Source organism: Tachysurus fulvidraco, chromosome 12 (assembly GCF_022655615.1).
Source record: "Tachysurus fulvidraco isolate hzauxx_2018 chromosome 12, HZAU_PFXX_2.0, whole genome shotgun sequence".
In the NCBI taxonomy this organism is placed as follows: Eukaryota; Metazoa; Chordata; class Actinopteri; order Siluriformes; family Bagridae; genus Tachysurus; species Tachysurus fulvidraco.
The window spans coordinates 12,430,077-12,544,202 of NC_062529.1; the positions used below are offsets into that span (position 1 = coordinate 12,430,077).

The 114,126-nt window shown below is 38.1% G+C and overlaps 2 protein-coding genes and 1 long non-coding RNA gene across 8 annotated transcripts; 2 read left to right on the forward strand and 1 right to left on the reverse strand.

Moving 5' to 3' along the window:
* The first annotated feature begins 16,582 nt into the window (after positions 1-16,582).
* On the forward strand, positions 16,583-107,004 carry ralgapa2 (Ral GTPase activating protein catalytic subunit alpha 2). 6 transcript variants are annotated; one of them, XM_047821743.1, is made up of 42 exons: positions 16,584-16,822; positions 35,438-35,548; positions 38,115-38,164; positions 48,506-48,563; positions 49,863-49,906; positions 50,975-51,155; positions 52,059-52,174; positions 53,356-53,494; positions 54,033-54,235; positions 54,641-54,871; positions 55,178-55,351; positions 55,613-55,741; positions 55,952-56,100; positions 57,037-57,148; positions 57,310-57,547; positions 58,487-58,660; positions 59,960-60,103; positions 60,801-60,923; positions 61,130-61,224; positions 61,316-61,406; positions 61,803-61,994; positions 63,516-63,653; positions 64,246-64,439; positions 64,582-64,680; positions 64,856-65,011; positions 67,350-67,478; positions 68,222-68,350; positions 68,434-68,492; positions 68,878-68,986; positions 71,125-71,235; positions 71,337-71,405; positions 71,572-71,709; positions 74,451-74,634; positions 75,759-76,563; positions 77,088-77,159; positions 78,281-78,404; positions 78,492-78,647; positions 82,439-82,597; positions 83,642-83,769; positions 98,865-98,989; positions 100,519-100,578; positions 105,873-107,004. In XM_047821743.1, exons 1-42 carry the CDS (start codon positions 16,717-16,719, stop codon positions 106,028-106,030), a joined length of 6,162 nt encoding a protein of 2,053 aa, XP_047677699.1. In that variant the 5' UTR covers positions 16,584-16,716; the 3' UTR covers positions 106,031-107,004. The 6 variants fall into 6 exon arrangements, with proteins under 6 accessions (XP_047677696.1, XP_047677699.1, XP_047677694.1 ...); XM_047821742.1 differs by lacking the exon at positions 100,519-100,578 and adding an exon at positions 104,208-104,244 and having other exon boundaries at positions 16,585-16,822; positions 105,873-106,010; XM_047821738.1 differs by lacking the exon at positions 105,873-107,004 and having other exon boundaries at positions 100,519-100,791.
* LOC113659672 lies at positions 83,803-98,858 on the forward strand. The gene is made up of 4 exons (XR_007144564.1): positions 83,803-90,349; positions 90,544-90,624; positions 91,973-92,086; positions 92,353-98,858. It is a non-coding gene; the product is annotated as an uncharacterized LOC113659672 (long non-coding RNA).
* Positions 107,005-108,310: 1,306 nt separating the features above from the next.
* insm1b (insulinoma-associated 1b) lies at positions 108,311-112,191 on the reverse strand. The gene has a single exon (XM_027172047.2). The coding sequence runs from the start codon at positions 111,777-111,779 to the stop codon at positions 110,382-110,384; it is 1,398 nt and encodes a 465-aa protein (XP_027027848.1). The 5' UTR covers positions 111,780-112,191; the 3' UTR covers positions 108,311-110,381.
* Between the last annotated feature and the right edge of the window lie 1,935 nt (positions 112,192-114,126).

The window sequence follows — 114,126 nt, forward strand, 5'->3', positions numbered from 1 at the left end:
ATTGAATAAAGTAATTTTAATCAGATATTAGGGTTCAGTTTGTTAAAAGGTTTGCAAAGCTTGGTGATAGGGGTGGGGTTAATAAAGTCTGCTTTAAATTCTAGTTTTATGAACTAAATACAGTTAAACACTATGTAGGCAGAAACTCATACTGATTCATACGCATATAACAAATTTTTCAAACTTTAATGTATAAAGCATTAAATGCTACAAAGATGATTTCTTTTGGTATCCTGACAAATACTGTAGGTATTATTTCTGTTTGGACTGTTAATAAATTTAATAAATTAAAATGCAACAAAATTATTGTTTTAAAAAAATAGCAACTGCTTGATTCATGGGAAATTTTAGATTACAGCGATTTTCATTTATAATGAAGTGAAGTACAAACCTAATTCATACACCCCATCCCAAGCAAAACAAGTATATACATAAACTGACAAAAAAAAAAAAGAATGCATAGTTATAGCACATAGTTTAATGGCATCTATGAAAATATGATCCTGACTGAGGGCTGAAAGTCACTCCTGAAGCTCCGCCAACTCCCAGAAACATGCTAGGACACAGTGCCAGAGCAGACCCCCTGAGGCACACAGGCATTGTGTCAAGGCCTTGTCTACTTCACACATATTAAGGATCACATGCCACAATTTCACACCACAGTAGGGGAGAGAATGCAACTCCTCCAATCCCCCCTGAATCACACCCTTTTTTGCAGTGATCCGGGTAGAGCTGACATTTATTGCTTGTTCGAAGTTAACAAGCGAGTTCAAGGTCAGTTCTGTTAGTCAGCACTGTGTAGTGTGTTGACATTACAAGCAGGCCATCATTGTAATATGTTAAGGATAAAATGTGCAATTGCTTTGTTACATTTATGTGCTATTTGTGTTTGCTTGTTTGCGTGACACATACATACAGCCTGTTGAGGAAGAAAGAAACTATTGACTGGAGTTTTTTTTTTTCATTTCTCCACTTCAGTGGTTGGAGACATTTCTACTGTCATTTTCCTACAGTCCTTCAGAGCAATTCTTCTCTCCCCTCTATTTCTGAAGCTGTGCACTGTGTGGCTGCCTGAATTGTGTGTTATTACCCAGCTGGAGACAATATCATTACTACATATTTGCTGTCAAGGGTCTGCAAAGATTGGTGCCATTGCAAGCCTTGGTGATCTAACAAGCTCACACAGTGCTTCTGAATTACCCACTCCTATTGGGAGGAAGTCAAACACTATCCGCTCGAGAGGTGAGCGAACAAAGGAGCATCTCTCTCACAGTCTCTCTCTCTCCTACCTGTTCATGACAATATAACTGCACACTGTATCTTAACTCAATGTAGCCATAGATTTCTTTCTTTTCTTACAGTTTCTTTAAATTTCTCCTCACTCGCTGCACTTGATTGTGCTGCAGATCACTGTTTGTGCTTCAGTCTCATTTTCTAAAACTAATGACAGGAGAGTTACAATACCATGCTATTCCTTATTTAATTAACATCATCATTATTTAAATAAATTGCTTTATACTTGTCCAAAAATGATTTATGTATCATTATATTATTAGTACAACCTATTCATTTCCTTACAGCCCACATTTTACCAAGCACCAAGCTTTATTTATTTATTTATTTATTTATTTATTTATTTATTTATTTATTTATTTATTTATTTGTATTTATTTTAATGTGGTGCCAAAATGTTTGTGTAAAAACATTTCCCTATTCAAAAATGTACATAATTTGTAATTCGTTAAAACTTCAATATAAAATTTTACAATGTTTCCAATTAATTTTATTTTTAGAAGAATTTTCTGATGAAAAATGCAAAAAATTGTAACTTATTATTATTATTATTATTATTATTATTATTATTATTATTATTATTATGAATGTGAAGTAAAATGCGATATGTTGAAGAAAAGCCTCAATAACCCTTGACATCCTTGACAGCCCTAAACTCACTTTATCTAGATCCTGTCACTATCCTGACAAGGACAAGCGTTAGTGAAGACGAATGACTGGATGAATGAATCAATCTTTCAGTGAATCAATGTTATATCAAAAATAATAACAGAACAGCAGAATAGAAACCAAGAGGAAAATGTGAGTATACAGTGTAGATTTGAAGACAAACAGGAAGTCCTAAGGATCCACAGATGAGGTGGAATAAAAAAAGTCTTCTGTGAGCTAATGTACAGTATCGGAATTGAATAGTAAGCTAAAGTCCAGCATCCTGTCAAATGTCCTCAAAGTGAAAGTAATGATTATTTTCCCCATTGCCATTAATTAATTGAAATTGATTAAGATGCACCACTTCTCTTTATTTGCTAATTTTCTAGATGCTAATATTTTCCAGAGCTAATTTTCTAAATTCATCCAAAAGTAATAGTCTGTTTAGGCCATTTAAAATATCCCTAGTTTATTGGTACTGATATATTCTGATACAAGGAGGTTTTGTAACTGCGGCTTCTCCATTAACCTAATTTTAATGGAATTTTCCACAGATAACTGCACAAATTAATGTTGTCTTTTCAAGCTAATGTACTTACTGACAAATTGACTCCACATTCGCTGCCTGAGATTTTTAGGCTCCATTTTAATTTTAGATTAAACGATAAGAGATTAATGATTGGTGTCTCGTTTTTTCACATCCAGTAACATTAGTGAAGAGGATATGATTAGTCCAACAATGGCAAAAAGAAGCCACTTTATGGAGGCAATCTAGCATCAGTGACAAAAAGAAGGGGGTGGGGTCGTTCGGCATTAAATGTTCTTGTCTGTGAGACCTTATTCTCGCCCAGGGATTTTTTTTTTATCCATGGGTTGTTACACAAATCATATTCAGGGCCAGCTAATGCTCTTCAATCAAAAGCATCCTTATTTTTGGTTTTATTTATAGCAGAGCAGTGGGCTGACAAATCAACATTGCTGTGCTACACTACGGTTTGTATGGAAATGACTAAAATGTACCACTACGCCTCTTAACATGGAGGCCACCAGTCAGAGACTAAAAAGAAACATGAAGTTCCAGCTTATCAACCAACGCTCAGTCAAAATCTGTTTTAGTTCACAGCTATGAATATCAAAAAGGATAAAATTCAACATCATGGCATGATGGTGCTTTGTTATAATTGACACAAAAAGAGACAAAACTCAAAACACACGATGGTCCATAGCTCTGTCCAGGTGCATGTACTGTAAAACACAAGAGAGTACTGTAAACTTATTACTTTTCTTCAACTCCACTTGTCAGTTTATACGTTTTGAAAGATGAAACTAACTAATACATTGTCTTGACTACTTGGGAGTTCAAACAAAGCTTATCTTCATGTTGGGTTTACTCATGTTTTCAAGGCAGTAAACCATCATAACAAATAACCATCATGAAAAGGCTTACAGTGTGGCTTTGTTGCACTGGTAAGTAAAACTGTGATTTATGTACCTTCTACAACATAACACCTGTCTTAGCTAAAGTATAAGACACATGAACATTCATGTTTCACACACAAGTGAAACATGAATGTTCCTGTGTCTTAGACGTGTCCTGCATCTTGCAATCTGCTTATCCGTTTTAAGGTCAAATAAATGTGGGGGAGTCCTTACCTTTTTCTCAAAAGAAATTTGATTTTTTTAATCACATTTTATAATCCATTTAAAAAAGACTTTTTCTTTGTTTTTATTTATTTCGATATTTTACTTCAATCTTACAATATTGTTAAGATGAAGATAAAATGGCCATATATTTAATTATTAAAAAAAAAAAAACAGGCTTTCATGGGGTGTCCTAATTTTTTCACATGACTGTATATATCATGGTGAAGGATCTGGGAAAAGAGTGGCCAAAATCAGCATTTAGCCAATCACAGTCTTCTGCCATACTCACATCCATGAAGTGAAGTGAAGATACATGAGTTAAAAAGGGAAGTTATGAACCGTACTTGCATCTAAATATTTAATATTTGAATTAAATAGCTAAATTCCTATTGGATAATAGTAAGTACCAGTAAGCTAACATTAACTGAATAATAATGTCTTTAACATCTCAGTAGAAAACTAGCTGTTAGAATAAAACATTAAAAACTAGATTAGTCGTATTTAACACTTTTATTCAACTTTAACTTCAATTCATTTTCATAAAATCTGTATAATTTTGTATTGTGGTTTTTTTTATATTTTTGTATTAAAAAAACATTAGCAGAAATGAAAAAATATTAGTTGCATATAATTAAAATGTAAAAAATTCATAAAAGTTCATACATATTCAACCCGATATTTCCACTTCAAACTATTTTTGAACTTGGAGTTGAAATGGAATGAGATTATATGTCAGGAATCATTACAAAACAGCCCATATTATTAAACTGTCTTTATGAGTTTCTTGATGTTTCAGTATATAAACAAACAAATTTGACAATTTGTATTTGTAAATGTTTTAAACTATTTTAATGTCATTTTCATTTAATTATTAATACTTTGTTTTATGTAATCACAAATAAGTCTATTTCTCTTCGGGACATATAAATTGTGGAAATGACAAACTGTGGAAAAGTTCAAGGAAGTGAATACATTTGCAAGGCTCCGTATCTAAAGCTGTGTCCCAAATGACGTACTATAGACTACATACTGCCACTATGCACTATGTACTCTAGCGTCTAGCGTATGAACGTTAGAAGAGTAGTATCGTCTCAGATGAAGCACCTTATTTTTTTTAACGAACTGAACATTTCCTGTTTCCCAGAAAACTGTCAAATGCATGTGCTATGAAGCCGCTAGCTTTAGTAGTATACGATTCAATTTTTTTAAATGTTACTAATTTAACAGACATTTGTAAGATTGCCCACTGGCGTGTCATCGGCCATCTTGAAAATTTTATCTCAACTGTGAGTATTGAGTGCAGGTAGTGTCACACATCCCCCGCTTCATTTATTCATTTGAATAAGCGCATCATCCGGGTACTTGAAGTGCATTACTTGTTCTTAATGTCTTTAGTAATACTAATAGTAAACACTATTTCTCACTATTTCACACTATTTAAAATGCATAATGGGATAGAATAGTGCATAGATGCATGAGTTGGGATACACCGTAAGTTACACCATAACTATTACCAATATTACCTGAGAGTTTCTTGAACTTGCCTTTGGTTAAGAATCTGATGGAATGATGTGAAAAGCTACAGCATGAATCATTATTAAGTCGTTTTAACATCAACTTGTGAACTGGTTAGAGATGTCAGATTTATATGGATTAAAGCTTACACTTGGTGTACCATTCCTTGAAGTTTTTTTTGGCATGCACTCTCCAAACCAGGAAGCAACTTGAGACGCTTTATAAAAGATTAGGATGCACTCTTCTAGACCCAAGAGGCTTTCAGCTGGTTATGAGAATATAAATGCAGAGTGAGTGAGATAAGGTCAATAAGGTTAGGAAGATAAGGTCAGTACTAGCACTTCGGCAGCAATCTTCTGTCAGTCTGTCTCTGTGGAAATGAGCAATCCTGCACTATAATGTTCTGTCTTGCCAGTGATCAGTGTCATTTACTGAGATGCATTCTGAGTGATTCAGCTAGGGGCTGTGGGAGACACAGAGAGAGGCAGTATCTTAATGGGATCCTCAGCACTTCCTCTACAATATTCTCAAAGAATCTTTTGCTGGAATTTTAATCTCATGTCCACCAATCCATTACTAGCAAGACAGAAATGAGGCAGAAAATGACATTTTTTTTCCGAGAGGTTTTCAGATAATGTGATAGAAATGGGGAATGTTAGATAAGGTTACTTCTTTTTCTGCCATGCATGCGCTCAAGTATTTTACACTCAGGGAGTAAAGCAGAAAAACGAGGTCTGAACCGATCTAGAGAATGCGCTAGTTCACAGATGAAATGATATCGTAATTATGTAGACTGCAGCACTTTTGACCTGGCAGTACAAAATTCATCATCAATTCATTCCAGCAAGTTTGCGAGTTTTCCATGCCAGATTGAAGACATTCTGTCTTTTGAACATGTGCATTCAATAAACACTGGTGTGAAGAGTCATGCTGCTTTTAAGGTCTAATTCCTTATCCAGTGTCTACAACTAACAAAACATTGCAACACCATGTTTCAAGGAAATACAAAACCACTCACAGGTGCATGTCAAAATCAATTTACCTAAAGAAAAGTGGCCGAGGGGTTCTCTCCCCTCTTCTTTTAAAAGGGTTTTCAACAGCTCATTGCCTTTGAATAACATTGCACTGCATTTATCCCTGTCCTTCACATTTTCTTAGCTCTGCAGCCTGCTGCTGCCTTTGACATTGCCTGTGTGTCCTCGGGAGAAGAGGAAAGTAAAAAACAGCCATTGTCTTCAGCTGATTCCGGATAACAGTTCAGATACAACAAGGGCACTGAGCCAAGTCTTCTGCTGCAAGAGTCCTTAGTAAAGCAGCACAAAACACGCAGATAGAAACAGACGCTTGTGAGTGTCTGACGCGCCTGAGGATAGGAAAAGAGTGTATGTGTGTCTTTTTGGGGTTTATAGGATGTAAGATTGGAAGTGGGGGAGTGTGTGTCTGTGTGTGTGTGTGTGTGTGTGTGTGTGTGTGTGTGTGTGTGTGTGTGTGTGTGTGTGTGTGTGTGTGTGTGTGTGTGGAGAAGGGAGTGCACCAAACCTCAACGAGGATGACCAATCACCTCATTCAGCAGCTGCCTCCACACTGCTCATATTGTCAGCTCGCCAGTTTAAAGGAACCTTGAACGGCATCAAAGATCTTTTCAAAGCCTTAATCCTAATAGGTCGTGGTTTGTTCTGACACATCAAAAGAGTGAGAGCTGGAGGTACAGAGGGGAAGAATGCATCACAGGGGAGCTGGCAGAGATGCTTATGGGAAAGATTGGCAGAGGATTTGCAGTGCAGGGAGCATTAAAATCTGAAATATCGGCCATGGAAAGCCTGCTGTAATAGATATGAAACGGGCCTTCTCAACACCATGAAAGGCTGACATTTTCTGAAAGTTTGTTGTGAGAAGCCCTTTTTTCCCCTGCCATCCATCAGCATTTGTACTGCCACCATGTCCACATTGCAAATTCGCAAGTGTCACTCTCCTTGCGAAGTAATGGATTGGCCATTTTGATTTTTGGTGAGTCTTTGGCAACACTCAAATGCTTTTTTCCCATATGGGTTTCAAAGAGCTCACACATAAATAACACTCCCACGTTTGGGTTTAAATGGCACACACACCCCACCATGCATGTATACGTGTAACTTTCTGACACTGATTCTGCAGTTTCGGCCTCTCTCATGCATTTAAATTGACCATCTCATGACATAAGGCTCCTAGCCGTGAACCAACCCTGCACAAGTACTGTGTTAATTATCCGGCCATGGGAAAGCGGCTATTGATTTCCTGTCAGCACATCAGGACCCTGGGAAAAAAAGAGCGGCTCTTTGTTTTCACACCCATGCTTCAGATGCAGTAAGATGGTAGCGATGAAACAGATCTTTCACTGGCAAAAGAAGCTAGCCATAAAACAAGCACAGCATCGAAACGAGGGATGGGCTCAGTCGGGGAGGAGAGCTCTCGGTGGGGAGAAAAGATAATGATGAGGTTGGCCTCTCTAGCATTTTGGTGTCAACAACAAAGAGGGCGAATTCACTGAAGTGACTGCAAGACTGACTTTACTAAGAAGAAGCATGGTCAGTACAAAAACCTACAGACCAAGCTGGAGTTTCAGAGCATTGGATTGCTCTGCATTGCCCCCATGATGAACTGGATGAAATCCCACCGGTGCTTGTTATTTCCCACCCCTGTGGCTAGACATGGATCCCGAAGTTGGCAAACAGTCCATTAAAGCGAACAAACTTAGAGAGGGAACCCAGCTAATGATGTTATCACAGATACAACGAGTCTTGCCAAAACAAATAGGCCCCTAAAGAGAGCCTTACATGTTTGTACTTTGTGGCTGTTAGGCAGAGCTGTTGTCGAACTTTGCTGTGCATAATATTGCAAACCATTTGACAAGCACATATAATGCTTTATCATATGCCTCATGAAAAACGATCAAAAGCAGAAAGCCAGTGGGAAACTGCCAGATCGTTTCACAGCTGTATATAAAATACAGACAGTAAAAAAAAGCATTATTAAGTCTTTTATTAATTTTGTCATATTGTACTTCTCCACCTACCACAGCAGAGGGTACTTGTGATAACATCTCACCAATATGTCTGCGATGAAACCAAATAAAATTGGTAATAACACCACAAACAGCAAGTAATAATGAGTTGCTTGTATATATATATATATATATATATATATATATATATATATATATATATATATATATATATATATATATATATATATATGAAAATCTAATAGTGTATTCAGTCCTAGGGGTACATTATTTTACTGTGCTACTTGAGGAAATTAATTTACTAAGTAAGTAATTAATTCATTAGTATTTTTGCATCTTCCTTTTTCCCATTTTTGCTCCGTTCTGCTGAACAGTAGTAGGACTAAATTGTATCCAAAGAGGTCTAATTATAAAATCTGTTCCTTGAATAGAGCTGTGAATTGAACTTGAGACCATGTATTGCAGAAACGGATGAGTCTTCTTCGAGTGATAATAAGCTGTTCTATAGGAACCAAACACACACACGAGAGCTCATGAAGGACAGCTTGAATGCGGCTGCTTCTGATAAACCCGCTGAATTCTGTCTACTATAGAACTCTTAGATTTACTACTGCTGGCCCTCCACTCCTCATTGTGAGCTGTTCCTGAAGGTAGGTGGGTTATTCCTATCCACAGTTAGAAATTCATATACAAGGCCTTTTTTAGGGGAAAAATTACTCCCTTCCATTGCATTCTATCTTGACAGACAGACCGAATCACGAAACTATTTCACTCATATAAAAGGTGGCTTGTACAAGAAATTCTGTTCTGAATCAAAAATGATCAAAAAGGCATTGATTGGTTTGTTTAAAACATCTTAAATCTTACAAAGAAAATTCTATAATTAAAGCAGTTATTTTTCTACATTAACATTAAATTATGAATTTGAAATAGTATCCATCTAATTAGTAAAATATGAATAACACATTTGTCTATTTAAACACATGTGAAGGTTTAAGCTTTGATATATGCAATTTCTGTTTTTTAGAAGTTATTATCAGTTATGATAACTAAATCCTCTTTGTGATTGACTAATGCAAGAGTGTGATTAAAGATTTCTCAAGCACATTCTCGTTGAAAATGACTTTTTTTTCCTCCAAAAATTGCCATTCTTATCTGTTTAAGAGATAAATTTCAGTCTTTGAAATATAAGGCTGTTGTGTGGAGGATATGCCCATTCTTTTCCATGATGAGCTGTTGAATGCACACATCATTCATCAGTGTTACTGATGTATACTAAAAAACCCATCGTGAAGAGTTTAAAAGATGCCAGATGGTTTTTCAGAAGCCAGTCTTACATTTAGGTGAACCCAATTAAAGCACGAGCACCCCAATTAAATATCTACCCGTTCTTCTCCTAAGAGCGTGATGACTGGCAAAATTGGAATCAGATTATGACTAAAAAAAAAAAACCACTGAAGAACCATTTACTATGTAGCATGTATCACACATCGAAGATAAAGAGACCCATGCCATGCAATACAGCTAAAACACCTTCTGCCCATTATAATCACTCTCTTTTTCTCTGCTTATTAATTTCACTACAGATTATCTACGCAGATATAAAATGCTTTCAGGACAGACTTTTAATTAAGTGTGTGTAACCTTTTATTTATTTATTTTGCTTTTTTAAAATGCAGGAGTGTAAAATTCAGTCATGATATAACGTGTCTGATTCTCATGAGAGCTGCTGCTTCTTCTAACTAGCTGTTTTAAACCTGGTGTGTTTCAATATCAAAGCATAAGCACACCAATCAGAGATCTGTAGCTGTATTGCTCCTATTAGCATTAAGCCACAGTATGTTGAAGAATTAGCTAAATAATAATAATAATAATAATTTAAAAAAGGGCTGTGTGTTTATTTTCATTCAACCTCTCAAATTGAGTAAACTATTTTTTTTGTTCAGTTTTTCTTTTACATACGCTGTTAATGTGTGATTTGAGAAAAAAAAATTAAAGAAATGATTATGCTTCTTGAATCAAATTATAATACCTCCATATTGTGTTCTACTTTATTTTATCTACTAGGCGGTTAAACTCCAAAGCGACCCCTGGTGTCTAAGTGTGGAACAACATAATGAAATTTCCTGTCTTGCACTAGTGACTCAGTAGGTCAGTTCGGTTCAACAGAAAGGGCTTTTTATCATGTTTTAAATTTAATGTATTATTATTATTATTATTATTATTATTATTATTATTATTATTATTATTATAACTACCAAGATACTGTGTAGCGTGTTTATGTGAATTTCTAGACATTTTATAGACGCACTTAGTTCTTAAATGCCCTTAAATTCCTGAAGTCTTTTTTTAATGGTCTTATAATGTGTGCAGTAATGATTCTGACTTACTTTTACCACTGAAGATTCCTCTGTGCTGAGCTCCTTGCAGTAGAGAAAGAAATATTCACCGGTGGCATCTTGTCATTAGAAACTTATTATGCCATAACGGGGCACATTAGCTAAAAAGGAAACCAATAACGAAAAGAAGAGTCAAGTATTTCCGAGCTCTACATGTCAATTTAGCCCAGACAAGTGCTTTTGAAACCTGGGATTAAATTTGGTGAAAAGCCGCTGGAGGAGTTTTATTTGTGGGCTCATAGCGCCACCTGCTGTCTGAATATATAACCTCAATTCTCCAGCACGTAGAAGTTATTTTATTTTATATTGTTTAGATTTATCATTATTTGTTGACTACCTTTATCATAATATTAGTATATGGATTATATATCGGTTCATGAGGAAAGCCTTTAAATGGAAGTCGAGGTAAACTTTTTGTATTTTTTTCAGTATGCTTGTTTTTTACACTGTTACTGTATCTGTACTGTTATTGTTACTGTATCAGTACTGTTACTGTATCAGTACTGTTACTGTATCTGTATTGTTGCTGTATAAGTACTTTTACTGTATCAGTACTATTACTGTATCTGTACTGTTATTGTTACTGTATCAGTACTGTTACTGGTACTGTATCTGTACTGTTTCTGTATCAGTACTGTTACTGTATCTGTACGGGTACTGTTATTGTTACTATAGCAGTACTGTTACTGTATCTGTACTGTTATTTGTTACTGTATCAGTACTGTTACTGTTACTGTATCTGTACTGTTGCTGTATCAATACTGTTACTGTATCTGTATCTGTACTGGTACTGTTATTGTTACTATATCAGTACTGTTACTGTAGCAGTACTGTTACTGTTGCTATCAGTACTGTTACTGTATCTGAAATGTTTCTGTATCAGTAGCTACTGTTACTGTATCTATACTGTTACTGTTACTGTATCAGTACTGTTACTGTTACTGTATCAGTACTGTTACTGTTATTGTATCAGTACTGTTACTGTTACTGTATCAGTACTGTTACTGTCACTGTATCAGTACTGTTACTGTATCGTTACTGTTACTGTATCGGTACTGTTACTGTATCGTTACTGTTACTGTATCGGTACTGTTGCTGCTACTGTATCAGTACTGTTACTGTTACTGTATCAGTACTGTTACTGTCACTGTATCAGTACTGCTACTGTATCAGTACTGTTACTGTATCCGTATCTGTACTGTTACTGTACCGGTACTGTTACTGTACCAGTACTGTTACTGTTACTGTACTGGTACTGTTACTGTACCAGTACTGTTACTGTTACTGTATCAGTACTGTTACCCGACACTGTCGGCTATTATGAAATTTGCTATTGTTGCTAACGCGCTTAGCTTTGTCAATGATTAATCCTGATAACTGATAATCATCTGACCACTTGTCATATCTACCCTATTTTCGTTTCATTTTTGAATACAAAAATGTTCTTTAGATGAGGACTGTTGCTGTATCTGTACTGTTACTGTATCTGTACTGTTACTGTTACTGTATCTGTATTGTTACTGAATCAGTACTGTTAATGTTACTGTATCAGTACTGTTACTGTTAATGTTACTGTATCAGTACTGTTATTGTTACTATATCAGTACTGTTATTGTAGCAGTACTGTTACTGTTGCTATCAGTACTGTTACTGTATCTGAACTGTTTCTGTATCAGTAGCTACTGTTACTGTATCTGTACTGTTGCTGTATCAGTACTGTTACTGTATCTGTATCTGTACTGGTACTGTTATTGTTACTATATCAGTACTGTTAATGTAGCAGTACTGTTACTGTTGCTATCAGTACTGTTACTGTATCAGTATTGTTACTGTTACTGTATCTGTACTGTTACTGTATCAGTACTATTACTGTTATTGTATCAGTACTGTTACTGTTACTGTTACTGTATCTGTACTGTTACTGTATCAGTACTATTACTGTTCCTGTATCAGTACTGTTACTGTATCTGTACTGTTACTGTATCAGTACTATTACTGTTCCTGTATCAGTACTGTTACTGTTACTGTATCTGTACTGTTACTGTATCAGTACTATTACTGTTCCTGTATCAGTACTGTTACTGTTACTGTATCTGTACTGTTACTGTATCAGTATTGTTACTGTTACTGTGTCTGTACTGTTACTGTATCAGTACTTTTACTGTTACTGCATCAGTACTGTTACTGTTACTGTATTAGTACTGTCACTGTGTCAGGTCTGTTACTGTTACTTTATCAGTACTGATACAATAACAGTAACAGTAACAGTACTGATACAGCACTGTTACTGTTACTGTTGCTATTATTGTATCAGTACTGTTACTGTTACTGTTACTGTTACTGTATCAGTATTGTTACTGTTACTGTGTCTGTACTGTTACTGTATCAGTACTTTTACTGTTACTGTATCAGTACTGTTACTGTGTCAATGTCACTGTTACTGTTACTGTTACTGTCACTGTATCAGTACAGTTACTGTATCTATACTGTTACTGTGTCAGGTCTGTTACTATTATTGTATCAGTACTGTTGCTGTATCAGTACTGTTACTTTATCAGTACTGTTAATGTACTGTATCTGTATCTGTACTGTTACTGTTACTGTACCAGTACTGTTACTGTACCAGTACTGTTACTGTACCAGTACTGTTACTGTATCAGAACTGTTACTGTTACTGTACCAGTACTGTTACTGTACCAGTACTGTTACTGTATCAGAACTGTTACTGTTACTGTATCAGTACTGTTACCCGACACTGTCGGCTATTATGAAATTTGCTATTGTTGCTAACGCACTTAGCTTTGTCAATGATTAATCCTGATAACTGATAATCATCTGACCACGTGTCATATCTACCCTATTTTCATTTCATTTTTGAAAATTTTGAGAATTACTTTACATAATACCAGAAAATATGACTTTTTATGATAAATTTAGCACTGAGATTAAGTAGCTACTGCACACCTGCAGGGTCTCTACTTTAGCATGTTGCTAATTTAGGTAGATTCCTCTGTGTTGTGGCCACGAGAGATGCCCACTTCAAGGTAATGATCTGTATGACAGTTTATTTATGTATTATTTCTATTTTTATTCATAATGAGTCATGTGGAATATTTTAGACTTTGTCATCATTTTCATACTTTACTTGACTTTATTTTACCTTGGGTGTGAAGGAATATTTTGCCATGTAGTCAAGTGTGTGTGTGTGTGTGTGTGTGTGCGCGTGTGTTTGTCTGTGTATGTATGTATGTGTATGTTTGTCTGTGTGTGTGTACAGTAACTAAAAGCCATCTAGTAAATACCATTGTGTTGATGCTTTATTTTTTGCTACAGAAGATACCCTGATCTCTAGTGTAGATTTTTTCAAAGGTGGTACATAAAAAACAGACATAAAATGCAATACTCGTTAAAATAGACATAAAAACATAAAAATACCGTTAAGCACAATTGAGTCCATAATAAAACATACTGTATCAAAGGTATGGTGCCAGGAACTGGACACCAGAAATTATTGAAGGAAAAAATTGTTTTAAAAAGCCATGTCTGGCCAGTCTATGTGTTTGATCCCCCTTGAAAATATGTGGTCTAAATTAAGAGGGCAGTCCATGTGTGTGTAAAAATATCAGAGCTTGAATTGTTCAACCTGTAGAGATTTGTATACGTATATGTAGCATTCTCTTCAAGACAAGATTCATCAACCAATACACTCTCACTCACTCATTTTCTACCGCTTTATCCGAACTACCTCGGGTCACGGGGAGCCTGTGCCTATCTCAGGCGTCATCGGGCATCAAGGCAGGATACACCCTGGACGGAGTGCCAACCCATCGCAGGGCACACACACACATACACATACACACACTCATTCATTCATTCATTCACACACTACGGACATTTTTTCCCAGAGATGCCAATCAACCTATCATGCATGTCTTTGGACTGGGGGAGGAAACCGGAGTACCCAGAGGAAACCCCCGAGGCACGGGGAGAACATGCAAACTCCGCACACACAAGGCGGAGGCGGGAATCGAACCCCGACTCTGGAGGTGTGAGGCGAACGTGCAACCCAGTAAGCCACCGTGCCCCCCCTCAACCAATACATCTAAACTCAAAACAAAGTTAAAGTGCAACTGGATGCATATAGAAAAGTAGAAGATATTTGGCTTATTGCACAGTGTAAGTAAGATTAAGTACAATATGCAGAATATACCCTGAGATTTTGGGCATGCATGTTCTCTATCAGTTTTTAAACCTTAGTGTGCTTGTACTTGTATACATTTAATATATAATTTTAAACATCCTGTATAAGACGAGGAAGATGAAGTAGAAGTGGCTCAGGGGTAAGGGACAAAACATTATTATCATTAAGCTGAACAGGATTTAGGGACAAAGGCTTAAACACTCTTGACTCTTGGACTCTTGGACTCTTTGGGTCATTAACCCAGAGCCTTAAGCACTGAGCACCTGTCAGTCTTTTGCGAGCATTTTTTCTACAGCTAATGCTGGTGCAGTATTATTGTCAGGTTATTTTGGAAGATTTGGCTGCTTGCAGCATTTTCCTTGCTTATATTATTCTATTTATATTTTTAGAACACTATCACTGCACATTTCTGTGAAAGCTTTATGGCCAATATTAAAGAACTGCATCCCTGCTAACATTAACTGCATACTGTAGATTACACAGTTGTGCAGCAGTATCAAAATAAACTGATTACAGGCTAATGCTTTTTAAGATAGAAAGAGAAGGCAGAAAAGAGATTTACTTTACTACTACTCTCTGCCTCAACAGATATGACCTGAGATTGTTTTCCTTCTGTGAAGGATTATAAAAGATAAGCAAATCAAGCATATCCAAAAGGGCATTTGCAATTTATCACATTTAATTCAATTATCCATCTTCACTAAATTACTCTCTCACTGTCAGCTCAAAGATTTCTGCCTCCAATGCTCTTTAGAATGTTAATTCACTGCCGTCTTAATTATCGGCTAAATCAGGATGCAGAATTTCACTTAATGCAGTCAAACCTTCAGTTCACGTACACTATAGGAGGCATGTCAGACATTAAATTAGGTTTCCTTTTTGCCAAGTAAAAGCTTCCGGCCACCAGCTTAAGCAGTGAAACAGTGAAAGGCAGTATAGACTTTGTGCCAAGCAGAGAAGCCTGATGCCTTTCAGCTGTGGCCAACCAGGAATCAGCATAGAAGAACTGAGAGGCTTAGGCCCAGATTGTGTGTGTGTGTGTGTGTGTGTGTGTGTGTGTGTGTGTGTGTGTGTGTGTGTGTGTGTGTGTGTGTGTGTGTGTGAGAGAGAGAGAGAGAGAGAGAGAGAGAGAGAGAGGCTGGGGATTATTAACTATTAATATGAATATTTTAGCCATTTAGCCAAATAAAATATGTCAGTATAGAAGCAAAACATGAAATAGACACACAGGCCATACGTACGTATGTCATTAATCTTGGCTGCAATATAGTGAATTTAGTTTAATTCTTTGACACCAGATGGCACTCTGGAGTGTTTAACCCTTTGGCATCATGCTTCTGGCATCATAATTCACTTTACAGTGATACCTCTTTTGAATCCTAATTACAATGATAAAAATATAAGGGATAAACGTATTTGCAAGCCCTCTACCCCTAGGCGTATTATCTCATAACAACCATAATGACCCATAATGAATTGTGAACTCACACTATGTAAACAGCAATATTACTTAATCTTACACCAAAAGTCCATCTAAATAAACAAAAAGCCTGGGCATTTAACATTACATAAAACACCATCAACAACCTTATATTTATATAAGTTTTTATAAATCATTAAGGCTTTTAATCAATCCAATTGCTTAGGTAAATTATCTAGTAAAATAGTGCAGTTGTGTCCAGTTGTGCTGTTTTATTTGAGGGACGCAGGGAAATAAAAATAGCATACAGTTACAGTGCAACCGTACATTCTTATATTTTTTATCTATTATCATTAATAGTATTGGATTGTATATAATTTGAAATATATGTGACAATGTTATAGGGGCGGTGCTAGAGGGCGGGGTCAGGGGGCATGTCTTGCCATAGCGACGTCTGAGCGCTTCCGTGTTTACACACCGCGGAGAGGCGGCCGCTGGAATAACACAAGTCAAACGTTCAGCAGCTGGGAAAGTGGTGGCGTATAGGACACCGACTGAATGGTAAAAGGGCTCCAAAATTGACTTTTATACCGGAATGTTTACTCGAAGGGGTTATGGAGACGTCAAGAAATCTACACAGAAAGTTCTGGACCCAAAGAAGGATGTTTTAACCCGCTTGAAGCATCTCCGGTCACTGTTAGGTGAGCTTTGGTGCTGTGACAGACTGCGACTCACTGACAGGACCGTGTTTTAGCTTAGCAGGCTAGCTAGGTGGCTAGGTGTGTGGACGAGTGAGCGAGGGAGAGAGCTAGCCAGCTAGCTAGCTGCATATATATGACAGCAATGAGTCGACGTGCCTTTTGTTTCATTGAATGAAACGGTCTGGTAATCTCAAACAAACAAACAAACAAACAAAAAAGGATAACGCGACCTCTTGACTAGCTTTGCATTAAGGGAGTGTGAATACGTTTGGTGTATATTGCTATTTTTTTATATAACAGCCGGCCAAGTGGCGATGCTAGCCAGAGTCAGGTGTCATTTGGGTTTAATTGTTCTGGCGTTGCTGGCTAGCGTGCTAGCTGTGTAGCTAAGTGTGCAGCGCACTCATTCAGTGAAATTAAAACCCCGCTGTTAATGTTAAATAGCCGTATGTGAAAGTGAGAAAGGGCATGTGGGATAAGTTGGGTTAAATCCAGTCTTTTCCAGTCCTTGCATATGGTCTGGCTTTGAGAGCAGCTTCAGTTTTGTGTGGTAATCTGTCAAAAAAGCGGCTAAAGTTTATTTGGTCCTTCATTCAGATATCAGACAACAATAATGCACAAGACCTGTTTTCATGTGATGAACTGGCTCTAAAAGCTAATGTAATACATCAGATCTGTTAATGCATAACCCTAAACGCTGAGAGCACACAGATCCTTGCAGATCGTAATTACTTTACACATAGGTGTTGTTTGCTTTGCTACAATATCAGTTAAAAAAAGTATTCAAGTCTGATTAGAGTGATATGTAATATAATGATAATAATATAAAGATGTTAAGGCAGATGGTTCCTTCTCATATTGTACAGTTTGCTTCCTGTTGTGTTTTCCTGCTGAGCCACAACCAGAAGCAGTCAAACTGTCCTGCTGACAAGCTAAACAAATCTGCTTTTTATTGCTGCCTCAAACATGTTTAATGTCCTACAAACACAGTCATTCTGAGTGCCTTTTTTTTCTTCTTGAAGTGCCTTTGTTGTAGTATGTAAGTTTAAATACACTTTCCTGGGTTTTGTCCACCTCTTCACTAAACCTGTCTTTGTAATTCATGACAGCTTTTGATATAAATAAATTCACCTTGTATTTTTGTATGCACCAGAATTGAAAACTTCAAATCACATTCACCTTAAATTTGTTATATTAATATTAACTTAAATGACACACATGCATTTTTTTATACAACAAGATAATTAAAAGAGCCCTACTCATGTACAAGATAAAGTGATGATGGCAAATAAGTCAGTCTTGTACTAATTTATCCAGTGTGTTTGCATGCGCTTTGGATAATAGTTATTGGGGATAAACTCTGGTCTACATGAATCAGTCAATATTTGGTTTTCTTTCTACATTTTATATTATCACATCTACATACCTGCCTGTAGTGTGCTGTGGTAATTTTATTTATTTATTTATTTATTTATTTATTTATTTATTTATTTATTTATTTATTTATAAATCATGATCCTGGACTTAATTTAGTGCCATATTTATTTGGGAGAGTTTTTATTTTGCAGGTTTAGTGCTAAATAAAAACCTGTGCTGCAGGATATGCTTGCACACAGATCTTTCACAAAAGGAATATATTAGATTAAAGCCATACATACTGTACACTATACACTCAGATTGTTTGATCTAAAATCCAGATCTAGTTTTAAAAATCTGATTAAGGCTTTAATATATGTAATGCAGTTCATTCTGTCACTTTTTGACATGGCAAAATTTTACTGTTCAAACTCTTATTCTGACTAATATTTGTTAGGTTTATTTGGGGCTATGGCTCATAATAAGGATTAAAGAATACCTTTCTAACAATGGCTAGTTTATATGAGGCCATATGTTTTTGTGCATGCAGATTTGATAAACAGAAGGCACAATATTTTACTTTATTTATTTAATTAATTTATTTTGTGATTTTTATAATTAGTTTTGTGCCTCAGCATGTGTACCTAAGTAAGATATCTTCCACTCCTGATGCACAGCTAGATCCGTGAAGCCCACATCATGGGTGTCAGATCTGCTCATCAGCTTCAGTTCACAATTCAACAATTGTACAGATAAAATCCAGGAAAAAAAATTCCAGTGTAAAAATGACCTATGGTTAAGTTATGGTTGTGGTGAAAGATGCTGTATCCATACCTGGCTTTATTAAATTCTACGCCTCTGATGATTGAGGCAGTGGAAAGATACACATGGGTTCAGCAGGTTTAGTGCCTGTAAGTGATGAGAGCTCTTCTCTACAGCTTACGTTCTGTCTACAAACGCCGAAGCACATTTTCTCCCATGTTCTCAAGCCTATACATACCTGTAGTACACTCTAACTCGAGATAAAGGAGATGTCTCTGAAGATAAGTATGTGGCATTTTTAGGTAATGAAGAATGTTGCAGTTGTCCTGACGGTGTCTTCATGTCAAAGTATTTTGTTCATGCATTAATCTGTTTATTTACTAGTGTAGTTTTCTGTGTTGTTTAAGGTTTTAAACTGCTTTCAGACAAAAAATGTGTTATCAGTCTAAAGCTCAGATGCAACATGGGCAAGTTTCCCTCTGATAAAAACTTTGTGGCGCATAATGTCTGGCAGCTCAATCTTAACACATTACGCTTAGAGAAATGACTTTGAAAAGGAAAAAAAAGATGTTCATTATATATTTTGATTTTATTCAATAAGTTAGCCTAATTATGATTATTTTTCATAATCATAGGTGACGTTTGTCTATATTAAAGCCCAGTAGATCGTTTCAAAACTTTCAGACGCAGAAAATGTTTCAGGCAGAAGTCACTGGTCATGATGCCAAGGCATCTGTGTCCACTATTATGTGATTGATAAAACTGTGTCCACTATTATGTGACAGCGGATGTGCACAGAATTGCAGCTACAACAAATTTTTACTTATGCAGTTGACTATCAATGTATTTATTTATTGTTTCTTTTACTAAATATGGTGTATTCGGTGTTGTCGTAGGTCGAGCAGTTTCGAGCTCAGCTTGTTGAAAGCAGCTAAAAAGATTTGGCTATAGCTTTGCATGGCTATTTTTGCATGTGTTTTTAAGAAAGTATTGACCGATTAAGTCTTGGAAGGCTAATCATCTGATTACTTTAACTTTGTTGGATATAATTGGATGTAACAAGTATTAAGTGTATTTTTGAACAGTCTGGATAACAGTCTGGATAATGCCATGTTTAGACACGTGTCTAATGTATTCATTGTCATTTTTGGTTTTAAAGGCTTTTTTCATTTCTACTCCTCTGGATTTCTTGCTTTGGAATACCAGATTCACCAGAATCACGTTCAGACGGATATTTATCAGTGTCTGTTTTTATGCATATTACCAAACAGTACATAAAAATTCTCAGTCAAACAGTTCTGTTGTTTACAAAAGAGAAATGTAGAGTCATTGATGTGCTGAAGTTTTCTCTAAGGAACTGTTTATTTTTGGAAGGAGAGTTTTGTATTGATTAGTAAGAACTAAGACAGTGTTCAGGAGAGAGGAGTTTACACTTTTTTGCTTACTCTGTGACAAGACAAGCTGTGCTTTTGTCAGACTAATGCTGCATTGTTTTACCTCAGTAGTGGAAAGTCGGAGCTGAGTGATGTCGTTTTTGACCTCTGTGTGTTCTAGCTATAAAGTGGGAAAACTCAAGAACACATGCATGATCTTTTGTTAGCAACAAGCTTCCTCCTGTAAATTTGTCTTTTTTTTTTATTATTATTGTTCTAAAGCACACAGTGTATATGGTATAACTCAGTTGAAAAGGAAGTTAAGTTTCTGCTATATTTGCTGCTGAGCAGTCATGTTGGTTTGATGTCACTTGCTGAACTCAGAGGTGAGGAGACCCTGAGATCTAGAGATCCTGAGTCGAATTACTGAGGTTCTTTGGTTTCTTTGGTGTAGTTGAAGGTTAGGTTATGACCTTAAGTTATGCTGTATTCAGCTGAAGTAGAGAAAAAGGAGAGTCTGATGACCAACTGACTTTATTCCAGCTGAGATAATGTAAGTGCTAACTTTTGCAGACATTCATTCGCATTACATGAAACTAATAAACAGTTAAATATTATAATTCTTGGCAGAATGTTGTGGTATAGCAGAACAACACAGTATTTTTCTGTAACAGAACCTGTTATAGTATTCCTTTTTATTGCTTTCTGACATTTGGAGTGGGTGGCTTGTCTGTGTTGACCTTGCTCATAACATTGTCAGGTTTTTTCAGTGTTAGTTTGTGTTTCTGTGCCAGTTGTGTTGATAAAATTTCTCCTCAGTAAATTTTGACATTAAAACTAATTAAACATTACTGTTGATCGATTCTGCATATCAGTGCTGACCATCATGAATATTGTGGCAGTCACAAGACACAACTGTTTATATTTGTTTTTCTATTTATCATGTATTTTTAAAACGGATAATTTATTTATTTTAATTTAATTCATTTTATTAAAGGTCTCCTGTTTGGCTGTAGTCATGCTTGTCGTATCAGTGTGTGTTCTGCTGACTCCTGGTTCAATGTCAAGTCTAGTAATCAACGCTCACAGATGGCTCCACGGCCATCATATCTCACCATGTTGTTTTTGTCCGTATGCATCACGCTAGATAAGACAGGTCTGCTTAACCTTTTAGGTTCTACATTTCACTCTTGCACCACTCCAGACTTACAGAGTGCTGTGCTTTCATAATACTGAGGATTTCCTCCCATTGGCTGCTTCCTGTACAGATAGGAAGTGAGGATGAGTGATGGGGTGTTGGATGTTAAGACCTCCTTTCCCTTTTTCTTTTCTTTCTACATTCACATGTCATTAATTTCCTTGAACCTTGTGCTGCCCCCCCCCTTTTTTTGCTTTTAAAAATCACATTTGCAGCATGAGTAAGTATTATGCCTTGTTTTCTGTAATTATAGTTACATGAAGCTTGACAGTTGTAGTTCTCTTGAATAATATGTGTGTATACACCCAGGGGTTACATTTTGCTCCACCTTTTAAAGATATTGATTGGGGTGTGTGTGTGTGTGTGTGTGTGTTGAACTCAGTTGGGCTTGGCTGTATTTGGTAATTACTGGAGCACCTGATCACACACAGCCTGTCTACCTCACCCTTCTGTTATGGGAACAAAGACAACAGCGAGCACAACATTTTGTTTCCAGTGTACAGCTGGGGTGTGTGTGTTATGCTTTTGCTAAGACATGACTACTGTCTGTTAAATTTACTTGAAATTACTTTCTTGATTGCAATGAAACTCCTAGATCCAGGTATTAAACGGTAGATGAAGTGTGTGTAAGAGCTTAGTAGCTGTGCATGTCTGTATCCAGGCTTACACTGTACCATCCTGTATGATTTTGATGCTATCACTTATGAATCATATGGTGCTTGTTTCAGTGTGAGAGAGTAACGTCCAATAAATGTGTTTGCCCAAGCTGTTGGATGATTTCAGATGTCAGAGAATGAAATAACGTAGTGTGTGTATTCTGGGTCAGATTCTGATTCACAAGTCTAGTGCAGTTTTCTGTTGCTTATTTGAATGACGCGCTGCGTTAACACATTAGCACCAGCAGTTAAAGCCAATCTGTGACTTTTCAACCATTAACACTGGGACTCTAAGGCCTGATTTTATCCTTCTGATTATGTCAGGGTGTCATGTGGCCTCTGACATAGGGGCTGACATTCTTTCAATGACATACTTTCATTGAAATTAATTTATTATTATTATAGAAGGAAACATGACAAGTTTAATACAAAAATGTTTTGTCTGTTATATATATATATATATATATATATATATATATATATATATATAATAAAATTCTTTCTCAGCCTTTATTTGCTAAGGAGTAAGGGCCTTGTTGAGGGCAACATCGGGAAAGTGACAGCATTGGTGCTTGAACCCCTAAACTTTTGATTAGTAACTCCGGAGCCTTAACCATTTGAGCCACCATTTGCCCTTGGCTTGTATGGCATTTATTTAAACCCACACATGATTTACTATTTGAAATCAATCATGACAAATGATTTCCAGGAGAGTAGGGAAGGGTGGGATATTCTCAGATGTGCAGTCAGGAGCTGCTGGCTGGAAGTGACATTGTAAAATCTTAGCTGTATTATAAGGTTTTAGGTGATTATACAGTAAAACTTCTTTTTCCAATGTCCACATGGCGACCAGCAAGGCTTCCATGTGGTGTTGGTTAATGTTGGAGAATTCAGGATATCTGTGCAAATCATTTCACACTTGCATGTCGATTGAGGGCTGGATTTGTGCTAAACTCCGCTTTCTCACCTCTAGGGTTGAGGGTTAAATTTCCATCTCTGCAGTGTGTTCATAAAGTTTGTAGGCTTTCCCTGTGCTTTAGGGGTTTCCTCCAGGTACTCCGGTTTCCTCCTACAATCCAAAAACATGTGCTGTAGTGTGTGAACAGGGTTAGTGTGTGTAATTGTGCCCTTGTGATCCAAGTCCCCTGGGATAGACTCCATGATCCCTGCTACCCTGTGTACAATTTTTTTTAGGTTTTTAATTAAACTAATGCACAATGTTAAATTCAGACCTATGCAGAATGTATAAAGGTAGAAATGACCTTTTTATTATAATTGCACAAATCTACATGAACATTTTGGAAACAAACATTAACACCATTGTCAGAAGTAAATGAGTGACAATAGCTGTATTCACATTCACTTAAAAATAATGCATGTTGCCGTGTTTTTTTCCTCATTTTTTTGTTGAGCTGATGATAGTAAATGCGACTTGGTCAGAACTCCTCATTTATGACCTCCTTGGGGGTTTTTACACCTGGTCACTTTATGCGTTTTCTGTGATCCGATAGCTATCCGATGGTAAAAAGACCAGGTGTAAATGCCCTCCGAAACGGTTTCGAGATGGATATAAATCCGATCGCACAAACCACTTCAGGAGGTGGTCTGGGACGCATTTCAGATGAAACTGGACAGGTGTAAATGCATGTGGTTGTTCAAGCCACATACGTCAGCACTATACTCCTCCCAAACAGAAGTACGTCACTCGCAGGTGACTCGCGAGTCGTGCATCGTGCCAGAAACAAATATGTTTTCCCACCAGCGCTGGCTCCGATCTTTCACCCAGTTGTCTCATTTGGTCTTAAAATGCACTGCTGCTGCCAGCGAAAATGCAGCATACACCAAAGCGTGTTCCATTTCAATTATCCTGGAAATGAGGTAAAATATATTTGCATATTGGGCGGGAGTAGAAAGATCAGATCGATATCCGATTCACCAAGACGCATTTATGTGGCCTAATGTAAATGGAACAGTTCTAACAAATCAGATAGCTATCGGATCAGAGAAAACACATGAAGGGACCAGGTGTAAAAAGGCCCTCTTGACAATAAAGTGGGAAAACACCAACACCTTCATATTTGTCTTTGTAATGTAATGTGTACATTTACCTTCTCAAAACAGCAAAGTGCATATTCTTTGTTATAGATGATAAAAACCTGTGTCAATATGTTGATTCATCTGAATCTGCTTACTCATTTCAGAAGATGTTTTCTCTCTCAAACTCAAAGACTTACTTCAAGACCAAGCTCTGTGTTGTTGTTTTATGTAGCACCATGATCCTGCAGAAACGTGGTTTCATTTCACCGTGTTCTGCGTCAGCTATATCAAGGTTCAAGGTTCTTTATTGTCAATGCCACCATATGTGTTGACATACAGAGGAATCGAAATATCGTTTCTCTTCTCTCTTATCAAGTGTTTATATTGTCAATGCGATATAGAGAGTTTGTGTAAGGATATCAGCAGTTGGTGCTGTATAGGAACAGATTTGTATAGTGGTAACAACAGTGTACTTGTAATAAATAGACATATATAAACCGAGTGAATATATCTCATAAATCTGAATGAGACGGTTTAAAATGACAATTAAAGCTACTTGACTTGATTTGTTTGGTTTGTGCAACTAGTTATTAAAATCCAAACAAATTACAATATAGCATGTAAAAGTTAAGCTTACACTGGCTTTCTAAATCACATGATGCACACAAATTTGCTATATTTTGTTTTGTATAATAGAAGTTAGACCTCCGTCTTGCTCTGAGCAAAGTTATTTGAACGCACCCGACATTGTAATTACGACTTCCCAACTTCCCATAAATGGGAACTCCTCATGAGGACCTGAAGGCTCTGTTACTCTGTGTCTTCTCTGAAATTTTAGTGCATATCATTGCTCAGTCAGAGCCTCTGCACCACCGCCGCCTGTTTGTCATTTTCAGACGAAGGTAATTATTAATGGTATTGACATTTAACTCTGGCTAGTCGCTCAGCATGAGAATCTACACCATGGGGCACTTTCACTGTGTGAGCACCTTTGTAATGTGATTGCCACCTCCATAGTGGGTTTAGTTATAGATGCTGTGTCTCTCATCCAAGCTTAAGAGTGCCTCCATTCCTTTCCCCCAGCCAGCCAATACATCTTGGCGTAAAATACATCTTAGGGAGCATTCATATAGTCTTACAGCAGCTGGCGAAGATGTGGACTATTAAGACGGCTCATTAGTTTTGAAAAATGAAAAGCATTATTGTGAGCCAGGCGAGGTGTTGCAGTACATACTCCGCATTCAAAACTGTTTGCAACTGATCAACATCCTGATGCACTAAATTACTTACTTTGTACTATTTTTGTAACTTTATACTTATGTCAAACATTGAAAAGTTTATTGTAATGTCAAACATTTGATTTTGCTTTGTTAGCATGTAAAAGAAACTTTTTAGCAAGACTTCTGCAGTATATGTTGTTTTAAAATGTTGTTGTGAAGGCTTGGTCACCTGTTTCATGCAGCCTATCTACAGCTCTGAGTATTTCCATCACATTTGCATTTGTCGTTTGAATGTCTGGCTTGTCAATGCAAATGACTAAATGACCTGTTAGAAAAAAAGAGGCTCCATCACATGTTCCAGTGTAAAAGTATTAAAGTTGAATTTCATCTCTAGCAGGTGAGATGTTTTCTCAAACTCAAATTGGAAAAACAGACTTTAATTTTGTTAGTTATGTCTGCAAATTGAAAGTGTTTTGTGCTGTATAATACTGTATAATACATGTGTATATAATTACTTCAAACATATTGTTGCAATGCTTCAAAATAAGAAGGTGAAGTTAATACTAAACCAACCGAACCAATCAAAATATTCCTAAGAAATAAGGGAGTAAGTGAAAAGTGACAGAAAAATGCATATTACATAAAGGTTATTTAAACACAGGATGGTGTTTGTTGATTAGGTGTGTTTGCCCTGCCATAGTGTTAGCTGAAACAACACAACCCATAATCCTCTGCCTCCCCTCCCATTAAAGCCCCAGCAAAATGACCCAAATCACTCAGCCTGGTGATTGTGTCATGTAAATAAACCAGCTATATTTTAGAGTGCCATGAGAATTTCACACTAATGCTAGTGGCACAAATGTTATCTGATTCAAGGGCACACGCTACTGTAAGTGCGACTACAATAAAACAGCCCTGTGTTGTTTACAATGCAGACCTCCACAATATCACTTACTCTCGTATTAGTATCAGTACTGAATTATGTATACAGAGCGCAGAGCTACAGCTTTGTATCTTTGTTAGATAACTTACAAGACCTACATGTTTAAAAAGCTGTCTTTTTAAAGTTTAGGGTGAATTTTACATAGTACTGTATTTCTATATTGCATGTTTATTTTAGAGGTTTCTAATTTTGAGGAAAAAATTTGCATCCCAAATTGCATACTTAAGCCTTACCCTACATCATTTTGTAGCATAAATAGAGTGACTGTTATTACTTTATTTGCATACTAACATTCATACACTAGACACGACAGTGCAGAGTATAAGTGCATGGTGTGCATTACATTATTTGGGACATAGTTCTAGACTACAGGAGCTTTTATCAAGCTTTTGCATGTGTGACTTCTTTTCTCTGCTTTGTTATTGTTCTTTTAACAGTCTTGTTTTTCCCTTGAGTTTGTCTAAACAGTACAAATCATTCATCGAAAAAGGTGCAGCATCTGTCATTAATGTCGCTGTTGTCTCTGATGCTCACTCACTCTGCTCATTCGTAAGAGAAGGGGTTGGGCAGCTAGAGATTAGAAAGCACATTTTTATCTTGTTCTTTTCTAAATGTAAATGTTTTAGATTTTGTATATGGTTAAAACAATTTAGATCCTAAAGTATCTTATCTAAAGCATTGAAAACGATGAACTGTCACTTATGAGCCATGCAGATTAAAGGGTTCAAGGTGAAAGGCCCTCTCGTTTTGTTAAGCATGGTTTATTTTATTTATTATTTTTTACTATTTATTGAAATTGATCAAAGAGTGAACATGTACTGTCTGTACGACTCTGTGCTCTTCAGGTGTGATATTTTCAGGCCCATTGTGAAAAGGTCTGAGGTGGTACAGTACCAGTTAGGTGGCATTCAGAAGCTGTAAGGAGTGCCGTATCTGATGTTCTCGTTATAACGACAGCTTTTATTATGGCTAGAGAATAGGCAGAGCATTAGCAGTATAGGGAGTGGTGTAGAGTGATCAGGCCTGTTCCCAGATAACATTTTAAATGCAATGCCTAACTTCACCTTCTGTTATGCTAAGCAGCTAAAATATCTTAGGCCAGTTAGATGTAAAATGGATTTGGATATTTGTTGTCTCTTACATGGGTACGAGAGGTGAGAGTTTTAACTCCAGCTTAAAGGACCTTGTCGTGTCTTCTGTGGTAATATTGTAGGACCATTACATTTTTCCCATTACTTTATAGTTTGAACAGTGTCTGTGGAAATCTGCAAATGGTAATGTTCTACGAGTTAGTTGATATTAGCAGAACAGCTAGTTAGTGTTAGTGCACATATGTAATTGCGGCATAATTTGCAGGAACATAGAGATTTAAACCTGAACTCAGGCTTGAGGCTCAGTGTAGACATGAGAATGTTAGCAGTCCAGTAACAAATATAACCTGAAATATCAATTCAAAGAATTGTTTGTAGTTCAACAAAATACTGAAGGTTAAACTGGGTCATACAGTGACAAAACTGGTATGAAACTGAAGACCAACAAGCTCAAGAGCATACAGAAACTACATATGAGAAAGCACATGTGTAATTATGTATTTAGAGTGTACACATTGAAATACACAGAAGTTTGGCAGACATGTGGAGTGAGTGTAAATGTGTGTGTTAGTGTAAGGAGCTGACGTAGTAGTCAGTAGTGCATGGTCCTGGTGGCTGTGTGGGCATGTCTACTGATGGAACAAATTTGAGCAAAATTTAACTTTACACAAATTTGGTGCGACTTGCTGCAGCAACTGCCACTGGGAGTAAAGACAGTAGAGAGCACATGATTTGTGGAAAAGGGCACAAACTGCTTCTCTTTCATCTCACAGATAAATTGCTGAATTTTACAAAGAAATACTGATTCTTCTTCCTGAATGTTTCATTTTAGCAACAAGAAAACAAATTTGAATTGCTAGTTACTTCTAACACTGATATTATTACTTTACATGACTGTAAAGACACGTTCCAGGCCTTAGCCATTGATACAATGTGTGATGAGGTACTGTACAGGATTTCACTCTGAGCCAAATATCAAACAAACCAAAACCAACCTTTCATGAGTTCTTAAAGAGTTTGTATTTAGATGTTAACAAGATGATTTAAAAAAAAAAGACAATTAATTTGCGTGTGTGTGTCTGTGTGTGTCTTTGTGTGTCTGTGTCTTTGTGTGTCTGTGTGTGTGTGTGTGTGTGCACGAGAGTGTGAGAGAGCATGTGTGTGTGTGGGGGGGACAACAGGTTCTGGGAGACTGAATGAGTAGATTATTCGATAGTAAAAGTGTTGAGAGAGCTATTTTGCATAACTCTGCACCACTTTAAGTTTAAACATCACTCATACCAAAAGCTGTATTTTTGTGACTGTCACTAGCAAGTGCAGGTTATTTTTTCTTTTTCAGCTTGTTGAACCTACTTGTCCTCCAGGCGACTCAGTGATCTGTCCAGTTGTGCTCCAGGTGCCACAGTAATGAACAGAGAAGAACATCACGACTTTCCTCTTTTACACCTGTAGCATGCTGATTAGGAAGCTACAAGTCATGTCACTATTTAGCCAAGGCATAACAGTGCTGTTATTGTTCTCAAGGAGAAAGTGCAAATCAAGCCTGATCTTCCTGCTTTTACATTCATGCTTGTTAGTGTCCTGAATAAATCATGATCAAGTATTTTTTATAGTCAAGCTTTATTGTCATTTTTTCATTACAGTCAAGTGTTGAGTGAAATATAGTTCTCTTGAAACACTGCTGCTACGTTTAGATCCGAGTAACAACAATAAAAAAAACAATAGTTATAGAAAATAAGCCTTGCAAAGCAGCAGCGTCTAAACACTCAATTTCTTTTTTTTGTGTGTGTAATGTGTAAATTCTTTCAGGGAAAATGTAAGATCACATGACTTATATATGTCTTATAATAGTATAATAAACTGACTGCCAGAACTGTCTTACAGATTATTTGCTGGTATCAGAACTTGTTTGTTGAGGTGTGTGTGCATACGTGCTTAACACCAGTTTCCTCTTCTGACAAATTCACAAGGAGACAATATCAAAATTGTATTTAAATTTTATTTTTCTCTTTGCAGGGAATTTTTTTTTTCTGTTCCCTATTTTAAATCACACTAAAACAGAAAGTTAAACTCTACACAAGCACTAATGCTTTTCATTGCTAACCTGCAGAAAATGTGTTGAAGTGAATTTCACGTTCATAGCTGTGTGGATGTCGTGCCGCACTGAAATGCAGTTACTTTTCAGTCAGAGCTGTATTGTCTGCAAAAGGACAAGGGAAGAAAGGCCATGAAGCTTTTCCAGGCGTTTCTGTAATCCTTCTACATTGGTTGATGAATCCCACTAAAACATGCTAAGTGTGTAAATAAGAGTAAAAATATAAATAATCTTGCTGTCGGTTTTTAAAGACAGCATCATGTTGTAATCGCGTTTTGTCCTTGCAACACAAGAATGTGTGTGTTTAGTGAACACAATGTTATTAAAGCACACAGACAATAGCTGCCTGATCTTCCTCAAACTCCTTTTGTTTTTAGATTTAGGAGTATTGTAAGAAAAGTTAAGCAAAAAACCCTGTAATTAACGAAAGATCAGGTTTGCACTTGTTCATTAATCCTCAGTAAGCATGTCATCACTGTCAGGTCACGCTGGATCTGGTGTTCCAGGATCACAGGATGTAAGACTGTGCACTGCAGGATCAGGATAACAATCAATAACTAGAATGTACATATCCTGAAGAAAATGTGAATGTGCTTGCACGTGGCAAATCTGGGCACCCGGTTTCTAGGGTGAAATTTTAGGAATTTCCCTTTCAAGTCTATGGGACTTTTTTGGCTGCTTTTTCGTCCGCTGTGCAAACATCGTTGATTGGATTGCTTATAAAAGTCATAGCACAACTCTCCTCAATGAGCCGGTCAATTTGACACCTCATTAATGGGTCTAGGATAAAAGCTGCGGGACAAGTTAGGTGCCGAAATTTTGTCCGGAAGAAGAATATCTCAGTATGCAAGATAACAAGAATGATGCTTCGCAAGTATAAAAACCTGATGAAATCCAGACATTTTAAAGGCCACCCAAGTGCTCAGGGACCCGGCATAGAGTGTGCAATGACTTTGCTATTGATATTCAACAAGAAAATAAGCAAAAGAAAATCCTTTTTTTTTTTTAAGAACAGACTTTTTTTTTTTAACGAAATAATTTTAAAGGCCAAATTTACTAAATATTTCTTTGTATAAAGAAATATTTGTATTGGTTTTAAAACAGTTTTATTTGAAACTGATAAGAATGGAAATTGTGTATGATCAGAGATGTGAACTATTTTTTCTGAGCTAGTTAATGTTTCTAAACTGAACACTGGATAGAAAAACACAGCTGTATTAAACGTCCACATCTGTTTGAAACTGAGCTGACAAATCTGAATCCTTTCTATTTCACACTTTCAAACACAACTGGCTCTAAATATACCTGAAGCTTAGTGTGTAATTGTTTAGTAGTGTGTTTTGTTTTTTTAAACAATCAGCATTTTTTCCTGTACCATCAGCATCTTTATAACTGTTTCCCCAACGACTGGTTGAACACATTGCCTCAAGTCACATATTCTACTGCTAAATGACTCTAATGTTTACCTTCTTGTGAAGCTTCATACTGTTTTTTCATGTTTTCATTCATATCACACTCTATCAGATTCAGAACAAGAAATTTGAATGAAGACCATTTGTGTTGACACATTGTGTGTGTGTGTGTGGGGGGGGGTGAGCATGAGTGCGGGGTAAGAGAAAGATGAAAACATGAGAGAGAGAAGAGAAAGTTATTAGAGGAGAGAGAGTGTGGGTAAAAGTGAATGATGTAAAACAGCTTTTTGAATCCGCTGACCGTTCCAGTTACGCAGTTATCTGCATTATCGATTTGAAGATGGACATAAAATAAACGGTATGTTTGCTAGTGTGACAATAGAGGAATGTGTGTGCACGGGGCCCAGAGATAAACTGGCATCCCATCCAATGTATGTTCTTGCCTCTTGACCCACACACAGATCCCACTATTCCCACTGGAGAGGATCCTGGAGCTGTGTCATGATATCACTGCAACATTACTCTAGGAAATACAGTATAATGGAAAAGCCAGAAATTGGTCTAATAAACCACCATCTAGGGCACATATTTAAATACAGTCGATACAAATTTGCTTTGCCTGGAGCATGGATTAAACTTATTTTGAACTAGAAATGCAAAATCTTAACTATGATGTCAGGAATCATTTGTGCATGTCCTCTTTCCTTGCACATGTCTGACAAACGGTGGTTGATGTATTGCTTCCTGCACATTTTTGTTCCAGTTAAATGACTTTGTTAATAGCTGATATTCATTACATTTTCTCTTGCCTCCTACATCAAGAAGCAACCAAACTGAGGCTGGCACTGTGTTTGAATTGTATCATTGGAGCAACACAGAATCTCTCAGTTTGTCTCCCGTTCAAACGGCACTCGTATCAAGTTAATGCAGTCTACTGTTGAAATCTTCTGCTCAAAACCCTGCAGTGTTCTTACACCATCAATTGACTTGGAGAGGAAACATACGAGCTATTGAAATTAGAGCAATAGAACCTTCCTCATGAGTTAAATGTTTAATGATGGATGTCTCTTCATCTCAGGAGGTTATCATTGCCAGCTCTCACCTCTCCATCTACTGTATAAACAATTCATATCTTTCTCTGAAGATATGACTGCTGCTGCTGGGCTCAACATAATTTTCAGGAAGAATGTGAACACAATGAGGAGTGTTGAAACAGGAGCATGTGAGGCATTATGAAAAGAGCTCCACCCATTAGATTATTTCTGCTCTGCTGTTGGCGTGTCTGTCTGCTTCCTGTTCAGCGGTTTCGTTTCTGTTCTCAATTTATATTCCAGTTATAGTGTAGAATTCAGCGTCAGTTCAGCGATCGAGGTGTCGCAGTGATATCATTTTAAAAATGACTTTTATTTGCAGAGTAATTTGCTGGAGCTGAGTGATTGCCACTGAGATACTTGTAGTTGAGAATGAGAGAGACCAAAAATATGCCCATTGCCATTAAATGCAAATTTAAAAATGGGTTTTAAAACATTTACATTTTTTGAGCCTAGAAATAGCTTTCAGATTCTGTATCATAGTACTTTATTCACTGGGTGTCTCCCAAAGGTTGATTAGGTGGGATGTCAGCAGTATATTTCAGCCATCAAATCTGTTTCTCATAATTATTTGCCATGTCTTCTCATTCCCTTGGAAATCAGGCCAGAGCTTATGTATCATTTGGCTCATATTGTTGGAGCGTCGAGCAGTTAGTATAGGCTTTGTGTGGACTATTGCCCGCTGTTATTACACAGTTTTCCACAAAGTGGTACAAATACACAAATGTTATAATAACAGTGTTTCTCACACTTCAGTAATCTATTTCACTGAGTGCAGGTGTACTGAAAGACACGTAAGAAATGTAAAAGTTGCATCTGGCTTATTCGTTTGAGTGATCAGAGTGATGCAGGGCGAAAGGAGAGAGAGAAAGAGATAGTGAGAAAGAAAAGGAGCGTGAGATAAGAAGGAGCAATTTAGAGAGTAAGAGATGAAGGGGATGGAGAGGAGAAAAAAGAGAGAGGAGGGAGGTTTTTGGGAGAGAAAGGTGATGAGAATATTAGGTGATGAGTAAAATAATCTTCTTTCTTGTTTGTGTTTGGATATTTAGACTGAGAGTTTGGTTACTAGCCAGTAATATCCTAATGTAAGACAGTAAGAAACTGCAGTAGTCTGCTCATGTTCACACTAAAGGTACACTCTTTCAGAGGAGCTCCTAATATTTGTAGTCTGTCATTTTCCATTCACTTTTTGGATAGAGTTATCACAATAAGCACAAACCATCACTGACAAAAATATGGCTGGTCTCCTAGAATAGAATGTTTTATCATTCATTCATTCATTCATTATCTACCGCTTATCTGAACTTCTCGTTCACGGGGAGCCTGTGCCAATCTCAGGTGTCATCGGGCATCAAGGCAGGATACACCCTGGACGGAGTGCCAACCCATCGCAGGGCACACACACACACTCATTCACTCAAGCAATCACACACTACGGACAATTTTCCAGATATGCCAATCAAACTACCATGCATGTCTTTGGACTGGGGGAGGAAACCGGAGTACCTGGAGGAAACCCCTGAGGCACGTGGAGAACATGCAAACTCCACACACACAAGGCGGAGGCGGGAATCGAACCCCCAACCCTGGAGGTGTGAGGCAAGCGTGCTAACCACTAAGCCACCGTGCCCCCAGAATGTTTTATTAAACCAATAAAATAACACAATTTTTTATGACTATTCCACACTTACAGTATAATAGACACAACACAGAGCTAGACACAGGGTGCTAGATTAAGTTTAATAAAAAAAATACAATCAGTGGCAATGCTTATTACCTGAGAAAAATCTTTGATGGTTTCAGGATGAGTTGGAAATCCTGTAATTGGAAGTCAAATCTCAAAAAAAAAGCATCTGTGTTTGGGTCGATGGAAACTTGGAAATAGCCGTTGTGCAGACTCACTGACATGAACCAGACTTGTGTTTGCACAGTAAGAGTTACATCTGCCAGCTTAACATCAGCAGACAAAGTGCTCTGAAGAACCAGTTCAACTCACTCTAAATATAGCATTGAGTGGAATCCCCTGCACTACTTCTGAGCAGGAAAGTGCATTTAGTAGAAGTCTTTGTGGGATCTACAATCTGCGATGCCAATCACATGCCTCTGTCCAAGAAGGAACAGAAATGCATTGCATTTCACATTTGTATACTAGTGCGATTGCAGCACTGTTATAGAGGAAGTGCCGTCATTGAAGTCAACAATATAATCAGCATTTTTCTCATTTTATGTCCGCGGCACACCAGTGGTACATTAATCTTTTTAGTGTGATCGCGGTTTAGATGGTCATCGTGATCATGCTGAGCTGTTGAGACCTGAACATCCTTAGGTTTTCTGATCAAGCGTTTGCACTATTAAACATTTAACATCCACACCCATGTTGGGGTTGGTCCTGCTCATGGTTCCAGATCTCATCAGTCTGTTCAGGTTCAGATAATAGCAGGCTGCACAACATTGTCCTTTGTGTACTCTACATGCTCAGGCAACGTTTCTGCGATTCATTTTAATCCTTTGCTGTACAAAGGGATCAGGCACAGCAAACAACAAATACTTTAGATTCAGTTTGTGTTTTCCACCGCTGTGACAAACATAAGAATAATTATTAATAATAAATACATATAAAAAAAACAAAGACTTCCTGGCTCTTGTTCAACCATCTGCAATTTGCTTTAGATTATTGAAAAGTAACACGACTTTTCTTATCGCAGTTTAGAAAAGTGTATTGTTCTATTCTAACACTGCTGTGACAAAGAAATAGGAATAACATTTTATTTATTTATTTTTGTAGTCTTTTTCATTTTAACACATTCATTCTTATAGTTTGAACATCCTTTACTCTATTTTTTTTTTATCCTTGCGTAAGAGTATCATAACACAGGGGCGATTATATAGTGGGATTAATATTTGTAGAGAACTTTCAAAAAGCTTCATCTTTATAGGTTTTCTTAATGATCCTGAGAATATCATGTTCAGTTGATGGATAACGATGGAGACTAAACCATTAAATAGTATTAGTGTTATTTTATCAGATTTTCTAGGGTTAGGCTTAGTGTCAAGTCATGTAAATTAGGACTTCAAGAACACGTTATTGAGCAGGGGATAACTTCAATTGGATGTTATATATACACTGATTAGATAAAAAAAAAACAACCCTGATTCTTTCAACACACACAGCAATGCATGACGGTATAATTGCACAAATCCAGTCTCGGTCAGATAAGGATGAGTTCCGTTTTGAGTCCGGTTCCTCTCAAAGTGTCATCATGTCATCGCAGGGAGTTTTTCCTTGCTATATATAAAAAAAAAAAACATGTTGAAATTGCTCGAATGTTTTGCAGCTTGTGACTGTTTGCATAACCATTTGTTCTTTACTATTTTTTACAGATTTCACTGAAAGGCAAGAACTGAAGACTTTCTTCGAGACTAACTGCTCACAGATTTTTTTTATCTTCTATGAAAATTTTGTTACACTGGAAAGTAACTTGAAACAAAAAGGTAAGTTTTGTGTTAACATCATTTGAATGTCTTTTGTGCTTTCAACAGCTTAGCTCTCTGCTGCATGTTGCATTTAGATGTGCAATTTAGTAGGCATTTTAGCATCATGTTACAGACCTAGAAAGCTTTTATCTGATCTGGAGCATCATATCAGTCCGAACTATCAGATGTTACAAGGAACTCTTATTCGAAGAAAATACAGAACAGATCTATGGAATTGATCAAACATGAAAGTAATAAGACATCTGAAACATAATGTTGAGGCGTTAACTGTAGTATACACTTATTTAATTACTTACTTACTTACTTACTTACTTCATTAGGAATACCATAGTAATATTTGTTAGGGCATCCCTTTACTTTCATAATGGCTTCAATTCTTCATGTCATTCATGGATTCCACAAGATATTCTTTTTCTACCACATCCCAAAGGTGTTCTACTGGATTTAGATCTGGTGACTGAAGCCCACTGAAGAACACTGACCCCGCTGCTATGCTCATGAGTTAATTTGTGATCTGGTACATTTTTGTGCTGTACGTAGACAATAGAAGATGTTCTAATGATGATCAGCAACAGTTTTCATATAGGCTGTGTATTCAAGTGCTAATTGATTGGTGTTAACCTATGTGCAAATTGCTATGAAATCATTCCCCACACCATCACACCACCTCCACTGGACTGCCTGGACTGTTGAAACAAAGCATGTGTTCATGGGTCATAGGATAGAGAGCCTTTGGGGCTTTTTACACCAAGTCACTTCATGCAGTTTCTGTAATCGGATAGCTATCCATTCGTAAAAAGACCAGGTGTAAATGCCCTCCGAAACGTTTTCGAGACGGATATAAATCCAATCGTCCAAACCACTTCAGGAGGTGGTCTGGGATGGATTTCAGATGAAACTGGACCGGTATAAATGTGTGGTTGTTCAAGCCACATATGTCAGCGCTATACGTCACTCGCAAGTGACTCACAAGTCGTGCATGCCTGTTAAGTAAATGCTGTTTTTTGTAGCATAACCGTCATAAGTTTTTTCGTCTTTTTGATTGCATTCTGAAAACCACATACACCAAAGCGTGTTCCATTTCAATTACCCCGGAAATGAGGTAAAATATATTTGCATTTTGGGTGGGAGTAGAAAGATCAGATCGATATCCGATTCGTCAGGACGCATTTATGTTGCCTAATGTAAATGGAACAGTTTTAACAAATCAGATAGCTATCGGATCAGAGAAAACACATTAAGTGACCAGGTGTAAAAAGGCCCATTGTTGTATTGTATTGAAACCACATGATTGAGGTTTACAGGTCTTCCTTATAAAGTGCTCAGTGAGTAAATGTTCAGTATTTACTCATGTAGATGTGTGAGTTTGTAGGGTGTTATACCAGAAAAAACAATGGCTTAAATCTTTATTTTAAAAAATGAAAACCGATAATAATTTGTGCTGAAATTATGTGTAATCCATGTAATGTTTAATGCAGGAAATGTCCTGCTTAGTGTACTACACTGTTTGCATCAGTCTGCAGATCACTCTAAATGACAAGCAAGGCTTTAAACATAACCAATGTGAGCTTATAAATTATTGAAACTCATACTCTCCCTGTTTGCAAAAGCTCAGTTATGACATGACATAACTGTCAGGAAATACGCTTAGCCCAACTAGAAGCCATGAGTTCCCTTATTTGAGCTTAATAATACTTTTTGTTTTTTTGAGTTGTCATCACTGATTCCATCCTTATGTTGATAAAGACAGTGTATTATAACATAGATTCAGAAATATTATCCAGCTGTCACTATCTACCTAATAAAGCAGATACAGATATAATGTCATTTTCCAGTTCAGCTTTTGTGAATGAACATTAGGACGTATAACTGTCACATTTTCAGTTTAAACATTTGTTATCGAGGAATGCTGAGGGCTTCTTGAATTATTCATGCATAGACATCTGTAGACAGTGTGATCGTGTGTATTTTTATTTTATTTTATTTTTTTTCACACATTTTAAAGTTGTTGTTTTTTTATACAGTTTTTCAAGGATACTATGGAACATCCTTGAAACAAGTTAGTCATCAACAACAGTTCCATTTCGAGCCTGTCCAAAAATGAATGAATCAATCAGTCAATCCAATCAAAAAACTAACAGCTGCTTGTGTTAAGGAAGTTAAAGGTTTTTGCATGGTGGAGAATTTACTGACTGTATACAGCACTGACATCCATGACTTCTGCCATAAATGTTAAACAAACGTCTGCTTCACCATGCCATTCTTCATTAAATTAGTCCTTTATAATAAATATAAAACACATTCACTATACAGTTTACATTCACTTTTACTCCAGAACTAATAACGGATTTAGGACGCATTAATAAAAAGCTATGATTTCTTTTGTACTGTTATCAGAGCCGGTCTTAGGGAAAAAACTAATCAGCACTTTCTGACCAATCACAGTAGAGAATTCAGTGTGTATTAAAAACAATACTTAATTCTTTTCTGTCCTGCAAAAGTCTAAATTAAGGTTGTTCATATATTTCATTCAACAAGAGCTGAACTTGTATTTTCCTTTCAGGGAACAAATCTCAGAGGGAGGAGCTGGACTCCATCCTTTTTATTTTTGAAGTAAGTATTTTTCATGCTGTCGTTCTTGCTGCTAAATTCTGCATGCTAGTATGGCATTGAAGAGCATTGTCGTTGAAGTACCATAATCCATGAAGTTTATACCGATTTGTCTTTCTGTTTCGTAGTTCATTAAGTATTCCTTCTCATAAAACCATATTGTCAATATTATAAACAGTGATCATATGCTTGACTAAATAATAAAGCTCTACATTTGTTTTATGGTTATGATGAACAGTGTCTGACACTAGTCTCTTCTCTTCATATGTCTAGCCTGACACGTTATGACGTGTCTAGCCAGGTTTATATTGTTTTCAGCTTTTCATTTTTATATGAGCAAATTTATTTCTGAGACATTTGTAAATATTTCCTTTGTCTGGATAAATACACAGTTTCCCCCTTAGGCAGCAAAAACAGTCTAAAAACTGAAAACACATTGTTCTGTCTGCTAGCTATGTTTGTAAAGGCGCGATTAGCTGTTTGTCCATTCAGGTACTGTGGAGGTGTTTCAATTCAGTCAGCAGGTGTCTTTTGCTCTCGTGCCCCTCCTGGAGGGAAAGTCCTCTTGTGTTTTTCTCACCTGGCTGAAATGGCAGCTCTAGTTTCCAATACAAACAGACAAGGTGGCTGGCACAGACCTCTCTAGTTACATTTGCAGGGCTGAAAAATGCACTATGGTAATAAGGAGATTGTTTGCATTGTGTCAACAGAGGTCGACTGAAAAGGTCATTCAGGAGAACGACTGTATTTTATTTGCGGTGTAGAAGCCACGTCAGGGTGTTTCTCTGCGTTGTTGGAAAACATCAGACCAGAATTTGTTGCATTTTTTCCCCCTCTAAATCATAAACTAATAAATGAACTATGAAATAAATAAGGATAGATAGATAGATAGATAGATAGATAGATAGATAGATAGATAGATAGATAGATAGATAGATAGAACACTGTATATACAGCAATAAGCAGTGTGTGTATGTGTGTGTTTCTTCATGGTTTAGCAGTTATAGGTCTTTTTTATACTTAAATAATTACTGAAACTTTACATGAGTGTAATCAGTGACACTGATGTAGTCTGAATTCGATTATTATCTATTATGACTGATTTATTTTAAGTTAACATACAAATAATATGTTATTTGTTACAAAAGAGATAATCGTGTATTCGCATGAATACAATAATGTAAACATTATCATATCCGCAGTGTTATAGGATATTAATCATCCCTTTTTGAAAAAAAAATCAGATTTAAGCATTGCGCAGCATTGGGTCTGAGGGACGATATGACACTCTTAGCTTGTGCATGGTTGAAATGTCTCTACCGTTGCTTTTGTACAGTGCTATTGCAGGTATGCTTTTGTCAGTTGGGCTGAGAAATGCTCAGATGTGGCATCCTACATCGTTTTATAAACCAGACTTTACTCCCTAGTCAAGTTCTTCATCTCTCTGACAGACACACAAACAACACAGTAATAACCAAGAATGGTCAGATCCTTAAGTTGAGCTTTCTTACTCTGGCCATCAACGTGGACATTTTCTGGAACTGCTGTATTTTAGACAACAGAAAATGCACAAACAAAGGGCTGTTTGCAAAATATGCAAAGGAAAGACTGACGAATCGACGAACCATGACGAATACGAAAGCCAACAAGAAAGCACCCCAAAGAATGTGCTGAAATATGTGTTTACATTTTGTGGGTTAGAGCACTTGATTAAAAAACGTATTTGAAAAAGTGCTTTGGCTTTAATGGGCCCTGTTATCATTTTTGGTTGAGTTTGTGTTTCATTGTAAAGGAAATCAATCAGGAAATTAGTTTGAATGCTCTCACTCACTCACTCTCACTCATTTTCTACCGCTTTATCCGAACTACCTCGGGTCACGGGGAGCCTGTGCCTATCTCAGGCGTCATCGGGCATCAAGGCAGGATACACCCTGGACGGAGTGCCAACCCATCGCAGGGCACACACACTCTCTCATTCACTCACGCATTCACACACACTACGGACAGAGATGCCAATTAACCTACCATGCATGTCTTTGGACTGGGGGAGGAAACCGGAGTACCCGGAGGAAACCCCCGAGGCACGGGGAGAACATGCAAACTCCGCACACACAAGGCGGAGGCGGGAATCGAACCCCGACCCTGGAGGTGTGAGGCGAACGTGCTAACCACTAAGCCACTGTGCCCCCCAGTTTGAATGCTCAGTTCAGTAATTTTAAAATGGTTTTAATGAACAAGAAACAAAACCTCTGAAAAATCACAGGGGTATCATAATTACAAGGAATGCAGAAAAGCACATGTTAGTGTGACTATCCTGCATGCCAAAGAGAGATGCTTACACAGAGACACATCTGTGATCTTTGTTGAAATTCCCCCGAGTTTTGATCCTGGGTCGTGCATTATTATATTACTGTATTATATCAGAATTGTAATAGTAGCACTTAATTATTGACAGTTTAAAATTTGTCGAACTGTACACAAAGAACTGACCTCTTTGTCTGAGATATTGTAGATGTATTAGGCTTGTTGTAGGCTGTATTAGGCTTGTAGATGCATTATGTATGTATGTATTTATATCGTAGATGTATTAGGCTTGTCTCTTGTTGTAGAATTGTTTTCTTCTTGTCAGTAAGTAGGCTGTAAGATTTAAATTCAGGTTAGGCCATCCTTAAAAATATTCTTGTTTGCCGTAACCCGACTGACCCTGTCAATTTAGGGCCAACTCAGATTTTTATTTTTTTCATAAACGGCAAAATGTTCGCGGCCACGGTCATACGGTTTTGGGCACCATAATACATCTAAAAAATTCATTAAAACAGCTCGACACCGCTTTAACTTGGCACAAAGTTCTGGAAAAACTCTGCCCAGATCTTTTCCCATCCCTTCTCCCTGTCTAGTCTAACTGTGACCGTGTCGACTGACTTGAAGTAAACCACTAAAATTACCTCATTTTTTTTTCTTCAAATGAATGCACCTGAAATTCATGCAATAAACATGTTTTTGACAAAGATTTCAATTTGTTTGTGGTCTATATAGCCTGCATCAAAATGAGGTTTGCAATGATGCGCCCGAAGGCACGGGTTGAAGACCCAGACAGTGACGTCACGATATGCTAATTTGTTTAAATTCATACCTACGTAATCACCATCACCAAAATTGTACTTTTTTTTTCATTGAAAGTTGAAAAAAAATTATAGACCTACCTATCGACTCTTTTTTTTTTTTAACTGTTACTGCAAACCAAAATATTTTTAAGGATGGCCTTATGTAGAAAAACTGCTTCATTATCAGCATAGTTTGATCAGCCAGTTACTAGACATGCTGGAGAATTTTAACAGAGCCTCAAGAATAAGCTGACTGCAGGACAAGAGCCATTAGTGGATCAATGCTGTGTGAAGTGTGTGAGTTAATGTAGCATCACACACACACACACACACACACACACACACACATACACACACACACACACACACTTATCCCGCCTTTTCTCTCCTCCATCCCTCCTTTTACGAGAGAGGAATTTCCTGATGCAGTTTGGGTAATCTTCATATCATGCTGAAACAGGGTTCTCTTAACATGGAACCTTGGTCCTTTGTGAGAAGCCAGCGTCTGTATTCTTGCTGTGATTGGAGCGTAGAGGATTAGCTCACATTTGTTCTGTGCAGTGACGTACTGTATGTGACCCGTTTTTTTAAGGGCTCATCCCTGAGGCTGCTGTCAGAGTTAAAATGAAGACTATTGTTCTCTCCAACCCTTTTCTTCTCTCTGATCTCTTTGTGTCTGGCTCCACTTTGGCATTTACCAATGCGTCTGTTTGTTCCAAATTTTTCATTCATTGTACAGGAAATATTAAATGCATATTGCAAGGTATTCAAATACAGTTTGTAAACGTCAACAGTTTACCTTTTGATGGTTAAGTTGAAGTGATTAGCTTATGGTATTAATAAGGCATTGTGTTTTGTCTGACTAGTATTGCAGACTGAACAGACCATGTGTTTTACCTTCAATGCAGGAAGAATAAACACATGCATCTCTGTCCATTCAGTTTAACCTTTTTTATTTTTTACACAAGCAATGCCATCAGTCTGCTAAGAACTCTTCCCAGACAAGAGGGTATATAAAAAAAGAAATAATTGATTAAAAAAAAACCCATAAGCCATTTCCCTCCTTCTGATCTGTTTTCTGAGCTAGTTCATGTTTAATAAAACTAGAGTCACTGAACTATGGCTATTTATTTATATTTTTATCCTCTCTGCCACAGTATTACTTCTAAGTACTGCATTAGGGTTGCTGAAATACTTTGCTGGGTACGCTTCTGGACCACGGCACACCAGTTAATGACCCTGGTCTATTATTTCATTATTAATCCCAATGACTTGGGTGAAGTTTAGAGTCAGCACATTTTTTGTAGGACTTTGTAGAATATCATTGGTTATAAATTGACCACACAAGTTATATCTGTTCTGTCGGTTTTTTTTTGTTTTTTTTTTATACAGTGAAGTCCGAAGTGGGGACTGCTGTTGGTTTAATATTTACATGCTATACACTTTAGTGTAGTAAGCTATAGTAAATAATTAAAATGTCCAGCTGTTATCAAGTTTCTCTTGTTGCTCACATAACATCTAACTGCCCGGCATCAGTGTGCTGTGCCAGTAGGTAATCATTTACCATGTGTCAAGCCGGGTTACTTTGTCCTGTCCATTGTTCAGCAGGGTTACGTTCTATAAGATATGAACTTTAGAGACGTAGGAATTTCTATCCATGTAGCATTAGTACTTAACACGACCTCACTAGTGAGTGGGTTCTGTTGTTTAATAAAGTGTGGTGTGGTGTGGCGTGGTGTGGTAATTGCTTATAAGAATGCATAGCAGAAAGTATAGCCAGCGCATGAATGGTTGATGACCTGCTGTTTGATAAGTGGCAGCATGTTTGGAGAGTTTCTGCTTTTGACTGTCTTTTAGTGTCACTAGTTTCTTTCACATCCAGATGGGGGAATAATGGATGCTTCCTCTGTGCCATGAGCTCTCTCTGTTAATGCCTTAGTGTTTGGACCTCACAGACATTCAGCCGGTCTCACTGTGGCAGGTGTCTCCTACACGCGCGCGCGCGCACACACGCACACACACACACACACACACACACACACACACACACACACACACAAAGAGCCTCTCATAGCACTGAGGAGGCGGTCAGGCAAAACAAGACATACATTTGAATGACTTCTTCATCTCAAAGTGGCAAATAGCGCTTTCCCTAAGTGAATGTTTCTGTATGTCTTCATCTCATGCTGGAATTTGTGTCTCAGTGTGAAATTGTTAATGTCATGTGCTGAACATAATTTTATATATAATTTTATACTGTGCTTGACTACTACTACAGCTGCTGTATGGTTAGTTAGCCAGAGATTACATGGAGGGAATAATAGACCAGTAAACATGAACAATTTTGTGCTGAAGCGATTTTTGGTATCCTGCAGGGGTTTGTGCCCAGTGGTTGTACTTGGTCAGGATTCCTAAAAAAAATTTCTCTACAGTATATAAATTCACACTGAGATTCAGGGTAGGTGGAAAAAGCAGAACTTTACGGTGTTTAAAAAAGAAAAACAGAAGACAGTTCCTTGGACTACAGTAAAGTTCCTAATAAAACAGTAATCTAGACTTAACTGATGTATTAAACTAAGTAGGTGTCATGGTGTATCACAATATACAGTGACCTGTATACCTGAGCTTTGTAACAATTCAACATTGCAGAACACTAGCACAAGATATCACTAAAAATAAAAGGCACAAAAGTGTTGTTTTTGTCCCAGAATAAATAGAGTGATGAACCGCATGAGTTTATACAGTATGGACTGGTGAGTTTTCATCTTTCTGATGTTCAGTGACGTTCCCTGGAAGCCCCTTCCATTCTATTCATCCTCTCTGTAAACCTGAAATTCGTCACGTGTAATGTCTGTTCGGTCATCAGTAAAAGAGCAACAGCACAAAGTAGCATTTAAAACAATGGCAGTAAATAATATGTAGTAATATTCCTAGTGTGTATTATCTATAATCACCATATGGCAGACTGGACTGAGTCTGTAGCAGCAGTAAAGTAGTAATAGTGCTCCTGCAAATACATGCCGAAAGTCACAGAAACGTGTGAAGACGTTGTCATGAGTGTCTATGAGCTGTAAGTGACTTGAAAAGGGTGTTGGAGTAAAGGGTCAGACTGGTAGTGGAGCCATGTATGAAAGATTGGGAGAAGGTGTAACAATTTATTCAAATATGTTTCAGTGTATTGTTGTGTACTGTTAGCTATAATGCTTTGAGTTATAACTAAGCTACGCTCAGCAGTTAGTGAGGAGCTTCTCGCTTGCTCTGCTTGTTTATTGGAGCCGAAGACATTATTCTTGTAGTCCTGCATGTCATGCAAATTGTCTTACTAGCTATTGTATATGGACTTTATCATGGTCGAGTTGGTCTAACAAGGCAGCTCGGATTCTGATTTGAGATCCTCGAGCTACTAAAAAATAGATTCCATTGAAGCCTGAGACGGAAAGGCTGTGAGACGTAGCTTTTGGGATTAATGAAATATTCAGAAATGGTGTGGGAACGCTGTTGAAAGAACAGTAACTGGAACACCAAAAAGGAACAAAAAAAACTATGGGCTTTTAATGTAACTACAGAATTCTGGGCTGCGTTCACATGAATCCGGATAGATCTGAAAACGCTCTCTGTCTTTTGCTCGTCCACAATGAAAATCTGAAAATGCACGTACGGTATACTGTGCCTGTGTAAGCATAAGAACTTTGGCCTGCACAAATTCAGTCAGAGGTTTATTTACTTTCCATCTACAGTAATCTTTAACAAAACTATGAAAACATGTGCCGTCTCAGAGCAGACAAACTCCAAATCTGAGACACTGGATGCGTTTTCAGATTTAACCGGATTAATGCATACAGTACATAGTGTGCAACAGCAATATTAATTACCATATAAAATGTACTAGAAGAAACCAACCCTAGCACCCCACCAGAGTTCCACCCAGATATATTTAATATCTGTGGGAAACACTAATCACCAGTGTATATTTCAGCCTTGTGCTCTTTGACCCACTGACCAGCGTGGTGATGAGTCAGCATGGACACTAAGTCAGGAAAACAGGACACACTTCCTCAGACCTCCTCCCCCTGTGCCCAGCTAACATCTCTCTCAGCACATGACTCTGTTAAGGCTTCAGAATGTCTGTTGATGATGTTTGTTTTTATGTCCAATGTAGTTTAAGGGGCTAAGTCTAATAAAGTACCATCGTGCATTCGTGCATGAGCATGCATTCGGTATAGCCAGTCATTTTCCTGCGAGTTAATGTCCCCCAGCTCAGAGTGCTACTGTACTAAATTAGAAAATGAACTCCTGGGCAGACATGGGCAATGGATTTCTCATTATTCTTCAATTTTCTTTGTGAGCTGGTTCATAGACAGATTTGCTCTGATCGATGTTCAGACTGAACTCCAGCAGGCCATTAAACCCGCCGCTTTGTATCTGGTCCAAATTGGCCATGAATAAAAGAATATGGAGCCCACCGAACGTCTGCCATCAGTAGCTAGCTTTCCTGTGTCACATACTTTTAAACGATGATCATGTACATCCAGGGTAAAAGGTAATTTCTTTTCTCAGACAATGACTTATCTTGCTCTTTTGGATGAAGGGCTTGTTTACGTCATGTGCTTTTCCCCTTCATTTTGTTGATGGTGACAAGTTGTTCCTGCATTTCACCCTTTACAATAATGTCATCATTACGGAATTTAAGTTAGAGATTACATCTTTAACAAACCAACATGAAAACGTATTTGGAAGTGTGTAATAGTGTAATAACATGTGTAATGTTTTAAAGTTTGAAAGGGTAATATTTTCTGTCTCTCTCTTATTTTCCTTTAGCTATAAATACAAAGCAGGTGATTATAAATTACATTCAAATCTTTCACATGCTCTTGCTACACTGCCAGGCATCTTTCTCATGGAAAATTTATTAGAGGTTAAAAAGGGGCATGTCATTTTTCTGTGGCCTGTAAGTCATATGACAGCACTTGGGCTTCCAAGACTAAAGTCTATTCTGAGAGCAGCGGTTAGATTCAGTGCTCAGGTTTTTAAGAGGATTAAGGGATGGATGAGGACCAACTTTGATGTGCTGCTGCCATCCTCTGGACCAAATAAATACTGCAGATCCAGAGCCAGTCCCTGAGGGCTGTTGCCCAGCAAAGCTTCAGGTTTTCGGTGATTGGGTATGTTAGATGTGGCAGAAAGTTAAAAGTCTGTAAGGGTTGCTGTACTAAGGCAGATAATTCAGATCCCTTTTTTTTGGATTTTGCTTCTTTTCAAAAGTGTCCCATCTTAACTTTATTTGCAAGGCTCAAAAATAACTTCAATAGGCTGTTTAAATAGCAGTTAAAACCCTTTTATTCGCTTGCTGCTTAAATAAAACAATGTTCCAGCTGATTCATAGTTTTGCACTTTGTGACATTTGGTGTTAACTGTAGTTCACGCTACCTAATTACAACTGCTTTGTCGTGTCATGCTCAGGTGACGTAACACGGTAATCATCTTCACATCCGTATTCTAAATTAATATTCCTGAGTAAATAACTAGCATGTCATACCTGTGGATGTAAGTTATACTAGCTGTTAGGCTTAAAAATATCGCACTGCATTCGATTGATTGGTCACATTACATTAGCAGTTCTTACATTTACAGCATTTGGCAATTCATTTTTAGTATATGTAACATTTGTAAATAGGCTTTTCTCCCCACACACAGCTTTTTCTGTTTGACTATTTCCATTAGAGCTTCTACAGTGCTTAACTCAGATCCACTCAAAACAAACAAAAGGCTGCCTTTAAAAAAAAAATAAAATAAAATACGACGTGTTTATTTAATACACTGCTTCATCTTATTAAGGGTTATGCATTTCCTTTCAGGTTTTTATTATTGACCCAGTTTTTAGACTTTTTAGGCCAGTTTTTAGTGCTTGCTGTCTTAATTTACTTAAAGTTTGATTGAAACAGTTTTATGAGCTGTTATCTCTCTGTCCTAATGCCTCTAATATAATTGCAAATAACTCCATTTTTGTCTCTCTTACATCACTAGTTTTTTTTTAAAGAATCAAATTATTTTCTCTCAAAAAATGATTCCTGACTAATCCTTATTCAAGTCCACCAATTTTACCAATGTGCTACTTATTCTCCAGGGCTGTAAAAGTTCTGGAAGTACTTTGTAGATGTGCTGCTCTAAATCCCTGCTAGCAGAGTGTTTTGGAGCTGCTGTATTCTCAGTCATGCGCGCCATGTGGCAGGAAAGCCGAGTGCGGATCATGTAAATGTGGAGGCAGGCGAGACACAGCCTGCTGTAATGCTTCAGCCTTATGCCTGGAGAGCCATGGCAGATTAGAGCGGACTCCAGCAAGCAGAGCCGCACGGCCACTCCGGGGCTCTACCCCACCCAACTCACATCCTCTGCCTCGGCAGTCCGTGCGGCTCTGCAGGGGATCGCTTTCTGCCAGCGCCGTGAGAGCGAGCGAAGCATTTCTGAAACCTTTGTCTACTGTTATAGGCTCCCAGTGCACAGGCTTTAACCGAACCTCCTTGACAGCTATCACCTCTAGTAACGCTTCTGCTTCTTAAAGGCAAGGACAGGCGCTAATCCTGAGCTGTCCTCCACACACACAAGCACACACAGAGGATCAATAACTATGTGCTACAATGCGCCATGGCTCATGTGTCATCACGTCTCAGATCAGAGCAGGCAGTAAATGAGCTTGACACACTGAGACTGTGATGCTGATGTGCTGATTGATGCCTGTCAGATCTTCCCTGAGACTAAGGAGAAAGGCAAGGGGTGGAGAATGGTATCCTCTACCATTTGACACAACTAACATGTTTGCTGTATAGGAGCAATACCTATAGTTTCACACCTGGAAGAATTTAAGACATACTTTGTACTTAGGGATCTTTATTATATTTATTTGTGACTCCATGAGGTTGTATTAGACTGTCTAATGCTGTTATTACCTGTAATATAGTGCTGTTCATAGCATTACCCTGCTCAATTCCTGAGCTCCCCAGGCACTAAGTCAACCTGTAGACCCTTTGAATTTACCATAATGATGCAATGTGAAAAGGGCAAGATGCAGTAATTCAGTCAGTAGATGAAGTGATGACCGCAGTATTGCGAGTCTGTGACGTTGCAGCCAGGTTTAAACTGAACACATTTGGATTGTGAATATCGTTCTGAGATTTGACACAATGTTGTATATTGTTGCTTTCACTTTTTAAGAGCTAACCGTGTGAATTGTGGCCTCTTGTAGAAAATACTTCAACTGCTACCGGAGAAAATCAACAGTCGATGGCAGTTCCACAGTATAGGTAAGTAAACCCACTGCGGTTTAACTCTCTTCACATTGAGGAAGGCTAACTCATCCTTAGCATTAAGATCAAGTTGGGTCACATCTTTATTGTGCATTGTCATGATTTTACTTTTGAGCTGATCCTAAATAGTAAGTGTTCTGTTAATGTAAGTATTTTAAATACAATAGCAAAGAAAAATGTAATAAATATAGATGGCTATACTGTATATGAAATGCTTTTTACACATTTAGTGTAAAAATGAGTCAGTGAATGCATAAGTGAGGGAATAAATGAATGAATGAATGAATGAATGAACGAATGAATGAGTGAGTGACTTAGTGAGGTAGAGAAAAGAAAAAACTTTTCGTACCTGAAACAGTGCTATAAATACACACACTGTACCAGATAGTTAATGCTATGTCTTTATAGAAGCGATAAACTAAGCTATACTAAACTAGAAGCTATAAAAGTCTTTTTTGCTCTTTAATTAGACAACATACACAACTTAAATATATAAAAAATTGTAAAATGTAAACTCCTGTCCTGAAGACCTTCCCTTGGTGAAAAACATGAGTATGAAAGGACTGACTCAGTCTTGGGCTCGAAAACAAACCTGCTATAGCTGTATATCAAGATGTGCTTCATGTAACCCGAAAGAGGGAGAGCTTGGGAGAGTTATAGGAGCAGAAAAACCCCACTTATGATCAGATTTCTACTTTGAATCAGATCATCATTTTGGCTGTTTATACAGAAAAACACGTGACATCATACGGTGACATGTAACTGGCATAACCGGCCCGCTAAACATTTTTAAATTGATGACTAACTGTTTTATAGCTAACAGTATCATATCAGTAATTTCACAACTTACTGTAGCGCTTCTTCTGATCACATAACCAGATGTAAAGCTAAAATGAGGTAAATTATTATCTCTGTAATCTGGCTTAAGCCTAACACTTGCTGTACAAGTGAGCTGAGTAAATGAGAAATGGAAATGAGTAACATGGATTGAAATGCAGATTGCTAATTGAATTATGAGTCCCCCTCGGTTTCAGTTTCTCTAGCAGGAGGCCAGAAGCTCATTTAGAGTCCTCACTCAGCATCAGTGTCTTTTGTTAAAGTCCTGAAGCAGTGATGGATGCAGACGCTTGCCCTCTGGGCTTATTGTAGCTCATTTCAGTGATGATCCTCCTATTAGATGCACACAAACACACTAAGGGGTGAAGCACCTTCTTAAATCTGCTATCTTCACATGGTATGTGTAACAGGACTATATTAATATGAAGAAACTGCTCTCTGCTCTCTCTATCTTTACAGGTTCCATTCTAAAGAAACTTTTACACACTGCCAACTCTTTCAAGGTGAGATGACTTAAAATTTAATATTGTTGTACATAAGTTATAAAACGTCATAGATTTGACAGACATGTGCTTTATTAGGAACACCTACTCATTCATGCAGTTAGGAAGATAGCAGCCAGCAGCTTCAGATAATGTTCTCATCAACCATAAGAATGGTTGGAAATGCATTATAATTCATATCAGTGATTGTAGGTGACAGACAGGCAAGTTTGAGTGTTTCAATAACTGATGAGCTCCTGGAATTTTCACAACTTTCTAGACTTTACTCATAATGGTACAGTAAACCGGTCTGCTGATTAAAACACCTTGTTGATATCCTGACTTTAACAGAGAATGGCCTGACTGATTAGAGCTGAGAAAAGGTTACAGTAACTCAGATAACAACTCTGTATATCTAAGGTGAGCAGAAAAACATCTCAGAATGCAGAAACACAGCAGAAGACCACATCATGTTCGACTTCTGTCAGCCAGGAACGCTGAAGCTGCAATAAACACATACTCACCAAACTGAAACAGCCTGGTCTGATCATTCTGAATTTCTGCTGAAGCACACAGAATTTGGGTCAGAATTTAGTGCACATCGATGAACTCAAACCTGTCTTGTGTCACCAGTCCAGCCAGGTGAATGGTGTGGGGAATATTATCTTGGCACACCTTTGGTTTGTTAAATCTAATCAATAAGACTAGTTGAGTTTTGTTGCTGACCATGTTTATTCTTTCATGGCCACAATTTACCGACTTCTAAAGGCTTCTTCCACCCAGATTATACAAAGTAACATGAGTTCTTCAGTGGCCTTCAGTCACCAGATCTGAGTCCAGTAGAACACCTTTGGGATGTGGTAGAAAGGGAGATTCACAGTATGAAAGTGCAGCTGAAAAATCTGCAGAAATTGTGTGATGCAGTCATATCAACATGGACCTGAATCTCAAAGAAATGTTTCCAACAGATGAGCAAAGGAAGGCCCTATTTAATATTAGTGCAGTGTTCCTGATAAAGCACTCAGCGACCGCATTGTAGTATGTCACTAGATCGACTTTACATTATTGTGTGTGTGTTTGTGTTCGCAGATCCGCTGTGAGGGTATGCGACTGTTCCTGCTGTGGCTACAGGCTCTGCAGACAAACTGTTCTGAAGAGCAGTTGCTTATCTTTGCTTGCCTGGTGCCTGGTTTCCCCGCAGTTCACTCTTCCAGAGGTCCCTGCACATTAGACACCATCATCTACAGCCCCTTCTCCAATCCTCCTGATGGTGAGGGCACAAACATGTTCACAGTTGCCTAGTCTATATTTACTGTCTTCTCTTCTGTATGTGGTGATAAATGAAGTTGAATGAGTGACCGAATGATTACATCAGCTTTGTTGAATCATTTACCTTGTTCTCCACTCTGCCCCAGAAATTGTAACTAGCATAAGGACTGTGGGTGTGGGATGTACTCCTAATGATGATCACACAGTGAAGCCTCCTGGAATCTCTATCCCATTGTCTGATTTACAAAATTTACTGTTGCTGGACTTCGTCACATATTTATCTTAACCGCTTGTAACCTTATTTTTCTGAACATTGTTTTTCATTGTCCTTAAATAATAGTATATTTGCACAAAAGCACAATTATGCAATCAAATGTCACCAGGGAACAAAATGAAAACCAGACCCAGATACTGAAAGGAATGATTTTTTTCCACGCATCTGAAATTCAAACTTTTTTTTTAATGACCTTCAACTGTTCGAATACCAAGAAAAAAAAATAAAATCAGTGTTTTTTGCTGTTGTGACCAGAAATCTGAATAGATTTCATAGCTGAAAGGACTGAATGAAAACCTCCAATTTCCACTCTAGTACACTTTCCTTGATATTCAGGTGACTACCTCAATAGTGACAGGACTGTATTAATAAAAGTAATAATATAAAGAAATAAAAGGACAGAGCCCCTATAATACAAACTACATTGAAACGTTTTATTTGACTTGTATGGAGTCCCTGAACAAATTTAGTTTTATCCTAGACAAGCCTGTCACCACTTTTATTGCATTTTAAACATGTTTCAAAGGTCCAAAAATTAAATTGCAGGCCTTTCTTGATAGGAGGTGTGTGGCGAATGACACTCTCACATTCCTAATTATTTATTTTCTGTACATGTTTGTGGTGGTGCAGCCAAGATTGTACCCGAGGAGATTACCCCTCTGGTGCCTGCTGTTCCTGGGGAGAAGACTGTAGATGACCAGACTTGCTACATTCTGCAAACTGTGCTGAAGTTCATGGTGATCCAGGTAAGAAGGCAGTGATTTTATAAAGCTCATTGTAAACACTTGGATCACAAATAGGAAGGTTGTGGCTGGGCCCCTGAGCAAGGCCCTTAAAGCTCAATTGCACAGCTGTATAAAATGAGATGATAAATTTTATTTACTTTGGATAAAGGTGACTGCTAAATGCTGGGAATGGAATGTAATTGTCTATTGAGACCTGTTTTTAGTATAAAAGTATTTTGGGAGTATTCTGAGAAATCCCACTAGTGTTCACAGACTGTCATTGTATCCGTTAAAAAGTGTTAGAGTCTTCTTAAATACATATTATAAACACGGACATCTGTACAACTGTTCCATTCAAATGCAGCTATTATTACAGATTAAAATAGTGAGTACTCAAAGGTACCACAGGATTAACACAAGGCTATCTATCTGCATTGGACTTGAGAAAACTGCTCATCAAGTACATATCTGATGAATCTATTTACTGTTAGCCCACGTTTTGGCAAAAAAATAAATGAGTGAGTGATTATTACATAATAACAAATTAGTTGTAATGTCATTAGTTAGTATAATATTTATATTAGGCATTGCTACTGCAGCTAAGGTGTGGGCCAGCATTGTAGCTGCACCCAGCCTCACAATGACAGTATGCAAAATTTAACCTTCAAGTACATTTATTATTTTGGGGCTTAATGGGGTCCAACATGCAATCATGTAATCATGAAAATGATTCCCAAAATATCCCCATATCATCACAGATCTTTTATCACATGATTTGTTTCTTCTCTGTACAACCATGCTACCTTTTTTAAATCAAGTTTAGAATTAGATGAAAGAAAAATTTTTTATCTTGCATGATTTCCAAATAGATTGTTGGTGTGGGTTTGGCTTCTGATTGTAGATTTGAAAAATTTGGTGACTTTTTTTCTCCCTCCACGATCTTCTAAAACAGTTTAGCCAATCAATTCGATCTGTCGTTTCATATTAAAAGTGCTCATTGAGTGTTTATTTTAGAAAGGTTATGGAAATATGGGATTGTATATTGGATACACTGCAGATTTGATCTTTAATTCCATTTTAAATTGTATTCAGGATAATGAAAATTTTGTACACCAGAAGACAACATTCAAGTAAAATCATGACTGATGTTTGTTATTTCTGCCAGACATTTGCTTATCAGTGATTTGAATCTCTGTTTATAGGCATCCAGTCTGGAATGGCAAAAGAAAGACAGACAGGACTCAGGCTTCAGGTTTCTCTTTGCCCTCTTTAAGAAGTACTACCTTCCACACCTCTTTCCTTCTTTCCCCAAGCTCACAAACCTCTATAAGCCACTGTTGGGTAAGCTTTCACTTCATATTAACATATTTAACCCTAAAGGATTTGACATGGGTACAAGATAGTATGTTACATACAGTAAATAGTGTCATTCAACAGAATCCAAACCAACAGTGATCACTCTTACTGTTTGGCCTAATTTACAGAAGAAAATTCTCTATGCATGTAAACGTTGGAAAGAAATAAGGTGTCACTTTACAAAGTGCCAATATTTATACTGAGGTCTAGTATGAAATGAGATATTTAACTATTAACTATTACAGACAATAGAGCATTACATGTCTAAACACAGCACTATGCCCAGAGCTAAAATTACTTTCCCATTACCTTTGTCAAAGTATTCCCTTTTAGGATAAATGGCACCAAACCCCTGAACATGCGGCATGCCTCCTGCTTGAATGTGTACTTTTTTTAATTGAACATTGTTTGCTATTTCTTTTGCTTAGTTTTTTTGTTTTTGTTGTTGTATGTTTTTTTGCATGATCATCTGATCTTTCCTTCATCATGTCTGTTCTCTTCCCCTTCTCCCTCTCTCTTTTAGACCTCCCTGACCACAGACCCAAACCTCTGTATGTGCCAGTATCACGCAACAACGAGAGCACATTCTGCACACGCGACCAGTACCTGGCCCCCCGCGTAGCCTTTATCACCTGGCTGGTCAGCTTCTTCCTGGAGAAGAAGTATGTTAGCTCAGCTTCAACCAGCACTAAGAATGGAGGAGAAGTTCTTCCCAAGATCATCCAGGTAGAAGCAAGTAACCCAAAAAGTTGTTGCATTTCAGTATCTGTCAGGAATATATCTGTTTTTCCCCCCAAGCTCTAAGCACATGAGAAAAAAAGTGTTACAGTAGCTATGCTGTTTGTCACAATGGTGAGCTTATTGTTTAGGAGTGTGTTTGTTTGCATTTTGTAATGTCTTCAAATCAGTTTCTGTCAGAATCACTGACCTCTAACAAATAGTGCTACAGCCTAAAATGTAAATTTAGTTACATAAATTAATGAAGGTTGACCTTTAAATTAAAAGTAATTTGCAAGAACTTTTTTGATGTACTTTTATTTCTTTGTTTGAATTAATTAAAGATGGCTGTCATCCATTAGTAAAATCCAGTCGTTACTTCTCATGTAATCTGTGTGTGTGTGTTTATACCAGACGGTAACTGCAGGCAGTAGCAGTCAGGAGAAGAGTAGCGAGTCAGAGCCCAACGGGCCGGCAGAGCAGGAGAAAAACCACTCGAACAGCAGCACGCTGTCTGACCGCAGAGGCAGCAACTCCAGTCTGTGTAGCATTGAGGAGGAGCACCGCTCCGTTTACGACATGGTGCAATGCATTCTGCTCTCTACCCGAGACAATGTCAACTTTGTCAACGAGGTCTTCCACCAGGTCAGACAGAATAGTGACTTGTGCATAGCTTACATTTCTGGCAAGTGCAGTGTTTCCTCAGTTTGCATATGTTTTATGTTACAATGCTGCCATCTTGTGGCGTGGTCGCATTAATATATTAAATAATACTGCAGTTGTTTTAGATGTAGCTTTGCAGTAAGTTTACAACATATTGACAGTAAAGTGTTTTTAACCTTATCTGCAAAATTAAAATAAATGGCTTAACAAACCAGTTTTGTGGGGTTAAAATGGTAAAATATTTATTTAAATTTTCTGAATTTACCCTAAACGTCATCACCCTCTCAGGCCTTCCTTTTGCCATCCTGTGAGGCATCGGCCACCCGTAAAGTGATTAAAGTCTACAAGAAATGGATTCTGCAGGAAAGGCCTAGCTTTATGACTGAGCCTGATAAGGCTCATGATGAGGAGACAGAGGAAGTGCAGCCACCTGTTGAGATTGACAGTACACACCACTCACAGGTGATATACAGTTTTATAGCATTTTATGACGATTGTGTTTGTATTCTAAGTCTATGATGAGCTCCTGGGCTATAAGGATCAACTCTAATATTGTCATAATAGTAATAAGGATTTTTTGTGCCCTTGGGTTCAATTTTGTCAACGTAAACATTTCTAAAATGTATGGATTAATAATTTGGTGAAGTTAATTAAGAACATTCAAGAAGTTCAGTTTGTATTTTTAAGCAGACGTAATGGAAACTGCCCTGTGTCCGTTTCTAGGAGATCCATGGGCACAAAAGGTCATCCAGCTGGGGGAGAACTTACTCCTTCAGCAGTGCCATCAGCAGAGGCTCTCTGATCGAGAAACAGAACCATGATGTGAAAGCTGGCATTCAGCCTACACTTCAGGTCTACACATTCACCCACTATAGCTTTGTGACCAAAGTCAAACAAAATAGAATGACATTTATTTCCACTTAGTTATGTGGGTAGAAGGAGATTTATGTATTAGACAAAAGGGCTCATTAAGATCTACAGGCATGAGTGAAATGTCTCATGTACATCATGAATGGTGACCCTTATCTGTTACCAGAGTCTAATTTGTATCATTGTTTACAGGTCTTTCTGACTAACTCTTCAAACGTGTTCCTGTTGGAACCTTGTCACGATGTGCACAAACTGCTTGAGAACCAAGTGGAGGTGTGCAGGGCCGTGCTCAGTATCTACCGTCACATAATTATGGAGCACAACATGAACCGACAGACCTGGTACACTTCTTCATTCTTCTACACACAAACAAGGATTGTTCAGCTCGTATGTTCAACACATGTTCTCCAACCTTGCAACATACTATTTAGATATTGATTTGTATCATTTAAACAATATTTGGTGTGATGTTTGTATGAAAATATACTGACTTAAAAATATTTCTGACTTTTTTTGTCTCCAGTTAAGAGAAAGTTTGCTTTAGCTTGCAGGAGAAGAGGCAATGGTGGCTTAGTGGTTAAGGTTCTGGGCTACAGATCAAAAAGTTGAAATAAGGTCAAAACATGACTTTAAATCCCAACTTTAAAAACCTAGTATCCTAACACATTGGGATATGTAAAGGAAACGATCACAACATACATTTCTTTCATTCAAGAAATGAATGGGCTTTAAACATGAGGAATGTTTTCATTCTGACTTTCACTATCAGTCTTTATTTCATTTCCTTTTTGGGCAACGAGTCAGTGCCTGTAATAATAATAAATATGTCCTCACACCACTCTCAGTTGTGCTCTCTGTAGTCTTTTATTTCACTTAGATTTTTAGTATGTCCTAAAATGAATGCACTAGCCCGGACCTAAAAACAATCAACTAACAACAATTGAAAAGAACAAGTATATAGATGTGATGAAAGGTGAACTGAGACAATTTAGAAGTTTCATCTTTGTACTCTGGTTGTTACAGTGATGTAAATTCACAGTTTGATGTTCTGACCCAACAACCACAGAGCAGTAAGCATGATTTGTTGCAGATGGGTAGAGAAGAAATAAAATGCTCTCTTGCTCATTTGTTACAAACCTTATCCCAAAACCATGATAGCACTAGTGTACTTACTGTGACTACAGTATTATCCTTATTACATTTCATTCTCCTGAGCACTGCTGATGTGGAATCATATTTAAATGCATAGTCACATGCTGATGCTCTGTGTTTTATAGGGAGCAGATGCTGCAGGTACTGCTGAGAATAACTGAAGCAGTCATGAAGAGGTCACAGGATGACCAACGAAGAGACACTTTTGCCCAGAGCCTGGCTAGTGTCTTATTCAGAGTAAGTGAGGAGTCCATCTCACCACTACAGGCTGTAGTTTGTTAATAATAGGACATTTAAACATAATAATAAGGAGCAAAGTCTCTGTTCCTTATTGATGATGAGCGTACACTTTTTTGTTTTACAGTGATCTGAACTGTAACATGCTTATTTTCCTTTAGACCATCATTGTGGCATGGGTGCGGGCCAATCTTAGTGTGTTCATCTCTCGTGAGCTTTGGGATGATCTACTGGCAGTGCTGTCCTCTCTCAGCCACTGGGAGGAGCTGGTGATCGAGTGGGCCAGCATCATGGACTCACTGACCATCGTGCTGGCCCGTTGCGTCTATGGCCTCGACCTCAACAACCTTCCACTTGACAAGCTCTCTGAGCAAAAAGAAAAGAAACAGCGGGGCCGAGGTGTGTGTGTGTGTGTGTGTGTGTGGTGTATGTGTGTGGGGTGTGTGCTTGTGCACGTGTGTGTGCGTGCGTGCCACTTAAGCAAAAACAATGTTTCAATGTTTTTTTTTTCACCCTCCGTTTACTTCCATCTTCTATATACCTGCATGCAGGAACATAAACACATGCGAACATTACACATGCACTGATGGTGTAAATGTACATTTCTCTTCACTAAATTACTGCTCTATATTCTGCTTGGGGACAGCATCTTGCATGTTGCTTTCCATCAGGTAGCTGAATGCTTTTCCATATGATTTGTTTTAGTCACTGTCGCTGGCCGAATATTTGATTACGGGATGTTCAGCAAGGATTTTTTATGACCATTTATTTGTGCAGCCCTACACTTAACCTCTATCCACATGATATTATGTGTTGTGATCCTGACACAAATAGCTATTTGGATAATTGCACGAATGGGCAGGTGTACAGGTGTTTCTTTAATCATAAAACCTGAATAAATAAAAACAAAAAAGTTGTATAAAATACACATAGATATATCAGCTGTTGTATAGTTTTGTGCAACTTTCCAACGAAATTTCAATGGTTTAATCTTTTCCAGACATTCTACACTAATTATGCACCAACAGGTTTCCTTGATCGCATGTCAGGAAGACATATATAATTATGAATTAATTAAAAAATATAACATTAATTATTAATTAATTACAAACTATAATTAACCACAAATTATATTTTCTGCATGAGTTCATTCTCTAATTATAGCAGTTTAATATTTATTTCACAAAAAAACTATTTCCATATTACTAGTGTGTGTATATATTTAGAGAGAGAGAGAGACGTTTGTTTGTTTGTTTTTTGTTTTTTTTATACAAAAGGTGCTCTGTGAATTGTTTGCAGCTATTTTTGCTATATATACATGTATGTATGCTTGTGTAGGAGTGATGCAGGATTCTCAGAAATCATCAGTGGTATCAAGATCATTCTCTCTGAGTTGGAGGAATGCAGGAGAGCAAACTGGCACTCAGGAGCCCATGCGCATTCGCAGTGCCACCACCACCGGAGCTCCTGCTGTGGAGAAAGCTCGCAATAACGTCCGACAGAAAGCATCAGGTACATTACCGCATTAGCTTTCTTACTTTTACTGTGTAGGAGGAGATTGAATCTCTTCAGGAGAAGAGCTGCTTGAGTTTGAAAAGATGCATTTGAACCTCTCTTGAGCCGTGCATAGATATGTGTGTTAGCATGCGTGTGTGAGACAGCACAGCTCCATACAGTATGTCTCATTTCCTTTTGCCTAAGTGGATTTGTTCCATGTTTATCTTCAAACAAGTCAGCATTCTGCTGCCTTCATTAAGAAAGCTATCACCTCAGCTGGTGGGCTTTATTTGATCGTTTCATTAAGAACATAATTAATTCTCATTAATATGAATAAAAAGGTAATACATTGAAAGTGATGTTAGCTGGAAGCAAAGCTCATGATTAAAGAACACTGAAGAGAGAAAAAGAGTCGTTTTTACATTAATTATGACAGTGACAAATTTTACAATTTTATCAGCACATGCAGAAAAGCTTATTTAATTGAAACTATATTATTTACATCCACCTTAAATCAGGTTTCAAAAGATGCCTTGAAAAAGTCATAAATCTGGGTTCTAAATCAGCGAAGCACAGTTTGGTGAATTTCTTGCACTTTGATCCATTCTTTTAACGCTCTAAAACCACCAGACTTCCTTTTTTTTTCCTTCTGTTGCCCTTGAAAATACAACATATGGACATTATGTAAAATATTTTCTATGAAATATGCCATCAGATTTGAAAAACTGTTTAGTATTTGCATTTTATCAGTACTATGTTATGTATCATTGGTGCATTTAGTAGCATACGGTTTCAAAATTTCAAAAATTTCAAATTTTAAAATATGTTAGAAATCCTTGTTTACTCATGGCAGGTGTGTGAGAGTGAGTGAGTGAGTGAGTGTGTGTGGGACTAAAAAAATAATAGATTGGGAACATGACCTTCCTGATTCACGATTTTCCTATACTACTCCAGAGAGAAAATAATAGAAATATAACTTGAGTATGACTTAGCAGTGTATCTGTATGTTTCTATGCACCTCATGTAAATGTTACTTGAAATATTCATATTTTAATAAATAGAAGGTCCCATTTCACAGATAAGGGTTATCTGCATTCAAGTCCACTAAGTAAACATTAAATTATAGAATTGTTTTTATTGGTTTTGGTTTCTTCTTATTCCAAACTGCAATATTATATTTTCGCCCTTTCAACACTTCCAGAGATCAGCTCTGAGCATGCGCTTGTTTCTCCAGCGTCGGTTATGGTTGACTTTGCTTTCCTTTTCTCTTTACCCCTTTCTGTCTTTCTATTTCTGTGCTCATTCCTTGGGTAGCTAAGCGAAGCCAGTCCATCAGCAACTGTGTGCATCTGTATGAAGCTTTGCCGGCCACCAAGAGTGTGCCAATGCTGCTGCACACTGTCAGCTCTTTCTTGCCTGGTATCTCTCACAACTCTCATTGCTCTCACAGACTCTCAGGTAACTGTCCTGTCTCAGTCTATTTGTCTTTCCAGTACTTTTACTTTCTCATCAACTTTTTCAGCACCTTTTAATGACCACCTGAACTCTGATCTGTACTAACAAATATAGCAGATTATTGTAATCTAACTTATTTTTGCAATTTTAATAACGTTTGTTAATGTAATTGATGTAGTGTCTTGTGTGAACTATATTTTTGCAGTATTCCATTCTTATTATGTTTTTGTTGGTATTATGGCAATGCTCAAGCTCTGTGCATTGCACTGCATGGTGACTTCACAAGTGTTTTCTCACTTGGCCTGAATACCTGAGTTTGTATACACCCAAGATTGATTCTAGACTTGTTTGGCGAGTGGCTCATTATTTCAGTTACTTTCACAAATTCCTTGAATACATTGTACCAAATGTTGTGCCTGCAAGTATAAAAAGTGATACAAGGCATCAGAGATGAGACAGCAGTGTGTTTTTAGACTAAGTTTGTCTAATGTTAATGTCTCTAATATCTGTATTGTGTCATTCGGTATGGCCTCTGTTCTACACATTTATGCACGTAAATCAGCTTGGTAGTGATTAGCAGTATATGACCTGTCAGTCACTTAGTGTTGCGTACGACAGTATCAACAAACTAGCTTTAATTGCTTCTTTTGAGTCTTTATTACTCCACGTGTGAACCTTTGTATGACCTTTTCCTTCTCAGATGTCGAAGAATGTCAGATAACTGAATGTGGAGGAGAAGGAGAGATGGGAGAAGGAGACAGTCCCCTCCCTCGTAGTAGTAGCACCTCAGATATTACCCAACAACTCACAGAATGCTTTGCAGGTACACACACCCCTCACTTTGGAGATATATATATAGATATATATAGAGATAGATAGATAGATAGATAGATAGATAGATAGATGGAGAGAGAGAGTATATGTCTATGTATAGGTATGCACATATAATAAGGGAGAGAGAGAGCGAGAGAAAGTCAAAGTGCATTGTAGCCCTTATGTCATTGTATCCTGTGTATGTTAAATATGTAGGTCAAAACAAGGAGGATTCTCCAAGTGCAAGCTATTCTGATGGGAAATCCTGGGTAGGTGACAACAGCTCAGTAAGCAAGCGGGAAACACCCACGGTTAGTCCTGTTGTACACATCCATTTGTACCTCTGTAGATCATTTTGTGTAACATATTTAGAATTATATATGCAATATATGTGCAACTTAGATTCTGGTTCGGCGGAGCAGCAGTCCGGGAGATATCGACTACCCAGGAGAAGCCGGGTCTGTGAATGCAAGAACAAAGATTCGGGAGAAAAGTAAGCTGCTAGAAAAGTATAAATCTTCTCCAACCCTGGGTTTCAAAAAAATCATAAGAAACCTCCTTATAAGTAGACTAAACTGTCATTTTATTCACTTTGGAGTTTTAAGCCACAAAATCAGAATAAAGTCCACTGGGAACTGAAGAACTATAAACTGTATTGAATTCTGTTTTCTGCATGCAGGCCTGTGGGGCTGTGCATTTAAGTGTCATGCTTTCTTGAAATTGTGATTTCTTTTTACAATTCCCTCAAGAGAAGAAGAATATGGTAGTGAAGTACTTGGGCACAGTTTTGTAAGAAGAAAAAAGTAATTTAAGAAAATGGTGAGTAATTGCTCTCTCTGTACTGGTGCTACAATGGTCATGTTTTTGTTGTCTTCTTTACTATTTGTAGGTGAGAGTGTGAGCAGCGAAACCTCTAACTACCTCAGCGACGCTGACGTAAATCCCCTGACATGGCAGGCTGTAGAGGAAGAACAAGACTCTTCCTCAGCCAATGATGTCAGTGTGAGCGTTAACATGGGAATGACCGCTGATACAGAGAGCCAGAGGAGTCTACTGCTGAGTCAGAGTGAGGCACTGGCAGGTACAGCAACCCTCAGTTAACAAACAGGACAGGACATTAGTTAGACATTAGTTAATAATCAGTATCGCAAGAACACAATTCCTTTTTTAATTAAGATCAGCAAAGCTCTTATTACTTATGAAATTCATTAGGTGACATGTAAACAAGAATTTGTTCAATTATAAAGTTTGTTAATTTAGAGTAACTAGATGCATTATGTCCATATATACTGTAGCTTGTCCTCGAGGTACGAAGGTAACAGTTTCCAATGAAACCATTAGAACTAGAAAATAATATAAGTCAAACCATGACTTAGCCTACCCAGGAGTCTTAAAGAATGGTGATCAGTATATTACAGTACACTTGGCTAATGCAGTCTAATAAAATGTCCTGTCTGCTATAAAACCTTTAATAATGGTGGTAATTCTAAAATTAAATCTCTAAAGCTACATGTCATACATTCATTGAGGTATCATATCGTATTGTACTCACCAAGATTCTGTCCGACGTCTATGTACTTGAACAACGTTAGGTTATTAATGGCTACATTAACTTAGTTGACGTAAGATGGCGATGATAAAGTAGCAAAAAACACAGAACAAGATTTAAAATGTGTAAGTCGAACTAGTGAAACTCGAAGAGTGTCTGTATTTTGTTTCGAAAATCACACTCAAAGGTGCCACAGCTAATAGGACTACAACTGTTACAGTATTGCAGTGTTTGCTAAAACTACTAACAGACTACTGCAACTGCTATTACTGCTACATTACTGCTACTACAACTACAATGATTAATACCAATACTTCAACCGCTGCACTACTGCTACCACTACTACTAAAATAATAATTATTGTATTTATTTAAATTTTCTTTACATCTTACTTTGTTCACATTAACTGTTGTAAGAAAGGTTGGAGGATAGAGATATTGTGGATTTAAATTTAGGAGTGTAAAGGCACAATGATCTGCCCTTTATAAAGACTTGTCTGATCTTATCAAGCAACCACCACCACATGAGAAGGTTTGTTTATAATAACTGCATAGCTTACAATCACGTACACTCATTGATTTCGTTATGGAGTGTATGGAACTCCGTTCTCCTCCCTTCTTAGCTTTGTCCTTCTTTGCCCCTCATCTGTTAACCCTTACCGAGCATCCCAGAAAGTGTGCCATCTATGTTTCTTCCTACTTGTCTTCTGTATTCAGTATGTGAATTCATTGCTCTGCATGAAGAATGGTGTCACATCTTTATACAGTCATATTCAAGTGGTTTTCTGTATCTATGTGTTTGTGTTTGTGTTTGCAACATTAACTCATCCTCCTCTGTGAATCCTTCTCATCATTAACAGGTTCATTTTAAAGATGATATCCAAAGCGCTATATGATCAAATGTTAAGTCTTCTTACATTTGGTAGTGCTGCTGATGGTGATTCATCTACAGCCCTGGGATCAATCAAAGCACCACATGTGTTTCCTGTTTGTGTTCTGTGGATTGATTGTGTGCGTGTTTCTCCACCTTGTGCTTTCACCACTGTGTATGTAGGTTCTGAGTGTGTCCACTCGTTCCACTCTGCCCCTCTGTCCCCATGTCCCCCCGTTTCTCCCACCCTGCTCCTGCCCCAGGGCTACGGTGACGGCCCTCAGCTCCTGGAGGACGCCATACACATGCCTCATGATCTGGGTATTGAACCAGTTTTCCTCTCCATCTTCGCTGACCTCCAAACCTCCTGTCTTCCTTGTTCATATGACCTTACATGAAAATTTCAGACTGAATTGTAAAATTAAGATATTAACCAAACAATTTAAGTAAGCATTTCATGAAAATGTGTTTTGCTTTAACATTTATACCACAGTGTTAAAACTCTTAAATCTGATTGGTCAGAAGGTGTTGATTCATTTTTAGCCTGACTGTTCTAATATTTTATTGTTTCTATAGTAACTGCATACATTGTCTTGTCTCACAAATGCTCCACATAAACAGGTTGTTTTTTTTTTTTAAAAAAAGGATAAATTGATAATAGTTTTTGGGAGGTCAACTCAGACAAAGATCAGGGTGAAAAAAAATATTGGTATATTCCTTAAAGCCTGTTCTCAAGACTCGATCTGGCTTTAATATTAAGAGTTAACCAACAAATATAGCAGAAAATGATTAGGTACAAAAACTTAAAGTATGTCCATATATTTTCAAAATAATTTGACTTAGGAAAGCTGCAATAATCTCAATCATCATTCTTAGTTTGAATTGTTTTTGTATCGTATTGCTTTGCTAACAGACAGCAGTGAGTTTCTGGCTGATGACCACAGCATCATTGCCGGTGGCTGTTTGACTGGCTGGCATGCTGACTCTGCCTTTGTACTCTGGAGGAGAATTCTGGGAATCCTGGGGGATGTTAACAACATCCGGTGCCCTCGAATCCATGCCAAGGTCTTCAGCTACCTGTATGAGCTCTGGCACAAGCTGGCCAAGGTAATGACACCGGTAGTGCCTTTATATAGTTTTAAAGATTCTGTCACAGCAAACACTTGACTCTCTGCTGGTGGTGTGTTCTAGGATATGGTTAGGATATTCTCTACTTTTGTTTGTAAATTTTTTTTTCTAATTTTCCCAGATAAGAGATAACCTGGGGATCAATGTGGATAACCAGTCAGATGTGCCCAAAACTTTGTTCATTCCCCCGCTTCGAATGTTAGCTTCCTGGCTCTTCAAGGTGAGTCACCGGTGGTTATGTGAGGATTGAATTAGCTATACAACTGGAATGTTGATTGAGTAATCTACAAAAAGGTCAGCTTTCTCTTTTGATCTTGCTTTATCCACACTTGTTTGTCATGAATCATGCCTTTTAAATTTTTTATTGATTTTCAGCCTTTTTTCTCTGTCCCTAGGCCACTATGCTGCCTGCTGAGTTTAAGAGTGGGAAACTGCAGTCTTATAGGCTGATCTGTGAGATGATGACTAAACATCAGGATGTTCTACCCAACACTGACTTTCTTGTACATCTCTACCATGTGATGCACAAGGGCTTCACCAGTGATGACCAGGTATCAGTACACAAGAGAGCTAATGGCTTCTTGCTTCATTAGTGTTTGATAAAAAAGAAAGGCCAAATTTTTTAACCTGTGCTAGACAACATCAGTTCCTCATTTTTAGTTAATCAATGCACAAAATTAGTATGTGCCTTATATTTTTCTATTTTAGTTTAAATAAAATTGTCTATGACAGTATGTGTACATTCACACTGTGGCCATTAGAGGGAGCCAGCATTTTGTACTTAGTGTTGGTTGTGTTGCTTTTTTGATCACACATTAGGTTGTGAGTCTTGAGATGGAACAATCCACTAAATTCTAAACCATATACACATACAAAATACCAGTTAGAATTTAGTTATTGCTTTCATAAAACTTTAAAATATTAAGAGAAGAACATTATCAAGCTTTAACCGCCAGATGGTGCTGTAGTCTGTGCAATGATTATTTTATACCGATATTCACTCCTGAACCTGTATGTCACAATATGTTTTGTAAAAACCTCATTGTTTATTATAGTGTTTATTATTAATACCAGGCATATTGTGTTATTATTACATATGCAGTTATTAATATTTTTTATACTAGTTTTTCTTTTTCTTTTTTTTTTTTTGCTGCTTTCTTTTTAACCTTAATTACTGAGGCTTAATAGTTATTTCATGTAAACAGACAATTTAAGTTCTTTTTTAATTGCATTTGTTTGTTCATTTATTTATCCTTAGGATAGAAAATAAGAAATTATAACAAAGTAACCTGTTACTTTTTTTTAATAAATAGCACATGCTACGTTTCTTGCTTATTCTGTTATCACTGACCGCATATAAGCATGAGAAGAAATTAAGAACATTAAAAAAAATTGTGAGTGCACACACATTTACATGATACTATTATTGTTGTTATTATATTTTTCAATCTATTAAGCATTATAGGAGCTCCTGTGTTGTGTGGATGGGATTAACTAAAGGTTAATGGTTGCAGTTATAGCGATGTGTGCTCTCTTATCTCACTCACAGTATCCTTGTGCCCCTCATCTCTTACTTACTTTTCACAAGAGTGCTCCAGAAGGAAAGAGAGACACACTGTTCAGAATTTTACCACCAAAGAGGTGTAACACAGTAACACAGAACAGTCCATGACTGATGTCTTTTTGGTTGGCTCTTTAAGATTGAAGGCTCCTAATGCCTCTGCAATTACCTTGACACCTCACAGGTGTGCACATAGAATTCAATTGGACATGTAAATAATGCATATATAAGCTATTATCTTATAGTTCTTATTCAACATGGGTTTAAACTTAATCTAGGTGATGAGGCAGAAAAGCCGGTCACACCATACAGTGTAAAAGGTTAAGGAGATTGGCTTATGATATGTATGTATTGGTGCATTGCTCAAATATGGTCTGTGGTTTATCGCAAGCCTGTTATGCATTACAGGGGGAACAGATACTGTAAGTCAACAAATCAGGCAGATATTGGACAACTTAACTCACTGATCAACACCACACAGTAGTTTAGTCTGCTTAATGCCATATTTTAAAGAATAAATATAGAGCCAGTTGTGGAAGAATTACAATATATTCAATAGTATCTCAGAATTTGTACTTCCAGTTGTACTGTATGCCAGATTCTCATCTCTCTTAAAGGAAGAATTGCAAAGCTGTTTTTGAAAGGCCCAGCACTTTTTTTTTCCCAGACTATTGTCAGTAGTCCCACCCCCTAGGTCTGCGTGTGCCTTTTCAAAACAAACTACATTCTGATTGAGTTTGCTGTATTTACAGCTGCATAATGGAGCCGCTTTGGCAGAATTGCTGCTTCCTCCAAAGCATTCATTTCGAGTAATCATCCTGCAGTTTTATGGCAGTTAATTACTACTACTTGCTCAGCATCGCAAAGGTCAATTATTGCAAAATGAGCATAAAATGTCCATGTGAACTCAACGCTTCCACCAATTTTACATCTTTATCTCAGCAGGTCTCTTTTTTCCTCTTTATGCTTTATTGGATGTGTTATGCCCTTTTTTCTGTTTTGTATGCATTTTAGCCCACCTTTCTGCACAAAAAAATTCAATCAAGGGAGATGAATTCAGATATACAAAGCAGTCATTCATGTTGGATGTGTGTGTTTGTGCTTTGTTTTTGTTTGTTGCTGTTTGTGTTTGTTATGTAAAGGTTGTGACTGTTCAGTTGTCTGCTTTTTTAATAGTGTGTTTTAGTGGAAAGCATACACAAGATGCACACACTACTCACATAAACCCAGAAAGATATGCTTTATGCAGTCTGCTCTGTTCTTTACCATACATAGCAAATTAAGCTGTTTTATCTTAACTCTTTCCTGTCCGCCTGTTTTACTCCTAGGATGTGCTGAACACAATGATCAGGTGGTGCTCGCCACGCTTCTTCTTCCTTGGTATGCCTGGCTTCACCATGTTGGTCAGGGACTACATCACTGCTGCTGCTCGTGTCCTCAACTCAGACAACTCTGAGGTATCAAAGCCTCTGTCCTGTGTACACTCACATACTTACAAAGACATTAGAAATACAAGCTGAATGGAGAAATAATTCATCTTTTTTTATTTTACTTATTTTTTTATATTTAAGCAGTACCAAATGTACATATACGATCTAACACGATCACTGTAGTGATTTGTGTAAATGAATCACTATTCTTAATTAAGCTTTATTAATTAATAAAGGATTTCAGAAGGATCTTGTCTCTATACAGTACAAGGCTGTGGCAACATCTAAGGTTGAAAACCTTTCGAAGCTTAATCAGTGGAGGTACAGATATGATATTTTTGATTGTCAAATTGTCTGATAAAACGTCTCACAAATTCACATGAGTCAAATGAGTTGGCTGATTCTGCTTTGTCATGTGACTCGTCTGATTTGACTGTTTCATCCAGTTCGTCTGTGCCATCTGATTTAACTAGATATCTGCTTTCAGCTGATTCGGTTGTCGTCTGATTTGGCCGAGTGGATTTAACTTATTCAGCAGAGTTATTTTATCCAGAGGATTTTGCTGAAGTGTTGCTAATAAAGCAAAAAAACAAACTGTATAAAATGGTATAGCTTTTTATCTGCCAAAAATGTATCTGCCAAAAATGTATCTGCCAAGAGCTTCAACTTATCAACAGTTCTTGTCTTTTATACAGAATGAAAAAATGAATGTGCTCGTGTTCCTTATTCGATATAAGTGTAGTAAAGTAATAAAGGGATTTGTTTAACAGTCTCCAAGGATTGAAGCTCAAACAGTGCTCGGCTCTCTGGTCTGCTTCCCCAACCTGTATGAGCAGATGCCTTCACTGCAGTCTGCACCAAAGTCTCAAGATATTATTGTTGGCAAGGATGACTTGAAGGTATGCAGTATGGTCTTTACCTTCACATGTACACTTGTTTTGTTTGGTTAGTTGCCTCATGTGAATGTTGTTGCTGTCTTTAGGACTACCTTGTAAACATCCTGCTGAAGACGGCACGTAGTGAGCCAAATGAAGGAGCCAGGTAAAAATTTGCCTTATTTCTTTTAAGAGTACCAAAGACTCTTGGATAAAAAGAAAATTATGTATTAATGTGTTTGTAAACTGCTAGAAAAAGAAAATAAACCCCTTACGTCCTAAGATAAATCATTTACTTTGTTGTGGTAATTTAGTTCGGAAATGTGCCATGTTTTTTCTACTACTGTTGTGTCCAATTGCTGTATGCCAATACAGATGTAACATTTAAATTATTTGATTACTCAGCCATTGATTATAATTTATTTTTAAGGTTACAATATTCTTTGTGTGTGTGTGTGTGAGAGAGAGAGAGCATGTGTGGAGGTGTGTGTGTGATAGAGAGAGTGTGTGAATGTGTGCGTGTGTTAAGCCATGTCTGTGTATGTTTGTAGGTGTGTTGCTATCTGCAGTCTGGGTCTCTGGGTGTGTGAGGAACTGGGGCAGCAAAAGATACACCATCAAGTAAATGATGCCATTAATGTACTTGGTGTCACTTTAAAGGTTAGTGTGTTTTCTGTAGTACGCTTTTCCCAATGTGGTGCTATATAGCAGGGTTTCTGAAACATTTTGCTGCCAGGAACCTCTTTAACTTTTATCAAACAAACAAACAAATAAATAAAGAACCCTCTTAAAGTAGATTTATTTTAAATAATAAAATTCTGCAAATATTTGGCACATTACTTCATTTACAGACCCACTTGTTTCAATTTTCTTGACCAGAAACAGTCTAACTATAAAAATCCAACAACTAAATAAAGCCTTCGATAAATGTTGATTGTGATTAAAACCACTATAAAAGCATTATAATAGCAACTGACTATACTTTATGTGAACCCCTTGTTGTCTGTGGACTCCACTATGAGAACCGTGACTTTTTGGCTATGAATATTAATATTGTGTGTGTGTGTGTGTGTGTGTGTGTGTGTACAGTGTTTCACATGATTAGTAGAATACCTGGAGAGGACCTTTTTGAAGTGTACAACTTGACATAGAGAAAAAAAAGAGGTAGTAGGTGGTGGGTAAAGGGAGACTTCCTCTAAGAGCACTAAAAGCAGCTAGAAGATTATTGAAGCATCATTTTTTTTTAGTCTTTCACTATTTAGTCTTCTATTAGATTGTCTATCGGGTCATGGTTAGAAAACCATTCATGTACTACCAGAGAATTTAATCAAATTCCAAATGACCAAAGCCCAGCTCTACAGATAATTGTGTATGTAGCAATATTTAAAATCCATTATACTGAAATCTCTGTAGCTGAGCAGAGTTTCCCTTTTATATTTTGTTTTAGATTAACGAGTAATAATACCGCTCCTCTCGACCTATTTGAACTTCTTAATCCCTATTCTCCTATTAGAAGTCTTCGTTCCTCTGACCAGGCTATGTTAGTGGTCCCTCGTGTATGGCTCAAGCGTAGAGGAGAGCGTGCCTTTTCTGTGGCCGGTCCTAGACTATGGAACTCCCTGCCATTAGAGATTAGGACGGCACCCTCCATTTCTAGTTTTAAGTCCAGGCTAAAAACCCACCTATTTTCTCTAGCCTTTTCATGATTGCCCAGGGGTTTATGTTTGTTTATATTTTATGGTTTATATTTATATCACTTTCTTTTAAACTGGTTATTTTATTTTGTTTACTTTTTTAATAATTCTTAGTTTAGCTATTTGAACTCTATTTTATTGTGTACGTGTGTATTTTTAAGAGTATGTGTAATGTCAAACGCACTGTGAAGCACTTTGGCCAGCCGTGTGGCTGTTTGTAAATGTGCTATATAAATAAAGTTGAAGTTGAGTAATGATTTAGTTTATCGAGCTTAAAAGCATGCAATGAAATAATATTTTAGATAGATATTCCATAAAATCCAGAAAGAAATATCTTTTTTAGATAATTTAATCAGGAATATTAATTCCTGAGATGAACCAGTTACATTACAGATATTGTAAGTGGCTTAGAAATGATTGCACCATGTCCCTGCACTTTTTGAAAGCAACAAAAAGTGCAGGGACATGGTGCAATCATTTCTAAGCCACTTACACTCAGATGATGTATTCCATTTTAAGCTTTTTCATTTTATGCCCTCTCCCACCTGAAAATCGACCTTTTTGAGGTGCACAACTTGACATAGAGAAAAAAAAGAGGTAGTATTGTAGGTGGTGGGTAAAGGGAGACTTGCCCTAAGAGCACTAAAAGCAGCTAGAAGATTATTGAAGCATCATTTTTTTGTCTTTCGCTATTTAGTCTTCTATTAGATTGTCTATCGGGTCATGGTTAGAAAACCATTCATGTACTACCAGAGAATTTAATCAAATTCCAAATGACCAAAGCCCAGCTCTACAGATAATTGTGTATGTAGCAATATTTAAAGTCCATTATACTGAAATCTCTGTAGCTGAGCAGAGTTTCCCTTTTATATTTTGTTTTAGATTAACGGGTAATGATTTAGTTTATCGAGCTTAAAAGCATGCAATGAAATATTATTATTTTAGATAGATAGTCCATAAAATCCTGAAAAAAATATTTTTTATATAATTTAATCAGGAATATTAATTCCTGAGATGAAACAGTTACATTACAGATATTTGTTCACTTAATTTTGCTTCTGAAAAGTCTCTTCTTTCTCTTCTCTTATTTTTTTCACCTTTCAGTTTGGCAATAAGATTGTGGCCCATGTTGCCTGTGACATCTTTCAGCTGCTGATCTGTCACTGGCAGCACCTGCAGAAACTGGAGCAGTCTCTTCCTAAAAGAATAATTGAAGTATGTGCATGCGGGCCTCCTCTTGACTTGACAAAATGTGCATGTAATTTACCGCTTTTACTGTGGTACAGTGACTGATTTTCTTTTCCTTCCCTTTGTAGATCTTTGTAGCAACGATAGCTTTCCTTCTGCCTAGTGCTGAGCATTCAACAGTAGAGGCAGATAAAAAGGTTAGTACAGGAGCTCTAAAAGATGTGAAGTGCTTATTTATTTAACTTCTACCTCCATCTAACTTACTTTCTAACGGTTTTTCTTCTGCTAATTTACTGGCAATGTGTGGTTCTGTGTGACTTAGCTAAATGGAGGACATTTTTTCCCCCGTTTTTAATGCTGTAGTTAATGGTATCCTTGCTGCTCTGCCTGCTTGACTGGTGCATGACTGTCCCACTGTCCATCTTACTGGAGCCTATCACCATGCCTATGCTGGATGATCCTGCCTCTCACAAAACACCTCTGTTGGACTACATATACCGGGTCAGTAACCTCTATAATGCCTCCATATAGTCCATTGCGCATCAGTTGCAATGCTTTGATGGTGCGCAATAATCTTTCTTGATTCCAGACAAAGGTCCCGTCATCTAATATAGAAAGCTCATAGTTAAGCATCAAACACTGATGAGAGAATGAATGACATATTAGTCCCTTGCTGTTGAGCAGATGCGGTCGGCCGCAGACCTTTGTGCAGATGTCATGCTCAGAGGAAAAAATGGCCAAATTATTTAAATACCCTATTGTTCAATTGATAAGCCTGCCAATGAATGCTGAACTTGAGAATTCAACTCATCATCATATGAGAGAAACTGCACCTGGTGCAAGGACAAAAATGGACGAAATAAATGTAGATAGTTTCTCCCTTCACTCATATGACTGTTAATCATTTGCAGATAGTCATTACATGCACAGTGGGTTTACTTTATTTTCTAATTAATCAGTCTTAAGCACTTACTATAGCTCATTCTTTTATTTGTCTTTTGTAGATAGAATAATGCAGAAAAGATCGAAGAATACTTTAGTTCAATACAGTAGACTATAAAGAAACGTGAACCATGATGCTTTTTAATGATGTCTGCTGAGACCTCCTGCAGTACTGGAACTGCTGAGTGTTCTTTAGAGTCTAATACCCATGGAATAAAACAAGACAGCTTGTGCTGATACAGCAAAATAATCAGTGGCTTGAATCAGTGGCTCGATGTGAACCAGGTTGCCGGGTACAACACTGAAATGTATTTATTTTCCAATACCAGCATGCACCGACAAATACTTTTGTTATTTATTAAAGTACATTTTAGATCCATTTATGTATATTACCATTTGTGTAGTGTGTATCTGGTTAGATCTTATCAATTACCTTGTGATAACAGGTTATAGTAGCTGTAATCAATCATTCAGTCATTACCATGTTTTTTTTTTCTTTTAAGTTAATAAGACAAAAATACAGCTTGTTAAAAAGAAACCACAAGGCCCTCTGTCTTGTCTTTATCTTGTGGGAAAACTTTGTTATAGCTTTAACACTATTACAAAGCACTGACACTGGAGACTCCTTCCAACAATACAAAATAAGCATTCCTTATTTATTTATCTACTTACTATTTACATGATAGGTTTTCTTCTTATGATTGAGCTCTTTCCTAAAGTCACAGAATTTATCCATAAGAAATGAAGTGTGTATAAAGCTCCAAATGGCTCTGTTTGATTAGCTTCCACTACTCTTTTCCAGTGGACTGTTGCTATGCACTACAACCACTTAGTCACCAAGCAAACAACCCCTTAGGAGAGCATCTGCCTCATTTCTCTAAAAATCCACCGTTCTCATTGTGCTTTCTGGATAGAATCAGCAGTGCAACTACAGTATTGAGTGCACATCGCTGCATTATAACTGTAGATGATTTAGTAGGCTTGTGGGACTGTGCATTATGGCATTTCTTGTGTAGTCAACATAGCATTATATGCTTATAGAAGTCCAGGCACAATTATTACGGCATGAAGAGAAACATTCGTTGTCTCCAGGTAATTCTGAAATAATGAAGTAGTAACATCTTGTGACTTACATCAGATAGCAAATCAGTAAAGCTTTTTAATATAGATTTTAAGCAGTATCTGATCATGTTTGTTTACCTTCTGGACTTGCTTATGTGTTCTGTGTTTGAGATTGAGCCAAAGGGATAAAGTCTTAATTAAATCAAACAAAGCCACCCTGTTCAGGCACTGTGATAAACTGTGCTGGACCGTGTCTTATCTTATCCAGCCAACAGAGGCATGGCCATCTGTTTAAGCACATTCATACACTACCATACTGCAGGAGAAATTGATTATTAGTCCATAAAACCCACTGAATAGGGTTTCTGGCTTAGCACAGTAAATAAAGTCTCACTTCCATATGGTGGCCTACTGTAGGGCTCAGATAGAATAATCCATATGTGCCGACATTTGCTCATAATGTTTCAATTTTAAAGACTGTTCCTGTGGGTGTATCCTGTTTGTTGTTGTTTTTTGTTGGGGTTTTTTAATGGCAAAATACCATCAGGAGCTCAAAATATAATTTTCCTTTAAGGTTACTTTATACAGATCAGTCATCTTAGCTAAAAAACCTTATCACTAACAGTATTTACATTTTAAAGGGTCTGACTGGCTGCTTTTGATTAAACATTCCTCAATTTTCATTAATAATAAATATATTCTTATGATACTGTTTATTTAAAAAAAATGTTCAGCAGCTTCATTAGACTGTTTCTTATCACAATGATAATTGTATGATTCATTTATGTGACAGTAAAGTTTCGATTAAATGATTAATGTTGAACAATTTGTTCATTGTAGATTTAAACAGTATTTTTTTCATGGACTCTATCATTATTATTATTATTATTATTCAGCTAATGTTGTCATGTTAGTTAGCCTGGTTAAATATTTTGCATAAAATTAACTATATAACATTAAACAGCTTATATATATATCATCATCTATCATATATATATATATGAATATTAAGTAGCTTTAGCTACCTCTTTCTTGTTCCCCTACACATGAGGATTTTTGTAATTAAAAAATGATAAATTAATAAATGTATGATAAAACATTGATTGATTTAAATAAACAAATCTTTGCTGTGCAGGAGCTCGAGCGTAAGGTTACAGTATCGTAGCTGTTGGAGCCCCTATTGAATGTACCTCTGTGTTCGACTATTACACCGGTGTCTTTTTCCCCTATTTGTTTAGGTGCTCCACTGTTGTGTATCCGGCTCTAACCTGCACACACAGCAGAGCCACTACCTCCTGAGTCTGGCAGATCTGTCTACAGACTATGACCCCTTCCTGACACTAGGCCAGGTCAAAAACTCTGAGCCCCCCCCTATGCACAATAGCACAGGGGAATTTGGCAACCTTCTCACAGTGGCTGAGGGTAAGTTTGGGTTATCCTTAATGAGTTAAATTTAGCTGTGTCCCCAAGAAGTCTGGCCAATTATTGTATACACTATTTCTTTTATATTCATAATTACAATAAGTGTGCGTTTATATGACCTATTTATATGAGTTATTAAGAGAGTTGTGCCATATTTATAAAGCTTCTACATCGTCGCATTTTCCTATCCAAGGATGCAGGATGCCAGTAGGATTTTATTGCACTGAATCCTTTTTAAAATCTATTAGCGATATCTAGCAGTATCTGAGATGAAACTACATGCATTAGTCTTCCATTTAAAAGCAGTCCATTTATGCAAATTATTTTAGAATTTAGTTCCCCCTAATTTGACCTTGTTCCATCCATTAGGATATTTTTTAAAACTTTTCTAAATGGTTCTTTTAAAGCTTCCTATTTTCAGTAATCATGCTTTTTTTATGATAGTATGATAGAAGAAGCATTTTTTTCCTGTATCAGAATCCTTCACTTGTATACTATACAAACAACTCCTGCTAAAGAATAAATTAAATGCAATATTCCAGTACATTCATATTGATTAGCTCACCTCCAATCCATCTAAGTCCTTAATGCAGTGCACTAGCTTTCCCTTTTTTCTTTAAAGGTAGTGATGGTATTGATGGCACTGTCATAGTGAGCATCCTTTTCACTCTACTCACAACACTAGAATTCCCCTTTGAGCCATCCTCAGCATTTGCATAGCTGTTATTCATAGAGTACTGTTGAGCTCACTGTAAAAGGTGTGATGCTCATTAGCGCAGCTCTTTGAGTACTTTTTTCCTTTTATTGTGGACGCTGAATAGATCCTTTGAAGGTGTCTTTGATTCAGTCTGAAGATACCCAGAAACTCGCAAAGTGATACACAAAAATGACACAAAAGGGAGATTTTTGGTTAGAACTAATAGCTGGTATCATGACTCTTGGAGCTGAAGCAAAACACCCCCCCCCCCTTTTTTTATAAATGATTTAAGAATCTACTCATCATGAGCAGACAGCAGGGAATATACATTTTATCCAGAATTTAACTGATTTTTAAATTAATTGATATGAAAACTTTTATTTTTGTTATTTTGAGCTTGCACATAATCATTATACTTGTACTGCAGAAAAGAAACGAAGGAACATGGAGTTGATTCCTCTGACAGCTAGAATGATAATGACGCACCTCGTCAACCATTTGGGGCACCAACCCCTCAGCGGTGGCCCTGCACTACTGCACAGCATGGTTAATGAAAATCATGACAACCCCTATGTGGAGTCTTCTGAACTCTCCTCAGAGGTCTTCAAGAGCCCCAACCTCCAGCTTTTTGTCTTCAACGACAGCACACTTGTTTCTTACCTGCAGATTCCTGCCGATCCAATGTCTGTCTCAAGCACAAACTCCAAAGAGAACTCATCTGAGGTGCGAGTGATTGTGCGGGACATATCTGGGAAGTACTCGTGGGATGGCGGTGTCCTTTACAAGACTTTAGACAGATCAAACTTGCACTGTAGTAGCACCGTGGATGAGCCTTCACACCTCCAAAATTCATCCACTTCCTCCAAGCAGACCTCATCTCAGGCCAGTAGATGTCCATCAGAGCTGGAGGTTGAGGATAGTGTGGATGTGTTGGACCAGCTGTTGGAGGAGTTGGGTCACAGCAGTCCAGAGTGCCTGCCTCAGCCACAGCAGAGACTCACACAACCAGCTCCAGCACCTGTGGGCATGAACCCGGAGACAGAGGGTGCCATCATGGAGGCTATTCACAGACAAGCACAGCAAGAAGAGGAGGAGCTCAACTGCAGACGAAATGAAGACCCCAGTGTCAGAGCAGTCAGTCAGAAGGAGCCCATACACCAGGAGCCCAAAGCACCATTCTATTTCTGCCGCCTTTTGCTAAATGAGCTTGGCATGAACTCCTGGGACCGCAGGTATATGCCCAGTAGTGTAGTATAATTGACTTTTACCACTGGTGTGAGATTGTTTAATTTAAATCATGTTTTTATAAAAAAATTAATACAAATCATTAATTTGTACACTGTATTGAATGTTATGCTTTTGTGATTATTAACCCATGGCGGAGCTTAGAATACCACATCTTCAACTGTAATCTGCAGCCACTTCTACCATTTTCCATTCAGCTTCTCGGCTTCTGTGCCAAAGCAAAGCAGTCTTGTTGTTTCCATTCTGCTCCACTTTTTCTATTTAATGCAAAGAATACACCACTGCTAGTGTTAAGTGACCACCTGTGGATAAATGGCATGAGTTTTGTTTTTGTGCTATAATTATCAGAAACCATGCAACCAGTTGTTTTTAATGCGGTCAGTGTCAGCCATGTTGTGAATCTTATCTTCACTGGAACAGTTTTGAGAGAACAACGTAGATAAGAGAGTGAATTAAATGCATGAAATAATTATGTAGAGGTATCTTCTTGATTGCATTTTCTTAATTTCAGAAAAAGCTTTCATCTGCTGAAGAAGAACTCAAAGCTCTTAAGAGAACTGAAGAATTTGGATTCGAGGCAGTGGTAGGTTTTAGATGCTCTCATGCTCATCTTTAAGTGCTTCATTAGGTTTCAAATGGAATGCCAGTTTTTAGCTTTAATTACCAACTCTTTGTGAACAAAGACTAGTTATATTATCTAGGCACAGTTGCACTGGAAAATGCTAAACCATGCACAGATATGATAAAACACAAAACTGAAACTACCTTATTAATGCATTGGTGAAGCTGACTTGAAATCAGTTGTAAAGCTGTAATTTTATATGATACATTATTGTGCCATGCCGATTGCTCAGAGTCTTAATTACAGCATGCATTTTGTGAAAAATTCAGCTCGTTCAATACCCAGTGTGGCTAAATCCTTTTAAGAGCACTATTAGTGAGACATGTCTTAAGGCCACTCTTAGCTACCCCTTTCTTTCAACCCCCTACTAGCCTAATCCTGCCCATCTCTGGCAGAACACAGCTCAGCACTCCTCAAACCACAGCGATCAATAGGCACTCAAGAGTGGCTAATTACAGAGGCTTATTAAAGAATACCCCCAGGATCGGCCCAAACTTTCTCCCTGTGCGCATACCTGCCCTGTGCATAGCAACCGCTGTCTGAGCATGCCGAGCATCACAGTGCAAGGGCATGGTGCTTCCACAGCAACGCTGCTCAAATGATGGAGAAGAGGACTGCACATATAAAACGTTCATTCATTTTAAATGAGTCGCATCTTTTTGCTTACTATATTTTTATCTACTTGAATGTACACTATTTTTCTTATCATTTTATTTATTAAGTATACTGATAAGGGGTTAACACTTCTTTGCTTTTGATCAGCAACGTAGAAGACTGTTTATTTTTAATATTTAAAATTGTGCCACTTACACATTCATGGGATTTTTATTTAATTATTTTTTTATAGTTAACACTATCCAGGCAGAGGTAAAATGGAAATCATTCAAAATTCAAATAAATAAATAATTCATTGTAAATAACTGTGATCACCATACAATGGGATGTTATTATATTACAAGTTAGATTCTAGGTCAATTATTTGTGCCATATACAGGGTATTCATTTTGTCATATTTAAAATATCATGTCATAATGTCATGCTAAATGTATTGTCAGTAATTTTACCGTGTGTCTGTGTTTCAGTCGAGAGACACACAAAATTGCTGTGTTCTACATTGGTGAAGGCCAGGAGGATAAGTGCTCTATATTGTCCAATACTGAGGGAAGCCAAGCGTATGAGGACTTTGTCTCTGGGCTTGGATGGGAGGTACAAATCTGACATTAAATCTGTCCCTTTTGTTTTTTGCACTGACACACTCAAACACACTCTTCTCTCTTGTCTCAATCCTCCCAGGTGGACTTGGCTACTCACTGTGGGTTTATGGGAGGTTTGCAGAGGAATGGCAGCACAGGAAACACTGCACCATACTACGCTACCTCAAACGTGGAGGTCATCTTTCATGTGTCCACACGTATGCCCTCTGACTCAGATGACTCTATAACTAAAAAGGTATGGCTCATCCCACCTTTATTCATTGATATTCAAAGTAAATTGTGATTACATAGGTAAACTACTTTAACCTAATATGTTTTGACACAACTAATCATGTTATATTTTCCTGCCTCTACTTACATATTCATACAATTTTCAAGACTGCCTGGTGTATCTAGGGAACTGTTAGGCTGATGGTAGATTAGTGTCACAAAGCATGTGACAGGCACATGTAAGGCGTGACTCTGTGGCTGTGCTGTTGATTACCAGGCTCTGTGGGCTTGCTGTTAGCTGAAGCACTGTAGAGCCGAAGAGAGCAGTAGTCATGTCCTGCCTCAGTAATGGTTCTGACTCTCTCGATTCCTTCATGTGCTGTGACCTGGGCCCCGATCATCCCATTAAGTCATTGTGCCAAGGCCAGGGTCCTGCTAGATGCCCTGCTGTCAAATTCCGCCCGAGTTGGCGGGGTAGCGATCGACAGGCGTTAGCTCGTTAGCACTGGCGAAATGAGCCACCAGGCTCCTGCTTTGCGAATGCCGCCAATCTGATCATGTGCGCACCCACAGAGAGGAGATTCATCAGGAAGATCACATTGACACGACTCACTGTTAGTGTTTTATTAGTCTGTCTCAGGCACATTCGATTTTCCCCCCAGCCCAACACATCCACTGGAGGCGTGGTTCAGTGTCTGTGTGTGTAAGCTCATGGTAAAAGGGTGTGTGCTGTAAGCTGTGTTGGATTCATTTGGGCCCCTTAATTGCTTTGCTCCTTCTCTGGTTGTAAGCAGGAGGTGAGTGTGTGCGGCAATGGTGTAGAGGGAGGGGGTAATAATTCTGCTTTATCAGCCACAGCCAGGCAGGAAGTTACCCTCTAAATTACAAATGTAACTTTGAGTCAGGAGGAGGGGAAGATGGGAGAAGGAGAAAGGAATAAGAGAGGAATTCCTGAATTCAATTTTGTGCTATGGGCAGAGCAGCTGGCTGTGCTAGTAATGCAGTTATTTGAAGGGCTCAGCCATTCAAGGCCACGGCCTGTCGGAGGCAGCCGGTCAGCCTGACACACAACTCGCAAACACACACATGCACTTGCACACACAAGCCGATTTCCATCATAGAGTCAGCATATTGGAGAACAGAAGGAAAACTGCAGTATTTGGGGCTTGCATAGCTCTTTTTTGTTTGACAGTATATTGTGTGTTCACAGTTCACGCTTACAAATGAGGCTAGGTGAGGGTTAAATGAGGCTAATAATACAGAGTATTCATATTAACAAATCTGTCTTTTTCCGCTAGTATTCAGCACTAGTCATTCTAATCATGCATCATCACAATGCTGTCTTTAACACCTGGCACATTTCAGTTTAGTTGGAATCTCTAATATGTGTACAGCATGTTGTGCATTTCCTCTCTTTCCACTGACCTATTTACATGCCATTGATTCTTCTGCTGTCATTGAAATGGATCAGCATACACTGGCCCAATCAGCTTGTTGTGGATTTATTTAATTCTAGGCTATTAGCATAATTAAGGGCTTAGGGGAAAATGTAGTAATTGCATTTTTTTGGTGGAGAGGGCATGTTTTGCTAATGGCTCATTAGGTGCTAGTGCATTGGCAGATGTTATAGAGCCTATCAAAAGAACCTACCTTAGCTTTCATTTGTTTTCTGTTCATTTTAACCATTTGTGTATAAATTAGTATATAAATTAATTTAAAGTAATTTAAACATCATAAGCCATAAACAAAATAAGTCATTAAACTTTTGCCTCATGTTTGACCCTGTCATTCGAACTACATACTCAACATTACAAGGGCACTCTAAATATTCCTCAGGTTTAAAAAAAAAAAAAGAATATGTTTTTAATTACTGTTTCATGCTAATATAAACTATGCTGTATATGCAAGCTTGGATTACATTCGCTGACATAATTAATGTTGTACCTTGGAGTACAAACTAGAAAAAATATTTCCTTCAAACGTATTTCCTAGTTTAATATAAAATGAAAATGTGTTCAATTTGACAGGCAGAGCAGTAAATTTAATCTGTAATTGCCTCATTACAATCCAATCTCTTAAGCGTATTTTTTTTCCCTTTACGTTTGAAAACATTGTTACAAGATGTAGGGCTATTTTTGCAAACCTAAAATTAGTGCTTCTTCAAAACAAATTTTTATAATCATGTCTTGTTAGAGTGTGTCCACATTGTTGGTATCCGGTGGAAATTGAATCATTAATGTGTTGTTTGAATCAGGCCAAAGTGCTTTTAAAGTATCACACGTGGCTACCGGACGATAAGTCTGAAAGTCTGTGTTAAATAGACTTAGTAGAATTTAATAGCGTAGTTTATTTTTGTGTTACAATTGATAAAAATGTATGTCATATGTATGTCAGTCACAGCAAACCTGATCATATACTCTCACTCTGCACAATATCAGAAACGCTGTACTAATACTGGGTAGTTTCTCCCTTTTTTCTCAAAACAGCCTCAATTTCTCATGCATGGATTCCACAAGATGTTAAATCATTCCTTTGAAATTCAGTTCCATGTTGACATGTCTGCATCACAGTCATGTAGATGTTTTAGCTGTACATTCATGCTGTGAATCTCTCCTTCTACCACATCCCAAAGGTGTTCCACTGAACTCAGATTCTGCGATTAAACACTGAAATCATTGTCATGTTCATGAAACCAGTTGTGCTTTGTGACAGGGTGCATCATCATGTTAAATTTAGCCATTAAAAGAGGGTGAATTGTCGCCATAAAGGAATGAAGATTTGGGTGAGTGTGTGTTCGCTGCAGACCCAGCTTTCTATTCTTGAACCTGAAGTGGTCTTCTGCTGTTATGTGCCATCCATCTCCAAGGTTCTGAGCTGCATTTCTGCTCACCACAATTGTACAGATTCGGTTTAAAAGTTACTGTAGCCTTTCTGTCAGCTCAAACAAGGCATTTCTGTCTGCAGTTTTGTTTTTTTGTTTGTTTGTTTTGTTTTTTTATTGCAATATTAATCTATTGACTGAAATTCTCAGGAGATCGACAGAGATATTCAGACCAGTCTGTCTGACACCATCAAAATCACTAAGATCACATTTTTTCCCCATTCTGATGATCTGGTTGAACATTACCTGAAGCTACAGGCTGGTATAGTTTATGCATGGCACTGCTGCCACATGACTGGCTGTACAGTGTTTCTAATATAATGCTTGATGAGTCTAGTATTATTAAAATTTAACCTCTTTGTCAGTATTAGTCACTTCCACATATTTCAATTATTCTTTCCATTAACAATTTCCAACAACAATCTGCAAAATTATAGCTTTTAAACAAGGCAGTATTTTATTATGAATTTAAGAAAAAAATACTTCATAGATGAATTGCACATTGATGCAAACAACTGTCTGAATGCTAAATCATCTAAACTGAATCATCTTAGACAACGAACACTTATTTCACATTCTTATAAAAAACATCTTTGTGCACCTGCATCTGAGAATAACAGATTTGTTTGGTGATCTGAAACTAGCTATTAAGAGATCGGAACTTGTAAACGTATTCTTTGAGAGAGTCGTTTGGCCATTTTAATAATTGGGTCAGTGAAAATATTTCCAGCAGCCAGCAACACGAAAATGTTACATATATAAATTAGACATATAAATTAACACCGATGGCAGCTTTTGGAGCAACATATTAGATGTCAGTCTCCACCACCAATCATCAAAACACCAGTTGACTGAATATGTTTTGATCTCCGTCTCTTCAGTTTTTGCTTATATACGTACCTCATGTTGATTTTTCCTCATGTTCATGTATCTAGCTTCGTCATCTGGGAAATGATGAAGTGCACATCGTGTGGTCCGAGCACACAAGGGACTACCGGCGGGGCATCATCCCTACTGACTTTGGGGATGTACTCATCATCATCTACCCAATGAAGAACCAAATGTTCTTTATTCAGATCATGAAAAAAACACAGGTATGTTCACTGTTCGTGTCCAGATGCTGCATGCTTTCATGGATGATATTAATTGGAAGGTGGAAGGCTCTCTCAGAAGGTTAATATATAATAAATGCTCATTATAAATATATATAAGTCAAAGCTTTAATACCTTACTATTTAATATAGAAACATGTATATATTTCAAAATAATAAGAACTATATATTTGTAATCTTGTGTTTCTTGACTTAGTAGTCTTTTAGTCTGCCTCCACTGCATGCTTTTTTCAACTGAAGAATCCATAAATGCCCCCTCCCTTACCTGAGACCATTACTGCACTGTCGGCTTGCTGCTCTCATCATTGCCCAACTAGCTTTCATCTTTACCGTTCACTCAGTCTGTATGAGTGCATGCACACACACACACACACACACACACACACACACACACACACACACCTGTTGCATGCTTGGACATCAGACAGGTCAAAAGCTTCATGAGTGACTAAAGTAGGGCCACTGATAATTTCTCTACAAACCTAATTGAAGTACACAGTAGTACATTTGGGGAGCTTTTAGATAGCAAATGTACAATCGCTGTTAGAATCACATACATTTTGGATTGAAAACAATTTAAGCAATGATGAAAGCAAGCATTAAAAAAAAACAATACACAGTAAATTATCCTGCCATGCCACAGTGGTAAAAGCATCCGTAAAAGCACAGAAGGCAGAGTTGTACTTGATGAAATTCCCTTGGCTGCATCAGTGCCAAGACAAATAACTCAATGCTGTGTTCAATGAGTACAAGCCTTGAGAGAGGGAAGTGCAGCATTCCTTATTGACTGGAGTCATTTTGGTCTGTCATGCTTATTGATTTTCTTTGGATATGAGGATGTGTAATTTTCATAGAGCAAAAATAGAGTGATCATTATCTCAGCTAAGCTGACATTATAATCTGCATTGTTTTAAGTGTTCATGCTCATCACTCGAATATGTTAATGATTTTTTGAAATGAAAAAAAAAAAAAAACATTTTACAGTGACCGGTCTCTTTAAATCAAAACTGTTTCCTCCTTTCTCAGGTCCCTTTCTTTGGCCCTCTTTTTGATGGGGCAATAGTCACAGGAACGCTGCTCCCGAGTCTCGTACGGTCCACATGCATCAATGCCAGCAGGGCGGTGAAATCTCGACTGACACTCTACCAGAGCTTGTATCTTTTCAGCACATTCTGCACATCTCAGAATTTATTTAACCCCAGTTAGGAAAAATAAGAAGGGTACGGATGTAGGATCTGGAGGGGGGGTGGGGGGGGTGTTATGGACTTCTCATTTCATATTTGTTTTCTTTTTCGGAATTCCTAGATTAATAGGGTTTAAGCAGAAACAAATTATATGAAACAGGTTTCAGCCTTTATCCTATTTCCCTTTCTCAGTCAGCGTATGCACCATGGTTCTCTTTCTTATGGCTCTTGAAAAAGGCGAATTAGAGGGCAAAAAGATGGTCACTTTTCACAGCTTTGAACAAAGGCTTGATCTGTTCAAATGAATAATTAAACTGTGTGACTCATGTTCTTTGCAGAAACAGCTGCTGAACAGTACCTTTTTCACATCCACAGACACATCCACTCAGACCTTCGTTTTTGCTCTCCTTATCTCTGTCTGCCTCCTTTGCTCTTTCCCCTTTCAGTATTTCTGCCTCTTCGTCATGCTTTCTTTTATTTTCTTTCTCTTGCCTTATGTCTCTTTCTCCACCGCTGTTCGGAACAATAATCTTGGCTTTGTCACTGAAAGGCGACTGTATTTGTTCATAGATGAACTCTCCTCTGGAGTTTCCTCATCTAACAATGGTCGGGGTCCGTGCAATCTACTGTCTTGTTGTGCGACAGTGCTCCAAGGTAATTAGCTGAATATTTCTTCAAAGGGAGCGGCTGTGCTCGGGGTGCAGGCTGATAAAAGCAGGTGCTGCTCTGGAGAGGCCCACCTCTCTGCTGCACCATCACTCACATCTAATTGGATGGGCTGTGGAGAAATGGCCACCAGCACTTGGCCAGGTGCACCACAGTCCACCTTCTTGCCCTAAACTGCCCCATGCCATGTTTGTGCATTTGTGTAGCTCAGTGTGCTCTTGCTCATGCGTATATTTGTGCCACACCTTGTGCTGTGGTGCTGTTCTCAGGTTGCTGCAGCCAAAGAAGTAGTGTTATTCCAGAGGACCTGGTGGGAGCTCTTTGGACAGAGAAGCCTCTCTCCTGCTGACACTGTATTACACAGCCCTTTCAAATCACACATAATGTGTCATCTATTATTGATTCAGCTCCACTGAAAAAAAAAATAGCTGCTGTGAGTTTGAAGTCTGGCGTGCCAGATCCCTTTTTTCAAGTGTGAGTGGACAGGGCTCATAATCTTAAAATTCATCTCCCAGATGTCCAGAAAGAAAGATGTTCCAGAAATAAAAAAAAAAGTGTATTGAAAAAAAATATTTAAAAGTATTGAAGGGCTTTCTGAGATACTGAATATATACTGTGAATAATTTAAATCCATATAAATGCCATACCAAATGCCATACCTGTGTTTACTCGGGTTAATTTCTGGATTCACTTATTCATTTAGAATATTTGTTTATTGGCTTTATGATTTGTTGAATATTCATGACATTCTTTGAGGACGATCTCTCTGTCATGATGTCAGATAGTGGAAGTGATTACCATGGGGCTTGGAGCAGTGGTCAGGTGGGGATTTAAGAGGTAAGACTGAGATTCACTGACCTGGTGAGTCTAGCTTCCCTCTCTAGCTTCCCTGCTGACTGTAATCGATGGTATTAACATGTTTCCTGACTTCTTTCTCTCTCCTTCGCTCACTCCCTGCTCAGGCTCTTTCTTCCTTTTTTCTTCAGTCAGATCCAGCTCCAGGCACCAATCAATAACTATAATCTGTTCTTACCCATCGCCAGTCATGCAAGCTCCAGCTTTTAGCGCTCATCATAAGGAGTGAGAAGGAGGAGGGCTATTACTAAATAGTAGTACCTTTTCTTGATGCTTTCTTTATTGCTAATCTCGACATTAATCAGTTATAAGGAGGTTCATGATGTACTTGGCAGGTCTTAGTTTTTACCTACCGGTGGGTATTTATGATCATTTTTAGAGCTTTGCACATTTTCCTTTTCATAAATATGAGTACTTTTTTGGGGTCAGAAATGATATAGGAATGATCTAATGCTATTCTACTGCCTGACAGAAATCTGTTCTGCAGGGGTTAAGTAAATATTTCAATTGTTCTCTACCATATCAAATGTACAATACTCTGTGGAGTTTGGTTTTAGTGCCTATAGGTAGAATGTCTAAGGCAGGCCTGTGTGAGTTAAGAGTCCAGTGCCCCCACCCAGTCACAGTGTGGTGACTCTAATCCCATTTTCACTCCAGTACACTGGCTTCTCTCCCCCTCCTGCCTGCCTCCCTGCTCCTCCTAACTCACCAGCTGTTCCCAGAGGCTCCTTACAATATCAAATGTGTTCAGATTCCCCATAACCCAACACAGCCCCCTCCAATCCCCTTCTCACTTTTTCTCCCACTCTTTTTTTTTTTTTTTCATTTATCCTTAAAACAACCTTAGTGCACATTCATATACTTTGCCCCTGCTATTCTCTCAACAAGAGGGTCTATACGTTCGGTTTTAGGTTGATGACCTCTCAAGCACACACACACACACACACACACACACACACACACACACACACACACACACACACACACACACACATGCATATTCTTAAGAAGTGGGTGGCTCTCATCCACAGGGCTGTCATGCCCAGCCCTGACTAGAGAGTCATTCAGCCCCATATGGCATATGGCGAATAGCTGCTGCTTCATATGAAATGCACAAGTATTCTTCCCTCCCTCTGTTCTCTCTCACACTCCTCTAATGCTGAATGACTCATAGCATTATTGCTCCCCCTCTCTCTCTCTCTCTCTCTCTCTCTCTCTCTCTCTCTCTCTATCTATCTATCTATCTATCTATCTATCTCTATCTATCTATCCCTCTAAAACTCTCCTTCTGCTCATGAGGCCTGGAACAATGTCTCTCTCTCTTTCACACACACACACACGCACATAAACAAAGGTGGAGATCAACTTTGTAAACTACGTGACTGGTATGTGGCAATGGATACAATGGAGCGGTGTTTGTTCGTACCACTCTTCATCTTGATCAAATACTGGCCTTCATTGCCACTCATCACAATCGTTTAACAGTATAGTACGTTTGTAGTTATTCTAATACTGACCGCATCCTCAGCAGATACAAGTGATTCTTCCTACCCACTGTGGTACACAGTCCTAGACTGTGCCTTTAAATATCAGCCCCACCCAACCCTCCTGCCCCTCCCTCAAAAGTAGTGAACTCCAGTAGGCGTTTGTGCCTGACAGCTGTCTGTGTTCTGGCAGGGTTGTGAGGGGGTGGTGTGGCTAGTTCTGGGTGAGATCCTCTAGTATGGGGAATTCTGTGGACATGAAGGGGTAGAGTTACCTTGAACTCACTCCATTATTACTGCTCCCTCAGGAGTAGCACACAGGCGAGCTGGGTAAACGTTACTTAATCACCTCTTAAGCATGAAGGATGAGTCTGTTAATTCACACTTGCCTCAGTTCGAGTGTGTACTTTGGAGGGGAATAATTGTGTTGTTGTTATTATTATTCTATAATGTGATATTTTTTATGTAATAAGAGAATAACAAACTACATTCTCTAATAATACGCTTTTACTCTGAAAAAACAACATCCCTGTGGTTAATATAATACTTCACAGCCAGTCATGTCGAGAGCGTGAGCATGAACCTTGTGCTTGTTTTAGCTGAGTGAGCTAGGTGACCGTTTAGGAGCCAAGTTAATTGTGATTGATGGTAAAGCAGGCGAAGGGGGAGTGTTAAACCTTCTTGTCTTCTCCGAGTAATTAGCATCCAGCTAGTCGTTCCATCTGTCTGGCCAAGCTTTCTTTAATTAATGAACTTTCTTTCTCCTCCCTGCCAGACTGCTAACACAGGGATATAGCTGTTAGTCTTCTCAGGTTATCCAAATGGATGTTCCTTTGTGGTCTTTTTCCCATGAATACAACGGAGGTCCTCATTGATTAGATTTCTATGAGATTTCTCGGGTCTGTCTTTATGTGTTGCTGCTTAAACACAGTGATAATGAGCAAATTCCGGCAAGCTTCAGTATTTGAGTGTAGGTGTGCTTGGAAGTGTGAGATGATGTTTGAGTGTGATTGTGGTTGTAAACGTATGACTGGCACTATGGTTTTGGTTTGTTCTGTTTTGTTTCTTTCTTATCAGGATGAAATTACTTGCAGCATCAACACTATCCTCAATGTGATACTCATTCCAAAAAAAATGCGTCCTTAGAAACCTCTAGTGTCTCTAGGCGTATGTGTGTGTGTGCGCTCTCCTTCTCTTTCTCTGATTTTCCTCTTGCTAATCGGCCTGGTCAATTCACGACTGGCCCGTGTTTAAGCACATTTCCTATTCTGTGGATTCCTTTGTCTGAGGCTTGTGCTGATAAGAATCCTGCCTCTAGGGCTCTTGTGATATTGAAATTCTCCAATGCTGAGAAAGAGCCTTCAATCATTCATTATCAGTTCCACACTGATTACTATTCAGTCTCCTCGGTTCCAGGCAGGCGTCTGCACTCTGTCCCACCAGGCTGGGCCTGAATAGAGCACAGCACTGCTAGCTTATCCTTGCTTATCCTACACATATCCAATTCTTTCGCTAAATGTCACAAAAATGTCAGCTGCCATGTAAAAGGTATTATGTTCTGTTTTTTCTCTAATCACATTTTTTTTATATTACGACCTGGAAGACCGCTCTGTGTATTTTGAAGATGTGATTACGTTTCTCATTTATATAATTCATACAAATTGTTTTTGTTTTTATTTAGCTATTCTTTTATTCAGTGTTATGCAACATTGTCCTAATTAGGCCGGCAAGTCAAAGCAAGGCCCTTAACCCTCAATTGTTCAGTTGTATTAAAAAAAAAAAGATAACATAAGTCGCATTCGATAAGGGTGTCGTGCTAGAAATGTAAATGTAAATCAAAGGTTTATATTTTTATAGAATAATTAAAAGATTAATTGGTACACTTTGGATTTTCTCATCAGGATCTTCTCATTTTCATTAGTCTCATTTGGACTAAGCAGATTATTCGATTGCAAGCACAGTTCTTTGAGCGCTGTTTGTTTAAAGACCGTGGCTCACTCAGTTTCTCATTACTGACAATCTTAAAAGAGGAGGGTTTAGTTGATTATTTATAAGTTCTGCATTAATGCCACTTTATATAGTTCAAAGGCAGCGATGGCTCCTCCACACGCTGGACATAATTGTATTATGCTAAAAGATGTCCTTATGTTCACCATTTGCATCTTTGTACAAAATGGAGTCCTCTGCATTGAAAGATAAACAAAACAACAGCAGAAAACAAGAGCACAACATAAAAGTGTGTATCATGCTTTTGTCCAGCCCTTCTCAACACCAGAGGTGGTCTTTGATGTGGAAATGGAGTTTCTTTACATTCTGAAGTAGAACACTGCAGTAGGTTGCTTAAGAGATACAATGGAGGCCTAGACTGCAATGCATCATTGATTTGCTTGGAGTTTTGTTGTGTTTCTGTTGAGTTAACTACACACTGGGGTGTAAAGGCATGAAGAGAAACACAGCCGGTGTTCTTACTCGTGCCATAAACCATGTGTGAAAATAATTGGGTACTACATTATTCATATATTTATTATTATTTACAAAGCATTTCCTCTCTGTCACAGACATCGACAGGAACATCTTAGAACTTTTTGTAAACAATTGGTGGCCAGTAGTAAAGGCTTTCTTTAGTTTCTTTCATTGGACTGCAAGGTGTGCGATTTGTTTCTGAAATAAAGCACTTAGCATCTCATTTCACTGTGCACATCTTTGCAACAAACAGTGCATATAGCCCCTAATTAGTATTGAGAGACCCTACAAATCTATAGCCATTGTTATTCAGATTGTGTTATTCATGCTCAGTGCACAGAGCCCCAAGCAGAGGATACCATAGGCTTTGTTAGAATTTTCAGAATATAAAGCAGTAGCCCCCTCTTATTTTTGTTTCCGATCTCAAAAGCTCTTCGTCCCTCCAGCACAGGCCGAGAATCTTTCCTCTTCTAACTGTGTTTGTCCTCGCATTTCCCGTCGACAAAAAATGTATCATTTATCCAGCATCCCAGATGACCTAAAACTTCTATAAAAAAAACTATATTCATTCTTTTTCAGTGTTGTACATTATTGCAGATAAAAAGTGGAGTGAATTTTATAGCTCAGGGGCGGAGCTCTACAAGTCTTCATATGGTCTGTCCTGAGTTGAATTAAGGCTTTGTTCAAAATGGTGTATTTTGTTGACAAGTATAGCAACATTTTCCAGTTATCAGCTGTCTTTAACAAGAAGTTGTAAAAGTTCATTGTCTTGTCCCATTTAAAACCTTGTCAATAGCGGCTAACTAAATGAGCTCCATGCAGGCATACTTGTTCTGAGCAGGCTCTTGATTAACCCTAGAGTGACTGGCTAATGTCACTGAAGGAGGACCACCTGGTGGGGAGGGGGGCTGTACAGTCAGCTGCCGCTGAAAGCCACTGAATGCCTTGGACCAGGTGCCAGCTTCCACAGTCTAGCTAATTGTTGCCGTGTAATAGTGCGCTTGATTGCACAGAATGCCTCAAGGCGAGGATTAAGGAAGAAAAGAAGATGAAGGGGAAGAAAAGCTGTTGCCAAACCAGAAGTATGTTTTCTGGCTTTCTTTTTTCCCTCTCTCAAGTAATATATTCTTGCCTTTTACTTTATTCTAATCTGTTCAGGTATAACTGGCTATCTTTGTTTTGACACAAAGCCAAGTCCTTTCATCCAAAAGATGGAGAATTAATTGATTGTCGTATATCTTGGTTTTAAGTTTTTGACAGGCTTTATGTATTTTAGTCTGTGTCCTAGATCCCTGGTTTTGCGTGTGAAGCAGCTGCACTGTGAATGAGTGGAGCTGTCCACAGCACCATGCCCCAGGTCCTGATAAAGCTTTCAACTCTTCCAGCAGATGTCTTGTTTAACTGGACTTTCAAGTCCATTGTAGTCCTCTTCAGCATGTAACATCACAAAGTCATCATTGAGATACTCATATTAAATATTCAAACAATGGCTTAAATAAATCTCATTGCTTTAATGAAGAGTGATGAGAATGATGAAGCTTTTCAACCTATAAAAGAGCTTTTTAGAGATCCACACTGCCCGCCCATACTTAAGGCAAATCCACACTAATGCATCCATCTTGTTATCCTTCTTCTAAAGCATAGGTTACTGTTGATTGCCTTTTATAGTATCAGCTTGTTTATTTAATTACTTTTTCCATTGTGTAAGACATCTAAGGGACTGCTTTGTTAGGGTTCTTATAAAGGAGTGTTGAGGCTGTTCTAAATACATGTGCACATTACAAGCAAATCTTTTACAACTAATATGAAGCTCAGTTTAAGAGTGATGGATTTGACAAAAAATAATATCATGATTTAAGAAACAATTATAATAACAAATTTAGGTTAACAATACATCTATTTAATGCATTAGAAGATTATGATGCCAAAGACAAAATAATGTTGAAAACATGGGAACATTTAAAAACAAAATCTATAGCAAATGTAAACATTTATAAGTTTTATAGACTCGATGCAAATTTGAAAATTGTCCAAACTGAGTTTCAATTGTTATAAAAATACAATTATCTGCTATATCACAGAAGACTTTATCACAATTCGACTACTGTAGCATCATATTCTTCAGCAATATGTTAGTGCCAGAATGATAAATCAAATAATAAAGTATTCAGTAAGATGTCAGGTAAACTGTTTATCATGCTGACAAATACAAAGTTTTATTATTGATTTGTTTTGTTTTTTGAACAAAGCCGTTTCCATCCACATTATTTTAACTGTCAAAAATTACTGAAAGATGTATGATACATTTTTTAAGTAATCTGGACTTGTGCATCTCTGAGGAATAATGAGTGCTTAGTCACTCTGCACATTTCCTTCTCCACACATCATCCGCTCCCCAGTGATGTAGTATACGAGTGCTCTCCATGTCCCTTCGGTGGCGCTATTAGAATGGTGCAACCTGTTGACCTTTTCCATTCTCACTCCATCCTGACAAGCCCTCTTCCCTGCTCCTTAGGTCAGATCAATAGTTACTGTGCTATTAGGAGAGCTAATGTTACGTGTTCATCTCTCGACGTGGCAGACGTTTGATTTAGCTGGCTTATAAATCTGTGTTCATGCCAGCCGAGTCTGTCGGGTCTTTGTGGGAATCTGCACTGGCAGTGATGTCATGCTCATAATTCCATTTCTTTGCGTCTGGTTCTCAGATGGATGCTGGTGAGGTGAGATGTAAAGGACGTCCCCCTCGAGGTTCAATTAACCTGTCTTTACCCTCACCCCTCCCCTGCACCTTCAGCCTCTCAGCTCTGGGCTTAATTAGGGTAGGTGTGTAAAGACACACTCGTCTATATAAGTTTTTTTGTTTGTTTGTTTGTTGTTGTTGTTGTTGTTTTAGCCAGGATTACAGGCTAACGACATTTTGAGGAAGCAGTATTGTCTCCATTCTTGTATATGTTCTCTTTATTTCCATGTATATTTTTGTTCATTCCTTTATTCTTTTTTTCTGTCATTCTGTCTCTCCCTCCAACCTATAATCACCTCACACCTTCTCTTGGTTTTTTCCACTGGGACAAACTTCACGCCTCAGTCCAATGGCGTGACAACAGGTAGCCTTGCAGCAGTGGCCCAGAAATTCACCAATCAACACCTGCTGTCCCATGGGCTCATGTAGCTGACAGAAAACGGCATATAGTCCAATACTGGGGACATAATACCTCTCTCTTCCATGTTTCCTATCTTCTTCTGACTTCCCTCACCCCACTGTTTTAACCATTCTCCGCCCATAAAAGTGAAATATGTGTGATACACAAACTAAATTAGGATTTAGAACAGAAGAAGTTTACTTGCTTTTTCAGTAATAATTCATATGTATAAGTTTTCAACAATTCAATATTTATTTCTATTATAGAGGGGCCAGAATTTAATGTTTATCCATAACATTAAGGATTTTCAGCCCCTTGTGATATGAGAGACACCCGAAAACAATTTTCTGGTATTTCAGAAAAAAATATGGATTTAAAAAATATATAGTAAAATTTATATTTCCAGTGGAAAAGCTAATTCAGTTATTGCTGAAAAGATGTGGGACATGAATGATAATGTTTTTGGTAGTGGTATTACTTTTGCTTCATGACTGGATTGAGGTGAACTTTGACCTCTGAATTTGTGAACCTCGGTTTTGTGAGCCAGTAGCAAACAAGAGGGCGGATTGTTGTCACTAGTCAGAAGAAGAATAGTGCTGTTATTCTTTTCTGCCGTTAACGTGGAGCCACCTTGTCCGCTGACATTCTCAAGTTTTTGCAGTAAAATACTTTTTTCTGTCTTTCTATTATTCTGTTGATTACTATCCAATAACGGTGGTTATTCTTTTGCAGCTGTTTAGGGTAGTTAAGATGTAGTGACTGTTTAATTGATTTGCTGCAGAATTTTTTTGTGGGATTGCACCTTTTTGTGCACTGAAATTCAAAATTTTAGAAACTGAGAGTATATGGAATAATCTTGCCTAGACGGTAATTCACAAGCACCCCCTAGACCCCATCTCTCGACTGGCCAATTATCCTCTTCCTTAGCCGGACAGCAAGGTCATTGTGATTGGCTGAGGTTAATGGCTGGTGCTTGGTTAGAGTGGAGGTCGAGCATGCGTAGCCACTCTCTACTTCTTCAACTTGTCACTCTTCACACAAGAGCCCATTTAGTCACTACCAGGGAGAAGGAAAAGGAAATGTGTTGTTAACCTTGGCTTTGCTCATGATAATGACTTTAAAAAAGTGAAGGATTTCCTTGTCTTTCTTTACTCAATAACTGCCTAATGTAGCATTAAAAATACTTATCGTGCTGATGTGTCATTTAGAAATCCTTTCAGTTAAATCATCTAGTTTATCTAATAGAAAGTGCATGTTATTTTAGGGTTTATCCAGGCTGTCAATGGTTTCAACTCATACAGCCACAGAAGCTCATGTCTGGATTCTCTACACCGAGTTTTGGCTACATCTACTGCTTCATTACTAAAAATACACTTGTTACAAATTACAGAATCTTCAGGTTTTTATTGGGGTTCATATGTTAGCAAGTAAGTTGTTTATGATGGTAGTTATTCACAATATTTTGACAAGGTAGTTCCACCCAAAATGAAAATTGTCCAGAAATCCAAATGATGTGCATATCACATCACACTGATGCATTACCACAAGCCTTTTGGTATTTAACCTGCTTTGTAACTTTTATCATATTTGCTGGTTTCATGTTCAGGTCCTTACTCAGATTTTTTGCTCCCACCTTCATTAAGCTTCATGTTAAATACATTTGCAGAGAACACTGATGGTTTTCACACTTTTAAGCGGTCTCCTCATTCAAATTAGTTCCCTATGAGGATGTAATAAAATTAGTTTTAGAATATTCAGATCTGATACCAGCCAAGCATTTTCTAAATAAAGGACTTTTTCAAAAGATAATTTCCATAAAAAAAATCCTATATTTGTCCAAATGTTTCACAGGATGCTGATCTTGATTGTAATTGAATGGTACTCTGTATTCTTCAGTTAGGCTATACATTTAACTCTCTTTTCTGTTGTATTTGTGGTCATAACCTTTTTTTATGCATGTGTCTTAATGGCAGATTTATGTGCAGTGTGTAACTGGCGTTGTGACCTTGTGTCGATGAGGTTGTACCCAGGCCCTGGACTCCTGTTTAGGGAGTTCTTTTGTTGAATAGTCTGACAGTGGACCAAAAGGGAGGAGTATGAGGGTGGGGTGGCCTCTGAAGTCCCAGGGGTTGCTGGGGCCTGAGTGGACTGCTAATGAGAGGCCATCTGAGTCCCCATGCACCTTGAACATGGCCACCACTGCCACCTGACCTTGGCTTTGATCCGCCAAACTGATTGACCTCTCAATTCCCCACTGACCACCCCTGACCATCTGGACAACACTATGCAGTCCCAGACCTGTGTATTCGTCATGCTTTCTCACACACATGCACACCAAAACACACATCGATAAATGGCTTTACATGTCAGAAATCATCCTTATCGTTTTCTTATTACATTTAATTTATTCAGATGTTTTGAATATCAGGTTTTCTCTATGTTGCCTGTAGTGAGCTGATTCCATGCCATTAGCTGAATAATTTAACCAGAATAGTTGAGCTTGTTTATGCTCCTCTCTGAATGCTGGATGAGTCAGTGTTGTTCCCCAGACTTCTGCTTTATCCAACTCTTAATGCCCTGCTTTGTCACCTGGTGCACCATAGGGTGGCAAAGGAGCCACCAAGAGTAGGAAAATAGCATTATCTGTTAAAGCCCTTCAGCAAAATGCTTAGAGGATGTTTTTCTCCATTAAGTGGATTTAAGCTGTCTGTTTCTCTTTCTCTACTATAGCAGTGCCATTGTGTTTCCTTTCTGTCTTTCTTTCTTCCCCCTCATTTCCCATCTCCCCACAGGTTGACCTGTGCGCCAGTGAGGTCATCACATTATTTTACATGGCAGGGTGGTTTTAAATCTGTGCTTCTATCACTGTAGCCACACTGCTCTATGCTTCTTACAAATGTTTTTCATTTTCCGCCTTTAGAACATTTTTTTATACAGTCTACAGAGAGACACTGGAGCAATGAATGCTTTTGGAAATTCCCTCTTCACACATTGCTTAGTTACCAACTAAATGCGTTTTTCCATCCCAGGTGTTTAAAGGATGACTTGGATTACAGTTCGCTGGAAAATTCCAAACCTTCTGTGATGTTAAGTCCTGCTGAATATATATTAACTGCTATGTAAAGCCAAAAAAAAAGTTACATTTTCCTGCATGCTTCATTTTTTTTGTATTTTAGTGTGCTGGTCTTCATAGCGTTATTTGGGTAGGATGCTGACATCTGCTGCTGCTGGTTTCTGAGTTACTGGTAGCCTCCCACACAGATAGCATCAGATCAGGTTTACTGATGGTTGCTCTCTAGCCCACATCCACTTTATTGAATTAATGCACATAGCCAACATTCACTTCTCCGTAACGCATCTATTCAACAGAACAGGCTGTACCCAGTGCACAACAATTAGAGTGATTGAGTGTCTAGGCGGGAGTGAGGGAAGATGAGATAGAATGACGCAAAAATTCCAACCCCCATGTCCACCGGTTACAGAATGGTTTTGATAACATACCACCAAAAATACGTTCCTAACGAAATATCGGTAACCAGTCTTGCCTGTTGACCTGTTTTTGCGCTTTTCACCTGTTCAGCTTTTGAGTTTTTATGATGTACATGCTTGTTATTGATTGTCCCTTTTTTGCGTCCTCTATGTCTCTTTCACACCCTTTTGCGTCTCTTCATCTCTGAAATGCGGGGGAGTACACAGGAAGCAGAGTGCAGGCTGGAGGCTGCGGCCAGTGGTGGTTCAGCCTCGAGTCAATATTTGTTTTAGGAATCTCAATAGCAGAGACACACTTGTGTCATCTGCATAGCCCATAATGGAGTGCCATATGGCTGTGTTGACCTAGTGAGATCAGGGTTATTATCCCTCACCCTTATTCCTGTTCTCATATCCATTTTCTTTTTCCCTAGTATTTCTTTCACTGTTTTGTTTCTTGCATGCATAGCTGTTTTGTCATTTTACTTAATTCTCGGATGTACCACCATGAGCCTAAAATTTGCTTGGCCAATATTCTCGCCATTTTGGAGAATGTCTTCTTCCCCTTCCTCCCCCCAGAAATCCCATGAATTGACCTGTAACTGTACTAAGACCCATGTTGCCATAGCAGCTAAGTGAATGAGGTTTTCGAAGTCAGAAATTGTATGTCTGCAGACAAGAGTCAAGTACACAACTGTTTTCTTTCTAAGACTCGGCAGGTAATGATCATGCTGCTTTGTATTGTTCCAAGCTAATGTTGTATGTGGTTTTGTCTGAATTGTCTGACAAGCCTACTGGTGGTGTTTTTTTTTTGTTTGTTTTTTTGTTTTTTAATAATTTATTTTATTGCAACTGCCCTCTTTGTGACTTTGGGGTGATGGAAGGATGAAGAGAGAAAGAGAGCAGGACCAGAGCTCTCCCTGTACACAGCCCTCAGGCTCAGGTGCTTGTCAGTGCTGGGTTCAGAGGGACCTTTTCAACAATTTGTCATGGCTTTCTAAGCTCCTGCTGCGCCGGCACGTGGCACACACACACAGTCACACACTCACTCACATACTCGGAGGGGTATGTGACAAGCAGCATGGTCATGATGAAGTGCAGGGGCTTGGCAACAGTCTAGTTCCTGGCAGCATAAGCAGCCTCCCTAATGAGTTGGGAATGGCATCAGTGGGGTCCTTCACAAATTCAGCAGGCAGGCGTGTAGACAGCCCGGCTTCCACTCCAGCCCAGTCATTAGAGTAGAGTCATCAGCATCTCTGCTTGCAGACACACAAACAAGCACACATGGTATTCATTATTTGTGCTTGCTTTTTTCACACTTATTCGTACCTTTCAGTTATGACACATAAAACACACAGCTTCTTGTAGTGCACAGTGGCATAAATCATTACTTGACACAATTGTTTGTATAAAAGCTGAGTGCATGTTGGAGGAAAACGCACATCGAGGCCCTGCAGAAACACCTGCTCCTTCGTGTATATGGACTTTTAACTGCAAATGTAGACACTCGCCTCATATTTAGAATGACTCGTAAGCCAGTGGCTTTGATAGCACAATTAAATTTTGTTAGTAGAATGTTTATCTTTCTTGCTGTTTTTAAATCATCGTTTCTCCTTGTTTCATCAAATTTTTGTGCCATAGTTTAAACTATTGACCGATATGGCTGTGAAACTTTGTATGCACATGCTCAGATAGGCTACAGTCAAAATACACAGTACATGTTGACTACATTGAAATTCTTTTTTTCCCCATATCTGTTTTTCCCCCCACTTTTCTGCCGCAACTGGATTGTTACCATTCTCATTGTATGTGCCACTTAGAGATTCTAAAATCTGAAGATTTCGAAATAAAAATAGGAATGTTGGAGAGAAGGGAGCAAAATCCAACTTTGTCACAGGTGAAGCTTAAACAACTTTTCAACAAATTTGATAATTAAATCATTTCAGAAACTGTGCAATAATTAAAATATTAGATTTTTTTTTTTTTACTAATAAACCTATTAGTAAACCTACCTAATTTCCATAATCTTTTTTCATACCAAGACAATGTGGTCTAAACGGCATGATCCCTAGCATGCCTTAAGACATTCAAGTTGTTAATATTTCACTATAGCAACTGCAGCTACATCCTGAAAACATGGGACAAAATGAATTCACGTGAAAGCATCTGTAGTATGTTACATTAAAAAAAAGAAAAAACATATCTGTAAAGGAGTATTGACTCTTGTGAAACTATGAAGCAGATCATATGATTACAACAATCACCTCTAATTTAAGGTAAGATTCATATAGTGCTCAGATGGACTAGCTGGCATTGTTAAAATAATACATTCGAATGGAGTAAAATGAAGTGTGCCTGATCACCGTCTGGACCAGGCGTTTACTGAGATTTGAGAGGAACAGCTTAAAGGAAAGCTGTAAGTACATGTTTATGATTTATCCCCCTTCTGGGTGCTAGTGACAAATATCCTTTGATGAGCTGATAAAACTTCATTAATTAAAGAACAGGCGGCCAGTACAGTGTGACTAAATAAACATCTATCAGCATCAGTAATTTGTTACAATCTGCTGCAAATAAGCTCATTGTTTAAAAGAGCAGATTAAGTTTACATTTTGAGCTCTTTATTTTAAGATAATGAGGAGATTATAAGAAGAAGAAGCTTCTATGTGATTTTGTATTCTGCTAGGTTTCTTTTAAGGATTCATTCAAATAAATTCTAAACTTTTTCTTATCCATAATGAATATTGTACTATTCTCTTTTGTTCAGCAGAATGTTTGTAAGCCACAGCAATTGAACTTTATATCTATGACTCGGTCTTTGAAACCTTATTTAGTAGGTACACATTTTGTCTTAGCAGGTATGCATATATAGGTCCTGCTACTGTATGTTGTTTTTACCAAATAACACTACATTGGTGGAGTTTGTAGTCCTTATATATTTTGCTCTTTCTGTCATTGGACTTGTTTTCCCTAACACACACACTCTCAGCTATGAGGAGCGAGCTCTCTATCTGGAGGCCATCATTATGAACCACAAGGAAAGTCTGACATTTGAGGATTTTGCTGCCCAGGTCTTCTCACCTTCCCCTACCTACTACCCAATAAGTGGGACAGGTAAGAGCCTCTTTATCTCTCTCTCTCTCTCTCTCTCTCTCTCTCTCTCTCTCTCTCTCTCTCTCTCTCTCTCTCTGTGTGTCACTGTCAATCTATCTATCTCTTTCTCAAATTGAGATCAAGGTCTGACACCTTCCCTGTTCTTGCTGCACCTGTCTCTTCACTGCTATTTTCCCATCCTGCTGTTTACCAAGATGTGTGTATGAATGTTTGCGTGGGTATATATATGTATATATGTTTGGTGTTTTTTACACATCAGTGTGTGTGTACAGCAGATACAAGAAGATGCAGTGCAAGATAATTTGTAGATTATACAGCAGGCCTGCGTTAAGTTTGCAGACTACATGAGGTGAAAGGGAATTTGCCGCTGTATTGCCTGCCTGTTGGTAACAGCGTAAAATCAAAATGACAGCCACTTTTCACTCATTGAGTGCATGTTCTTCAAAATTATTTATACTTTACATAGTATATTCTCTCTAAGTATTATTCATTTTTGGTTCATGCTGTTGTTCAGGTATAATAATTAGAAGTATTTAATAATAGCTATAAGATTTTAATAGAAATAGCACATTGTGACTAGGGTATGCATTGTAATCTGTTAAAATAGGTGAACTCTTCTTTGTGCCAAAGCCACATTTCAAGTCATCTACAGAGAGCTTTGTCTGGATCAAATATTTGCCCCATGTTTCTATAGTAATTGCACTAGAAGTAAGATAACTAGCCAAGAAGCTGGGCATGGCTAGGGTGTATTCCCATAGCAACAACCCCTTTAATTTCTAAAAAGTTAGTGAAAATCACCAGTGAGACCTCTGTTAATCGAAAGCTCAATAGTAAAGAGTCCACACAATTGCCCCTGCTACTCCCACCCTTGCCACCCTTGCCTAAGTGCTGTGGAGCCCCATTGTAGGCCATGACTAAGAGACATCTTATGTATGTGCACACTTTTACCCTTGTGTGCTTGATATGAATTTAAAATGAATATGTTATGTAGCATAGTCAAGGGTTAATGGAACTGGCTTTTTCTGGAAGAAAATTTCTATCAATTAGAATTATGAAAATGTGAAAATGCGCTCTCTCTCTCTCTCTCTCTCTCTCTCTCTCTCTCTCTCTCTCTCTCTCTCTCTCTCTCTCAGCTATTTTGAATTTAATTCTGTTCAAAAAAAGGTTTGAATGTAAAAATATGAACTGCCCAATTTGGAACAAATATAGACACAGCTGAGGTGAACCAACACACAGCAAAGAATCATGCAAAGTATTCCATTCTGAATTCGTACCTGTTTTACTACTGAGTGCTATTTATTATTAACGATTATAAATGTATAAAAAAAACATTTCATTGTTTCTGAAAGTCATTTAGCTTTAATGGCTGGGCTGGATATTAAACCACCACTGCTTCCCCAGCAGGGATCTCTTCTTGTGCCTTGTAAAAGTGTCATTATCAGGATGCAAGCTGTGTTTGTATGTGTGTGGCAGTGTGTGTATTTTGTGCATACCTGCTCCATTCTTCATTAACATCTCATCCATGACAGCGGGCAGGAGATGGCCAGGCATGGTTTGGGACATGGAGTGCTCTTGGGCTAAACTGGAGTGTAAGCTTTTTTCCCCATTTCCTTGTTTAGGCATGTCACCCCTGTATGCCTCATCACCTAGAAACCCTTTTTCTCCTTCAAGTGTTCTCCAGTTTGGTTGACCCTGCATGTGCCCATAGCAAAGTAACACTGCAAACTCCGTATACATCTCGAGCCAGTGTTTGTGTACCACCTGTAGCTTGATGTTGGATCAGTTTAGAGTCAAAATACATTTTCCATGTTTATTGTTGTACTGTGATTACATTTTTATGTTTTGGTTAAGTTTTTTTTTTTTTTTTTGGATCCTTTAGTATCTCTAAAATAAATTTGAGCATCTTTTTATCCCTAAACTACCTATTAGTGATAACCTGCTATTAGTTATTTGAGATGGGTCATACTGTTTTTCAGTAGATGAGGTGACGACTTCTTTCCTGCTCATTCATCCTCTTTAGAATTTTTACATTGTGGACACTGTGATGGAAACTACATGAAACTATAGCATAGTAGTGTTACCTCACATTAAACAGCGATAGACAACAGGGATACTCTAAGGCCAGAAAATATGTGGACGTCTGACTATCACACCTGTATATGGGTCTTTACCAAACTGATCTAAATTTTCTTTGTTTTCTGTAGCTCACTTCATCCGCATTGATCACTTTTGGGATGAACTGGAATGCTGACTTTTCACCAGATCTAATCACCTGACATAAGTCCCCAAATTTTCTAATGCTGAATGGGAAATTTCCTCAGCACAGATTCCAAACTCTAGTTAAAGTTTTTCCTAACTTAAAGTTTTCCTATAGCAGTAACCATGGGACTGAATTTACAATGGGATGTTGAACTACAGTACATAGTAATATTAGTAACTGTAACTGATTTTAATTGATCTTAGCTACCCTTTAATAGCCATTAACAGAAGCAGCATGGTCCTAAAATGGAGTTTGTTTCTGTCAACAATACTAAAATAGCTTTTTTTTTACCCATTTAAGCTAAGTAACCATAATTCTATGACATACTTATTCCTAATTAGTGAATTACCCCAATATTCATAAAGATGTGATGAAGTTATATGTTTTATTAAGAAGACTGTAAAATATATTTTTTTTTGTCAGGTAGTGAAGACGTGGTTAAAATATATATACTATATAGAATTCTGAGTTACCGGTTGCTCACAAATCGTTTCTCACACTGATTTGAGAAATAGACTTGGTCTGGTGTTTTAAATTTCCTGGATTCTGTGATTCTGTAAAGTGAATTGAAATAAGTATAATGCCATGTGTTTACATACGCAGTGTGTTTAGATGGTTGATAACACCGTAACACCAACAGTGTTAAACACTTGCTGTTCCAGTATTTGGAGTCAGTCATTAGTATAGCTGATGGTGGATCAGGGTGACGCATGTATGACACATCTTCCTCTCAGGTTACGCTTCACTCCTCATTCCCCAGCCTCATGAAGAAAAGTGGACAAAACTGAAGCACAAATAAATGTGTTCAGAATATAAACATATTTTTTAAGGTTTAATGGTTGTTTCAAAAGGATTTCCTTTGCAATGATGAGAAAATACCACCACATCATTATTGGAGCTACATTCTCTCATAGATCTGGCAGATATTAGTTTCTAAATCTAACAATACTTAAATTTTAGCAAATTATGTTTTTTTTTTCCTGCCCCTGGTAGCAGATATTTAGTGACAGCGCTTTAGTATCATGTTTGAAGAACATTTGAAACCATGCTTGATTGAGTCAGATTCTGACTCAACAGAATAATAAATCTTTTCATACACAAACCTGTTCTTTAAGTGTATATTCTATCTGCATAAATGTTGACTGTCAATGCAATGCAGGTCACGGTCTAGAGTGGAAAGGTACAAAACCCAGTGTCACATACTGTATGATTTTAAATAATATAAGACGTAATGAGCATTAAGTGTTAGTACACAAGCTTTCCACAAAATGACTCAACAGTGTAAGCAAAGTGGTTATTACAAAGTTTAGTGTTCAGTGAGCGAATGGATGTACTAGCTTATGAAGTACTCATAGCTTAGATTTGGAGAAATTCTTTGGTGCTAATCACTTAAAATATTGACTTATCTTATAGCAGGACAGCTTCCCTTTTCAAGTTCATTTAGGTTGGCGAGATGACTGATATACTGAATACTAGCACAGCTTCCTTTTTTTGGAATCCATTTCAAATTGATGGGACAACACATCAGAGACTTGCATATCAGGCAGGTCTACTCATCTTTCTGCCTTTTTTCACTAATGAACTGCGTTTGCCCAGAGCTTTGAAATGAATGCAGAGACTATTGTTTTCTATCAGGTTGGGAAGATTAGTGATGTACTGAATAGTGGGACTGCTTCCCCTTTTAAAAACTCATTTCATAAAGACAGGACAAAACATGATAGATCTTTGTATCAGGATTAAATCAAACGATCATCGTAATAATACCTGTTCTGCGTCTGCATGCAATCATTCAAGGTGTACCACTTGTAAATTTATCAACATAGTCAACGTCACTCATTACTCCGTGTGCATCACCAAAGCAGTGGTTTATTGTCTTTCCTGTAAGAGCTGTAATCAGCTGTACCTTGAAGAACTCAATGGGAGACTGGCTGTTCATTTTGTCGAGCACCTTTTTCACCATCAAAATGAAGCATTTTTCCTTTCAAGTGTTGAGACACTTCAGGAGTAAAGGAGATGGAATTAATGACATGTACTAGTTGTTGCTACGGGAGCAGAGAAGTGTGGAAGTGTAAGGAAAATAAGCTTATCTAAACTCTGAACATTAATGAAATGAATTTTACTTGTTTTAACGTCATCAGTCATTTTAAATATATGCTGTTTTGCTCGTTTAAGATAACATTGTGTGTTTCAGCATGATGCCAATGATTGATTAGCATGAAAGTTTGCAAGTTAGCAGATATGGTGATAAAAGCAGATATGGAGATCTTATACTGTAAATATATATATATATAATCCATGCCTTTCCTTGGGTGGTTGCTTCAATCTAACTAATAGATAATAATAAACCATTATCTTCCTTAAATCTTTTTAATCAAGCACTGTATCCACATTTCCGGTGTAAAACAAACCAAATGGCTTCTTAGTAAATTAATACATACAGTATAAGGCAACAGGGTTACTCAAAGAGGTGTGTGTGTGTGTTTAATGGACATTTTTTCTCTGCAAAATCAGTTCAGGTTTTGGACAAAGTGTTAATAATAATATGTCTTTAGAAAAAAAAACTAAGGTGATTATTGAAGTAGGACAATCTGAACAGTTGACCGATCCTTTTTGTGCTTCTCAATCCAAGCTTCAATGCCCTGTTTTTAACTCTTTTCTCTATATATGCATTTCGTCCATGATGTCCTACTTTTATTCACAGGAAACATCTAACACATTGTAATGACACACAAGTTTTTGCAGCATCTCCACACTTTTCCTCAGCACCTTTCATCATCATCATCTTCCTCTGCTCCTTCCTGCCTGTGATTTTTTTTTTTTCCCCCTGACCTCCACAAACATATACACACACACACACACACACACACACACACACACACACACACACACACACACCTCCCTCCTCCATGTTTCTGTGTGCGTCTCACGTGTTGCTTATTGTCTTCTCTCCTTTTATAGATTAGAAATGTTACAGGTGTCAGTTCAGTAAATGAAGGTAAGAGTTCCTTTGTCCGGAAGCTTGATCGCAGAAAGCCCACCTTGGTTTTTTTTTTTTTTTTTTGCTAGTCTACTTATCTTTCTGCCTTTTTTTCACTAATGAAATGCATTGGAGAGCTTTGAAATGAATGCAAAGAGACGATTGTTTTGGGAATGGCTATCAGGTTGGTAAGACTGCTGAGAGAAAAGCTGGACCAGTTGCAACACAGTAGCAGCATGTATGGTATGGGTGCGCTCATTGCGTGCGTTTTTTGTTTTGTTTTGTTTTGTTTTTTTAATTCTCTTTGGCATGTCCCTGCTTTATCCTTCCCCCCTGTTTTTTGTCGTGTGCCTATTTGCCTGGGGCCACATCTGACACTAACACCTGCCCTACTGGAAAATGTCTTTGCCACTTACGCTTTGTTTGGATTGCTGCTGGGAGCCAATAGGGATGAAGCCTATTTTACTCTAGTTTTCCTCCCTCCTTATCTCTCTCTCTCGCTCTCACACTCTTTCTTTCTCTCTTTCTTCTTCTTCTTCCAACATATTGTTTTATTTAAATACATTTCTCTCATCTGTTTGTCTCTGTGGGTTCTTTGACCTCAAATGATTAGTAATGTGAAAAGTCCATATTTAATAGGCAAACAATTAATGAGTGAATTCATTGCCTGTTTTCTTAAAAGCAAAATTCTCGCGCTCCTTCTTGTTCATGCACAATTCAGCTACCATTTAAAAACAAATAATCATAAAGGATACACTGACTCGCATGCACAATGCCTAACTTTTCAGAGAGGCTGAGTTAGCAAGCAAGCATTATGCCATGTGAGAGACACATGGATTAGTCTACATCCTCACTGCTGGCATCCTGTGAGCTGGGCAGCTTAACAAAGCACTCTGTGTGGATGACGCCTAGAAGGGACACCTCCCCACCCTCGTTCCCTCCTCTCATCATCCTTTGAGCCGCTATGGGAGCGTTGTTTGCACTCTCCTCCCCCTCACTCTGAGAAGCCCTGGAGTGGAGGGCAGGGAGGCTGCAGAGGCTGCGGCCCTCTCCACTGAGTACATGTTCCCTACACCATCTGCTCTCAGTAATTTGAGATGCCCATGAAAAAAAAAGAAAGCAAATGGCAGAAAAGAACGGCAGAAATAAAATAGCCGAGCAGATGCCAGCTTTACAATGTGGAAAGCTTATTTTAATTTCACAATTTCTAGAAGTACAGGCTGAAAGAAATACTATTATAATGTATAATTTAAATAATTGTGTCTTCAGTTTTAAATTTAAATTTAGTGGAATTCACATTTTTATGCATGATGATAAATCTGTATTGGCTTAGAATATCAACCTGTAGCATGGCTCTGCTCCTTCTGTTCTCACTGACTAAAAATATTTAAAAACTTTAGTGTAATTAACATACAAACATTTTTTTTAATCAGAACTCTTTAGGGCAAATTATATGATTGAGATTAAATAACTATTTAATTAATTTAATAGACTCCAACCTTGAGACATTTTCAGAGCTGTATTCGCATGTTTTTTTTTGTTTGTTTGTTTGTTTTTACATAAATTTGGCTTTACTCCATGAGCAGCATGTTCATCTGATTCTCAGTCACGGGCACCTTGGCTGATGTTTGTCTTGTCTTCCTCAGGCTCCCTCACTGGCAGCACGAGCGCTGAGCTAAGCGTTACTGTGACAACCACAGAGTCCACTGAGCAAGCTTCACCCACAATGCCACGTGCCACCAAGAGCCGGGTTTCAGGAAAACTCCGGCGGTCGGCCAGCGCCATCAGCAAGTCCTCCAACTGAGCTCTGCTTTTTACAAATACGCACTTCATCAACTCTCGTCAGACTGCGGAGAACTTAAAACTGTGCTCTATGTGTGTGTGCGCATGTGTATGGCTATGAGTAGTGTTGTTACTTTTAACGAAATTTCTTTTTTGTTTAGTTTTGGTAGCACTGTGAGGCGCGACAGTGTCACATTAGTGCAATGCTTCTCAATGTTTGAGCTCTCACACAGAGTGGCATCAGGGTATGGGGTCCCATTTTTGCTGGAGTAAATGTTAAACAGACTGATTGAATGTTGACCATAATGCACATAACACAAACTTACAAACAAAAGTTTGTAACATCGTCGCTCTGAAACACTTAGACCTGTGGGAAACAGATTTTTATTCAGACTGATTTTAACAAACAAAGCAGCCTTTTCATGAAACTTCTGTTCTGACCATAGACAATACCGTATGTGAATTTCATTTCCCCTGCAGTTCCTGTCTTAAACACTGAAAGGTTAAGAAATTATAAAGCCATTATGAAGAGGATAGTGAATGTGTGCAGTGCACTTTGTCTTTTTTGGTTCTTCACTGACCATTCACTTCTTTTCTTTAGAAGGAAAAAAGGGACATTGTCATAGGTGTTTAAATGCAGTCTGTCATGCTAAAGAGGCCCTTGATATGAGCTACATCAAATTTTCGTATCTCAACAAATTTTCATATCTTAACACACTTCTGTATACTTTTGTGAAAATGGCCTATTTTATCTGATCGGACAGCTTGTGTTGTCTTTTTATTATGGGATGACTTGGAATTATTATTTTTTTGTTTGTTTGCTTGTTTTTGCTATCATGTACTTTTTAAATTATTGGTATAACAGTTTTATGTCTGATTTATGTAATCATGGTGATCTGCAACTATTATTGTGTTTGTATATGTGTATTTGTTCTAATGACTCTGTTCACGAATTAAATCCTGGTTTGGTCCTGTAATGCTACTTTAACATTCCAATATTTCATACAGGGGTGTTCATTTTTCATACAGGTGGTGTTTGATGCTTTTCTTTTCTTTCTTTCTTTCTTTCTCGTACATATTTTTTCTACTTGCTTTTTTTTGTTTGTTTGTTTGGTCCATATTGTATATACAACATAATCTCCACCATCAGAATTATGATCTATATTTGACCGCATGCTAAATTGCCACCAGAGCCTCAGGTGAATCTTAACTCCATGCACTGGTGTGTGTGTCTCTTTGTGTCTGTGGGTGTGTTTAGGTGGGGTTTGGAGACTTTTTCATGCTAACACTGTGCCTGTGTAAATTCTGTTCACATATTCACTCACTACAAGCTGCAGTCAGTCGCTTTTTCTCACCTCACTGTTCTGACACCTTTTGTCTTTCCTGTTCTGGGAGGAGTTGTTGAGCGTGACTCTTCTCTATAGCTGCAGAACAGAGGGGTTTCAGGGCTCATCCCATACATTTCACTGCTTTGTAAGAGCTGCTTTCTTCTGATGGGATTCTGAATGGCAGTCCTCCTCCACCTGCTCTGCTTCATTCCCCTGTGCCACTCTGAGTCCCCTTTACCATACCAGCGGGGAAATAGGACACATGGCAGCATTTACTCTCTCTCACAGAGACACACACACACTTTTCTTTCTTTATTTCCACACCATCAAATATCCTCCTACCCTCTGTTCCCCCTAGTGTCCTAGCCAAGTTGCCATGGAGGCCAGGTGTTACACAGTCTGTAAACCCCACCCAAGCTGCAGCAGGACACATGCTGCACTATTTTGCCTTATCTATACACCTTTCTTTTGTTTGCTTTACCCTGTTGTTCGGAGATTTTTCCCCTCCTACAAGCACTGATAAGGAACATAGGAGATTAATCTTGATGAAGAAAACTGAGGAATGTATACAGACCACAACCCTATTCCAGGTCTCACACACACCTGGCCATTTAAAACTTCTCTGAACTATGAGCGCTGCATCGTGTGATGAGCTTTACAGCGCACACACTCCTCTTTCCTCTAGGTTTAGTATGGTTACTGTGTAGGCTTCACTGGTGTTTGGTTTTAAGGTGCTGATGTGGTTTGTGCCAGGGATCTGTCCTACTAAAACTGGCCTAATTTAAGTGAAGTGTCACCTGTGTTTATGCTACCTTTAGTTGTTGTTCTTGTACATTGTGTCCTTTGTGAGGGCTCCAAATCCTGAAGGATAGAGATTTATTAATGCCTGTAATATAATCTTTGTAAAAGACATTGAAAAAAAAATCTTGAAGATTTCATCAAGACTTGGTAACATATCAGACTGTTTTTAATGGAAAATTAATCATTCTATCTTTACGAGGAAAGTGAAATCAGAACATTTCATTAAATCAGAATGAGTTTTAAAAATGAGTGTATTTATTCAATGCCTTTTCTTAATGTTTGCTTATTAACTTATACTTTACATTTTCTGTATAAATAAGTACTTACCCTACTAATATAATTCAATAATTGTTTAATTAAATATCAAACATTAGTAATATCAAAATGTCTGTGTTCTTATTGGCTATATAATGGATGCTATGCTGCTACCATAACTTATTTTATTTTGATTTGTCAATGTTAATGTACAGATGGAAAACAGAGCTTTAGTTTAAGCCCTATATATTAAAGTTTTTTACCCTGCGAGTTGAAATGGCTAGGAAAAACATGCCTTTTTCATATTTAATCCATTTCATTTTCTATCTGAATTTTTTTTTCATTATTTAAAAAAAAAAATTAATCAGTGACTATTGATTTATTGATCTGAGAGGATGGACCCGGTTATTTTTGCATGTATCTTTAAGGTGTGTGTGAGTGTGAGAGAAAAGGCCCTCAGCAGCGTGTGATGCGCTAGCTGGTTGGCCTGCTGCAGGAGGGGCTGAGGGGTGTTTTGGGGGTTAGAGGTTGTCCTGTTCTTTAACTGCAGCTCAGAGCACAGCAGGGGGTAACCTGACCCCCCTCCATCTGTCTCCTCACCACTCTCCAGCAGGCAATACTCCTCACACCCCACCCTCACTTGAACACGCATACAACCACATACACACACACTACAGGTGGACACACCAACACCAAAGGCTGCTGAAAAAAAAGTGAAAAACAATTAACACTGTACAAAAGAGCCACTGGAAGTCCAGCATTAATTCCTGTTAATTATTTTACACATAATCAGTAGAAATTTAGATAAAACCAACTAAGTCAGCTATGTTTTCCCAAATCATGGCCAAAAACATAGCCAATTTTGAAGTCTTATGTTTTGTTGATTCCATGTTGATATGAACACCTAATAGAAACTGAATGAATAGATGGACATCAGTGGTTTTTGAGAAACTAATTTAAATGACAAGTTTCTGAAAGGGTAGTAATAAAAAATGTAAAATCAATTTTATACAACATCCATCTACTGTTTTTGTGAGTCATAGAGATTCAATATTTAATGAAACATTCATTAATAAAGATTCGTTTTTAAAAATATTTTTTTTTTATTTTAGTAACAACACAACATGGACAGCGCTAGTAGCAAACATTTACGAAAATAAGCTGTTTATAGAAAAGGATTGCATCTCTAAGAGCTTCACGTTTACAAGAGCTGATCAGATTGTAAGAGCACTGAAGACACAGGCCTACACAACTCAAACCCGACCAAACAATTTGGCTATAAAATAAGACAAAGAACTTCAATCAGTCAAGACCACAATAACTTACATGAAACAGTTATAAATAAATAAATAAATAATAACAATTAAACATTTCACAATCGTCTTACATTGACATTACATTGTAAATATGTGCCGACAATAAAAAAAAAATGAAAACAATCAGTACACTGAGTTCTTAAGGCAGTTATACAGCAAGAGTTTTGATGTGTTTCTCTAAAGGCATTTCTGGCTATTCTAAAGGGAATCTTTTGGAGAGAAAAATTCCCACATCCTGCAATTCACATACTAGATTAAAGCTACAGACGAGAGAAATGCACAGTATGTGAATTCGAGGCTTTCACAGAGGTACACCAACGTTTGAACGTTATCTTAGGTCTAGAAGCTATTACATTACCACGTGTGCATCGGCCCTAGAAAAATACCATTTCACAACCAAACTAATACTCTTCTTTAGGCTACTTGGCGTGAGAAATCTCAAAATAGTCATTTCAACTTTAGGTGGGATGCCAATTTTGTTAGCTGATTAGGAGATATTCCCAATCTTTACAACATCTAAAACTGCAAGAACACAAAATGCAGGTAAAATAATACGCCTCCGTGTTTTGTTGCACTTTAGGTTATATAAATGTACAGTTTGAGATGGAGCCCGTGAGCCTCCAGTGTGTGAGGCTTAAGAGTACAAGCGCTTCCTGCACGTTTGTACTGTACTTCAGCACGCGGGCCTCACGGGCATCTGAAGCAGAATAACTTGGCGCTTTTCTGTGGGGTGACACTTGTTGACATGCCTGGTCAGACCCGGGGAGCTGTAGAAAGTAGCCGGACAGTGCTTACATGGAAACACCTGCGAAGCGTGCAGAACGCGCACGTGCCGCTCCAGGCTCGCCCTGTCGGCCACGATCTCACCACAAACAGCACACGACAGGCAGTCAGCGGGACTTAAACACAGCGGGCTCATATTCGGACTCGGGCTGCCTTCTCCGTTGTGCTGCACCATCTCCGGGCTCTCTCCCCTCTCAGCGCTTTGAAAAGTGTCGCCCATCATTTGGTTTTGCAGCGTGTGGTGGGCCAGCACGTGCTTTCGGAGGTACGCTTGGCGTTTAAACCTTTTTCCGCAGCGCTGGCAGTCATACAGGCCGTCCTCTGAGCCGGACTCGGACAAAGCCGGGCTCGGAGAGTCCCTCTCGCTAGAATACCCTCTTCCGTCTTTGATTTCCTCTCCGAAGCCTCTGGAAACAGCGGGCATTTTGGACGTGTCGTTCTTGGCTGCTTGTGATGTTGGCACACCGGGTGCAGGCTGTGCGCGAGGTTTGTGCCAGCGGCGATGTGAGGCCAAGTTAGCAGGACAGCTGAACACTTTGTCGCATTCGGGACACCTGTACTCTACCCTCACTATCCGCGAGCACTTGTGCTGTGCTAAAGAGAACGGGTCCGCGTATTCTTCCTTGCAGAGCTGGCAGATGAACTCTCCCAGGGGTTTGTTACCACCGGCCGATAAGGCTCGCGGTTTCAGGTCGACAGGGCCCTCTTTGATTTTAAGGCCGAGTACCGGTGAAGTGGTTACCTCGTCCTCGAAAGTCAGCTTTCGTATGGCTTTGGGTTTCTTGGCTCCGCTTTTACTTTTGCGCTCGGTGTCGGTGGAGGGCCTTTTCCCAGCACTCCTTACAGCCGACGTCAGTGCTGTACTGTTGCTGGAGCCGATTTTCAAGTCTACCGGAGCAAAAAGGAGGTGGTCCAGACTAGTAAGAGAGGTAGGAGTCGGAAATGATTCGGCGGAGATGGGCGAGCCCAGGTTGAAACTTCTCTCGAAATATTTCCTCTCGTGGTCCTTGCTGATGGGGCGGGTGGGGCTGTAGAGGGCTTGATAAACCACCTCCGGATTACCAAACTGCACCGGTTTGGCTCCTTGGCTGTGGACCGGCGTGTCTGCTGCATCGGATGGTGATGCTGATGCGATCTCCGGGCTGCAGGTACCGGACAGAGGCGGGGACGCATCGCGTTGAATCTGACATTCCAGAGTCGCTTCCTGTCCATCATCATCATCGCATCGAATCCGGTAAGAGACGTGCGCTGCTTTCTTGTTTCTTTTCACAAGGAAACCTTTGGGCATGTCGGCGGGAGGATGAAGAAAGGCACTTGGAAAGGATGCGATGTTGTTGAATGTGATCCACGGCTGTGCACTTGGCTACAGACACGCCGGGTGCAGTACCTTTTGGATAGGGTGTGCCTACCTCCCGTCCCCGTAACGTTTTTTTCTTCTTTCCTCTTAATACATAGCTGCACTCTTTTTAAGGAGGGATGATGCTATTGTTCTCGCCCCTTATCGTCCGCTTCTCATCCAATCAGTCGCCCGGTGGATCTCTGTGGAATTGCCTGTGGGAGGGAATGAAGCACTTGGGCTGGGGGCTGCACAGGAAAACGCTGCCGATTTGCTGAGCAGATGTACCTGCGCTTTATTATATTAATTTGCCCTCGAAGCCCCTCCCTTAAGAGAACACACGCCGGGACTTTTTCTCCGTTTACGGTCTGATGGCTTTCTATAGAGACGAACACGTGCCGTGGCTGTGTGCGTGTCTTCAGGGGCCGCCGATCTGCCGAAAGGAAACGCTTATCAGCACCACAATAATCCCAATTTTAAACGGAATTCAGATAGAACACTTTATGCTAATAAAAAGAGACGTAATTTAAGTAAAACATTGTAAAAAAAAAAAAAAAACTATTTTTCTTATTTTTCAAATACTGTAATATACATTTTTGTACGTTTTTTCCATTTATTTTATTTCTGTTATTTTTATTTATTTATTTATTTATTTATTTATTTATTTATTTATTTATTTATTTATTTATGTTTAATTTCAGCTTATTTTCTCTTTGGCTCTCACACTAGGACCAGAATGATGTGTGCGGTGTTTGAAATTGCTATTATTGTTATTAGTTGCAGTAGTATACCTTGTTTATATTAACAAATTCTTAAATGTAAATCCCATTTCCCTTTATTACTACAGCCTTTAAGCAACGCCGCCTTTAGAATTGAATCGAGAGGTTTGAAGCAGACACATATTTAATAGGGCACGTGTCTTTCTCGGTAGTTTAACTGAACTTATAAATCAGCCGGCTAGCGCATACATAAGTAATAAGAAGGGCTCTCATCTTTTAACACAATGGCCGCGTCTGCCCAGCCGTCAGAGCCTTTTGCGTTTGAAAAGCAAATTGACCTCTCCACTGTGAAACAGAACACACAAGCAATCTGGCCCAAATATAGACGCGTGCTGGGGGAAATCAGGGAGATGGGTGCTGCCCTCAAGGTCACTCGACTAGTTAGACACCATTAAATCTCAGAAACCTCCCGGATTAGACACATCTCCAACTATTTTCTTAAACATAGTTTGAATTTTTTTAATATGTTATGTTTCGCAATGATTGTAACGATCATTATGTAGCACTATGTGCCTTTCACATTTTGTTTTGTGTCCCGACTTTTATTTCAACTGTGAACGCATAAAGTGAACGAGCATTAACTTTAAATCACATTGTAGGACTTGATCGGGGAAATGAACTATATAGTCGGGGATTTAACTTTCTTACACGGGTCATATTATTAAAAAGTTCAATGCCAGTGCAACAAAACTATTTAACCGACTTATTAAGACAGTTGATATTAATATTTATCTCAGTCTACTTTTGTTCAGGCAGAAGCCTAGGTCTTTCTTGGCCTCATGTTGTAGAGTAAAGATCGTGTTTAGTGTATTTAGTAAAACTGTATTGCATTGTAGTGGTGCAGGTCGGGGTGGTCGGGGAAAACCGATCTGGGTGAATGTGCAGGCATCATGGTGTATTGTTGGGCTTATTAGCATAAAGCTGTGCTGCATGAGCGTTCTGTAATCATCTCTGAGTTACAGGCCTCCACCTTCATCACACTCCTACTGCCCCAGGCTGAAACACTGCAATGCCTCATTGTTCTGTTTTCATCACTTATTAGAAGTGTATGATTTTACATAGTGTGCATAGAAGGATGGTCTTCGATATGTAATTGTGTAAACGCAAGAGCATCTGCCTTAAAAATATTTAAAAAGCAGCGTATTGCGTATGTACGACAAATCATTAAGGAATTGTTCAGTATATTTGCACCATTCATTTTTTCTACACTGTGCATCATTATATTCCAGAACAAATGTATATACTGACTCAAAACTTTTAATGGTGATTCTTTCAATTGTTTCAGTCGTAATTTGTCCTGCAGCTTCTTTGCCTCGATGGCATTTATATAGAGACTGTATAGGCTCCTGTGTGTGTGTGTGTGTGTGTGTGTGTGTGTGTGTGTGTGTGTGTGTGTGTGTGTGTGTGTGTGTGTGTGTGTGTGTGTGTGTGTGTGTGTGTGTGTGTGTGTGTGTGTGTGTGCTCTGTGGCGCATGCTTGTCTGGCCTCTCATTTGCATACAGCTGCCATAGGCTTCCCCC

What these genes read in the sequence shown, in the direction of transcription:
- ralgapa2 (XM_047821743.1), top strand. Translation starts at nt 16,717, where the DNA reads ATGTTTACTCGAAGGGGTTATGGAGACGTCAAGAAATCTACACAGAAA. An exon ending in GCATCTCCGGTCACTGTTAG is followed by an intron (nt 16,823 to 35,437) that starts GTGAGCTTTGGT and finishes TATTTTTTACAG; the next exon opens with ATTTCACTGAAAGGCAAGAA. An exon ending in GCAAGCGGGAAACACCCACG is followed by an intron (nt 61,225 to 61,315) that starts GTTAGTCCTGTT and finishes TGTGCAACTTAG; the next exon opens with ATTCTGGTTCGGCGGAGCAG.
- insm1b (XM_027172047.2), bottom strand. Translation starts at nt 111,779, where the DNA reads ATGCCCAAAGGTTTCCTTGTGAAAAGAAACAAGAAAGCAGCGCACGTC.